The sequence below is a fragment of the Odontesthes bonariensis genome, chromosome 13, assembly GCF_027942865.1.
Source record: "Odontesthes bonariensis isolate fOdoBon6 chromosome 13, fOdoBon6.hap1, whole genome shotgun sequence".
Lineage (NCBI taxonomy): Eukaryota > Metazoa > Chordata > Actinopteri > Atheriniformes > Atherinopsidae > Odontesthes > Odontesthes bonariensis.
In genome coordinates, this window is record NC_134518.1 from 13414625 (window position 1) to 13558803 (window position 144179).

General features: G+C 40.3%; 1 protein-coding gene across 3 annotated transcripts; it reads right to left on the reverse strand.

The window, feature by feature from the left end:
- Nucleotides 1-29201: 29201 nt before the first annotated feature.
- gria1a (glutamate receptor, ionotropic, AMPA 1a) lies at nt 29202-104099 on the reverse strand. Of its 3 annotated transcripts, none has more exons than XM_075481030.1 (16): nt 103577-104099; nt 103295-103429; nt 81503-81742; nt 76499-76683; nt 70347-70400; nt 67130-67288; nt 66379-66546; nt 65202-65306; nt 63896-64006; nt 60955-61161; nt 59093-59538; nt 45091-45289; nt 43730-43977; nt 39047-39161; nt 32030-32164; nt 29202-29464 (listed from the first exon to the last, which is right to left on the reverse strand). In XM_075481030.1, exons 1-16 carry the CDS (start codon nt 103662-103664, stop codon nt 29297-29299), a joined length of 2763 nt encoding a protein of 920 aa, XP_075337145.1. In that variant the 5' UTR covers nt 103665-104099; the 3' UTR covers nt 29202-29296. The 3 variants fall into 3 exon arrangements, with proteins under 3 accessions (XP_075337145.1, XP_075337143.1, XP_075337144.1); XM_075481028.1 differs by lacking the exon at nt 39047-39161 and adding an exon at nt 39731-39845 and having other exon boundaries at nt 103577-104098; XM_075481029.1 differs by lacking the exon at nt 39047-39161 and adding an exon at nt 39731-39845 and having other exon boundaries at nt 29374-29464; nt 31875-32164; nt 103577-104098.
- Between the last annotated feature and the right edge of the window lie 40080 nt (nt 104100-144179).

The window sequence follows — 144179 nt, forward strand, 5'->3', positions numbered from 1 at the left end:
TCTGTCAGTTGAGATCATATTCAATGCTGAGTCTTCAGGGGTTAACATTATAATCCTCTAAGAAAGGAAATATAACTCCAGAGATGACAAGTCAGATGTAACATGAAAAAATAGGGGAAAACTAAGAAATGAAAAAATAAGTCTTCCAGGATGGGGTTTTGGCATCAATCACACACCATGAGGACAGTGACTAACTGCTCTCATATGAAGCATCACAGCATCACTGAGCACAGGGAATTTTTCACATTTTGATTGTTTGGTTGTCATAGAGATGAAGCAGTCAACCGTGGTTACCGTTTCAGGGGCAATCTGCTCTCTGGGCATTTCTTAATTAGATCTCTGTTGTAGTGGCGTAGATGTTGTGTGTATTCGTGGTCAATATTCAACGTGTGTGTGCTTGCAAATATTTTATCCCTTATACATCTGCATACATCCATCTATTTTTCATGTGTGTCTGTGCTTCTCAGATGGCTGCGATACAAAATACTTCAGCACAGAGACCATTTGTAGGATTCTGAAAATGCTCAATCATGAGGCCCAAAAACTGCCGTTCCAAATGAGTGCTAAGTACCAGAAGTTCATGCGGCCATCCCTGATAGATGAGACATGATCCATGTTAATGCTGAGCGACAGAGGCCTGCATCACACATGGTCACATCTGTCTCAGTCTGAGCAGTGTGGTCCCACGCACAACACAGCAGGCACAAAGTTAGAGCGCTGCATATACTTCACTTAATCTACACCTACTGACAGCTGACCACAGTGCACCCAGTGTGAGTATTTAAATTAGCCCCATCCGCCAAATTCGTTTTTGATTTTAAGAGTTTTATCATGTGGAGGAACAATTCATTCTTTCCTGCAGATGAGAAATATAATGTTTTTTAATGCTACAACTTAAGAGATGTGGAACGGCTGCAAAGCTACTGCTTTTAGCGACGAGACAGAACTGGGAAATCTTTGTGTGCATATGTGATTTAATGCCTGAATATTCATCTGCCACTGCGTGTTTCTGTTTTACAAAACACAATGCCTGCAGTGACATAAGGCAACATTCACAAAGTGCACAACAAAGAGGAAAAATGATCATCGGGTGATTAAAAATCACAAGAGGAGACATCCAAGCCCACATTTCTCCAGATATATCATTAGCGTGTGGGAGCATACACCCATATCTCCATTCACATGCATACATACTCCCTTTTGCACAGGGACACACACACACACACACGCACACACACACACACACACACACACACACACACACACACACACACACACACACACACACACACACACAGAAACATGTGCTGGAGCTTTGTGACTGTGGCGTGTCTTTGGTGAGGGATTTGCAGAAGATAGCAGTGAACATAGTGCAGGATTTCTGTCATCATTGAACACATGGAGAGAGGAGTCTGCCCAGACAGCAGCATTGACAGATTGCATGAATAATTTAGGAACAAAGTGAGAGGCCTCATAGACCTCTGACTCATTACCAATGACAGCTTCATGTTCTGAATTTGGTTCCCCTCTCATCTTAATGCATATTATTTCCATAAATATGGCCCCTTATACCTTTAAACTGTGCTTGGATGCATAGGGCATGGCATCAGACTGCTGATGTGCAAGCAGAGGCTGTGGTCTGACCAAAAAAGCAACTTTTAGTGACCAATGAATGCAGCGCCCTCATGATTTCCCACAAAGCAATGCCGAAGCTATCAATTACAAACAGATTTTTCACTCTTGCATGACTGCAGAATGGTAATTGGAAGACTACTGGAAAGTTAAAGGAGGTATAGAAAGATAGGTTGGAGGACAGATAGAAGGCAATGAAAATGAAAGCTGGGGCAACACATTATTCAAAAAATAGGAACACATCAACTGTGCCATTAATCTTTAACAGAAGCAGACATCGTCATGCAGAAAATTCTAGTTTCACAACTTAAACTGCATGTAAAGGCAGAAATGAACTCCATTAAACCTCCTTCTGAAGAGGAAACACACTTAAAGAAAGATGCTTTAACGGTAGGAGAACTTTCACAAGTGGAATTCAACCCATCAGATCAGGTGTAACGAGTGGAACAGGTCGTGGAATTAGTCAGTGAATAATTGCTCTCGAGATTGTGATTTTGCACATCTTAAGAGAACCTTGTCTAGTAAGGTAAGTGTGACAGAGATTGATGCATGTTTTATTTGTTTGCTGTACGTTTTAGTTATGTGGTGCTGCGTGATGTGTTTGGTAAGTTTAGTATATATGGTTGAGTTGTTTCCCCATAATAGCGCAACAAACGAGAGAGAGAAAAAAAGACAACAACAACTGTGGTGGACATGGACAGGAGGAAAATGGAGAGAGCTTTTCATCAGGAATGATGTTCATATCCGGTAACAGCTGGGATATTATATCTGGGAATACTCCAGTCAGTCCTCTTTCAAACAGGTTAAAACCTAAAGCTTTTTTTAGTTGTTGTTGTTACTTGCCCTTTCCGATTACTATTTCTTATACACATCTTCTAAATACAAATCAACAGCAATGGCAACAAAGGTAGCAATCAGTCTTTGGAGCAACAGGTGTGGAGTGCTGTCGGGAGGGAATAAATAGAGACACAAAGGAGCAGCAGTGAAAGAGAGCTACGAGTGTGAGGAGCAGAAAAGTCCAGCAGGAGCGGGAGCAGGACCTTCCTGCTGGGCCCTAAATGGGACAGCAGGCCACACACAGTTGGGAGCGTAAGGGGCCCAGTGGGGGTGTAAGGAAAGTTCAGTCTGATGTCGCAGTCAAGGTCCAGCTGGTGCTGGAGTCGAGGTCCAGTGTGGATTAAGGGCCTCCCTGTGGAATCCCCAGATTAGGAGGAGGCGACCTGCTGTGGTCTGAGAGAGGCTGAATATTGCGCAGTGTCCAACTACTGAGAGGGGTGTTTCACCAGGCCAAGCCCAAACAGAGAGCCAAGGAGACCCTGTAGTGCAGTAGCCTGTATGTTTTTGAGAGCACTCAGTCCTGGGTTAGGGGCACATTGCTTCAACTGGGGAAGAACACAAACAGACAGACAAAAGATGCCTGATAGCCACAAAATGAGACTCTACATACTCTGAACTCATTGAGGCTGGGTTGCTTCAAGGACTGTATTCAACTGTGCCTCATTGACTTTGCTAATGGAGATTTTTAAAGAAGTCACAGTCATTGTTTTATGAGCTCTGAAGCTCTGTGTGAAGCTAATTTTTTTGTCACCTTTTCTTTCGGTATTTTTTTTTGTGTTCTTTTAACCAGTAGTTATCCAACTATCAGCAGTATCATAAGCAGTATCATAAGCAGTATCATAAGCCAAAAAATGTGCTTGTCCATAATTATAGTCACATTTTTAAAGCTGTGAGTATAGTGCTTGAAAATGACTCAAAAGAAATGGCACAACTTCAACAAAACGCAATCCTTCCTTGCAAATTTTGTGTGGAAAATGGGTGGGCATAGTATTTGCATGTACACAATGTTTATACAGCTGACCTCTGGTAATTCATCCACTATCTTGGTTCTCCTTTATAGTAATCAGTGGAGCTCTGTTTTCTGTCCCTGAGTAGAATCATTATGTACATTTGCATAATCATCACCACCGGGAAACAATGGCTTTGTTTATCATGCCATTATTTAGCACGCAGAAATATTTTACTAGGAGATGTGAGCTCTTGTAAAGCTCTGTGCTTTGATCTGGCTCATTTTCTTGGTGTCATATGCAAGAAAAAGTTTTAATGACAAGGCTGCATGTTTATTGCCGTGCAAAGGAAAAATTAGGGTGCTTTAAAAAATAATGACCTCATTTGATTTCCTTTATCAATTTTTGGAGTGGAAGTGCAGCAACAACAGCACCAGTTAGGAGTTTAGAGGTCCCAGTACCCTGGAAACCTGCCTTACATTTATTTCCTTGTTTTTTCTATAATCAGTAATCCTAGATTGACTCGTTAATGTTGAGGGTTCTGCCAGGTCGTACAATGAAACATCTGTTATGGTCATAGATAAGAGTTTAAGCATCTCAACTACCTAAAACTATTGCATAATAATGTTTACACTAAAGCTCCATTGCCACACACAAAAAACACAAACACACAGATGCATATATTAACAAAAATCGCTAATGAAAAGAAAGAAGGGTCAAGATGAAACTCCTTGTAGTTTTTAACTGTGTGCAAATGCAGGAAGGTGCATAGGCACGCTTCTCATAAAATTTATGAAGATTTTCTTTTGTATATCTCAGTTATAATGAAATTTTAGGCATGAATAGATGCAGACACATCCCTAATTAGTTATTTGCATACAAAAACTCTATAAAGGACAGTGACAGCAACAACAAAGAAGAAGCACAAGCTTACCACATGTGCAACTGCGAACCTCATTACTAAAGAAAGCTACATAATTAGTTGTTAGTTCCAGAATTAGGACCAGAGCAAAAACTGCTCAGTGGAGATCAGTAACAGAAGTGATCTGCTCTGTGAATTCAGAGTAAAGGGCCATGCAGAGGTGAAAAAGAATTAAATAAACAAGAAGCTAAAGTGTGCATCAGCATCAGGGCTACGGGAGGTGGATAGGCAACCTCTGCTTAATCTACAACAGATGAACACATATCCTCTGTAAAGGGTCACACTGCCTTATGCAAAGATGATCAGGAGGAAAATATAGATGTTCAGATGGAGAATAGAATGTTGGCTGTTTTCTTTAACAGCCTTTGAAAGCCTGTTTCCATTTATGTTGAATTGTGCTGCCTTCCTTTATTTTCATTTCACCATATCAGGCTTAAGCTGCTCTAAAGATGTGCGTAGGTACGGCATGAAAAATGCATGAGGTGCGCACATTCTCACCACACATTTTTTTCCTTAGAAATACCATCGTATGTGGATGAGGGATACAGTTGGTTTATGTCTATACATTGTTGATGCATCAGGCTTTGGATCTTTATCTGTTTTTGATCTATGTGTACGTGTCTGCATCATATCTGCCTCATGGCTCCTCTTAAAGTTACTAAAGGAACTAAGAATGAGAGAAAATCTGATTGTGACACTTCACAAACTAAGAACAGATACAGAAAAGATCAGTAACAAAAACAAACCTGAAAAGACTCCTGATAAATAATGGGCAAAACATTCTACATTTGATAAGCCTATTCTGGTTGAATCCAGCATGTTCTGCATGAACCTGGACCGGACTACTACGGTGAAAGTATTGTCCCTGCGGTGGACCATGGAGGTAGGAGTGTGATGATATAGGGCTGCAAGAAAGCTAAAAGTGTTGGGGAGATGCCTTTTGAAGATGGCACCCTTATGGGCATATGAAAATACTGGCTGACAACTGACTGTCAGTCTGCTGAAGCTTGGCAGCAGGGAATTTCTCTGGCATGGCACAGGCACATGATATATATGCAAATGTTTAAGTTGTAAAGTGAGTGACAAACTGGCCCACTCCACTGTATCATGTTTGAGTTCGAGCCAAGCTGCAGGGGTCGATGAATTTCCTTGAGCTGATGATTAAAGAGCGTCTAAAGTCCGGTCTAGGGAATTTGTTTTTGTATGTGTGTCACGGAGAGACAGGCAGGGATATGGCAGTCAGAGAGGATTGCAAACGGCAGCACTGGTGCCTGCAAGTGTTGGCTTGATGTAAACTCCAGGCCATTCATCCCGTGAGCAGCATCCTCAGAAGTGTGGTCTGAGTCACTTCTCTGAGGCACGGGAAAAAAACCAAGGTACACACAGGCCAAATCCCACAAGGCACTCTGCAGTCTTCATAGTCTTTATTAAAGAGTAACCTTTTTCATTGTTGTTTTATAGGGAAACTAAGTATAATCAAATCCAATGATTTTTTTTCTCTAAAATGGCCTTTTCGGACGAGAAGTGATTAAAGGCAGGATTTCTGTTCTGCATGTCACGTACAAAGGGACTAGCAGTCAGACCTATCGTAATCTGCATTTTTACCCCTCTTCCCACTCCCTCCTCCTTTTCAAGAAGGAAGTTGAAGGTTTATTAGAGTTGGTGGCCCTATGATTGTGTTTTAATGAGAGAATGACTGCGGAGAGCAGATAAGGCACCCAGTTCAGGCTGAGAGGTCCTCTGTGGGATTAGAATAATCATCAAAAAACCGCCATGTCTTTAAAAAAGACACAATGGAATAAGGCCGCTCCTGTCGTCCTCCACTCCCCCGCCTATTCATCCGTCCATCCCTCTCCACCCCTCCACGAGTAGGTCAATTTGCATTCCGGTGTGTGATGGTCCGCTGCTTGCAGTGGAACGTGACATTTCCTCTCATCGCTGTCTGTACCGAGCCAAAATGTGCGTTATTACAGATTAGAGAGGGACTGCGAGAAAATGTGACGATGGGGGTAGTGTGGAGAGAAGATGTGATAGATGTGAGAGAGTGAGGGGGCATAGGCATGGAGAGAAAGAGTGATAAAGAGTCGTTTGAGTGCAGAACTCATGCAAACTCATAATGAGACTTTCAGATACAAGCAGCGTCATTCACCATTGCAATTCCTTTCTTCCTGTGCAAACTTTTTTTGCATTTTTCTTATTCAATGTCTACAATCAGCCACTGGGTTTGAGCTCTATTGTGGAAATCTGGTGTGTGGGTTGGGTAACACAATGATATTATTCATACTGTGTCCTACTAGAATCAAAGAATAAATTAAATTAAAGGGAATAGAACTCAATATCTGTTCATGTTACACATTTCTATTGGTTGTGAGTTTTAAAATTTGAACTTTTCACAACACTGACAACAGTAAACATGATGAGAAGCTTATGTATTGTGAACAGTGGAGATCAGGGGCCTGTACTAAGAAGCCCTGAATATACTGAACCTTGTAGTACAGATCCCAGCACACTGATGACACATGAGGAGGTTTGAAGAGTTGCAAATTTGAAACTTTCTTCTTTTTTCTTTTTCATTTCTGTGAAGGCTTGACCTAAAACATCAGCAGAGTTTCAGAAGTCAAATTCTAATCATCTTTTGAGGATGACAATATAATATTTTTGTAAATTGATAAAAAATCAATAAAACGATTACATGTGTCAAAATCATCGGGTCCTTACCAGGTCTTAAAAATAGGTGAGTACAACCTAAGATGAACTAGAAAAAACTAAGATAGTGTGCAGAAGCAGTGAAAACGTGAAAAAATGAGCATCCTTATGGCTTCCACTGGAGTTAAGTGGGTACGTAGCAGCCAGATGCTGCTAATCAAATGCACTTAATCAAATGATCATCATCCAGTGTAAGCACCTCTATAAAATTACCTGGTCTGGAGGATTCAGGTGTGTGTTAACACAATACCAAGGAGGAAAGACATTGGCATTGATCTCAGAAAAGCAATTGTTGCTGCCCATCAATCTGGGAACAGTTCAATTCAATTCATTTTTATTTATATAGCGCCAAATACAACAAATGTCATCTCAAGGCACTTAGATAATAAAGTCCAATTCAAGCCAATTGGAATTCAATTAATTGTAATCATAATTACTCATAAAATAATCCAATTCGTTCATATAGAGCCAATTCAAAAACAATATCCTAGCTAAGGAAACCAACAGATTGCACTGAAACTTTTTTTTTTTTTTTGGAAGTCATTTCCAAACTATTTGGATCCATCATTCTACAGTGAGAAAGATTCTTCACAAGAGGAAGACATTGGCAATCTTTCCAAGAGTGGACATCCTTTCAAGGTCTTTCCAAAGTGACACTGCTTGCAGAAAGTCAAATAGCCTCAAATAGCATGATAAAATGACTGGACAAGTATGGCTTGTTTGGAAGGGTTGCAGGAGAAAGCCTCTTCTCTCTAAAAAGAACATGGCGGCACAGCTTAGGTATGCAAAGTTGCATCAGAACAATCAGTCTTCGACAAACATTTGGTCATAATATAATTGCGCCTGTTTGGAGAAAATCAAAAACAGCCTATCAACACCTTATACCTACTGTCGAGAACGGTGGCGGAGGGCTGATGATTTTGGCTTGTTTTGGAGACACAGGGCCTGCGCACCAGTCATTAGGTGGACCCTGTGTATCACAGAGTCAAATGAAAAGCCATCTGTCTGACAGCTGAAGCTTGGCTGAAATTGGGTCATACAACAGGACAGTGAGCCCCAGCACAGCAGCAAAGCTACATTAGAATGACTGAAAAAGAAAAGAATCCAGGTGCTGCAGTGATCCAGTTAAACTGATCTTAGTCAACCTGATCTAAATGCTGTGGAAGGACCTTAAGAGAGCTGTGCATAAATACATGCATATAAACCTCAATGAACTGAAGCAACATTGTAAAGAAGAGTGGACTCAAATTCCACAACAAAGTGAGAGACCGATAGCCTCATATTGAAAACGATTACTTAAAGTTATTGCTGCTAGAGGTTTCACTACGGGCCACTGAATCATGAGGTGCACTCACTGGGTCTTATTTTGGATTCAATTGAGTCAAATAAATGATGCTGTAATGGAACTGTGTTGTTTTTCGTCAGAGGCTGTTTCAGACTCGGTAAGGACCATATTATTCTTATTGTCTCCTGACATGTAAAACTTTAGAATTGGAATCATTTTCTTTTTCACACAATTAATCTGTGAGTAAAATGCATCTCAACCTCGAAGATTAGCTATTAAATTGATGGTGATAAAATAAATCGGATGTTTTAGGTCAGTGGAATGACAGTCATGTGTGACCGGGCGCTTTGTTCTATTCACAAAAAAACAGGGACCCGTCTGATCTTCACGACACCTGCTCCTTGAAATGTATTATGGCATGAAAAATTATGCCTCTGGTGACCTCTGAAGAAGAGTTGTTGAAGTTTATCGGATTAGAAAAAGTTACTAAAAGTCCAATTCAAGACCAAATGTTATCCACCACAGAAGTGGTGGAAAGCAGTGAATAACTATGGCTGCACTGCTATCCAAAAACAACACTTCAACCAATTTTTCCAGTTTGCTAAAGATCACATGAACAACTCAGAAAACTGTTGAAAAAAAAAGTCTTTTGGACCAAAGTTATGATATAACATAACCTTATCTTATCTGTAAAACATGGTAGTAGTGTTTGAACCTGTTCAGAAGTAAGTAAGTAAGTAATATTTATTTATATAGCACCTTTCTCAGACAATGAAGGTCACAAAGTGCTTCACAAGAAGTGCACATAAAATACAATAAAAGTCAACAATTGAAAAAAATAAATAAATAAAAATAATAATTAAGAACAACTTGTCATCATTGGTGTAATGATTCATTTCCAGACAAAAGATTCTTATGCGAAACGCCACAACGTCTGTCTATGAAGTGAAAATGAGCAGAAAGTGGGGAATGCAGAAAGACATCAACGCTGAGCATACAAGTTTTTCCATCGTAGAATAACGAGTAAGGCATTGGAATAGCTGAGAAAAAGTCAACATCTCAGAGCTGAGCAGTTCTGCACAGAGAAATGAATTGAAATGACGACTAAGTTGCTGAATCAGATAATTACTCAGAGGTATGATATAATACTGGATCGTTCACCTAAAATACATTTAATATATATCAAGTAGTTTTGATTTATGATCAAAAACAAGTGAAATTATTGTCTAAACCCAACCGGGAAGCGGCAAGTGTTTTTGTAATGCTTTTTTTAATGTCTTATAAATTGAACTGTACCAAAAAGTGAATACAGATATCATAAGTTGTACTTGAATAGAAAGAATAATCGAAACTGCACTTCACCAAGCCCTCTAACCCAGTCATATTTAAGGCCACGAATGGACGATCGATGTGGTTGTTTCGATTCGGGGGGCTTGTTAATTACACACGCAGCAGCAAAGCAGCAGCACCATCCATTAAGGGTTGTCTTTCAGACCACCCAATGAATCCAAGTCCAATATTCCCTCCTCCGTCTGCTCGGCTTGAGATCTTAATGAAAATCGTGGGGGAATATTTCAATGTGTGAGTTGTCATCAAGTTGCGATTTCAAAGTAGAAGAGTGTTTGCTAGAAGCCCCACAAACAGAGGAGACTGAAACACCAGGGATCCCATTGAGGGGTGTTGTGTAACTTTCCCTCTAATTATCCAACAGAGTGTGATAAGGTGACAAAACCCCACGGGGGTGGGGAATGTGAACTCTGCTCAACTGGAACTCTCTCCTATTTACTTCTCTTTAAATGCTGTTTAAATCACACCAGCTAATCTGAAAGGCTTTACCAGGAGTTGATATGTGTGTATACAGTCTGTGACAGAGAGAGGAGGCGAGGGGATAGAAAGAGAGAGGGGTAGAGTTAGTTTCAGGCCTCTCTCTACAGGGAGAAGGGATTATGTTTCCTCTGCTGTCATGTGTTCTGACATTCAGAATGTTATTAAACTTCAATAGGCTGAGCTCAGGGTTCACTGATTACTCTTACAGGGGCTGAATCCATTATTCCGGGCTTATTTCACACCGTGTGTTTACCAAAATCACAATCACATCTGAACACTTCACACACTGATGCATATTCACCTGCACTCATGTATGCGTGCATGCAGAGTTATACTGTACACGCAGTCAAATGAATGCATCAGTTTAAACTTTTCTGTGACCTCAGCAAATGCTTTTCAGTCAACCTGAGTTGGTTTGCGTTACTGCCGGATACGCATTCGGTCTGCAGCGAAACGAGAGGGCTGAGATTTCGAGTTGCGAATGTTTCCACAGTAATGAGTCTTTCAAGTGAACTCTCGACATTGAGAACGAGAGGAGAAAGAGATTGCCCACTTGCAGTTCCCAGCAGCTACGCCCCCACAAAGAGAGCTAGAATAAAAGAAAAGTCTCCCGTTTCAAAGAGCAGTTCTTTTATTTTTTTTTCAGGAAATGGAAACATCAATTGAAGTATTGCTTTGCAGTGAGGACATTTAAGGAGGGAATTCTGGACTATTGAGTGAAATATTACATTGAAATGGTAAGTATTTTCTATTCCTTGGTTTTGACCCCATCCACCAAAATGATTGGCTGGGTTCGGAAGGGAGGCTCCCTAACTTTGATCACCGGGGAAAGTAGCCCTGCTCCTCAGTCCCCTCATCTGTCATTCTGTCTGAGACGATGTGGAGGACCATACATCTCTCCCTCACCCCCTCTTCAGCTATCCTGCACTCTCTGTCTCTAGCTCCTGTTTAGCACCTCCATCCATCTTCCCCACAAGGCCGTCGCTCCCTTCGCCTGCTGAGATGGACAGCTGGGAAACAACGGATGAGAAGTGAGCTTCAGGGCACCTGTTTTCCTCAAACTTCGGGAGGGCTGGCTGCAGCATCCTCTCGGTTCCCACAACAATGAGCAGTCGCATTTCTCAAACAGGGGCAGTTAATCTTGGGCGTCGGACTAACAGGATCTGTGTCGGGATTGGCTGTCCGTCTCAGACAGTCCCTGAGTGACCCTCAACACCACTGATTTGTGTGAGGACCAATAAAGCTGGAACTGGATAATAACTCATCATAACCTCATATGTTTTCATTTACAGAACAATATCAATGCATTATCGCTTATAAATCAACGGCTAATGGGATAGGTGAAGTTTTAAACCGTGAGCCTTGATGTGGGCACTGACCACTGAAGTACTAAAGTAATATTAAACTCTTTTGTTGCTCAGGCCAACGTATGTGTCTGTCTGCCTGTATATCGTGGTGAGAAAATGACTTTTTTTTCATCGTTAAACTGGCGTTGCACTGCAAGCACAGTGGACCTTAAAAAAAAAACTTTAGTTTGAAGCTTTAGTTTTTCTGACTAATTTTTTTAGGAATATTGAACAGCCTAAATAAAGAAGAGTTTATCAGTTCTAACTTGACTTAAAAAAAGCAGGATAAGTTTAATTGCAGTCTTTTTAAAGGAAGATAGAGTTTCTTTTACATGCAAATACAAATTAAAAATGTAATAATCAGTCAATAATTTAGATTATATGTAGGTTTATGAGCTACAGGCATCATTTTATAGTTTGTGGGAAGTGCTTTTCAAGGTACAACTTTGTCACCATTGTAAAAAGTTAACATTTTATGTTTCTGGAAGCTTCTCATGTCTCTCAGCAAACAAACGTCAAAGAAATTGATGTGCCTCATCAACAAGTCTGCTTTTTCTGCGGTCAAACCATGCAGGTTTTTGAAAGACTACAGAACTGCACATTGGGATTTTCTGCACTTTGCATGTGCAAATGTTGCAGTTTAAAAGCAAGATATCTCATCTACAATGAAGAGAAGCTTTGAAAAAGTCATCTGAGCCCAAGGGAACCACATGTGATTGCATCAGATTAGGCTAAATGATCTCACTTGTAAATCTGTGACCAAAATCATATTTTAAACAAAAGTACTGAGAACTTGAGTAAGCAGGACTTTTATCAAGTAACTAAAAGGTTATTTTATACCAGGGCTTTATGCTTTTGCACTAAAAAATATGCAGTGTTGGACAAATCAGTCTGCTGAAGTGAGTGAAAACAACATCTGGAGTACACAGACGGGGCCACAGTGAAGGCACGTTTCAGCTAGATTTAATCTCACGACATGTGACAGTGTTGCACCTTCCTGAAAGATTGTGTTGAGGTGTGGGTGAGTTTTTAATTGTGCTTTAGAACATAAGTGCTGTGAAATAATCAAAGAATATAATCTTTTCTTGGATTCACAACTTGGTTTTCACACCTGCGGTTCCTCTCCTCAGACATTTTCAAGTTGGCTTGACCGATGTAGTCTATTCACCGAATGAATCAGGGATGAATGGTTGGGTTTAAAAGTGGTTTTAGGAAAAAAATTCTTGCACGTTCTGTGCTGTTTCAATGCATTCACCATAAAGGCTGGAATACAGGTACGGTGCCAATTCAGAACTGAGCACAGGGATGAGTACATTGACCTACTTTTTCAGCCCCATCTAATCGGTTGCAGGGTTAGGGTTAGTCCTAAATCTAAGTAGCAGCCTTTTACTTTTGCTCCTCTGATATATCAAGTAGCATCCCCATTTATTATTGATATTTTTCTAATCAAAATTCCTATTTAACAGTTGGGCATTCTGGCTTTGTAAAACATATCTAAGAAATAAACTAAAACCGTTGTAACTGATGGCACTTTTTTCCAGTTCAAATAGAGGAGAAGATAATGGAATCACAGTCTTGCTACAGTATTCCTAATTTTGTCTCTTTTACTTCACCTTTGTCATCATGAAAAAAGGGGAAACTTTTGAGGACATTCCATGAGCATGTCACAAAACATTATGTTGCGATTTGTGTCGTGGGACTTGATTTTCTTCTTATTCATGAACCTGCAGGAAAGGGACTGTTTACCTGATTTAACAGGCAAAAATGTGGAGTTAATTACAAGTATAAAACAGGAAACCTGAGTTCATCTCCTATTTGACCATGTTCATATACTATATTTAAACTTAACTTTCGTCTCCAGAGGTCATTAATCTTGTGTTTCATTCACTGTTTGATTATGGTTAGGTACCTAAACCACCCGATTAGTTTTAGAAATTAAAAACCATCTGGTTAAAGGAGACATATCATGCCCCTTTGTTAGAGGCTGACACAATTTCTAGAGGTCTTGATATCAAAATAACAAAGAGAGTCACTGCAGCAGTTCCTTTTTCTTTCATTACACCTCTATTCAAGCAGATCATTTTAGGCGTGGAGGGACCAACTGGACTCTTCTGCCCTGAGAGCTCAGACAACAAATCAAATTGAAAAATACTTGCTTGGTAATCTAATTCTCAAATTCTTCAAATCAAATCAAATCAAATCAAACTTTATTTATATAGCACCTTTCATACTAAAGAAAAAAGCAACACAAAGTGCTTTACATAATAAAATCGGTAATAAAATCAATTCAATTCATAAACTCACACACAACATCACACCGACAACCACACTGCACACATACTACCCCCCCACCACCCCCAACATGAGCAATATCAACAACAATCAACAACAATCAACATTAAAATCAACATTAAAATCTGGCTTGACGCTGAAGCGAGGAAACGGTATCTTGGGGATCTGTCCACACCGGGAGCCAGCCCACCAATGACCACAGAGGCCACCACCACGGGGAACCGCCCTGATCAGGGCAGGCCGGCATCCACACCACAGCCAGAGCTGCAGTGCAGGATCCCCCAGCCACCTCGAACCAGGGCGGTCCCCACAATAATGACCCCACAGACCGAGCGGGCATAGTCTCCGGTGTGGAAGATCCCCATGAGGAAAAACACTGGATAAATAAGTATATAGTAAAATAATTTAACAAAAAATAATAATATATAAAAATAATAAATAAATAAATAAATTAAATAAAATTCAGCTGTAAGCTAAACTAAAAAGGTGGGTCTTGAGCCTCTTTTTAAAAACTTCAACAGTCTCTGCAGCCCTGAGGTTCTCTGGCAGGCTGTTCCACAAATGAGGTCCATAATAGTGGAACGACGTCTCACCATAAGTTTTTGTTCGAACCTTGGGAACAACTAAAAGGCCGGTACCAGAGGACCTCAGGGTCCGCGAGGGCTCATAATTTAAAAGCAGATCAGATAGATAAGAAGGCCCAAGACCATTAAGACATTTATAAACAACTAAAAGAACCTTAAAATCAACCCTGAAACGCACGGGGAGCCAATGCAGCGTTTTTAAAACTGGTGTAATGTGTTCCCGCCCTCTGGTCTTGGTCAGCACACGTGCAGCTGAATTCTGTATTAATTGTAGGTAATGAATACTTTTTTTGGGAAGACCAGAGAGCAGGGCATTACAATAATCTATTCTACTAGAAATAAAAGCATGCATCAGCACCTCCGTGCTGGCAAAAGAGAGAAATGGGCGGACTCTGGCAATATTTTTAAGATGATAAAATCCTGTCTTTGTTACATTTCTAATATGTTGGATAAAATCCAGCTCAGAGTCAAAAAGAACACCCAGATTTTTTACATGTTGAGAAGATTTAAAATTTTGTAGTTTGGGTAAAATTATCTCTCTCTTGTCTTCAGGACCAATAATTAAAACTTCAGTCTTGCCCTGGTTGAGCTGTAAGAAATTCTCTGCCATCCATGACTTTATATCTAAAATACAGTTTAAAAGAACGTTAACTGGTTCTAGGTCATCAGGAGACACGGCAATGTAAAGCTGTGTATCATCAGCATAGCTGTGAAAACTAATGCCATGTCTCCTGACGACATCCCCAAGTGGCAACATGTACAGATTAAAAAGCAATGGGCCTAAAATTGATCCTTGGGGAACCCCACACTTGATTTTATGGATTCTTGAGGAGCATGTATCCATACTTATAAAAAACTGTCGATCCGTGAGATAGGAATAAAACCATTTAAGAACAGTGCCAGAGACACCCACCAGGCTTCTAAGTCTGTTTAATAAAATGTGGTGATCTACTGTATCAAAAGCTGCACTAAGATCCAGCAGCACCAGGACTGAAAGCTTCTGTGAGTCCATGTTACATCTGAGATCATTTACAATCTTTAAAAGGGCTGTCTCTGTACTGTGGTTCTTCCTAAAACCAGACTGATGTTTCTCAAAAATATTGTGTTTGTTTAAAAACTCATTTAATTGGATAAAAACAACTTTTTCTATAATTTTACTTAAAAACGGTAAGTTGGATACAGGTCGGTAATTATCAAGAATCTTGTGATCTAAATTGCTCTTCTTCAGAAGGGGCCTCACCACTGCAGTTTTACAGGCAGATGGGAAAACACCCGTCTGAAGAGAGCAATTTACAATATTTAAAAGCTCACACTCGAAGAAACCATAAAATGTCTTTAAAAGAGATGTGGGAATGGGATCTAAAAGGCAGGTTGTTGGGTTTAGTTGGGAGAAAACTCGACCAAGCATCTTGGCATCAACCAGGACAAAACTATCCAGTGTTTCCTCGGGTAAAAACAATGCTTCAGAAATGTTAAAATCAACATTTTGTTGAGATAAAAGGCTGGATCTAATAGCATTGATCTTACTTCTGAAGTGGTCTGCAAAGTCCTCACATGCAGTGTCTGATGCTGGGATGGAGGACTTGTTAAAATCTGTGTTTATTAAAAGATCGAATGTTTTGAAAAGGAATTTAGGATTATTTTTGTTCTGTGTAATAAGATTTGAAAAATGGAGGGTTCTTGCCTGTTTTACTGCACTATTGTAATTTTTTTGTTGTTCCTGAAAAATCTGTAAGTGAATGGTTAATTTTGTTTTCCTCCATTTTCTTTCTGCTCTCCTGCAGTTCCTTTTCATTTGTTTGATTCGCTCATTTCTCCACGGTGGTATGGTTTTAACTTTTACGGATTTTGTTTTAAGTGGAGCTGCAGCATCAATGGCTGACTTCAGTTTGCTGTTAAAATAATCAACAATAAAATCACACGATGCAGGTAAAAACTGTGCAGGGGTATGATGTAAAATGTCAATAAAATCTGCAGCCACTTCAGAAGTAATCCACCGCTTCCTCACGGTTCTCAACGGGGCCTCCTGTTGGATAAAACTGGTGACATTAAAAAAAACCACACACACAATTCTTGCATTTCCCGTGCCTGCAGCATGGATAGCTGGTCAGCCACTATTGACCCTTTTGGGCACAGTCATGTATTGAAGACGATAAACATGTTAAAACACGTGTGCGGAACATAATGGCTGCTGGCCAGATAATAACACCAATTAGAACTCACGTCGCAATTTGTCTCTTCACTGTTGCTCCATTCCTCTGTGTTTTAAGGTTTTCCTCAGCAAAAAATGAGAACTGTTGCTTTTATAGCCAACATTTCACCAGTGTTTGTTTTTTAATTTTGATGACAAATGGAAAATCGGAATTTCTCACCTCTGACTGACAAAAAAAAAAAAAACTGGTAAAAAGGAAATGCAAATCTTAACAGCTCAGTAAATGAGATATTTTCAGACACAAGTGCCCCTAAACAAAGTGACAGGGACATCCAAACATATGCTCTCTTGCTAATTTGCTATGCTTACTCTTTAAAAACAGGAAAGCCTCTCACAGTGTCTCGTTGTATGTAGAAAATCTTTTTCTAGCTTTGTTTGCCTCTAATTATTTTGTGCTGTTATCTTCGCCTTAGGACAGTTTTACTGACTAGTTTCCTCCATTTTCACAACAAATTAGCAAACATTGGGTTCTTTTGAAGTGGGGTTATCAAGGCAGGGCTGCATGGTGGTGTGGTGGTCTTGTTCAAATCCCAGCTGGGGCCTTTCTGTGTGGAGTTTGCATGTTCTCCCCATGTAAATGTAATACCTAATTGGTTACTCTAAATTGACCCTTGGAGTGTGTGCGAGCGTGGATGGTTGTTTGTCTCTGTGTGGCCCTCTGATGGACTGGCGACCTGACCAGGGTGCAGCGCTTCATGACTGTAGCATTTGACACTGAGCAGGTTACTGAGGTTTGAAGTTTCCTCACATTCAAACAGATGCTTGAACTTCACATCACTAAGGAGCCAAAATCACCCACGGCATTACCGATGAGCCACAGACAAATCAACCCAGATAGTCTTGTCTTGTTGTTTTCACAGCCATTTGCACCTTGACTCACGCCAGTGAATTTTAAGGTGCTAATAACCCCACAAGAGGTTCAATACCTGTGACTCCTTGCCAGTCAGTAGGAAATGTGGTAGCCTCGTGGATGGGAGGTGCATTGTCTTTAAGCAACGAAAAAAGGCCAAGATGCTGTCTTAATGACCTTATTGAATTTACTCTCTGAACTGTTCTTGGCTGACATCTCCCTTAGTTTTTTTTTTCTAATTAAATTGAGGATCTATGATTAAGCAGGGCAAAGAGCCCAGATACCAACACACTTACACTCCCTTAAACCTGACATTTCATATCAAATCACATCAGCATTTATGTGGTTATGTGGTTACCATAAAAAAGGAGATGCTTGTCTATATACTATGACAAGTGTTGATCAGCGGAGCGCTAAGACTTTCCTGAGGTGATTTCTATGTCTTGACAACGTGTCAGATGCTTTCCTCTGATTTCATTCCGCCTTGAGTTTCACTCACTCACACTGAAAGAAACGGCCTGAGGGCTGGATGAACGAGAGACGAGAAGTGCTACATGCTTTAACGGAGCTTTAGTCTCATAGCATCTCTGGAAGCTGTGGAAGCCTGTGCAATTGCACCCATGCTCATGTCAGTGTGTATGTCTTTGCTCATGCATATAAGCAGATTAAAAAAAGTCACTCGCAAATACGAACAGCCATTTCCCCAAGCTGCTGATGGGAGTCAATGAGCACGCACATGGGAGGGCACGCAGGTGAATTAGGAGTGATTTGAAAGACAAAAGAAAGAAAAAGAAAAAAAAAGAAAAAAGGAGGCAACATCCATGAAACTGAGCGTGAGCGAATCTGCTCCTAAATTAGAGGCCAAGGCAGTTAATTCAAGCTGTTCCAAAGAGGAACAAGGTTTTCCTCCTTGATGGCTGTGAGACTTTACTCCCCCCTTCAAACACAAGCTGACGGCAGCTATTGATTTCCTTTCTTCCTCGCTTTGGAAAAACATGGCTCACATGCCAGGAGGAGATGCCGCTACAAAGTTAGACTACCTCCTCCTCATCACTGCATAGCTAAAATGCAAACGAAAAAAGATGAAAGAGTTTGGGTATAGACCTGATTTGGAACAACAAAACAGCCACAGCACAAATCAATAGCAACCACTGTCCTGAGCAGCGTTTTTGCCTAGCACCCAGCCTCTACACTATCTATGTATGAGGCAACAAGTATCATCTGGCATGTTGCCAGGTGACCAATCTCCCAGTGATTGTCCAATTGTAGCTCTGGTTTGTAGTGGGCTCTATGATCTTTTTTGTTCCTTTGTGAGCATGTGGGGGGTGTGTGTCCACATCTGCTTGCCTTGGTCTCTTGAAAACTGGATCTTCTGTCCCTATTAGAGAATCTGTGAATATGTCTATTAGCATGCATATGAATACAACAGGTCTAAAATGAGGGATAGTCAGTGTCAGAAGTCTATACCTGGAGACAATTACCATCATTCACTTTCAAGACTCCATGCCAGAACAATATATTCTCCCTCCTCTTCTCTCTATTCTTCCTCCAGGGCCTCTGCCTTGCTATATTCAGTATATCCACACATATCTGATAGGATCTCTGTCATATTGCTGTTAAAGGTGTAATTTTCAATGTACCCCTGAAGGAACTACAGTCAGTTTTCACGGTCATCATAACTCTGGAATGTTGTTTTCTGGTCCTGAAACTTCCAGAAGAGGTGACACATCCAGATTTAATTTTAGATAAGAATGGATTATTTGGTCTAAATCTGTTAACATAATTGGATTCCCTAAAGATTAAGAACATCTGAAGTAAGAACATCAGTGTGTAGTGACTCCCTAGGTCAATAAAGCAAGCTTTGAAGTTAAGAAGTCCATATTATGTTCATTTACATGAATATGAGGGTCTAACTGAATTGGTTTGAAATTGTTAATGGTCAAAAACATCTAAATGCAAGCTCTTTTAAATGTTTGAAGAAAAAATACCTATCTCAGACTCAATCTCTGAGATACTGAACACGTTGAAGAAGACGTAAAGACAAATTATTCTAAAAAACCGGGCCCATCTGGACGCTTAAAGGCTGATAATCAGTTATTTAGCTTCCTCGGTCTGGACAAATTCCTCATCCGCATCCAACTTTCTACAAGAGCTCACAACCAAACTATCCACAATGCCACCTTCCTAAGGGGCAGGGGAGGGCCTCACTGGTAGGGTAATTGCACACCTGATGCTGAGTGTTTATTTTAATTTTAAAGTTCTTTCGCACGAAATCTAATGCATTTCTGATTACATTCTGAATAATCACAATTAACTACACTGACTCAAGCAATTAATGGGAATAAAAATGTTTAATTGCGAGACTGAGCTATTCAGTACATGTACATTGCTGCAGGCCATCTAACCACTCTCTGTCTCAAACACTCACTTTAGCTCCTGTCTCTTTAAAGAAATGGTGAAGAAGTAAACAAGTGAAGAAGGTAATCCTGGCCTGCTGATACTTACAGGATGGTACTGAGAAGTCAGCTTTCCTCGGTTTTCCTGTCTATGGCCCAAAAAGAAATTGTGCGTGTGTCCATAGTCTGGCCTTGGTAGTGAATACGTTGAAACAGAGCAGAAAGCAAATACTTTCGTCTTAACTGAAAAGCGGCTGTGAAAAACTTAACTTAACCAAAGAACACCACATATAAGCGTGACAAGATTTAGAGAAGTTAAGATAAACCATGTGCAGCTTTTTAAAGTAAGGTGTAACCACACTATATCAATGGGAGATCTGTTGCCAGGTTTCCTTGCTTACGAAATCCCTCTAAAATTTAAAGAAAAATACTCAATGCCTGCTCTGCTCTGCCTCCCGTATCCAGAGACAAATATCTGGTGACTTATGTCTGATGCTAAATGCGAGTTACCAGCCTTGACGTGGTAATGTTCGAGGACACAGTGTCAGAAAGGGATGACTCCAAAAGGCATTTTATTGGCACTGTTAATGTCACACACCAGGCCTAAAGCCCTGTATGAAAATATTTGATGCTGGTCATCCCCCTAATGTGTGTTGTTGAAACAGCTATACTTCAAAGTCACAAACCAAAATTTTGAGGGGAGGGGTAAACAAAGATGCAAAAAATCCTGTGGGCGTTGAGACACGGATCTCATAGAAGAGAAAGAAAGGGAAAGAGAGGAAGAAAGGAAAAAGAAGAAGCGAGATGTTAATTATACAGTAGACTCCAGGCTGTCAGAGTGAGGAAGAGTGCGGCCTCTCTGGCAGCTGATGTCACTAATCATGGGGTGTGACACAGCCTGACATCCTGCTATCTCTAACATAACACAGAAGCTCACACACACAAACACACATATTGATAAGCACTGCAGCGAAACAATGACGCATTCTATATTTGTATCTTCATTATAAGGAGAAGAATTCAGACAACATTTCATGCAGGACTGCTGTTGCATGAAATGTTTCATCCAGGTAATGAAAGTTATTTCTTCTTTTTTCCCCATTGTGCACAGGGGGAATTTGCATGTCTGAATATGGATGGGAAAATAGACAGATATATTACGTTTTTAATCATCAAGAATTGAAGACTCGTGTTCAGGCAGCAGCAGTTTTACTCATAGACGTATCTGTCAGTTTGGTTTGGAATCCTAATATTTCAGTGGACTGATTGATTGTGTTTATGATAAGAACGTTATAATGAACCGGTTGAGGATTTGTTGACTTTCCAGAGCTGTGGTTCTGACATAATTAAAAACAGAAGATTCTATTCTTCTTTTTGCTTTTGACACAAAAGCACACAGCAGAAAATGACAGAGCAAACTATATACAAAGGTGTTGCTCATGTCCCATTTCTGAATCAGTGAAGCAAAGCCTGCAAGCTATTTCAGGTGGTCAACAAAAGTCTGCTGCACACTCATGTGGGACATTGTTTAACCTCCTAACCCCTTCCAAATCGGGAGGTCCTTGTACATTTTTTCTTTGTTGTTGTTGGTAAAAATGGCACATTTGATGAAATAGCCACATCACAACAGTGCTATGACGAGAATGGATGTTGCAGGTTTGTGATTCATTTCGGTTTTTACCTTGTTTGCATTGAGGTGAGTGGAGGTTGATTAGGTGGAAGTAAGTAGATCGGTTCGAGCATATCTTTTGTGTTTTTTAGTCTAGACTCCTGGCTTTGCTTTGGGGGAAAGTTTAAAAGAATGGAGAAAAACAGACAAACAAACCTAGATATTAATCCCTGTGCTGTGCCTTCAGTGTCTTCAGTGCTGTGTTGAGTCTCTTGCACCAGCATCGCCTCATCTAAAAGCTAAAGCTCTCATGGCCTTAAAATGGCCTGTGTATGAAATCTTTTTCTTCATTCAGTCAATGGTGATCTATGAATATGCTAATATGTCCCCGCGCACATCTCCACCGACAAGCAGACAACACTGGACTGCCACGAGCTGTCTGACACTTCAGCACTTTGCTATGCAACGAAGTGGTCTTTCCTAATATTAGGGTTATATAGCTGTCATGTTTGAAACCGAAAACAATTCTCAGGAAGAAGAAGCTCAACTACACAAGGTTGCATATACAAGTAAAGGGAATGTATTCACTGAATATTGCTTTCTACAATATTAGAAACATAAACAGCCCATAAGAAAATCACCAATTGGTAACAATAATTGTTTCTTAATTGTTCCTTAGTGACACTGAACTTAACTTAGTTATGTACCATTCCTCCTTGGAACTGTATCACAAGCAAGTATTGAACATTAGCGGGGATTTTGAAGCTCAGAGGTCCTACTGTTTTAGTTACATTATTGAGTTACAATGCTTTTGGCTAGTCTAATTTTGTGACTCTTAAAGTGCCCGGTTATGATCTCATGCTGTGCTAATATTCTGTCACAATGGGAGAGACCTCTGGCTAACTTAGTTTCAGTGAGCTAGCCCTGAGCTAACGGGGCTCCACACTTGTCAGCTAAAAGCTTACGTGATAGACTGTATCAAATCAAAATCAAATCAAATTTATTTGTATAGCACATTTCATGTACAAACAGTTCAAAGTGCTTTACATAAAATAAAAGCATTGCAGCAGGGAGTGCAAGAAGCATTAAAAATACATAAAATAATATAAAGAGAAACAAATAAAATCATTTAAATGAATTTAAAATCAGGCAACAGTCTAGATAAGTTAAAAGATATTTCATGCATAGACACATGAGAAAAGAAATGTTTTTAACCTGGATTTAAAAATGTCTCCATTTGGTGAAAGTTTAATCTCCACTGGCAGTTTGTTCCACTTATTTGCAGCATAACAGCTAAATGCTGCTTCTCCATGTTTAGTTTGGACTCTGGACTGGACCAGCTGGCCTGAGTCCTTGGATCTCAGAGCTCTGCTGGGTTTATATTCTCTGAACATATCACAGATGTATTTTGGGCCTAAACCATTCTGGGATTTGTAAACCATCAGCAGGCTTTTAAAATCTATTCTGTGACTGACTGGAAGCCAGTGTAAAGATTTTAAAACTGTTGTGATGTGTTCAGATCTCTTAGTCCGGGTTAAAACTCTAGCAGCAGCGTTCTGGATGAGCTGCAGATGTTTAATGCTCTTTTTGGGAAGTCCAGTTAAAAGAGCGTTACAGTAATCGAGTCTACTGGAGATGAATGCATGGATGAGTTTCTCCTGGTCTTTTTGGGAGAGGAAACCTTTAATTCTGTTGATATTTCTGAGGTGGTAAAAAGCTGCCTTTGTGACAGCTTTGATGTGGCTGCTGAAAGTCAGATCTGAGTCTATCAACACTCCGAGGTTACGAGGTAACTACTTTACATCTGGGCTAAACTCATACATGTATACTGCAGTTAACCCTGTATTTCTTATTCTCAAAATGAAATAGCTGATGAAAGCATCACCAAAGTCTCTTCATAACACTGTATTCATAGCTTCAGCTGTAAACTCCCCACTTTTGAAAACTGATGATTACACACTAATGCTAGACCAATTAGTGTGAAGTGCACGTATAGTGCTACTCCATCAGATGTGGTTTGTCCTCAATAATCCAGCATGTGGCCCAAGTTAACAGGTCAACATAAACCGGTATTGGTTAAATATGTAGCTGCACATGTAACAGAGGCCATTTTCTTTATAGTCTTACACAAAAAAAACAAAAAACTGCCTCAGATTACTTTATTTGGATCACTGCACTCATTTCAGACCAAAGCAACGCTCCATTCTTCTCTACTTGCAATATCTAAAATCACACTCACACATTTTCCTGAGGCAAGGTGTTAAGAAATGTGGGTCCTACTGAAATAACACAGATCAAAATATTAATAGTTTATTCCTTTATTCAGTTACAAAAGCATAATGCCTTCCTTCCAGGACACTTTGGTTAGAAAAAAAAAGAAGTTATTTCTCAAAAATCAGACTATTGATAATTGTATTCTCTAATATATATCCTTTTTAAAACAGTGTACCCATTTATTGATAATTTTTTTAGTTAAAGTCGGTGACACCCTTTGCAAAGTTAAAGTTAAAAAAAAACCAATAGCATCTCTTGCGATTCGAGTAGTAAAATACAGTGAAAAAAGTAAAACAAAGAAATATTCACACTGTGTTAAACTCCAAGCACTTGAAAAGAAACCAAAAAATCTTTAAACGCTTCTTAAATCGGCAAAACAAACAAACAAAAAAATTAAACCAACGTAAAACAGACTTTAAAATACATTAGTCTCTACAGATTATTCAGCATCAGTGTGTGTGTGTATTACTTCTTCTACTCCTCAAAGTGCCACTTTCTTAGAATTTCAACTCTCCTTTATCGTACAGTTTATCCCTCTTCTGAATTGTTTGCATGTTTTTTTTTATTCAGAAACCTTGTTATGGTATTTAAAACATGTCTGCCAAGGTAAAGCCTCCTCTGAAGAGTGCTGTGCGCTAATTAATACATTATCAGCAAAAGAAGACACGTATGAAGGAGCAAAGCAACGGATATTCACAGTCGGTAACTAACTGTGGTACGCCGACGCGTGATTTAAAAGAGAACAAATGTTTTCACTGGGGAAGAGAAAAATGCTTTTATATACATAACAGATGTAGATATGTATTGATTTCAATAAACTCTGACTGCCCAGTTGTTTTGTTCGTATGACGATGTAGCGAAGTCACACTTGGATTTGGCACCATCTTTTTTTAAAATCTTTTTTATTATTTCAAAGCAGTAACTCAGAGAAGAAAAAAGTAACACACAGTCCACAGTTGTGGAAGCGGGAGATGAGTGCTGCCTTTGTACAGGCGCTTGGCCTTTGCTGTAAAATGAGAGGTCAACTTGAGAGTACGGTTCACAATCAAAAGGCTGACCTCTGGCATCCAACAGCCGCGCAAATCCCATTTCAAGCAACAACCTTCCAGTCACCTCACGGTAAAATCACATGTTCGGACACAGACTCACAGACATTAAGCCTGCGTAATGATGATGATGCTCAATGCATTTCAGGACAACTGAATCATTTTGTAGACCTTCTTTTATGCCCTCTCACTGTCTAGGCATCTGAAATTACTGCTCCCTGGAAGATTTGTGTAGGTTGAGAAGAACAGAAAGATGCTGAGGACAAAGATGCTGGTACCGCTTAAATAGCTCCTGGCTATGAGCCATTGTTAAAAAACAGCTATTGACCACTCTCCAGCTTTTTTGAGCATTGGGGTGGAGATATTCTATATTTTTCTTGCCGTCAACAAATTTCATTAAACAGACCAAAATCGTCTCAAGCGTCTCAGTGCCAACATTGCCTGTCCCTTCTCTCTTGCTAACTGCTAAAAAGTGTAAGCACAGATGAGAGAAGCTATTGATAATCATATGTTCATGAGCTGTGAGATCTAATTGGAAGTCTCAATGGTGAGGTTAAGTGTGACACTGAGTTTTTCTCAGACTGCTGCCAGTTAAAGAACAAAAAAACCCAAAAAACCTTTGATGACACACTTTGCAATTTTGAGCAATGCAAGGCTTCCCTGCATACACTGGTGGGATCTTTGTGTTTCAGGTGTAAGAAAGGTGAACATGTTGGCAAGTTAAAAATCTAATCAACTTTGGCTTTGCTCTTAAAATCCTGGAGTCTATGGCGAAGTTGGTTGTTTTCCTGTCATCTGGAGACTTCCATCACAAAAAGTCCTTTTAGATTAAAGAGTTACAATATTGAAGAGACACATTTTCCATATGGGGTTAGGGTTAACATTCCATCCATTCATTACTATGTGTATTTTATCTGATAATGAGAAAAGTCATGGCAGTCATCGTTATTATTAAATGTCCATCAGCTGTGAGTTTTGAGTAACAGTTGAGGTTGCCATGGTGAGGTTAAGTGCAACACTGTATCGGCTATGTAGAGAAAAACCTAAAGTATTATCGACACAGCTTGGCTTGTGAATCATTAAAACTACTTGCTTTCTTAATTCAATTGAATTTACTTTCAGTGTGATTAGCATTTTTGCACCCCATGCTCAATTAATCACTTCAGGGCCGGTGTCCACGTAGCGCTTTTTGTCTGGCAGAAAAAGCCCCGGTTGGGCACTTGGAAGCGCTTCCTGACACGAGCTCTCTGACACAGCAGCATTTTCAACATCTCTTTGCCAACATCTAATCTTAAACCGTTGCAGCACCAGCCCGCTCCTTAGTCTTGCATTATTTTAAGCCTTTTTGCCGGTAAACGTTTTGTTGAAACATGGTTTATTTCACCATGAGTGGGAAAACAGAGGACACTTGCCCTCAATCAGACAGCTGAACGAGCTCGAGTCAACTCAGTTTGAACGCTGTGGTGCAGGGAGAGGTTGGTGTGCGACACAATCTGCAGGAGACATCAGTGTAATGAAAATCACTGTCTTGTGTAACAGCTACTGTTAGAAGGAGCCTGATGCTGGTCCTAGTTGAGGTTTATTAAGGAACAGTTTTAAATGGGATTCCTTCCAAATGTTTTGTTTTTGCGAGAGAACAATATTCAGAGAGATGATTAGCCCTGCAGAGTGTCTCTGTGCTCTGCTGATACCTGTGAGACAGACTGCAGCTTGTTTTCATTCGAACAGACTGTTTCAGCTTTATCCCCGTCACATCACTAATAGGCTACTTTGATCATCAACATTTGGCGTCCGACTGTTCTGTTCCCACAAATGGGCTTTTGACATTCGAAACAGCATGGGCTATGGAACAGACAGACACGGCAAGAACAAGTTTATCGCCCCATCTTACCATGACGAGACCAGCATCTTGCTGAGAAGTTCAGAGAAAAAAGGGGTTGCGCTATGAAAAAAGACGCTGAACACTGAAATAAAAAATAAAAAAAAGATGCTGGTGCTCAGAAAAAAAGCGTTACGTGGACACGCCAGCACTAAATAAAGAAAACAACTTGTAAATACATAAACAAAGCCATATATAGTGTAACTACACGGTGATTCTAAGCATATCAGAGAAATACACCTTACTGCACGGGTTGGCATGTTCTCTTAATGCCATGAAAACTAGTTATTGAAGTAATTTTGTTGATGACTCATCCTGCACTCGTCATTTCAATGAAAGAATTTCTTATGTTTTTGGTAGGAATAAGATGAAACTGGTTCAGGTGGGCAGCATGGGGGACCCATGACCCTGTTGATATTTAAAGGGTCTTGATTAATTTCAAATCATGTCAGTGCTTCACTGGTAGAACCTTTACACATGCCGTCACATGTCGTTGTACATCAGGCACTTCTCCTTGCTATAGTAATACTGCATTTTAGTAAGTAATAATTGGAGAGATTACTAGGTTTATGGTTTGGGTGCAGCTCGACTGTTGAGGAGTTACACAGATGGGTGGGAAATGGGAAGGTCCCATGTGTCCTGAATGCCTGAAAATGCCTGAAAGCCTACTGGTGAATTGGGATTTTGCACTTTAGCTCGTCTTAAGTGAATTACTGTTGAGGAAAAAAAATTTCAGTCATGCCGTCAGGGCATGAGATCGGAGAAAAAAGGTCCATGAAAGCACGACATACTCATTTGGAAATGTGACACTCAGAAGTAACCCCCCCCCTCCCTTAAAAAAATGATCTAAATGAAAACGAGTCATCACATTTCAGTTGAAAATACAGATTTGCAGAAATCTAGAACCACAGTTTCCCCTCACTGACGGCTAACAATAAGAAAGAGTGTAAGAAGGAGCAAAATATACTGAAATTATACCATACAATAAGCAAAAGACGAACCCACTCATTATTGAAACTTTGTGTTTTATGCTGCTTATCCCACACACAGAGGAGTAAAACTTACCCTGCTAACTGAACAAAACTCGCCTGGAAATGCAAATTGCATCACCAACAGTCATTTAGTGTTAAAAGAGATAGATTTTTCCTTTAAGGCCTACATGCCAAACCCAGGCTGCCTGCCCTTAGTAATATCTGCTCTTCTCTCTCCCATACCCGCCATTCTGATTTCTGTTTCCTTGATGTGAACTGAAAGAGAGGCGTCCACCACTGTGCAATGCAGTTTTCACCTTAACCTTGACCTCCAATCAAAAAAAAGATGATAGTCACAGAAAATCTCTCAATCGCATCGAATGCATCGGTGCCGCCTGCTAATAACACTGCGATGAGGCCAACTTTCTTTTTATAGACCACTAACAATCTGCAGGGGATATGCCACCCTCAATAAATTGCATGTGCTGCCAATTTCATTATAACTGAATACAGCTGAAAATACACCACAGCAGGGAGGGAATTATGCAGCAGCAATAATACAAAGAAGATTTTCTGTATATTAAATTCAATTAGTCAATCTTTTGCTTTTGGCAAAAACGGGCTGCAAATAGACTCCTAGGTATAATGAATGGATGTGTTATGAAAGTCACGATAGCAGTATACAGTATAAGGTCACTCAGTACTATACAAAGCCACAGAATATGTTTTGCCCAATTTTCTTTCCCGTATAGTTCAAGGTGTGCTTATCTGAATGAGCCCACCAACTATTTCTGTCGGTGAAACATTGTATCTGCCTAATAATGAACCTGTAGCTACGAGTGTATGGCGTGTCTGTGTGCATTTGTGGGAATGGTCGTATGGCACCAAGACAAGGCATGAAGTGTTAAACGAGGTGTAGCAGCAAAGCATGCTTGTCGTAGCCAAGTCGACCGCTGACTCACAGAGAGGTAATCCTCAGTCGAACATAAATCGAACCACTTCTGACAAAGCTCTGCGCTATTACAACAATGTAAACCATATACTATATCATAAAAACGGGCTATGCTTCACAGAGCACTTTGTCCTTCCAAAATGGAGTGTAAATGTGACAGTCAAGGAGAAAAAGAATGTCCCAAAAAAAACAATATCAAATCATGAGAGCTGTCACGTGTTTGTCCTCCTCTGCAACATCTATCCAAAGACGAGTTCTATTGGCCATCAGAAAGCATCTAGGTAGTACAAGGTCAGCGGTGGAGGTGAGGATATTGCACACGCAGACTAACGTCAACAGCTCCATGGAAATGGCACAGAGCAGGCGTCACACTGAAGAATAAAGTTATTTTTTCCCACATTAATGAACACCGTAAAAAATTCAAAAACGCGCCCCGTTGACGGCTTCGTTATTGCAGCACACTTCCCTTCTTTTTTTTCTTCTTTTTTTCTGTATCTCTTTTTCAAACATCCACTTGGTTAAAAATGCTGTAAGTCTTTGTCCGTGGTTCATTAGGAGCGGTTTGAGAGTGCATTTTGGCAGTAAGTTCAAGTCTTGTCGGGCGTATTGACAGCCAGGAGAGTAGATCGGCCAAACCAGACAGCCATGAATTTTGAGGTTAACAGAGTCTTGTGCTCCTCTTCTGCCCCACCCTGCCGAACCCTCGCCGCCAGCACAGTAACACGATGATCACATGCCAGAGGCACCCAGTCCCATGCTAGCGGTGTGGCTCATACAGGGCAGTGTCTGAACGGTCTTGGGGAAGTCGTGGGTGAGGATTCGTCCGTTCTCTCCGCCGCTCCCGTTGCCACTCATCCTGGTCAAGGTGGAGCAGCGCATGGCGTCATTGATGGACTGCTGCCATGAAAAAAACATTTAGAGTTAGCCCGCAGACAAGATTTAAATCAGTTAACACATGCGTTATATCTTAATCAAACAGAGAAAGCTAATGCAACAGTTAAAGCCTGCAACACATAGAATTAAGTAAGTTAGAAGCTCTGTCATGGAAGTAAATATGTTATGCAATTTGTCTGGGTTTTACTACACAAATATATGATAATAAGAGGCTGTTTATGTTACAATCTGAGTGTGGTGCTTGCATACTAAGACATCCAGCACCAGAGTGAGGTGTTCAGAGTCTAAAAGCGTTTCCTTTTCTCCCTATTTATCAGAGTCTCAGGGATAGTCGTGGGTGGTAAATTGTGGTGGTGGTCATTGTGCATCAAATGCCCTAATTTGTAAAAGGAGGTGGAGAGCAAAGTGTGGGCAGTAAGAATGGAGCTGAGGCTTCGCTCATTGGTTTAATAGCTTCATTCTCCCCTCTAGCATTAGAAAAGCAACAAGGCTCGAAAGCTGACCTAACGATGTGTGATGCTCGCGTGCGCGTAGACCTGTGCCCGCAACCGCTTTTTTCTATAGCTGATTCAATTGGGCAAAGCAAGTGCGATCTCGAGCAAGCGCTAAGTGCTGCATGGGGACTGGAGAATTATAGCGGCCTCTAATTGAAACAGTGTTTTTGTTTCCCTCAAGTCAAACAGCATAAATGCACCACGGGACTAATAGGCTCCTCGCCATTCTCATCAGCATACTGATCAGGTGCCTCTTCGTGGGCTGATTAAAATATTAAGAGATTCATGGAGAATATCCCTTCGTATCTTGGCCCTGCCTTGTAGTTGTCAGTTTGCATGAAGAGTATATGAGTGTGCACTGAGGGGCTTTGATGTTGAAAGAATAAATCAAAAGACTGTTGGAAATTGTTTTATGGAGAAGATGTCTAACAGCGATGATGCTGGAGGAGAAACCTCCCATTTTCCAGGGAGGAATGAAGCAACTGGTCCTTTACTTTCACATTTCTGAACAAACAACAGTTCGAGTTATACCGTTTTAGGTAAAAGCAGTGATGAAAGACATGCGAACCGTACGAGGACTGCCTTATGGTATACATATAAACGATGTTCACCACAATGGGCCCTGCGTTTGCGAGACAGTCAGCAAAAAGAGAGGAAGGAGCAGGGGACAGAGATTTGCTCAGAGCGACAGAAGTAGATAGATGTACCACTGTGATTCAAATTGCCTTTATACCTGTGACACAAAGCGAAGTTTTTGAAAAAGGTGCACATGATTATTGTAATTTGGTAAGTACATGGATTTAACAAGTGGCCTTCAGGGAACATTTTGAAAGCTGGAATGTTAAAAAAAGGAAATAAAAGAAAAAAAAAATTGTGAGTAACCACACGATGCGAAAGAAAATGGGACTAAGAGAATTGCACACCGTGATGCTGAAATTTAGCACAACTTAACAGCAATGATTCCAGAATTTGCCCATAGTTTACCCATAGTGTTGGCCATTGTACAGTGAGATGTTATATGGAGTCATTCCTTGTTAACCATGTTTTTGACTTTTTTTCGATATCTGTCTGTGTGGGAAGATGAATCTATATGACTGAGCGAGCAAAAATATCTGAGTCATGGGGGGGATTATTTATTGATGAAGTTATAGCCTTTTAGAGTAGATGGGTCAGATTTAAATTGTAAGCATAATGTATATATATATATATATATATATATATATATATATATGTATATATACTAAATATCAGGCCTTTTTGGGGGATTTGTGCAGTTTAAAGTGTGCAGGTGGTTCAATAGATGGCACCACCACAAAAAAGTCCAATTTAGCCTATTGAAGTGACAATGGGAAAACAACAACAACAAAACAAATCCCAATGAAGAACAGTCTGATAAAAATTTAAGTGGTATGAATTTTCTGATTTATGAAGCAAATAAAAGCAATTTCTTTTATTTTTCTTTCATGGCCAAAATATCTTCCTTATTTTCAATGATTTTATAATACAAGTTCTCTAAATTTGTATTAGATCAATTGTTTAAATACATAGATCAGGAATTATCTCAATAAATGTGCATTAGAATGCCCCTTGTCATATAGATTTACCTTTTACCGCCACAACAACAAAGACGAACTTCAACTGACATGGAATTGCCCATACACTATCTCACTGAAATCAAAGTGACTGCCTTATAATCTTCTTTTAGAGCATAAACAGAACAGGCATAAGGGCAATTTCGGATCAGTGACAAAGACTGAGCGGGGGAGCGGCAGAGGTAGAGAGAGGTACAGGAGAGCAGTGGCACTGCGGTGGAAGCCGTGAGAGGCCCTACTGTGATCACGGTTAGATGGGCGGGGGGGGGGTGGAGGCAGATGTCATCATCATCATCATCATCATGGTTTGATCGCAGCGTTTCCTACCCCGTGGCTGTGCTCTGCCCTTATATCTTAACAGTGTTGTTGGCGTACAGGCCGTAGCTCTGCAGCTCTGTGTAGGGGGCGCTAGCACCACTGTCTAAGGCTGAGCAGTGAAAGGCCTGAGCGGCTGTGGCGGCAGCAGCTCGCGCGGTGGACACCTTCATTCGGCGCGACTCGGTCCGGGACTTGTAGCAGAACTCCACTAGTGCCACCAGCATGGCCAGGCCCAGGCCTCCGATTAGGATGTAGAACACTCCCGCCACGTTGCTAAGGCTCAGAGCACTCGTCTTGTCCTGGAGGGAGGAGGAGGGGGAGCAGGAAGAGGGGTCAGAGCCAAGTTGTGAGGAGAGATAGCAGACAAATGACATCACACACATATACCTCCAGACATCCAGTTTCACAAAGAAGAATCAACTAAACAGATTCCAACGTAATACATGTATAGGAAAAGGATCAACTCAAACACACACACACACACACACACACACACATGCAGACACACACACTATACTTTAATTAGGAACACCTAACAAGGACCAAACACACATAACTACATACACCAACAAAGCATCACCACTAAAATTAAAACATATGCTATAGGCCTGTCTCACAAAGTAGGATGTATGTTATATTTGCGAGCTGGACAAATCTGGATTAATTTGGTTCCTCTGATCTCACAAATATAGCAATATAGCAATTGACTAATCGGTGACTAATAGTGCAGATGAATCATGGAGTTTTTGGCCAGGCTTGCAGCTGAAAAGCCATTAGGAAACATTTAGTCAGCATCCCAACACAGTAGGAAGCAGAAAATGTCAGGAAGGCAAAAGGAATGCTCTCTCAGAGTTTGGCACATTTTACAATTTGTACCAATAAAAACTTTCAAAACTGTCATAAATCATCTGTGGTGCTGCCAGTGTTCTCACAAAACAGTAAATACAGCAGGCAGCTGTAAAAGCCATTAATAAGATCTCCTGCTTGCATGTTAATTGCAATGAAGAGCTTTCAGTGGCTGTTGACATCTATACTGGTTGACTCATCCCATCGTTGCAGGAGCAGAAAGCTCAAGGCAACCTGATAACAACACAGTGATAAATATGATGCATTGTGTCTGAGCCCAGTGTTGAGTGGATTCTAATTAAAAAGAAGGGAGGGATGTCCGCATACCATAAATCAGCTTGCAGTGATTTATTAAAATTACAGTTTGGTAATCTCTCTCTTTTTTAAAAAGCTTTATTTCGTAAATGATTCTTGTAAACCGCCATTTCTATAGGAACAGAAGCATCAGCAATGAAATATGTTTTATGTTTTGTCTTGTCCTATAATTGAATTTACAAAGTATTTTTAAAAGAACTGCACAAGCCAACTGAATTCCTAAACCTGCTCCAGGATACACGGCATACTAACCCGTAAGTCATAATGCGGAACCTTACACACTTTATAACTTTTTACAAACCCCATTTCTAGAACAGTTGGTTAAATTATGTTATCTTGAAATGTAAATTCTACTCTGTAATTTGTTAATCTTAAAGGGGAACTGCGGTATTTTCAACATTAAGCCTCTTTTATGAGTCGTCTGCAATTTTTTAGAACCCTCCTCACCTTTTTTGAATTTTACTGCTGTCTCCGGTATTTGCCTAATTTTGATTCTTCTCAACCTGCTTCAGAATGGCAAGTCATGTGCATGTCCAAAAAGGTCCGTAAAAGCACCATAAACGTCCGTTTTTTCAAAATCATCAACTCACCGGAGTGGTTACTGGTGTGCACTGGTAATCCATATCAAATTTTGTTGCGAAAAGTTGCTTCTGTCGTGTTTTATTTGCTAAAAACATTTATTTGCTAAAAAAAAGCATTCTAAACATCCAGTCTTCCATAGAACTCAATGGGATTTACAAAATGTCAAATAAAACACGACGGAAGCAACTTTTCGCAACGAAATTTGATATGGATTACCAGTGCACACCAGTAACCACTCCGGTGAGTTGATGATTTTGAAAAAAGGGACGTTTACGGTCCTTTTACGAACCTTTTAGGACATGCACATGACTTGCCATTCTGAAGCAGGTTGAGAAGAATCAAAATTAGGCAATTACCGGAGACAGCAGTAAACATCAAAAAAGCGGTGAGGGGGGTTCTAAAACATTGCAGACGACTCATAAAAGAGGCTTAATGTTGAAAATACCGCAGTTCCTCTTTAAGTATAAAGGAAAGGACTTTCAGAGGTTTCACTGACCAACTTCATTGTATGTAAAAAAAAAAAAAAGTTTTACAAATTTAAAATGTGATGCCCGCAACACGTTTAAGAAAAGAGAAAAAGGTTAGGGGAGAGACAAAAGTTTATAGAATCTAAAGGTAACATCGTTCGGGAAGATTCTACAGTCTGCAGATTAATTTGTGACAGGTGAGGGTGTCAGGATTGGGTATAAAAGTGTCAGTGTCTACACTGCAAAATATATTGTGAAAAGAGAGGCCGCTGTTTGACGCATGTGACGAAAAAACTGTCAAGCTATGATAATCAAAATAGGAACATCAACTCTGGAGTACCATTGAAAACCACTTCCACTTAACACAACATCCAGAGATGTAATGTGAATTATACAAGAAGGAAGGCGTGTGTCAACTCTGTACAGAAAGTTCTCAGGGCATAAACTTATCTCAGATGGACAGAAAGACCTTGCACAAGTGTTCTGTGATCGGATGAGTTAATACTCCATTTTACAGACATCAGGGTCTAGATGCAAAAGATGGGAAAGACTTTCCAGGCTGTTAACAGCAAAATGCATCGGTGTTGATATGGGGGGTGCATCAGTGTCCATGACATGGGTAACTTGCATATGTGAAGGCACCACTTATGCAGAGGCGTACATCGTTATTTCTGAGAGACTTGCTACCATCAAGGTAATGTCTTTTCCCAGGAGGTAAGTTTCTGTTTCAGCAGGATAATGACAAACCTCATTTTGTACTGACTTAAGAGCATGCTGCATAGACACGAAGTGTGTTTGCTTGACTGACCTGCCTGCAGTCTAGATCTGTCTGCTATTACAAATGTATGGCACATCACGAAGAGGGGAATCAGAAGATGACAGCCACGGACTGTTAGGCAGCAGGAATCTTGTATCCAGCAAGATGGGACTCAAATCCTCTTGCAAAACTGAAACATTTGGTATGATCAGTTCCCAAAAAAATAAAAAAGTCTCTTTTGAAGGAGGGCTGATGTAACACAATGGCAAACATGCCTCAGTCCCAACTTTTTTAAGTGTGCTGCTGGCATCAAATTCTAGATTTGTTTGTACTTTGTCAATCTACAAATTATTTCCTCTGTACATATTTTCATTTTTTGTTGCACTTTAGAAAACTTCCCAACTTTTCATATAATGCGGTACATGTATTTCAGTTGAGAGCTTAGTGTGTATCTTTGCGTTCCTATAAAGCCCTATTTACTAAAGGGATCAGTGGTTTTACTTGTGTTTTAATCTGCAATGGGCCTTCTCTTTGGTCCAACTCAGATCTGTGGTTGTGGCATTTGGTTTCCGCATTTTTGGGACAGGTTACCAATGTCGCAACGTGTGTGAAAGCTTGTTTCCATTAAAAATAGAATTAAATAAAAATTCCTTTCCATTACAAGTAGAATCAAAAGCACCTAAATGAGGAAAACAGCAGCTACTGAAATGTGTTAGCATGTCTCACAGCAAATAACTGTTCAGAGTTGGGAGTTCGAACTGCTTGAGAGGGTTGGGAGTTTTTACTTTTGGTTAGCAGATGAGGCCAAAGCCAAAAACTTGGCTGGAGTCAGGAATAAACAGATAGAAGCTTGAAAAATATATATATTTATCTACAATATCTACCTGTAATTCTAAACAGCTGATACCGGATGTTCTTATCAAGTGAAGTTTAGAGGTGCTGCAAGGTCGTTTCACATTTGTAATGTTTATGCCAAGCTAAGCTAACTGCCTACCATTTATCACTTCTGGTGGGCCCTCTGAAATAGGGTTTTAATAAGGTTGAGTTTTCCACAGCAAATTCTGCAGTATTTAGACTGTATGAATCCATTTTTGATTTATTGCAATAACTGGCTTTTCTTTGATTATTTGGACTAATTGACCATCAAAGGGCTCCATAGGTTTGGTTTTATTAAATAGCTTCCTGTCTTAATGTGGTTTGTAGAGATTTTATATTTAAAGAGTAATGTGTTCAGTGCATCACAAATGATGCCATCCCAGTTAAAACCATAGTTAACTTTGGCATACGGAAGCAAAGTGATAACCAAGTTATAATTACCTAACATAAGTTATAAGCTGTGGTTGTTTGTCTTGTCTGGTCCTTTGTGCAAAGCATCCTTGGGTCTTGTGAAAGGCGCTATATAAATCTAAACTATCATCATTTTTTTTTTTATCATTAAGATAGGGATCCTTGACCACTTATATGCTAACTTATGTCTGAAAACCATACGGTTATATATACAGTTAATGGGTGTAACCTGGGAGCAGTTCAGGAAATACGACTGAGCTCAAGCAGCAAGCTGCATAATTTAAGGCAAGATTTAGATATGATGGTTTGCTCAGAAAAAGTATTGTTTAATGTCAATTCAATAGAAGAAAAATATACATTTAACCTGCTAACATTTCTAATAATGTTAAACAATAAACAATAAAACAAAATTCTAATGGACTATGTGTGAATGTTGAAATTTATGCTGGGTTATTCTACAAAATATCTTCTAGTATGTAACTACTTCCTCTGAGCTTTTACATGTAGCTACTCATTCTCAGATTGTTTGTAATATGTTCTTTGGAGACTATGCCCTTCATGGCAAATGGTTTGTCACCTCTGCACTAAACTGTCCATCAGAATAAGGCAACAAATTCTTGACAGAATCAGAGGGCCACACGGAGAAACATGCGGGAGCATCTGAACCCAAGAGCCGAAGCCTAACTTGTCAGGGAAAACTGCTTCTTGAGTCAGAAGATAACATACACTGCTGATGCCTGTAAGTTCAGCGGCACAACTGGCGTGGTTCGTGGTTGGTGTTGTAAATTGACAGGTTTTGCATGCACACTACAGTGAGGGAATTAGGATAGGATCATTTCAAAGGCCAGATTGCAAAGACTGCAGCTCAACGCGTTTAAACGAGTTCATCATCTGTCCCTCTCACATCCCTCTTGTTCTCTCTCTTAGGATGAGGTTGTGTTTTAATAAACTGTTTTCAGGCTTAGCTGTTCTTAATCTACATTAGAAACGCACGGTTATCACAACACTATCTTTGTGTATGTTTGTGTGAGTTGCAGATGGGTAAGTGTAGCTCATATAAATGTATAAATATTTCACAATGCTGAGTAATCCACCACAGAATGTCTATTTACACACTGGGAAAGAACAGTAAATCTCTGACAACACAAGCTCATCAGTAGGAAGAAAAAGACACCAGAGTACCACCTGAGTACTGGCCCAAATATAAGACAGTGTTTCTGAAAATGACACAGAGTCCTTTCACATTAGAGGGCGACATTTTTGGAATCGTGCGTTTTCTTTGATGCTCAAATTGCCTATCTGCTGCAGAGTGACATATGCCAGGCTGTGTGAGATTATTTTGGTGTTTTGCAGCCAGCAATTGATTTTTCAAGTACCTTGGGATGACTGTAGTTGTGAACTGGCACTATATGAAAAAGCTGAATTGAATACAAATGATCCTGTGTTTACATGTATCTGCTACCATTGATCTAAGCGTGTAAAATTTCCAGTCAACATATGGCTCTGTTCCGATTGCACAGTAGTTGCCTGTGAAGTAGACTGCACAGGGTATTCAGCCATGAGATGTAAGACTCTGAACTGTAGGGAGCACAAACGCTCAGTTCAAAAGGGAGCTGTGACAGTGCGGGGAAGAAATAAACATCCATTTGTCTCTTCGCAGTAAACTGAATAGAAAGATTACCCATCAGTCATGGCAGCCTGCTTGAGTTGAGTGAAATGAAAAAGGGAGAACTTGGCAAAGAATAGAATAAAAAAATGAAAAGAATCAAAGAAAACGTGAATCCCCAAAGGAATAAAAATAATCATGTTTAAATTAAACTGAAAATATCCTTTTTTGACACGCTCAGAACTCTACAGATTAAGTTCCCAAATATCTTCAGGGAAACAAGTTATTGCTGACATTAAACTAACCAATTATTGATCTAAACTAACATTTGTCAGCAAGCATGGCTGTGTACCTTACAAGAAACGTTAATGGTAGTTTTTGGTGCTAAAATGACGACAGCCAACAGTAAAGATATCTAAGGTCACAGGGGCTTTGTGCATTGGTGAAGGTGCAGTGTTTCCAAAAAAGAGAAATTTGATCGATTTCATTAAGTTTCTTTAGTTGGCACTTCCTGAGCAGGTTGGAATGGAATTGAATGAAGATCCTTAAAAGAGGGAATATGTAACCTAAACAAAGAAAGAAAGAAACACACTACTGTCAAACAAAATTTACAGGGAAAAAAACCAAAACAAAACAAAAATGAATAATAATGTAATAATAATAATAATAATAAGTCAGTCAAAGGATGTCCTTTTAAACATAACTAGACAAGAGAGACTATGTTAAGAATAAAGACAAGACAAATTGTACTACTTACTGCATGTAACAACTGTGCGTACTGACTGAAAGTGTTCACAACTCAGCAGCGGCAGTTTAAGTTGTTTTGATTGATTATTGCAATTCAAAATGTCTCCTGTTGATTAAAGCTGATGCCAAAATTATGTGATCAAATTATGTACATATAATTTTTTTGTTTCCTCTTAGAAACTGATTGCACTTATTCTCATAATCACTTCAAACTAAATGGCGAACTTTACCGTCATTTTCACGAACAGTTTTGACAACAAATTTGATTAAACGGCCATTTTCTTTTATCCTACTTTAAACGCGACAAGTAAATAACAACAAATACTTTTCTGCAGGTCGTGTGTCTCATCTTTGAGGGGTTTCAACCAAAAAAATAGGTGGGAGGCTATGTTATAACTGTTGTCTTATATTTGGGCCAATGAGGCAGCACTGCCAGAGCTACATAGGGGCTATTTGCTCTGTAAGGTAGAGGCTGAGGGCTGGTCTTGGTGCTGGTTTAGGATCAGGGCAGAGTAATGCTGGAGGGGGTGGGAGGGGGGTGCTGTGAGGTGACAGGTTTGGGTTGGAGACTAACCTTTCTTGCGGCGTCGTTGCTGCCACACTCCCCCTTATCGTACCACCATTTGTTTTTCAGTTTGTCTAAGACGGCTTGCTCATTGAGTTTCAACACCGCTAGGTTTACTGGGATTCTTCCAAGCATAAGGAAATAACATAAATAACATATTATACCATGTTATTTTATGTTATTAATTCAGAAACACAGCAGCAAATACATCCACACATTAATGCTTGGGCTGGCTTGCTTAGAGGTAAAGAAAAAAAAAAAACGCATCACACACACACACAAATACGTAGCATAAGCATCATTAGAAACATCAGTGTCAAAGTGATATGCATTAATACTCCATCTAGCTTGGTTGGCTTGCTCCTGAAGGCAGTAGATGTGTATTACTATATCACTTTGGGTAACCGGCACACTGCTCACACTCAACTGTGCAACACGAACGTCTCACCGGATTACGTTTAAAGTCTTCTTTATTTGGTTCAAGCAGGAAATTTGTCACACAAATTCCCCTCTCTGTGGTTTTTCAAATTTATTCCCGACTGGCCAAGCAGTAACCCTCTTTGGCAGTTTTCAATTGCCCTTCCCCAAACCACAGAGACAGTAAGTGTTGCCGGAGCGATAGTGTGGCGTGGACCTGCCGGTTACCCCCCTCCCCACTCCGTTACCCGCAGGGTTTATCAAACTGGCTCTGACCTTGGAGTCCCCGCCCCCGCTGCCGCACTCTCCCTTGTCGTACCACCACTTGTTTTTCAATTTGTCCAAGAGGCCCTGCTCGTTCAGTTTTAACACCGCCAGGTTTACTGGGTTTCTTGAAAATAATATGAAACGATAGCCATTAGGAGACAATCTATGGGACAGATATAAAGAGATTGGTCGCATGGTGGTGGTGATTATGACAACACTGACTTGGTATTAGGAACTCTCCTGCATATGGCTACTGATATGAAGCAGGAGTTCTGGCTCTCGATGCATATGTTTGTTGCATTTCTGCAATGGGCTGAAATGCTTGAGTGCCCATACAAGTAGTAGAGACAGGTTTTACCAAGCAGGGGCCTCAGAGCGAGGCAGAGCACGCACTCTAAATCGAGTTGCTTTGGATGTGGAAGACTGTCTACAGATGGCAATTTCCTCTCAGATGCCCCGGCAAACACATTGCTATGGTAACTAACTTATAAATATTCAACTATACCAGTATTCTGGTGAACAGAGGCCTATGTTGATTAATTTATAACTATCAGCAGAGACACATGCAGCCAAAGGCTTTTACTGTTTTAGCTGGCAGGTTTGCTTCTGAGTTTATGCCTTAAACGGGCCAAGAGGAAATCATGTGGCCAACTATGGACAGTGAGTCCTGGACTCATCCAGGGTATCTCTCAGTGGGTTGCTCTCTCTCTCTCTGGTAAAAGTGTGTGTGAGTGTATTTCCTATAGCTGACAGGCTGTGAACAAAGGCTCTCCATCTACAAACCGCAGAAAGGCAGAATCTGCAACCAGAATTTACATGAAAGACGTCAACATTTCAGCCTACTTTTGTTTGCCTCGTTCTTCTGTGTAGAAAGTTTTTGGTTTAGTGATATTCTACCTTTCTCTTCAGCAGACACCGAAGAGCCTTTATCCCCAACCCCCAGTGCACGACACAGCTGTAGGGAACACAGTTTTCGTTCCTGGTAAAACCTCAGATTTCTTTCTCAGCCCAGTAGACTCAGACAAAAAGAAAGAAGTCAAAGTGTGTGGACATGGATGGTCGGAAGACCAATAGGGTTATTGGTTAGTTTGATTGGTTGGTGGGAGGTGAGCAGATGTCGGGGAGGCTTCAGTATGTTAGTGGGAGAGGGTCAACTGTCATGAGGGTGGCTGGATGTCATACATGTAAGAAATTAAGCGGGAGCACAAAGTTAAGACAAAACATTAGACTGGTTCATCAGAAAGTGTTCTCTGAAGAGGTTCCTGTAAAATGAAGTAATTACAAAGTGTGACTCAATCAAGTCTGCACTGCAATATGAATTACGGCACAAACTGAAAATATACAGTACAGTGTGAAAGTCTTGAGCAATCCCGTATTTCTTTATATTTTGAATCAGTTTTTCAGGCTTTTATGAAGGTCTTTCTAATCTTTTTTTTTTGGACATTGGCTACTTTTTCAGACTCATTTTCAGTCTGGTCCTTTTTTTTGGTTAAAGTTACTTAAAACCCACCGATGAATCATTCAAGCACAAAAAGAGCACCAAGCTACAAGGGATGTTTATGTGTCTACCCATAAACAGCTTAGCATAAAAAATATTTTAAATTGTATCTCTATGGACTTTACTACAGCCAACTAGTAGCAAATACACATAATTTGCTTTTTAGTTCCCCCTAATGCTGAAGATAACACAGTTTGTGAGGCATAAAATGTCTTATAGGCCTCTCCAACAAGGTTATGCTCAAAGAGCCATCAATCGAAAATACTTGGGATATCTCAGCATGGTGCGTGGTGCGTCTTTAAAAAAGTTGAGAAAACTGAACAAGCTGAGGGCAAAAAGAAGAAAAAAAAAACATCAATTGTATATAAACAATATCTAGAAGTCATGTGTCTCTGAGAAATGAGAAACGTTCATCAAAGACCTGACACAGGACCTGAAAGATGCATCTGGCCCTTCACTTGATCCATCTACTGTTCACTGAAACCTCATCAGAAATGGTCTCCATGGAAGGGTGGCTGTCAAGAAGCCTGAAAATCAGTTGCAACAGGTCTTATGGAGGGATGAATCCTTCCCAGAACCTGGAACTCAGCATTATTGAAGCAGTGCACAGAACAAAAGGCAGCCAACATCCAAAGAAGAGTTTTGAAATGTCCTTCAAGAAGCCTGGAGAACTACTACTGCTACGACTGTCCTGAAGAATAGAGGCGCTCATACCAAATATTGACTTTCAAACTCGTATTTTTCATTCATTTTTGCATCTAGTTTCTTATTTCCCTGCCAACATATAAAGAAAAATGAAGGGGTAGCTCAAGAGTTTTGCACAGTAATGCAATTGAAATATTGACAGAGCTTAAAAAAGAATAATGGCAATGGAATGCCTCAGATTATAGTTAAGAACATAAACTCTGTTTAAATGAATCCCAGGAACTTTTCAAATGAAAAAAAAGGGAAGAAATTGGATTCAAATCTGCAGTTTATATCAGCAGACACCTCAGTATGCTGTGCAAATAGATCGTTTAATAATACATTGCAGGTATGATTGAACTCAAATCTTCAAATTCATAGGTCATTCACTCATGTCTAATTACAGGTTATCTTTAAAAAAAAAAAAAAAGAAATCATTCAAATTTGCCATGCACTAATAGCACTCATCCAATCATGAATGATGGTTAGCTGTTGATGAAACTTGGTATCAGACATCGGTGAGTGACCATGATTGCAACCAGAAAAATGACATGTATCACTCATCCACTAATTAACACAAAGAGAGTGCGATAATGTGGGCCATCCTCGGCTGTTTGATGCTGCATCCCGCTGCTGTGCTGTGGGTCTGGACCAACCGCACTACATGACTTGGGAGCAGATTAATTTCACCACCTGCCACTAATCGCTATCACTAATGCAGCACTTACTTCATGGATAAAATCAGATTTGAATTTAATTTAAAAACGAGCGTCTGAGTAAGTCTAAAGGAACATTTCTAGTCGGCATCCTGACCTCTGGCTGTCAGCCAAGGTGGAACTCCTGAATGAATCCTCAGCGAGACTGAATGAAACCTTCCTTTATGGCTTCTTTCATTAAAATGAATGAGGCCTATTAGGGACAGATTAAAAGCTTCAGATGCCACCAGCATCTGCACTCTCTCTGTGGTTGTGGGAGAAATATAAATGGGAAGTTGGTTAAGGTGTTAATGTAATGTGAAATGACAGCTGCTGCTCATCGATGGCAGAAGCAAACCCAGAATGAGGTATCCTTCATTAGATCATTTATCACATCGAATGTGAAAATTCAACCCTTCTGACTTCACATTCAAGGTGTGAGCCCTGGCTTAAGTAGGAAAGTAGCCATGTGGGGTGTTGACTCTTTAAACTGTAACCCAGCTTCAGGTACTATGTTGGGCATTTAGACTGAGCAAATGTGTTTATGTGTGATTGAGTGGATATATCAGTTCAAAGTAGATTGCATTCAAAAATTAACCTTAACCCCCCCCCCCCAAAAAAAAGGGTTAAGAATGTTCTAGGAGGGCCACAGTTACATAAGTGTGACTTAGTCCTACTTTACACTTCTGCTAGTGCTCACAGGTCAGCTTGAATAGGCTAGCTAGCATATGCATATAAAAAGATGGTCTTCAGTGGTGAAAATGGCATGATCAAGTTGTTAATGTGCATGTGTATGATGTGTGCAAATTATGAGCAAAAGGAGAGAAAAAGAAAAAATCTGATGATGACTTTGTGAGTAGTGCCATGCCTTCTATATCACATCAGATTGCATTAAGAATGAAGAGCAGAATAGTGCTGCAGACGTGCTGTGTTATCACGATAAAACGATGAATAAGTAACTGCATGAAATCTCTGTAAATCAATCCAAGCTCAAATTCACAGATGAGCAGAAGCTGCAAACGCTGAGCTCCGTGGGCAAATAAACAGGTGAGGGATGACGTACATGCACAAGCGCTCCGACAGAAGCGCTTGAAGGCTTCGATCCAGCCATGTCACAGGGGCAAGGTTTACCTGAGAGGCGATCCCTTGGGTGTGGCGATTCCATAACCTTTTGAGTCCAGGTTCCCGCCCACCTTCATTGTGTCACACGGTTTCCTCTGCTCTATGTACTCGTTCATAGTGGACTCCAGCAGGTAGGCATACTTGCCCTTGGACTTCCTGACTCTCATCACACCCTCGTCCGTTGTCTTGACAAACACCGACGGGTCAGCTGACTTCATGTAGGACCACATCTTCTCAAAGACAGCGATCTTTGACCTCTGACAGCCAGAATTGTTGTTTCAAATGAGAAACGGGGAAGGAGACAATGTTAGTTGAAATCCTTCATTTTCTACCTTTATGATGCAAGTTAAAAGTCACCGACATCAAACATGTCATTCCATTGAACTTGTTTTAAAGTCCCCCTCTGCTGAGAAAAAAAAACAAAAAAAAAACAACCTTGCTGACATGTTCATAAGATGTATTTTTCATGTGTTAGAAGACATCGATGCAATGGCTGAGGCTTTCTGCTTGGAATTTGCACCACCTACAGTCTCAGAAAGGCACAAGCGCTACATTAAATGTTGGAAGAACCAAACCTGACAACCTGCTGGCTGACACTTCTTGCATGTCCCGTGAGGAACTGATGATATTAAAAGCTAGTGTAAGAAAGAAGGGAAGTTAGCAACAGGAGAAGAGAGTGTGAGAGCCACGAGAGCTGCCGGCTGGGCCGGGAGAGCTGCGACAGCCAACTGCAGCGAGAGCCGCGAGAGCTGCCGGCTGGGTCCAGTTAGCAGGGAGCCAGCCTACTGGTGCATTTCTAATATTGTAGAAATGGCTTGAAATTGAATACATTATCATTCTGATACTTACACTTAGATGTGACCTTGTTTAATTCAGCTTCCTCTTCGTGAAAATCTCCCTAGTGCTTAAAACATTTATTGCTGAATTACCCCAATATCAGAAGTTCTAAACAGACCACAGGTAAATAGAGCCAGAGTCAACAAGGTAGGCAGTGTCATCTGCAGGTGGGTGGAGGTGTGGGTGCGGCCAGATTATTATATTCATAGATCCCTATTTCTGAATGAAGAAAAAAAGGGGAAGAGTCATACTCCAAGTAATCAAAGAGATATTTGATGTTTTGAGGAATACTGATAAGTTTTTAGGAGATCAAAAACAGCCGGAGAAGGATTTTAAGTATTTATGATTCTTTTCATCAACAGCTATTCAATGTTCAAATGGGGAGTTATCTGTGGTTGGTGGCAGAAAACGAACATTTCTGCGTTTCATTGTTGCGATCAAACAATACACACACAGCAAATGCAATTGATTGATCATCAGAACTCGCCACTATAATCACTGTTTGAGTAAATGTTTGGGATTTGTTTCCTCACCCTGAAGAACTCTTTGGTGGAGCCAGCATCGAGCGTTCCATAGGCAATCTCCGTCTGCTTAGCCAGATCCTCTGCGCTTTCTATAGGAGACACCATCCTCTCCACTGTGAGGAAAGCAGCCAAGTTGGCAGTGTAAGATGAGATGATGATGAGGGTAAAGAACCACCAGACACCACCAACAATGCGGCCTGAAAGAGACCTAAAAAAAACAGACGGAGAGGATGTTGGTGGCGAGTCAAAATCCGTTGCCATATGCGAAAGACACTGTATGAATCGAAATCATGTGCATCTTTAATTAACAGTAACAATTAATTATACGCTAATACCGTCAGTCTTTCTTCACATTCACTTTTACAGACAATCAATAAGAGCAATCTAAATACCTTGTGATGTTCACATCATCCAAATGAGTCGCATTGCATCACACTCTTACTGCACTCACACACTCCATTTCAACAGGCTTGAAGAGCTTAGCCCAGTCTGCTGAGGAAAGATAACCAGCTCCACAAAGGCCCACTCAGCTTCCCGCCTGCCAAGTTAATCTCACTTTAAGAAACTTGCCAATATGTTTCACGGAACCACACGCATTAATTGTTGGGGATTAATAAACAGAAGAGCACACTTAACCACTGCTCTAATTGCACTTTCAAGAAATAAATAAAATAAATAATGCTGAGCTAAAAAAAAGAAAAAAAAGGAAAAAAAAAAGTGACTCCCCCTGAGTCAAATCCCTGTCTTTCCTCTCTCAGTTTCTCTTCGCCTCAAGAGAAGCCAGCTTGAACAGCCACAGCAGAATTGATGTTGCGTTACATATCGGTTCCCCGACAAGAGAGTGGCGGAGCTTATGCAATGAAAATGACACAAATCTGAAACAAAAAGGGCTTTCGTGATTCACCTTTGTGCCATCAAGCCAAATTGAGCACGAACATGAAGGCAAGATTAAGAACGGAGAGCAAAAAAAAAAAAGCAAAAAAAAAAAAAAAAAACACAGGAGAAGCTGAAACATAATCATTTAAGATGCTTTGCAAATGATGGGCGGATGATGAAAGAGCAGCAGCAGAGCGAGCGGAGAGCAAGCGCAGAGTGGATGCAGAGCCTTTGAAAGCCCAAAAAAGCAGAGTCGTCTGCTGGGTGTGTGTGTGTGTGTGTACGTCTGCTTATGTCTGATTATTTGACTTCAGTGATCGCTGCTCAGATGAGTGGAAGGTGAGTTGAAACTGTGACTGTGCAACGAAGAGAAACGCGCTTTTTTCATACACAGAGAATATTTAGCATTGCAACAAATTTCCCTATCAAGTGGTTTAAATCCTCTGCATCGAAACTCACTGTTTTAGCAAAGAACAGTTACAACAAGAAAATAAGAAGAAGAAATACACACACTGTCATTTGTACGTTTCAATCTTCTTTCGGTCAAATTTACCATGTAGCAGAAAGACGACTCTATTGGACTGTACAATCTGAGGAAGTTTCCAAAGTTACTGAACAACAATGGACGGATTTCAAACAAGTGATGGTTTCACGTGATGCACACGGGACTAAGTAGGATCCATAGGTGAAAGCCCAGAAAACGAAAGAGGCACAAGGTGGGTAAAGCTTGTATACAAGGGCAGTAGTCTTGAAATTTGGACGCGATAACGTTCGACGGAGTGAGGGAACCAGAGTGCAGCTCTTAAAGATTGCGGCCCTTTATAAAATAAAACCCATAAAGACACGATCACCTCACCAACGGTGAAAAATAGCGGAGGCTCCTTCAGGGTGTGGTACTGCTTTGCTGCTTTTGGAACTGGAAGGATTGAATTCATTAAAGAAATTATAAATTCAGGGTATTATTAGCACCATCTAGAGCACAAACTAATGGGTGAAAGGGAAATGGTAGACTGTTCTAAACTGGTGAACACTGAGTCCCAACCTAAATCCCAGCGATAGCCCTTGGAGAATGCAGAAATCTGCCACTGCTGAGGACTGATCCATGAGCTTGAATGTGGAAAAGTGGCACAAACTACCAGCAGACAGGTGCAGGGAGCTTTTACGGCTAAAAGAAACATTATAGGTTGTCATTGTTACCAAAGTCTTCCCTTCAAATAGTGTACGTCTGTCCGTCTTTTTTTCTTTGCTTGCATATTTAAATTCATGTGAGAGCCCTAATTGTTGAAGATTTTGTCAATTAATTTCAATGATGAAAACTGTATCCGTCTACAAATATATTGAGAATTCTGCTCTCACAATTTTTGGAGTGCCAGTGGATCAGTTATATCAACAGTATACAAAGAGGGGATTTGCACAGCATTTTTGAAACCTCGTCAAGTTTACTCATCTTGATTGTACAAAAACTGTTACTCTCTTTGTTTGGTGTAAAATCTAACAAGAACGTTGTTTTTATTATGATGCCAAGTTAGTGTCACTATCAAGTACTGTCACTCTTAAATCCCCTTGAAATGATGTTCTTAGTATACCAGAATATACTAAATATCAGATTGTAATTTCCAGTTTTCACACTGCCTGTTTTTTACAGTCCCAAACCATCATTTTACGATAAAGAGCACAACATTCTCCTTAATTTGTTTAGATGTCTTTAGCGCATAAGAACCCGACTGTTAGTTCCACACGGTTTAAATGAGCTATTACAAAATCCATTACTTGTATATCAGTGTTAAAACTACTTTCTAATCTCTAGACAGCCATCTTTCTGTTTTGTGAAAAAAAGAGGAAGAATGCGACAACTCAGAAAACATAAGTGAGGGGAAAAGAGAGCAAGAGTGTGTTTGGATGAGACAGTGATACGTGTAAGGTTAGGTGGGGAGAGGGTGGGTGGGGGGGTGGCAGAGATGAAAAGTAAACTGGATAGCACCAGCTGCAAACAAATACCTCAGCTTTGACTGCCGCTGCCCTCCAGAGATGGCAGTAAACGGCTGTCTAATCCTCTCCCTTTGGTTGTCCTGTTTTCCTCCCCCCTCTTCCCCTTCCCTCCTCTTCCACCTCCCCCTGTCCATCGTGCATCTCTGCTGTTTCCCTTGCTCGCTCTTCGTGTGCTTGCGGGCTGACAGGAGTTTGTTTTGGGCCAAGACAACAGTGGCCTAAACCTTGGCACTATTACCGACCCATTTTATGAGTACCGCTGCACATACAAACACACGCTCCCTTCCAGAGAAGAGTCTGCGAGTTCGTCTGTGCAGGAGAACAACAAGGTCATCATTTGTGACTGATGAGGAAACATGGGCATTGTGTGTCTGTGTGTTTGCGTGTGTGTCTGTGGGTGTGTGTTGGCTCTCCTGCAGCCGTCTTTCTCACTAGTTGAGTGGAGCAACTGGCAAAAACAAACCTTTTTGTCTGTGTTTGTTTCCTTCTGAACTGCCTTCCTTTGAGCTTCCTTTCCAGCCGTCAATCTTGGTGCCTTACTAAAACCTTAACTAAGCTGTCATATTACAGTAAGAGAAATCTTCCAAGTAGCACTGTAATTTCAAAATCTTGTTAAGGCAACGACTGATCAATTATTAACTCTGCCTCTTTTATTACAGCACAAAGGAAATAATGGGAGCTGCAACAGCTCTAACCCATCTGAAGTAAGGTAGAGTGGAAGGAAATGCTTCTGTGTGTGCATATCATCAGGGCTTAGATGACAAAACGACAAATTGAATCTTTTACTGATTGACATATAATAAGATGCATAGTCATTAACGTGTAAATATACCAAATAATTACCAATTAAAGCCTTTGAAACTAAAAGGCTGCCCTACTTTTCTGTTGTCCATCATTCTTAATCAAAAGAAGAAGAAAAATTCCGTAAACAATCAGGCAAACATAGCATAAATAATGAGCATTTTGTCAAGGAAAGCTCAGTCGTATAGCTGTGTCTGGGCTAAATGGCAATTTCCCAAATTTGATGACAATATCAAATCCATGATGATCTACAACAAATGTGAAGAAATGACTACATTTAATTCCACTTTTTTCCCCGTTACAGACAGAACGAAGCCAAGATATTTCATGCTTTGTCTCATCAACTTCCTTTAATTTGCTGATACGCACAAATTTTACATGTCAGGCCTGCAACACATTCCAAATAAGAATGAGACAAGGGCAATTTAGGACTGGTAATGAGGAGATAAATGGAAAAATAAAATAAAAAAAGCAACAAACAATCGCATTGTTTGAAACAGGACACCTTCCTACGATTTGGGGTTATAAATCCGTGTCAGCCCTTACTGAATTTAGTTTTGGACGTTGTTGTACTGAAGTAATCTTCTGGGGAAATTTTGCCTCCGTTTCCTGGTGTGGAAGCGAGAGCAGGAATGTCATGCAATAGAGGTCCACTATCGAATGGCAAACACACAGTTACACAGCTCCTTAAAATCCTCCAGGAATGCTTCAAGTTCAGCTTTTTAATGAGATAGCAGACTGAACAGCACACAGCTGGAACAGTTTCATAGTAGCTATTCATGTTTAATTTCTGAGCTCTTCTAAGCTGTTGGACTGTCATATGTGACCTCACATATTTATCTGCACCAGTACTGAGGAAGCATATCAGATGCATATTTTGGTCCAATCTCAATTCCAATCCTGGCCCTGCTTTGGAGAGGTGGTCATCTACCCCTCTAAACAAAGTGTGGAGGGCTATTTACAGGGCTACATAACCACCACCATCTGAACCCCAAAAGACTGGGACAGCCTATTTTTTTGTAGCAGCCTACAAAACAGAGAGGTAAGATTTATGTTTAAATCTATGTTTAATTTTGTTGTCATAGCAAGTGGAATGTCATGTCACGGATGTATCGGATCGTCTCAGATCTAGCGCTTCATCTTCTGCAACACGGTTCCCCCTCACAGCTCCCTTGGAGTCTGCGGTGGCACTAAACTCTCATTAGTTTTCCCCTGGCTGGCCTCCTCTTTTTCGATATGGTAATTAGCAATAATTAATGACTTGCAAGTTTAAAATATGAGCCAGTAATGGCCACATTACAATGGATTAGTAATTGTAGAGGTTTAAATGAGAAAGAAAATGGTCTCTAATTATGGTGCGATTCCAGAACAAATCGGAGACGGAGAAGTGCTACGGCACTTTTTAAAAAAATTTTCTGAAGAATTAGCGGGACAGCTGTACACGTTCTTAATGACTGCATACAACCAACCCCATATGTCTGTAGTGGATATGCAAGACTACCTACAGATATAGACGTACTTTAAGTATCCGCACACGCTGAAAACTTAATGTCAGTAAGTATGTGCTGAATGATGGGCCCCTGCTGTGCAGTGAACCTCCAAAAGAATTCTCAGCTCACTGCATGTGAAAATGATGACAGACGTATCAGACAGAAAAAAGAAGTAAAAGCATCATTTTGATCAACCACAGATCCAAAGCATTTGTTTTTATTTGACCTCAGAGATAAACAGGCGACCTGATTATGTATGTATTCAGATTTGCTTCCTCTTATTTCTGAAAAGAATTATTTCTCATTTCTTAAGGAAAAAAAAAAAGTATTCTCTCTGGAAGGATCTGAGGTTTAAAAACAAAATGTCATGAGTGAGGTGAGTCATTTGAAATTTTGCCAAATTTGATGTATCACAGCACAAGCTGTGGCGAGACTGATGGGCTACTGCTTCATCACGCTTGAGGGACATTATAGTAAACGTGCCTCATCATCTATTTGGCACTTTATTTGGAGTTGTGGATCACCACGGCCTTAATTATTATGCAGTTCATCAATAAAGCTGCTTTCGACTGGTTTAACTGCCTTTTTAGTTCGATGACATATATCACAGGGCTTTTGTAAAATAGCCTTTCCTCTGCTTTGCCTTCGCTTGGTTGTAAATGTTACGAGTAGGTAAACTTTTATGATTCCCTGTAGTCTCCTAAGCAAAAATAAATGGCTCCTGAAAGCATGCACAACCCTTTGGGCATGTCAGGATAATTAACTAGAATAAAGTATTAAAAAAACTTTATTCATTTTGTGTTAAATTCTGCCTCCGTACAGTCAGCCTTGTTCCTGAAACCACACGCATAGGACAGTTTTGGTCCTCTGCAGGGCTCCAAACGGAGCTAAAACCGGATTGGTGTGCAACACAGAATGCTTTTACAGCACATCTGGCAGGAGAATATTAGGCACTTTTTGAAAATGCGCTTGTCTGAGGCTTGCAGTATGTTTGCAACTTCCAGACGTGTGTCTCTCTCTCTCTCTCTCTCTCTCTCTCTCTCTCTCTCTCTCTCTCTCTCTCAGTAGTACCAAATGAGACTCTGGGGGATAAGAACATGCTCAGGCCAGTGTTGCAGCAAAGCTGTGGGTTTACTCTTGTTTGTGTTTGCTTGCACTTTTGTTTAGAGCATTTCACGACTCTTAGATTCCGTTATTTCAGAGGGCTTTCATCTGCAAATCCAAATTTACATGCAAGCTTTAAACAAGGAGCAAAAGAAAAAATAAATAAAAAAGCAAGTCTCTTCCCTTAAAGGTCAGTATTACCATACTATTGAGCTGAAAAGGGGATATTGTGATAATGTTTCCACCCTGGAGCAAACACACCCTAAGCTGGTAATTACACTCTTTCAAGTATACATAGGAAATATTTTACAAAAAATATCATGATTCAAAATACCATGTGCATGTTCCCATTGTTTAGAAGAAACAAAGATAAGTGGATGCTTTGCAACATATGTCTCCCCTAAGTGGTCATGCATGAATGCAGAACAGTTGAGCTAAAAGGTAAAGTGCACACGTTGCAAAGTAAATCAATACAATGGAGTTGTGACTGTAATCCTTGTACTTTTGGCTGCGGACGTGTTTGCTGAATGATATCGTGGATGCTGTCTAAGCAACATGTAACCTGAGATAAGTCATTGCTGGCAGGCTGTGAGAGTGCTCGCTACGCGCCCACACACATACGCAAAAGCCTCTTAGTCACTCCAGCAAGAAAACACGAGTCCAAAGACAAATACATCACAACTGTTCACAGAAAATCAATACCAACAGCACACATGAAGTATAAACGGACTCACGACGCATTAAATCTGTATGTAAAATGACAGAAAGAGATCAGAAGTGCAGCTTCAAACACTTGATGTTTAGCTGCATTGCTCTAAAAAAAAAAAAAAAAAAATCAGTTTCTCTTTACAGTTGCTATGGTAGCGCATTCTGCACTCCAAATCTGAGCTGAGAGAGACTTTAGTCATCTCACTCCTCCTCCTCTCTCTGGTTCTGTCTCTTTCTATGAGGGCATCCACCTCTATAGCAGGAGAGGTTTACCATTAGAGAGTGAAAACTCATTAGGTCTCACAGGCCAATAGAAACTGGCCTGACCGATAAGCGGTTAAGCATAACATCTTTCCAGTCAAACTACTGGTTGTGTTTGATTTGGTCCGGGTAGATTTCCCCAGTGGCCCTGGCTTTGGCGTATGCGGAAAGATATTCATAAACTATCACATCTGGATGACAGCTAAAACCCTAGCTGCATCTGGAAACATCCTGCGTGTGTGACCGACTCGACAGACTTTATACCTCCGAGGGAATGGTATCTTTGTCTGTGTACAAAGTGTGATACTCCAGTGAGATCCTCTGGGAGTGTGTGTGTACACGTCTCACTTGTTTCTGCAAGTAAGTTTGCATGCATGCATGATCAAAAGTTGCCTTCATGCAATCTCCACATAAATAAAACATAAGTTATGCTGTGAACTAAACTGAACTGTCTCTTTATGAATAAATCATCCCTACCGCACAAATCTGCCCAACTGCTTTGTGACAGCTCCTTGACTGCAGTTACGCAACTTTGTGACATACAATCTAATTGTTTGTGAGGACCGTGACAACAAACGCAGCCTGATACCAAACTGATCCCTTCGCAAGATCAATAGTATTCTTGATCACAGGGATGCACGTGGCTTTTCCCTGAAGGTTTGGTTGGCAACCAAACAGCTAAAAAGATGTGGCTACATGACACAGACAGGAAAACATCCCGATTCCAAAAGCTCTGTAAAAATTTGGTTAAAGGAAAAATTGCTTGTCAAACAAAGTGGGTCTGTTAAAATAAATACATATAAAGACAAATTTAGGAATGTACTCAGTGCCTATGGTATTCTAATAATGTCCCATTTGATGGTCAGGTTCCCTTAATTCAGACTGTATTTCTCCATTTCCTTTGAGTCTATGAATACATTTTGATGTTGTACCCTCCCACAGATATCCACAGCAATATAACTCCATTTAAGGCCAAACTCAACCAAGTTCAAACTCTCCCATTTCCCTTTAAGTCAATTAATACAAACATTTCTCAGCTACGGTGGTAAGATATGATTGGACGACCGTATTTAAGATCCTCCATGCTATTCATCAAATAAACAAATGCACGTACACGCATGGAGCCGTGTTGTTGCCCTCACCCCTTTTGCGCTGCAAACAGGAAAAGAAGCATCGCTGTATGACAAGAAATGCAGTCGGAGAAATACTGACCCTCCCAGGGTAACCATAATACACCACATACAAAATCCATAATTGAATGATTCTGACCGCCAGGCTGAAAAATTGCTACTGTGACTGTCAGTGTGTGAGTGATTTATTTCTGCCCACAATCGTGTAACGGGAGCAACACAGGCACCGAGGAGTGGAGACAACTCCATGGGGCCTTACACATTTATGAGCGCACGCACACACACGCACACACACGCACACACACGCACACACACGCACACACACACACACACATGCACCGGACACAGACACAAAACATGTTCTTTGGAGGACTGAAGGAGAGGTTTTTCACCATTTAAATGTACGACAAAAAAGAGAGACGTGACATGACAAAAATGTACACACCTGCATTTAGTACACCTTCTAATCCACTGAAATAGACTGAGTTCCAGATCAGGTGTCAATGAAACCGAAACTGAACAGGGAGTGACAGGTGGAACCTGTTAAATCTAAACCCCCTGACATTAAGAGTGGGGCGATCTCTTTTCCATTAAAGTGTTCGGTGTCTTCATGCCGCGCCGTATATATTTATAGAGCGATTTTTAGAACGCTGAGTTACAAAGTGCTTTACAAACGGAACTGTGATAATACATGAACTTTTTATTCAAATAAACTTGAATACAAGCACACAAGCGACCATACATCTAAGAAAAAAAAAAAAACACACACACACCTGTCGCAAAAAAAACCCCTCCAATGATATTTGAGCAAATGACCAAAAACATAAAATAAGAATTCATGAGAAGGCTTATTTAAATCTAAACTGCTGATTCGGTAGATGATGAAATGGGGAATGCTATTCCAAAGTTTAGAAACTCAAAGCCCGGCCTCCTCTGGTTTAGAACTATGAACGGGTCTGGCAGCCAGAGCACAGAGGGTGGCTGTTTTTAGTTTTTAGCCGCTTGGCTGCTACAATTTGGATCAGCTGAAGATGAGACACAGTGCAATGAGTGAGAGTTAAATAGGGAGTTGTGGTAGTCTACACGAGTGAAAATCAAGGTGTGCACCAGAGTTTCCCCGAGGTTTACCCAGAGGGATGGTTAAGTCCGTGCAGTATTTCTCCTTCATGATGTGGTGTTCAGACGCAGATAGCTGCAGGTAGTGCTGACTGAGACAGGGCGAATAAAGTGACCCACCTCATGCATAAAACAAAGAGCTCTTGGTTGTCTTTATATCCGGAGCATGGTGTCTGCATGTGTGTGAGCAATGTTATGATTTCCATTTTGGCTCCCGTGTGAACAGATTAGAGCCTCCACACCAGCTGTCTGAAAAAACCGCGCTGAAGCCACACTTTCAAAAACCATGTGAGTTTACAGCCACAAAGGCAAAAGACGACAACAAAATGGTCGACGACAGACAGATGTAACGCACACACCCTGTACCTGGTGTAAAGTAAGGGGTCTAGCGAGGGCTTTAAAAAGATCTCCAAATGATCTGAAATAAGTCACTCCTTTGTAAAGGAGCAACTTCAGAACCAGAGCGGACGGTTTCATGTAAAAAAAAAAAGTAACTAAGATACTAACATGATACTAACATGAAAATCTCATCACAGGATTTGGTACTAATTCTACAGCTGTTAGTGTCAAAATGTAGAAGGGAAGCTGCTACGTGTGGTGAATTCTAAACCAAACACAACCACAGGAAGAGGCAGAGAGATCTCAAAAGGATGGGAAGCAGAGCAGAGCAGAGGAGAGGAGAGGAGTGAAGGACTGAAAAGGGGTGATGGGGAGAGGAAGTAAATGGGTGCATGACCGGATAGTGCTTAAGTGTCTGAATGTTTGGGAGTTGGGAACACTCGGAGTCCACCTGTCTGCAGAGATAAACACAAGGAGGGCCCAAAAGCACAGACTGTGGCTTATGGGATGGCTTGAGTGACAGTCGCGACATTTAGAAAGAGCACAGTAAACAAGGTCTCATGGAGAATAAATAGCACGAGGAGCAATGTGGTTAATACACACACACACAATGCAGTACTGTACACATCAATGCATCACGTCAGTGTGTGATCACCGCTGTGTGTACATATGGATGCTTGGATGTGCAACCACACACACACACACACACACACACACACACACACACACACACACACACACACACACACAGGGCTTTGTGTAAACCCTGATGAAGAGGCACCTTTAGATTGGTACAATGACGCGATGTTAGGCAGTAGACAAAGAAAATGGCAAAAAGCGCTCACTTTTAAAAGATTCAGGTTACACACACAAAAGCAGATATAGGCAGAAAGGCAAATGAAACACGCCTACTGAATAATCCAGGACAGAGTGGATCATCAGTGTTGTTCCTTGGCCTTTAGGCCCTGATTAAATGGAGACGCATGAGGAGTGAAGTGTTCCGAGCTGCCTACATCAGCACTGAACGCACCCATAGAACACTCTGTTCTCACCTATTACTGATAAAGGCACAGTTATGAGGGGCTTACAGTACCCGCTAAGCGACGTCAACAACTACAGAGGACAAATGTCTTTTACATCCTTTTCTCCTCTGATTGCTTATAAATCTGTTTATACAGTATCTGTCATGGTGGTCAAGAGATTAATTGCAAGGCCTCTGTGTAGATTTAAATGCTGTTGTTTTTTTCCTCAAATCAATGTATTTTGATTTTGTAAGCTGTGGAAACGACAAGATCTTTAAATCTAAACGTGTTGCACTATTTGTGACTGAGAGTTCCCCTTTAAGAATGTTGCATTGTGAGAGGTTTTCAATAAAGTATGAAGAAAAAAAATGCATGCCAACAGAGCTTATTAGATGATTTATATTTACTACTACTACAGGGGCTGCTGGATTCATAAAGACTGCAATATGCGAGACTATCGGGTTACCTGAAACAATGCTGTTGACTTGCAGAAGTTGGTGCTGTTCATGTGTACTTTGCAGGAATCCAAGAAGATAATATTTCTAAAGTTATCAGTGATAAGTATGTTGTAAGTTATCGCGGTGAACGTTGTAATGCAAGCCGTTAGGTTTGCCTAACGTTCCGCATGTCGTTTTTAAACACCCAACCATAACTATGTAACTCTTAATACCTAAATACCAAAAAAGCAAGTGAGGGTGCAAGGACACAGCGGCTGAATACAAAAATGACATTTCAAAGTGAGGTTACTTGAAAATTCTAGCGGTACGCATATGAGGGCAGGTGAGTGTGCAGTGCCATCCTACAATCCATCTGACCTCCGAATGAAAACTATTTGCTTAAATTTAATCATTTTAAGATTTATTCCAAACAGTCATTTCAAACTATTTTGAAATGAAATGCTATAGTACACCTCAGTAAGCAGAATATGTGAAGGGATATAATGTAACTTTTCAGCCTTTGCTTCCTACAACACCTTAAAAAGAACACATCCTTGGTTTGATGTGATCTAACTGACAGGGCTATAATGTTTATTTCATAGGCATTCTCTTGATATTGATGTTAGTTCTTTCAAAATTAGCCCAAACCTAGCCATGCTTATTAAAAAAAGTCTAACTTTATACCTGGAAGTTGTCTAGAATTGAACATAGATCTGTGATGGTTGTGAGAACACCCTCAAACAAAGCTGAAAAACAAAGTTGCCCTCTGAACATCTCTGAGAAAAGTTCTCAAACGCAGCAGCACAATGGAATCATTTGACATTTGAAACCCCTTTGAAACTGAATATGTAAGGTTACAAGCATTACTGTTTTCACTTGACAAAACACAAGAAATAACATCCCGTGTTCTTTTAGAGCCTGGAGAGGAACTCATAGTGCTTTGGGAGATTCATCTACATGCACTTCCTCCTGTGTGTGCATATGTGTCGCGCTAACTAGAGCAACTAGGTCACCCGAATTTTCAAAGGGAAGGATGTTTCCTTAAGGGCAGTATTCAGCAGGGTGAAACATTCACTGTGTTGGTTTTAAAGACACCGTACATATGCCACCGTGATGATCACCACTCGTGCTAACAGAGGCGGCGTTCTGTCACGTATTTACTACATCTTTTCTTTCTCTCATACTGATTCTAAAGTCCCAGGACACTAATAAAAACAGACCTGTTAAGGGACAGCAAAATATTTGCAAATTTCAGCTTTTAAAATTCCTAACCTTGCCGACGCCATTGAGGATCTTCATAATAGAAGCTAAATTTCAGGCCAGTAGTTTTGATAAAGACAAATATGTTGTAAAACTGGTTCGGTTTGCAGAATGGGAGCAGAATTGCCTCAAGCACAGAAATGATCTATTTTGTGCTTTTAGTCACACTCAGTGAAAGGTCTTGCATCGGCCGTGATCACTTGCTCCCAAGAAAAACAAATGCAAATAGTTGAAAATATGACTGAGCACACATGCACACAAAGACAAAGAAAAAAAAGGAGACAAGTTTGTGCATTCACAAAGAAGCTGCAGGGAACAGACTATTCGAAGAACAGTGACATTCTCTTCCTCTTAGTGTGGCATACAAAGAAATCAATAGTTATTGCAGATGCATTTCCCGCCTGGAGGAGAACATTTGAACAATAGGCTTAATCCTGTATGAGGCACAGCAGAGTCTCCAGGCAGGAAACAGTAAATGTCAGGTGAAGGCATGTGGGAGGAAGGGCTCACTACCTACATCATGTACTCAGCAGCTTGCAGTCCTGCACGTGTATGTACAGGTATTTTCTTCCCTTTGCTATTTGTGTAAGGTACGTATGGCGAATGAAACGTTAAACAGGGTCAAGTTAATTCTTTTCAGACACTCAGACAAAGCCTCCTGGCTCCAGCTTCATATTTACTGCAACAGACCAACCGTTTCACATTACTCAAACAATATCACTCCGGTAGGTTTTTTTTTTCTAGTCGTCTTCAATGCTATGTTCGGGCGCACATCACCGCCGACAGTAAAACCACACTTCAAAGCAACAGCATCAGCCTTTCCATTCTCACAGTATTTACAGCACCACATGTATGCAACAGCAGACCGCAAATGTAGCTTAATGTTGAAAAAGATGAGAGGAGGCTCTCTCTATTCATGACCTAACCCGTCTCTGTGGGTTCAGAGTCAGCCTACAGTGATAACACTGACATTTATCTCCTCATCTCCTCCTTTCAATCCCTCTGGAAAGCTCAAAAAGTCGACCTCGGTGTCTCTAATTTCAAACACTTAATGAGATTTTTAATTGGTGACCTTTTGAGAACGTTTCGTACCACAGCTCATGAGAGCACTTGATGGGAGCCAACACGCACCAATCAGCCCTAACACCAGGATCTTTCAGGACACTCTTTCAACAGTCTGATATCCATTTAAGTTTTTTACACGCATACAAACAAACTGACCAATCACTTGACAGACGTTGCCAGACAGACTACATTGGATTTTGCACCATGGCTCCATTACAAACTTCAACTGATGCTCCTCATCTAACTTTTATCATCTACGAAATGGATTTAAAAAAAATAATAATGATAATACATTAAAAAAAACAGCTGAGTTGTGGAAGATGTAGCACTGAGTACTCTTACTCACTGTGTACCAACAATCAAACGCAAAGATAAAAAGACATAAAGTCTGTGGTTTGCCTCAAGTGTCTTACCGTGGTGAGATGTCACAGCCCTGCTGCATGAAAGCTCCAAGTGAGAACCAAAGGGAATTGAAGATGCCAAACTCATTGGTCTGTTCTGGACTCTGCTGGTTGGTGTTTTGCTGCATCTGTGTCTGGCTCTGCTGCACCCCGTTGGAGGCGGCCGCCTGTGTCGGAGACTGCGGCTCACCTCCCTCCTCGTAGTCCTCGGCGTGCCACTCGTATGGGCTGAATCGGCTGACGAGAAAGAGCACGACGCTGACGCCAATGTAGGCAAACACAATGCACATCCAGATCTCATAAGCCAGCGGGTCCAGGAACGAAAACACGCCAGGTTTGGACTTGGTGGGTTTCTTAATCATGATGGAAATACCCAGAGACATGAAGGGCTTGGAGAAGTCTATGACTTCTTCGCGGACAAGGGTGATAGTGAGAGGAGCCACAGCCAAATCTGCTTTCTGAAAGAAGAGCACAAACACAAACAGGCATGTCAAGGAGCTCTGCCATAGCACCTGTAAGAAAAGCACCTCTGGCAAAGATGTCATGCTTAAGGTGCAAAACAGGACAGGAAAGCATTCTCAAACATGGGAGAAAATAATGTGCTCCTTTGTAAGCTTCCATGGCATGTGTGGACTTCAGTATGCTTAGACTTTCACTTAACAGTATTCAAAGATGACCTTTAGTGGTTGATTTTTTTTCCAGCCTTTTCTCAGTCGACAGAGCACTTTGAACACAACAACAACAACAAAAAGCTGTACACTGAGGACTAAAAAAAAAACAGCTGTGGGCTGACAGACATCAATATGTAAGACCGCTAATGTAAAAACTCAAAGATTTATTTAAATTAAAGGCTGTTGTAAACATCAAGTTTTTTTATCTGGTATCATGATACTGTCTTGTATACAAACAGTATCATATTATACGTACACATGCATCATATACATATCGCCGGCATCTTGAATAAAACAAGGAATCAATGGAAACAATAGCTGAGCATTTCCTTTAGGTGGAGCAACTTGTTAAAGTTGGCAGCACGAAAGCCGGTTTACAAACTTTATCATTAATTCAGTGACTTCTCACACCCTTTCAATAGCCGTCCCCTCCCTTCTGAAAAAAAAAGTACCAAGCAACTATTGTAGTAACTCTAAGGAGGAACAGTCAGCGGCATCGCCTCACAGGAGTAAGGTTTTTCTACTGCTGCAGGAATACCTCTTTCTCTGCTCCTGCCCCGTTCAATCAGCAGCAAAGAAAAGCGGCTGCAGCACCTGAGAGCTGCATGAATAATTTTCTCTTTGGGGTTTGTGACTTTGAACAAAGTTGTACATTGTGTAAAAGGAAAAAAAAATAAACACACTTTGTTGTTTGTATCTGTCTCTCTAATGGGTGCTAATTTTTCACGTAAATATAGATGAAATTACAGTGCGGGTGATTTTGTCTGATGTCTCTACGGTCAAAAATGAGTATGGCTGAGGGTTAATGTGTCGCCTTCATGGGCCACTTTTCGGTCACAGTTGTACATTTTCTTTGCTGGTGGCAAAGACAGACCGACACATAAATGAGAGCAGCACAGAGAGTTGTAGTAAACCTTAGTAGTGAGTGCTCTTGTTTAACTTCAGCTCAGAATGAGTATCTACTGCTGTTTTGTTGCTTTCTTTCTCTTCCCGTTTCACCTGCATCTGGATGTTTGTCTAATCTGCTGCATTTATATACAAATTATGTCTGCTCTGCAAGACTAGTGTGCATTTTTTTCCCCTGTAATGGCAACTCTGGGGCCATAAGCCGTGGGAAAACAAGTAACACCTTGTAAAGATAGGTATTTTTGGTCAGGCACATTTAAACAGGAAATAATCTTAGAAAGAGCTCTGTTTACTTACCCCATACACCAATTCACCAACCATGCCATTCCACATCTTGGTTTCGGGGTCTCTGGCTCCATACTTGCCATCAGAGACAACTTTCAGTTTGTACTGGTAGCCCACATGCTTGGCTATCTCTGCAGCCAGCTCAACAATGTAGCCCTCGTACCTATCATTCCCTACGGCCTGCTCATGGTTCTTCTTCAGCATCACATATGGAGACTCCTGTTGGATGGAGGACAAGCATGAGTAGAGGCAGAGGCTTTTTACTCAATCATCAGTCACCTCAGGTGTTAAAAATTACTTGAAAACATAGACACAGGTTTAGGAAATAATCGAGTATTTCACTGATGTGTCAAAAAAATGAAATGACGATGCAAATATTTTCTCCTCAGGCTTCCATAGCTGGACTGTTGCTGAAATAATGAGGACCTGAAAGTGATGACTTGAAGCTGTAGCATGTAGTTATTTTTAATAATGGAATTTGAGAACTTAGGAACATGTGCTTTGGTGTCCTTTATGTTACAGTGTTATTCACCTGTTTCTAAATCATACTTGAGACTTCATACTTGAAAAATAAATAAATAAAAACTGGGCCAAAATCTAACTGTTGGTGGAAGGGGCTAAGAAGAAAAGATAATCGTGTAATTCCACACTATAATTTTGGCTTTGTTCCCAGAGGGTACGGTATGTTATTCAAACACAAAAGGTGACTAAGTATGATTATCATCATGGCTTTGCCTCAATGACAGTAGTTCTGATAAGATGTAGCTCACTGCAAGAAAGCAGAACAATTGGAAAGAATAAATCTGAGATCTTACATCTGAGCTGGACAAGCACGCGTATGCGTGTGCGAGTGCGAGTGCGAGTGCGCATGTTTGTGTGTGCATGTCTGAGCCATGCAGGTGAGGCTGACAGCACTTTCAAGCTCGGCTGACCTGTTCCAAGGCCAGACTTCCTCTTCTTGTTATACACGCATTTGTGCATCTCACACTGATTGACTGGTCAGAGAAATTACAGCTGACATGACACCTGGGACCCTCCTGAAAAATGGATTTCATACAGAATTCCCATCACCTAAATCTGAAGTGTCCACCGGCACTTGAAAGGCCACAATTCCCACAAGTGGTAATGTGTGCCTTATTTAAGCTTAGGATTTGCTGGGCTTAAATAATGCCACAATGTTTCATCAGGGTCTAGAGATGTAAGGGGGGGTGTTCCCTTTATTTCTTACAGTTAAGTGTGTTCTCCTGCAACTTATGGTCAAGATTAACACAATGATTGCTTCACAAAACCTGAGAGTAAGTGGTATAAAAATGGCACACAAGGGAGACAGCGGAGAGAAAGGTCTGGTGTGCAGTGCTTACACAGGGTATGCCTCTGCACACCAGACAAAGACAGACCCACACACACACACACACACACACACATACAGACAGGGCACAGACAGACAGTCCCTAAGGACTTAGTCTCATTGACCTTGAACAAGTTCAAGAGATCCGCTGTCACTCAACCATGTAAAATACAATACATAGACAAACATTTATGCACAAAAAAGCACTCATGCAAATGATCAAATCAAAAAACATATGTGTGTACCAAATAGAATAAAAAGCACAGAAATAAAAAAAAATAAATAGAAAAACATAAACCTGTTTTTACTTCTTTCAGAGTTTAAAAATCATGTGGTTTCTTTTGTATGATGGCATTTCTTGCCAAAAGCCTTTATATATAAAAAAAAAGGATGATTTTGTAAGCACCCAAGTGTTAGTAGCCAGCAATGCTATTCGCACCTGGGTACACACTGCCAGAAAGCCTGAGCCACTCTAAGAAGCAGTTAACATTGTTATAAGGTCTGTTTTGGACAAAACCATGATCATTGATTATGCTGCTGCAGACGTTTGCAGCCGATGCTACAAGAAAGCTGAAGGCTTGCCTCTCTGGGAAGACTGCACAGATTGGAAGGTACCAATGCCTTTTTTTTTTCAAATCAATTTCATTCACACACTGGATGAGACATGCTTTCACTCAAACAAAATCACATAGCAGGAGTGATATTCCCTTGGAAAAATAAACCAGAAGTAAAAAAAAGCAGTCTACAGACGCACTGTTTTCTATGAAATAAAGATTTTCAGCAAGATATAAACCCTGAGAACATCTTCTGTCTGGAGGGATTACATCATTATCGTCCTCTAACATATTCCTGCCGGGTATTGTCAGGTATGCCCCTTCTTTTTTGAGAAAATGTCATTACAACCTACAGCTGACATGGCAGTTAGTCGGATTGAATCTGTGAAACCATTTTCTCAAATCCAACCTACAGACCTCAGCACCACTGTCTCTGACATATAGGCTAGCACACTAAATCCAACCTCATCCGCCAAATCATGTTGAAGAACCTAGTGATGACATCTGATCCAAATAAAGGAGAGAGAAATGAAGGACACGCTGGCACATCACAGCCTCAGAAGGGTTCTGTGTTTCATTAAGCTAAGCGCTCTAATTCTGCATAGCTGCTTCTGGAATGATAAAAGGTCCCTTTCAGTCTGCCTATGTTAATGACGGCATGATATTTGAGCTCAAATGTGCAGTAAATATGTAAGACAATAACTCTGCAAGTCATCAGTACTGTATGTCAGCGCGCAATTGTTTGCGAGACAAATCCCCGCACCTCTATTGTATTGACGAATCATCATTCTGATCAGGCACCTTTCACACAGACAGAGGTAAGCAGAATATAGCAGCAGAAGGAAAGAAGCGAGGGAGAAATAGTCACAGATTTCTGACATATTCTTTGAGGGGAGTGAATTTTAAGGAACTCCATCTTCAAAGAAAAGGAAAAATGTTACTATGACTCTCTCTGTTTCAGTCTCTCCCACCTCACTCAACCTCATGCCCTCAAATGCCTCAAATTTGATCAAATTCTTTTCTTTTTATTCTTTTTTTTACTTAGACTTACCAAGATGGTAGTGACTATATAAGTCCTATTCAGCAGTCCATACGTCTCATTGCTGCCCCTGATGAGGCTGGCTGTGGTCACATACTTCTCGTCTTCATTCCAGTAGCCAACCTGGGACAAGGTGAATGAATCACAAATTGGGACCAGCACTTACTCACATCTTCGAAGATAAAGCAGTGGAAACAAAAGACGAAGTTAGCATGTTGGTCTAAAAATGTATTAAACTGTCAGTTAAATTAGATTTAGATATTAAGAGGAATAAGAACAGGGCATGAAATCATGAGGTTTCATGTCAGCTAGGGTCCTAAGCTGAGAGAAGTGAACTAGTGTTAGTGATAATCGCTTGAAATACAATTGAAAATAAGCATAAACAAAGAAAGAAGATCTTTCTGTATTATACTGGATGCTGTAATCAGTTACAGTAATGAGTTAAAAATAGGTAGTGATTAACCACCTTCATCCTTTGTTGCTTAAGTGGCAGGTAGTTATTGTTAGCTGGCTGCACTGTAACATCAGCTAACTGCTTTTTAAAAGAATCCTTCAGTAGACCTTTATGGAAGTCAGCACATGAAGTAAATAATTATGAAGCACACTGGTGGTGAAAAACAATAGTTTAACTCCAAACCACAGACTTAAGAATAAAAGCTTCTTCTAACTTTATGTTATAACTCTTTGAAATGTATCTTATAATGACTCTATTAAGTTGGTGGAATAGATCCTAATGACTGGAGAACTAAGACACACATAGAATGATTGTGTGTAACATAAAAGTAATAATAAAACATTAAAACATCGAAATGCACATTTCAAAACAGCGCTGTTTTGGGCTACTATTTACTTTGAACGAGTTCCTTTTTCTTTTCAGGGATGTATGAACTACTGTGTAGCCTCTCCCATGTTCCTAGTTTATCAGCAGTAGAATTCTATTCCTGTTTCAGACTGAGCAACATGGCAGAAGTAGGTTAAATGCTTGATTCTAAGTGTACTCTCATAGTTAAAGTATATGCATGAATAATCAGGTAACCACTTGAGAGCTGCTGTAAAAGGTTAGCCGTCTTCACTGTTGGTACAAGAAGGTTGCTTGTTAAGCGAGTCTTAATCCTTTTCTCATTGAGCACGTTTTTACTCCCAGGGTGGCTCTGAGCATCTGTATATGTAATTCTTACAATATGTAAAATCTGGCCCCAGACATTTCATTGGACCTACTGAATACTGAACAGTCTTAAAATGAGCAACCGGGTTATTTGACTTATCCTAACACTATTTAAACGGTAAGCGTGAAAGCACACAAAGCACACAGGCTTACCTTCTTGGGTCCAGAAGGAGCCAATTCCATGACACTAACGGTGTAGTTGGTTCTGCGGCCTTTTTCGTTGAACTGAATGTGACCCGTCAACCCATCAATACGGACCTGTAGTAGTGTCAGAGATACAGAATAGGTGTCTTGTTGAGGCTCCAACTTTCCTGGCAGACTGGTGAGTACCATACTGTTGTGTGCTGCTTGGTATTCAAACAGGCATTTTTCTTAATTTCTGTGCTACCAGCAAGCATTTGCATGTCACATTTAAAATGTAATGCACGTTGAGAATAGCTTGCATGTGTTTGCATAGTATTCATTTGTGAAACACCGCCGAGCTCAGGTCCATGTGGAGGTGAATGACAGATGGTGTGCGTGTATGTGTACAGTGCAGTGTGTTTGTCTTGGCTGTGTGATGGAATTAATTGAGCGAGCACTGCTTCAATCTTCAGTCTGTCCGCAGGCAGATGGCTGGATTGACTCTGAGCAGGCCATTGCACAGCCACTCTGCAGACAGAGCCTTGGGCTGCACTCATGCAAACACACACTCACACGCAGTGTACGTGTATATATACATATACATATACACACATATATATATATATACATGTCCAGGGTGTACCTTACCTTTCGCCAAATGACAGCTGGGATAGGTTCAAGCACCCCCACGACCACTTGGATTAAAACATGGATGGATATACATACACACACACACACACACACACACACACATTTGTGTGTGTGTGTGTGCAAAACGTACTTTTAGATATAACTGCAATGACAATTAAAAAAATGATTCTCTATGTTCATCCATGGACCTGAATGAGTCCATGTGTGTGTCTCCACGAGATCAAGAAGTCTCACAGCCTGGCCAGCATCACCATTGCCAAATATTACATTTCTAAACTCAATTGCTGATGTCATATTCCATGACGATCACGGCTGAGTAATATTGCCTGCAGGTTTTGTTTACTACTCATGATGTCACATTTGATACTGGGGAGCTCTCATATGACTTAATGTGAACTTTACACAACAGAATGAAACCTAATTTGCTCAGCCAGCCCCAACTCAGGAGCCGTTAGCCAATGTGCCAGTCAAGAATTTGTGTGTGTCTCTGTGCATGGTTTGTGTATGCACGAGTGTGTGCGAGCGCATAGGCGTGTCTCTATTCATGTTTGCAGACCTGCTGCAAAGCTCTCTGGATGTCTATGCCCTGTCCCCAAGGGGCTGGTGGGTTGGCGAGGCACTCTCCAGCGTTGCCCCGGCGAGAGATGTCTATCCTCTGTCTCCTTAAATTCTGGAAGGCCGTGGACATGACTTTCACCCCGTCATATGTTAGAGCACCTGTGTACTGCAGACAGAGAGCAGGTAATTTAGACTTACCAGTGTTAAAAACTATAGATAATCAAGGCAACAATGAAGAAATATACCTCGACAGGATTTCTATATATTCCACACATCGTCCAATTGTAACCGAGCCCCTTTTAAAATGCCAAATAACTTTAGAGAATTGTCCAAGTGAACTTTTAAGGGTATAATTTAAATTACTTTGACTTTTACTTAACTTCTTGACCTTATAAACACTCAAATGGTTGCATTGGGAAGCAGTTTTCTTTTCTGGACAGTATAAATCTATAAGCATTTAACATCAGAAATCCTACATCTGAACCTCAAGGCTCAGATAGAATCTGACCGCATTACTTTTTCAAAACTTCTTCATGACTTTTTCCAATAGGCTGCTCACAGATGTAATATATGTGACAGCGGGAAATAACTTTTGCAGGAAAAGCAACTCTAACCTCAAACACACACAAAAAAAACAGAACTTTTCATGCTGCATAGCGACTTTTCACAACTCAATAATTCCTATAAATATAGAAAGAGAACACGAATAAAAGCAAGGGAAGATATTTCAGAAAGTAAAGGGGTATTACTTTGAGTCCAGTCTTGGGAATTTTGGAGTCTTTGTTATCAAACTCCATCCACTGCTGGGCGATGCGGCTCACACTTGGCTCGGAGTTGTTGACGAGCTGGAAGCCGGTTATGTTGGCACCACCTTTCCTCAGGTCTGTCAAGTCAATGTCCAGGAATCCCTAAGACAGACAGGAAGGTAGGCACAGAGATGAAATAGTATACACCAGAATAAAAATGATAAAAATAAAAAAAGTGCATAAAATTAGAATTCTAAAATTAGAATGTCATTCATATACAGTACAACAGAAATCATAAAAACAGAATTTCTGATCATGGACACTGAACCCTACTTGTCAAAAAGAGAATAAAAGATTGCCATTGTGTGGTTTCACTGCTTCCCCCACCGATCAAGGTGCAGTTTATATCCATTGGTATTCAAAGTTCATAAAATAGCCATCGTTTTATTGTTTTAGGCTCTTCTAAGGTCACAGTGATTTTTGATCTTTCTGGATGAAAATCAAGGCATGCCTGACATTTTGAATTCACAAGAATGGGATAAGGACATGAGGTTACAGCAACATTTGGCTTTTGACCACAAAAAAATGAATCAACTATCCAAGTGAACATCAGTGCCAAGCTGAAGAAATCCCTCAGGACAGCCAAGAGATCTTACTCTCTTAAGATAAGTATGGCTGTAGGGACAGATGTAGGAAAGCATAAACTGCCAGGAAACATGATACCTCTGGCCACAGCTGTCGCTGACACGGCATAAAAAGCAGAGGCAGACACAGTCATTTAAGCAATTTCACGCCTATTAAAAATTGTGTCAGTGGAGGGCATCTTGTATTACATGACCATGATCCATAGTCAGAGCAACAATCCTCCATGTCGATTTGGATTGTAAACAATTCTGTTTTATCATTTGGTGCAGGGATGCCCGCCCGTGATTGTTGACCCCAAGGACGAATGTGAAGTGCATGGACTTTGCTCAACACTTTTTTTTATAAAGCCACTTTGTATTTGTACTCCTTTATGAGTTAAAGGTAATTATTGCCCTTTATACTTCACTACATTTTCGTCCGCAACATGTTTTAAGAATTTCTACGCTTAGGTACTTAGCGTGTGTATGTGTAGACAATAGAACTTTAAAACATTACAGTACTTTTTGTGATAAATTACCACTTATATCTTGTGTTCCAAGCTTGTGTAATACATATCTGATTATATGTGTATATAATAGCACATAGACATCTTAAATGGATATTTTTACTTAATTTTTATTCATTCAAACAAAACAAGGGGCAAAAACCATGTAATTAAGTGGTCAATACCTGAGGAACCATAAAATAAGGGGTATTTTGTATTGTAGGTGGGCTATTTAAGAGGTTACAAGATGAAACGTGTGGAAGCCAGTAGCATCTTACATTAGAGTGCAACTTGGCTAAATATTTTGGCCAAATGCAACTTAACCTTCACAAATGCAAAGGTCAATTGCATAATGAAAAAGAAAAAGAAGAAAAACTCAACTTTTTTGCTCAGAGAGGTTATCTCTTTGAACACTTTACTACTGTCTTTCCTGAAGGAGAGTAATAAGAAATAAAACAGAAAACCTCCTTTCATGGCGGGAGCAGTCCAGATTAAAATGTTACAGGCGAGAGGGAGAATGCAATGCACGCTTCACACAAAATAGAACAGAGAAAGAAGCGATTTAACGCAATGCTGTCTTCTTCTTGTGTCTTCTCCTTTCCCTGACTATTTTGTGGCTGTTTTTAACAGAGGGAGGGGGAGGATATGCAGTTTCACCCTCTCAGCAGGTGGTCTGTCAGTGCAGGCAGAAGAAGAGGCAGACAAGTGCCAATGGAGAGCAGTGGAGGTGATTTGTACGCAGTTTGTACAGAAAAAGCAGAGTTATGACTGATGAGAAGAAAAGGTGCCCCTCTGTATTGTCACTGGTTCACCAGTCTGCTGTCTGACAGTGTTCAGTATTTTCTTTCTTCTCTGCTCTGACATTACTTGCGTCATGGCATTTGAAGCTCTTGCCTCTCTGTGTGTCTGTTTCAAACTCTCACTTGTTTCACTTCCTTTAGTCTTCAATTACCATACAGTCATAACAAATACAGGCAAATAAAGAGGGCTTACTGTTAACTAGCCGTAAGTCTCTGTAGTAATTTTCCACCCTTCATTTTTCTCTGCATGGTACAAAGTGAAGCCTGCCTTCCGAACGTACCTGTGTTTTACCAGGTGTCCATATTTCTCAGATAACAAACAGACTTGTGTCTTTTCTCTGCTCCACAAATGAGCTAATGCTGAGCAGCGGGCTGAAGAGGTTACTATAGAAACCACCCTTTGCTAAGACTGGACATGGAGGGGTGGGGGTGTTTCCGACAGATATCGTTACCGCATTTAAGTGCTGACTGAAATTCTAGCAATGTCCTGTTCAGATCCACACACAGGTGCAGCCGGGTACGCTGATGAGTGAATTGGCACAAATCTAAAAAAAAAATAGGTGCAAGAACAAAGAATAAGTCTGTTTTCTTTCATCTTTTTTTTTGCACAAGGCCGATTATAGGTTCATTATAAATGATTGCAACCACTTTGAGGATCGGCTATTTGTACCGTCTGGTCCTCATTCTTTAAAATGAAATCTGGCAAACTCGACAGACAAGGCAGAAAGAGCCAATCTACAACCCCAGCAGAGGAAGATGTTCTTGCCAGCAGCTGCTATTAATGTTGTCACTGCCACAGCTTCTGTTGGTCTCAGTTTTGTCCTCATATGGCTGCATTTAGTCAGTGCTGAGGTGGTCTACGTAGCATCTGCACCGAGAAAACAGCAACAATAAGAGCTAATAGATTTGCATACAGGCCTTTTTCTATAACTGTGAGTGAGCACAGATTTGTATCTGCCACTGTCACAGGTCCCCCTCTTGTGCTTTAGTCGACTACTGAACTGTGGATATTTCTGTGCCTTTGACAGAGAAAGAATAGCTGAAGTAGAAAATGGAATGAGGAGATGAGAAACCAGATAGTTCCACCCTAATCTATCAGGCACACGCAAGTCTATTAAACTGATGATAAAGTACTGAAAGTATGAAATGCTGTTAAAAGCCTCATTTAATAGCAGTTCAAATTCAATGGAGGTATGAAAATATGTAGAGAAGTATGTGGGCAATTTGAAAAAGAAGAAAGAAAAAAAAAATAGATTTTAACAAAAGCTGTAATATCATCATCATTTCTTACCAGGTTGGCGAGAATGTAGTGGTAGCTCTTTGCATTCTTTCCTTGTTCGACAATCTGAAGGACACAAACAGAGGAGAGGTAGAAAATCAACAGCTTGAAACATACAAGCAGAGGTTTGTGTGTGAGAGTCGATAAGCAATGCATCGCAGCGGTATACCAGAGACAGTTAAGTTAAAGATGCTTTCCCTTGTGCAGGAAAAAAACAGGTGGAAGGCACACAAAAGACTCGATTTTATATTGTATTGTTTCTAAGAGAAAAACACACGAGAACACACACCACCGATTTGGTGCTATCTTTCTGCGAGAGATCATTATAAAGTATAACTTCAAATAAAGACAAATCATGCCCTAAAAACAAACCATGTAAACCTCTCTCTCTCTCTCTCTCTCTCTCTCTCTCTCTCTCTCTCTCTCTCTCTCTCTATATATATATATATATACAATATATATATAAAAATACAATACAATAAAATTTGTACATTTTTACGAGGATTACATTGGAACTTAGATCAGCTGACATTCACCAAATATAATACTGTGACAAAGTATATTTGTGTCCCTCTTTTCTATCAAAATCGATCACCCTGCGAGCTCAGATTTCATCTTTGATCTGATGCTTAAATATTTCAAAAGATCATACATCCCTGAAACTCCATGACACATTTTGTCAGTGTTGAACTGTGGACAAGCCCCTCACTGATGAATAAAATATATCTCTTAGCCGTGAGTATTCGAGCCCTTCATCGCACTAACTTTGAATAAGCACAACTTTATTTTTCATACAAAGGTATAAAAAAACATTATCAAACCCTTTCAAATAAAAGGATCATTTTTGCAAAGAATAACACAATAAAACATGACTATCACAAAAGCCTTTTTAGACCTTTAACGACTGACAAATCGGTGACTTTCCAGAGCGTATATTTGCAAATGGCTACAGGTTCTGAAAGACAATTGGACTATCATGGATTCAATAGTCTTTTGAGGTCCGTCCACAAGGTTAAATAATGTTTAAATCGAGGACTTAGAGGGCAATCTTCAACTCGCATCTCTTGTCATAAATACAAAGTAGATTTTGATGCGTTTGTTATCTTTGCTTTTTTTGCAGATGGTATGACATTTGGGTCCTTCATTTGCTGGGATTAAATGAATTGTCCTCCCACTGACATGTTCCCAACACAGCACAATACAAAAGTGTGGTCGCTTCATCCCATTGCTTAACAGTTGAAGAGGTACCTTTTCAGAAATTTCTTTCAACTTCTTGCCCATGCACCCATGCACCCATGCATTGGTCTCGAGTGTGGTACTGTTGAAATGGGTTTATTTCTAGCTTTTACTGACAATTAATTACACATGTCTAGTTTGACAATGCCTAAATTAAGCGCTTCCTTGTGTGTAAAACCACAACAGATGTGGTTGTCTGTTAATGTGTCATAATTAACAGTCACATAAGAGAAAGACAAGTGAGCAACATTAATTCAAGGGATGTAGAATAATCCAATTAATGGCACCGTAAATAAGTGGCACTCTGTGTGAGCATTTTGCTTTGTGTGTTCTTTGCGTTTGTTTAGTTGTGTGTTTTGTGTGTCTAATAATGCTTTAGGTCATGACAGAAGGTGGCATTTGTTATTAATGGTGACCCCGGCACTCGGAAAGTCCTGCGGCCAAGCCTCCAGCAAGGAAAACAAGAGGGATGGAGGAGAGACACGCACCAGTGCAGAACACACGACGCCCTTCACCAGGGGAAGACACAGTGGGCTGTCAAATGGAAAAGTTTTGGCAGTGAGTTTTATTTTTAATTATGTATGCAAATTTGTAAAGTCATTCAGAGTTCAGCACCAAAAGGCTGGGTAATTTTTCTGCATCTTTGTCAGAAAACACACCGAAACTTTTTTAAGGAGGGAATCTCTACCACAGAAAAGGCATTGTCTGTGGTAGAGAGGACCTGAGGTGTCACACTCTGCTTGTATGACAAATGACCCTCAGGTCACTGTCAGTGACATTATTGTGAGACAGTCTTTGTACTGTATGAGATCCACTCAGGAGTGAGTTTAAAGGGCAAAACAGGAAGAGGTGTGGTTACGGCTGTGTTAGTGGATATTCGAGCTCACAGGCGAAGCCAGTGCGGAAGCTGGGAGCAGATGTCGATGATTGATGGTCTGCCGTCTGAATGTAGAAGTTCTCAGGTTCAGCTTCTGTAAACTGGTGAGAACTGATGCAATAACCTTAACTGTAGACACCGGGCCATCAATAACACTCACACAGAGCAGCCACAGTCTCCACATACAGATCGGGATGGTGTGTGTGAGGATGTTTGTGTGATTTATTTTTTTCTTTTGAACAATGCACTTGAAAAAAAAAAAAAAAAATTGATAACCTAAGTGAAGAATTATAAATCATGAGTGAGATCAACAAGCGAAACAAATTACACCTTGTTGACTTCTCTGTTGAATTATGTTTGCTTTGAGAGAGGCGGCAACAAACCACTTTAACTTTTAGAAGGTTGGAAATGATGGGTTCTTGACTTCTGAGCGATGCAGCTCATTTTGAGCCAGCAACCATTTATTTGGCCGGCTGGGAGACAATTGTCCATAGCCAACTTAATCAGCGGTTTTTCAGGTAGCTTGTATGTTAGCTTATCTACTGCTTCCAGCTGACTTGCTTTTAAAAAAATATCACCTCGTTAAAGGTATGTCATAGCTGAGCTTAACTGTTTGGTGGCTTCATGCAAAAGCAAAAACACAAAAAAGAGAAATGCTTAAACCAGTCAAAACATCTACAAACAAGAACTGATAAATTATGTAGAAGACATGTTAATGAGGGAAGTGTTGTTTAGTGGAGTGACTTACATCCAGTAAACTAAACATGATAAGGGGAATAATACACTGCTAATTTATTTATTTACGAAAGCCCAGAGCGGACGTGGTACGTATAAACTTTTTTCTGATCGTTTTCTCGAGATAACGAGTAAATTTATCGATGGTTTTCCAGATCACGAGATGACTATCTTTTCTTGAATGCTCATGATCAGTTTCTCAGTGTTCTTAAAGCCTTTCCAAGAACGGACTCAAGCTGAAGATGTCAGATTTTGGAGAACCCGACATAGATCAACGCATCAAATTTTACTTCTGTCGAGGTGTAACTTTCATATCAGCCCACGTCATTTAAGGAGACGGCTGGCTCGACTGCAGCTCAATAGGCGTTTACACCTAAGTGATCCTGCTGATATAGTCAACTTCATCAGTGACCAGCTGAGGGGACCAGGCCGTCTCCATGGTTACTGAATGATGCACGAAAGGTGCCGTTATCGTTTTCTCGAGATGAGATAAATAACTCGTTTTCTCGAGGTAACGAGTTATTTATCTCGTTATCTCGAGATAACAATAATCGTTATCTCTCGTTATCTCGAGAAAACCATCAGTTAAAAAAGTTTATACGTACCACGTCTGCTCTCGGCTTCCGTATTCATTAATCTGGTGGCTTATATATTAATCTAATCATTTTTACACTGTATCTTTTGTAATTGCAACAGAAAATGAAGAACATCAATTGATAAACTATTTTAGCCAATTTTTGTCTTTGTCTTTAGTCCATTTGAAAGCATTGCAAAGCTGCTGCTTTGCTGTAGTAAAATTTAGATTTGAGTTTTTCTTATCATGACATCATCTGACTGACAGAACCACCATTTATTTAAATGGAAAATGACATCTATGCATTAGTTTTAGTTATATTTACAGGTACAGAGATCAGTCAGAAAAAGTTAGAAATGGCAGAGTATCTCACACAATCAATCTAACTGACAGATGTCTGTCAGCTACTATGCCTCCTCCGCTTTGTTGTACCCGGTGGCACTACGGCTGTGTGAACGTGAGCAGGGCTGCCTGCTGTTTCCCACTTACCAAACCGCATGGCTCACATAGGCTCACGAGAAATAAATCTTGCCCTTGCCAAGCAATCTCTTCTCTTTGAAGTACCCAAGGTCCAAAAAGTCACTAGATTTGTGTCTCGTCACTTCTTTGACAAAAATTCATTGAATGGGTCTTAAAAGTAGCAAAATCTGGTGACAAATCCACCAAGATGGCAACACTGGTTGTAAGAAAAGTTAAGGAGAACGACCCCCCACCCCAAATCATATTTAACAAAAAGAAGTCTTGGGTCATGCCTCATTTATTTATGTATTCCCAGGAAAACAGGAAAGAAATGCAATGTTACTGAAATATATGCAAGCATAACGGAGTTTGTATAATTCTAACAAGCTTAAAAGTCAATATTTGGTAAGACCTCATTCATTCTTCAACACAGCCTGAACCCTCTTTGGCAAGATTTCTTGCAAGAAGTGTTCAGGAATAGTTCTCCTGGCTTCTTGAAAGATGCTCCAAAGCTCTTCTTTGGATGTTGGCTGCCTTTTGTTCCATTCTCTGTCAAGAAGATCCCACACTGCTTTAATAGTATTGAGGTCCGGGCACTGGGGTGAATTTAAGCCTCCATAAGACTTGTTGCCACTGATTTTCAGTCCACTTCTTCCCATTTCCCTTCCTCAAGAATGTCTTATTAAAAGCCACCCTTCCACGGAGACCATTTCTGATTAGGCTTCAGCCAACAATAGATGTATCAACTAATAGTCGAGATGCATCTTTCAGGTCTTGTGTCCCCTCCCCCCATTTCTTCAGAACAGCACTTTCAGATAGTGCTCATCAGCTATAAATTTTTAGGTCTGCCATTTCTAATTTAGCCTCCCATCTGTCTCAGCATTATTGCTAAGTGTTGCTAAGTTGTTCAATAAGCAAGAACTAAATCGCTTGACAAACACATACCTCTGAAAATGGACAAGTACAAGAACTGGACTGAAAATGAGTGAAAAAGAGGTCAATCTCCAAAGAAAAACTTTGAAAGAATTGTCAAGCCTGGAGAACTATTGCTCAACACCACTTTAGAAGATTACTAGAAAGTCTGGCTGCTTGGAAGCTAAATAAAAAGAAACAATGGTGGCTCAAGACTTTTGCATAGTATAGTATATGACCACTATATAACTAGAACAGGCAATTCTGTATTTATGCCCCAAGCTATGCTTTGAAACCTCCCCTTGAAGAACATTCCCAGAAACAGTTTCACATCTCTGAAGCAAAATTGACAACCTTGGACAGCAGGAGATCAGAGACATGTTGATATACTGCAAGTCATCAAATCTCCATCACCGGGCCAGAGTGAGATTCAAAAGAAGACTCCAGTGAAAAATAAACATTTTTACTTCCACCGAGTCAAAAAACTGTAAATTAATGAGCAAAAAGAAGTCAGTGATGCTGATGTTCTTGAAGCTGCAGGTGTAAGAAATTTGTCACAACTGAAAGGAAGGACAACAGATGCTACATCCATTTAACTCATAGGTGAAACAATGCAATTCATTCAGGGAATAAGATTTGCTTGGAGAGATTAAAAATGGAGTTGGTATGTTGACCCAGTACAGGATATGGTGTAGTTTGACGTTAATAAGTTGGTACTTTTTCTTAAAGAGCCTTGTTTTAGTCAGTATTGTTGCCGATTTACCCAAGTAAATTTAAAATGTTTCTCTCTAGAAAGACTTTAGTTTTTGGCCTCAAAAGACATCACAAATAAAAAGGGACACCCAGAGCTCTCATGTACACCTCTTCATCACCTGGAGAAATCCAGAGTTGCCTAGTTACTGTTACTAAGCTATCATTGGACAGTCTCTGTTTGGTGGAGGGGGTTTGTGCACAGTTAACTGTGGCGCCAAGATCTTTTTTTTTCCTTTTAACAGTGCAGAGGTGAGTAAGTGATGATCCTATCACAGACAAACTCTGGGCTCCAAATACCATCACTGTGTTATTTATCCTTCCTGTCCTTGATGCTACAGCAGACAAAATGCCAGGGAGGACCAACAACCAACAACGCAATTCCATTTAGAGCCCCTCCTTTTTCACTCTGCCTCTATCCTTTATTAATCTGATTAAATGTGTACAGCCTAGTTATGAAGTGTTGATTATTTTATGTTTTTAATGCATCTTTCTTTAAAACAAAACAAACATATCGTTAAAAGTTCCAAAAAGTAAAATGTACTGTTTTTACTGTATTTTTTTGTATTATTAAATGTTTAAATTGAAATCTAATCATATTTTACATACATATAGTTTTACCTTTTTGAGAATGCCAGTGAGCCTCTCAGTCTCACAATCAATAATAATCTGTCCCTCCTTCCTCTTGTCCAAGTCCTGGAACACTTTCAAGAAGGAGGCCTCCGTCATGGTCTCCACATTGACCGAGGTCACCAGCCAGTTCCTTTCTGCTGCCGTGTCCAGGACCTTCTGCAGAACGGACAGGCCTGGGTCAAAGGAGAAATAAAACACAATTCTTTTTTTTAAACTAGTGACTGAATTAACTCTGTGGGCATTAACGACAAAAAGTTCTACAGAAATCATGAATGACTAGGTGGTGCTGATCTACAGAGAGCAATTAATGAATGTCGGCATGCTGTAAGGCAGCATTACACATAGCTGTAGCTACGAGTAGCTGTTTTACAGTATGAGCTGAAAACAAATTAAAAAACTTGTGAACCAAGCAGAAGCTGTGCAGAGACCCATACTGCTTTGGATAAGCGTATCCATCAGATTCTCTCCCCTGTAGCTCAGGTGATAAAGTGTAACGAGCAGGACAGTCCATTAAGCACACTGACACTTACAGGTGTGCTTTTGCAGCTGTGCCGCCGGGCTAAATAATCACCACTTTCATGCTAACAAATAATCAGCCCTTGCATCATCACAGACGACATACTTACAGCCGGCTTTGTGTTCTTTAAGCACCAATTACAGGTGGCGCTACTCAATTACACTGTCACCGATACGCTGCTGAGAGACTTGAGCATCACAGAGAAACAGGCACGGTAGCCAATGAGCTCGGGGCTTACGCTAAGACAGGAAATAAAAAGCGATTAGGGAACACATTGATCTTGAGCTCAATCTGACTCAGTGTTGTACGTCTTTGCCACTGGCAGTAGACCAATCGGATTCCTCTCAAGCTGGCAGCCACAGTTATTCCACAGTAACGAAAAGTCATTTCCACCCACATCAAACTGGCAGCCATTATACAAATGAAATGCAGCAATTACAAAATTTTGAGATGTAAACTAATACATGATGTGGCTGTGTTTGTTTTTGGCAAACATTGTTATATCCACTGTGGGCCCACATGTCATGAGTTTTACTGATCCAACATGCTTGTTTGCTCATGTTTATACGCGCCATGAGCACAAAAAGATACACAAATTCACAAAATCCTAAAATCCACAAAAACAACAACACGGCCTCCGTCAATAGAAGAATGAGAAATGTAGTCACAACGCATGAAAGATGATAGCTGGGCCTGATTAGAATGCACACCAGCTGCTCTCCAGGCAATCCGCACTGCTTATTTGACACAGGGTCATTAAGAAAAGAAGATGGATGATCCTCCATATATGACCGCAACATGTAAATAAATGGGAAACTCAGAGAAAAATGTGAGGATGTTGACTGAAATGCAGGAGTTGGTAAAGCATTGCTTGAAAGGTACACGGTGATGTACTGCCTCTGTGACGGTGACTCTTTCTTTTCACTGTCGCTAATGAGTGAATAATTGCAGTTCTTGGTGCTGGCAGATTAAACAGTAGCTGTGAAACTGATGATAGGCATGGGAACACAGAAGATAATTAATCATGGTTGCGAAAAAGATCAGTGGGTCAGCTATCTTTGAATGGAGTTAATTCAAGGTGTCAGCAAAGGTTTCAGCACCATAGACAGCGCCGTGCAACATGGCTTGTTTCAAGACGGAGCACTAAACTTATTTTCATCTTTTACTTGATTTTCTATTCCTAAATTGTAATAAGGGCATTCTCAAACTTTTCAGGCCCCTTTTGCACGTGTCAGCTTCCATTTAGGTGCACTTTCGTTTTCTTTTTAATTCAGGGAGTGTCTACACCAATTCATGGTCATAAATAAAAGAGAAAATCAGACTGTGACACACACACACACTACCGCTCAAAACTTCGGGATCACTGACAAACTTCTTTGTTTTTCAAAGAAAAACACATTCTGTGCAGTTCACACATTTAGAATCAAACTGATCATTTTGAACAAAAGATCTACATTTTTGCATAGAGGCCTATTATCTGCAACTGTTCGTCCTCTGCATCAATCTCCTGGCATGGCTGCAAATCCAAGTCATTCATTTTTAAGGCTAATTGATTAGTAGAAAACCCTTTTTGTGCAATTGCCTTGCACAGCTGAAAACCTGGCATTCTTTAGGTTAGTTTATTAGCTGAAGCATCAGCAATTGTTTGTTTGTTTGCTGGCTCAAAATGGCCAGAAAGAAAGAAATTTCTTTGGAGTCCCGTCAGTCTATTGTTGTGCTTAGAAAGGAAGGCTATTCAATGTGAGAAATTGTGAGAACCCTTAAAAACTCTTACCATGCAGTTAACTGCCCCCAGCACAAACTGTCTCCAACACAGCCAGAAAAAAAAGAGTGGGAGGCCCCGATGCACAAGGGTGCAAAAGACAGAGACGCCTCACAGGTCCTAAACTGGCACTTGCACTAAATAGTACCCAACAAACACAGGAGCATGCTGGACTTCATGGCAGAATTGCCAAGAAAAAGCCATATCTCAGACTGAGATGAGCAAAAGAGCCCAGACATTAGACACTGGAGGACTGGAAAAAGGTGTTGTGGACAAATGAGTCCAACTTTGAGGTCTTCTGATCTCATAAAAGAACATTTGTTAGATGCAGAACAAGTGAAAAGATGCAAGAACAGTGCTTAATACCATCAGTCAAGCATGGTGGAGGCAGCATGATGATCTGTGGGTGCTTTGAGGTGGTAAAATAGGAGTTGTGTTCAGAGTGGAGGGGACCTTGACGAAGGAAAGCTATAACAAGATTTTGCAGCACCATGCCATCCCTTGTGGACAGAACTTAATTTGATGTGTCAGCAAGATTTAAAGAATAAGCAGTCAGCCAGATTTCTGACTGTAATGGAGCAGCCCGCACAGTTACCGTATCAGAACCCTATTGAGCTGTTGTGGGAGCAGCTTTCATCAAGCAAATCCATCTTGTGGGAGATGCTTCAGGAAGCATGGGGTGAAACCTCATTAGATTACCTTGAAAAAAAGAGTGCCTAAGGTCTGCCTGGCTATAATTGCTGCAAAAGGTGTTTTTCACTGATGAAAGCAAAGTTTGAAGAACACATTCATCATTTCCACTAACATCGTTATTTCTAACTCTGACAATGTCCTCTTCATTTCCTATTCAGCCTATTTTCATGTGTGTTTCCATGGAAAATTTCCAAGTGATCTCAAACTTTTGATTGGTGGCATTTGTATAATTCTACAATCACAGCGGTTTATGAAAGAGAACAACACATACACACAACTTTTTAAATCAGATGAAAAAAATTTCCGCACATTCATGCTTTTCTACATTTCAAAAGTTGTTATGAAACTACACAGAGTTTCATGAATCTGCCCCCAGAATCAACTCTTTTTTTATTTTGTTATCAGTGTGGCTGAAGTATTACGATTCATCAATCTCTATAACCTTTATCGAGTCTTTATTCCTCTCCTGCTTTCTTTCTTGAGTCAGTGTGTTTGCATCAAATGCAGTCTCTGGGTTCTAAATGTGCCTGATGCACCTGCATAAATCAGAGCCTGCCTGACAGGGAGGCGCTCAGGACTGGCAAAGGCAAAAATCGTCCTCCAAAGGCATCCTGGAAGTGAATAATATCATCATGGAATCTGGGTGTCATAAGCACCTTTTTGGCCACAGGCAGTACATGGAGACCTGGGCACCAGGCAATTTAGAGTAGAGAAAATAACCCTTTAGGAAATCATTTCCTGGAAATTGTTTATGATAGGTTTAATGGGCTATCAAATTTGTTTTCCCATTCTTGGCTTTTAAGAATGAAAAGGATGGGAAGCACATTTATCACATTTATTAGGAGATGCTGCACTATAAGAGAGTAGGAAAGATGTTAGTAGAAAAAAATGGGAAGGAGGGAGGAAAGGAGGCAGGGGGGTTAATGCCCCCTTAAAGTAAGGGAATGTGATAATGTATATCTTGTCTAACTCTGAAATTAAAGTTGAACAGAGAAGAAAAACAAATTAACTGAATCATGTCAGAATAAATTTTGCATTATGAACAATATCACAAAGATAAAAATTTTAAATAAATAAAAACTGACAAATTATTTAAAAATAAGCAAACAAATATAAATCCTAAATGCACATACCCATACCACACACATTCCTCACAACTACAAATAAATAGGATTTTACTCGAGGACCTAAAATAACCATGTAAGAAGGGAAACTTCATCATAGTATCCAGGCAATCCGGCAATACTGATATGGATTCCACTGGCTCTGACTCATACAAGGGGCATACATACCCTCTACTAAATATGTAACCTGGCTTTTACTGAGATAATGGAGAGATTTTTTTAATTTTTTTTTAATCTCTAGGAAAGGTGTGGCCAAAAACAGTCTTCGGTCCAATCTTCACTATCACTACAGAATATGCAGATGTCAAGAAAAGTGTCAAAATGTGTTTCCTCAACTTGTTTATGCCTTTTACACAAATCAAACACATTTGCAGATGAGAGCTCTTGGCTTGTGTATTTTGGGTGTCCAAATGCATGGTGCTTGCTTGCTTCTGGGCACGAACACAAAAACATGAACCCATCACAGTCATGCTCCAAAACCCACAACACCTGGGACAGATGGCACGGCCATAGAGGAAGGAGGCTGACAGGTGTTCTACTTTATTTTTGTCCGTCTATGCAGGACAGTCATTTAAGTGTTTTTTATACTAGTGACAAAAGAATTGTAGCAGCACGGGTTAGTGCTGTGCTCAATGAAAAAGCTTAATCTTTCGTTCCATTGTGTAATTTATATCATAGTCAGTGCAGGTCAGTGTTTTTTTTTCCCAAGCTATTTGTACAAAGACCACTGCTGTCGCCATGGCAATATGTAGACCATCATATCAAACGTTTAAGGGAACGAAATGCACACACACTCAAAGTGCTCTCGCCCACTTCACAGTCACATTCTTTTGTAATGCGAAGCTTAACAACACAGTATGAGGAGAAACTGAATAAAGAGTGATTGAGTTTCCTACCCGAGTCGGAACTGTACATGTAGACGAACTTGGTCCATCCATAGTGCTCGATGACTCCCACCAGAGCGTCCTGGAGCTCAGGCCTCAGCTGGATGACAAACTGGTTGGCTGTCTCAATAGGGAAAGATGGCGTGACAAAGCAGACGTGCAGCGCCCCGCAGAAGGACATGAGCATGTTGACCGTCTTCCTGTCATACAGGCCGATGATGGCGTACACACCTTTGGAGAACTGGGAGCAAACTGCAAGGGACAAAACAGAAAACACAAGAAGGTGTTAGTATGTGTAGTCTGAGGTTTTCAGAATAACTGCAGAGAATGTGAAGGTCCAGGTCAAACCAGAACATGTGAAAGGGAACCTGAGTGAACAAGCAGTATTTGCTGCAATACTGCACAGCAAAAATTGTAGAATTTTCAACACCTGGAATTTACCACCAAGGATTTAACCTCGTAGCATCCCAATTTTCACAAGACTTGATCTGATTATCTGCTCTTGTCTATTCGTGGTACATTTTGTGTAAATTTGGACTGATTGGATTTCAAATACCCGGGTTCCACCACATACAGCTGCGCTGCGTTAGGGCTGCTTCATAATGTAGCAAGATGACACTCATGTTTGAGATTCCACCAGATGCACCACGTTTCATAGAACCCTCGAAGAGACTGTTTGCTATGTGAAAAAACTCGGACCAGGGTCCAGATGCATATACAAAAACTCTGTGTGCACCTTTTCCAACACGTAAACTGGTATCTATAAACAAGGTCTTGTGAGAATGTGTGTTTCTTACACAGTCTTCAGACCCATTTTAGAGCAACTGTACCCTAATATGACAACCAGAAAGGTAACAGAAGTTAGCATCAAACAAAAAAAACATACAAAAATAAATAAATAAATACAATCTGACAATAAAATAATCATGATTTTTCTGATCTTGTTTGTTGTCTTTAAGTTTTATACCATACTCTTATTTAATTGTGGGTGCTTTCAAAACTGTAACTGCTGCCATCTTTACAGGCTGTGTGTAAATACCTTGCTAATGATGCTTTAAAATGGGAATGGGCATTTAAATAGCGCTGCCTTAGGTTGTAAAAGGTTGTTTATGCAAAATGCCAAGAATTACATTTGTGTCACCCTCTTAATCACCTCCACACAAGGCTGTATTCTACTTCTGTTTTGTTAAATTTTTCTCTGTTTGTTTTTCTAGAATTGAGACCACAACATAAAGTATTTCACTACACTTCCAATGAAATAAAATAAGAGTGGTTTAAAATGAAGTGAAACAAGGCTGTGAAATTGAAAGAAAATACAGAAATTAATAATTTGGAGGGAATGGAGCAGGAAAATGGGGAGGAAAGTAATGTAGAAATAGAGGGGTGAAATAAAACAGGAAATACATTAAAAACGTCTAACAAAAGGAGAGACTAAATATTATGGAGGCATTAACACACAATATAATTAATGCAGTTGAACATTAAAGCAAAATAAAATTGATTTCTTATTCTATATATTCATTATGGCATTTTATATATTGGAATCCTTTACTATCAAATTAACCTTTTTTAGAGCAATTGATTTACTTCCGTATTTAGTTTGGATTGTTATATTTTTACCTACCATAGAAAGAGCAGATGAGCTGGAAGTCAGACACAGTAACGGCATGGAGAGTATATTCAACTTTTCAAATAAAATACACTGTGCAAACTCACAATGGAAAATTGTATTACAACAAAATAAGCAGTGGCACCAGGCCATGGACCAAAAGAGGTTCAGCAGCTGAAAAACAAAATATACTGAGTATATAAATATACTGAGTCAAACCAAAGATGATTTTTATCAGGACAACATAAAAAGGGACATGGCAAGGATATAAAGTCCAGGAGTTCAGTCCAGGAGAGCAGAAGGTAAGAAACTTAGTATTTAGATACCAGAGAAATGAGGATGTTCCTCAAATGAATGAAACACTTTTACAGACAAAACACTCCAGTTGTGCTTGCAGAACAGAACAAAAGCACACACCTGATTAGGTCTTATAAACCCATTCTGAAATGCTAAAATGATCAATTAGCAAATCATTTCTAGAACTGTAATTGCATTTCAATTGGCTGTCTCACAACCAGCAAAATGATTTTCCAGGGAAAAAATAAATATCATTTCAATCAATAGCAGAAAAGCGTATTTGAATTAAACTGAGCTGAACAATCAAGCTAAAATTAAACCTTTGCTGCTTTTATGGGGGGGATCACTTTTCACTTGAGTACAAAAACAGACAAAAGTCGACTATTGATGGTGTAAAAAGGCATAAAATAGAGACAAAAGAGGTTAATGTCAATTATCAGAAGCTGTGAAGTCTTCCAATTAAAATCATGTTTACACACCAGTGTGTGTGTGTGCGTGTGTTTCCTTCAGTGGAGGAGGTGAAGGCAGGTTAGAAGTAGAGAAGTTAATCAATGCATCCCCAGGGTTCCATTGACATTTCACTGACAGCAGGAGGCAGCTTCCATCTCTCATTTGCTTTTCTCCCTGCATCTCACCATTTTTCTCTAGCTCATTGTCTATTTGTCACTCTGGCTGCCTTCACACCCTGCTATCTCGAAACAGCATCTTAATGTTAATAGTTGTCTTTTTTTTCAAAGGTATATCCTATCAGTAGCACATGATGCCGTTGCACTTACAGGTCTGGTCTGAGCTACTTTCTGCTGAGGCAATGGGTAAGCCTCACTTATCTCAGTATTTGCCAAACAGATTGAAGTCGCCGCCTGTATGCGCACGAAGGCCAGCCTGCTGCTCGGAGCTGAGCAAAAGACAGAGAGAGGATGGCGCGAACCCAATGCGCCTAACCTGTCACAGACCTGCACCCGCCGGGCAGGCACGTGTGTGTGTGTGATGGAGATACAGGGAGGGGGTAAAAAAAAAAAAAATAGAAACAGCGCTACCACATAAAAATACATGCCCATACACATACAAACACACACATATGCAGCCTCGAGAGCTCCAAAAGCCTGGTGACTCACCCTACTTAAAGCAAGCCCTGAAATAGACATTTTGCGCCTCGCCACACTGACTCAGTAACAGAACTATCTTTCCTTCATGGTCCGCACACGCTCTTGTTCGCAAATGGATGCCCTTTCAGCTACTGCTCTCCACAAGCACGCATTACAATATTTTAACACCAATATCAGATTTGTATTCCGCAGTCTGCCGGCATGAAAGGTAACAAGAGCTTGTTTGACTTTTTGTGCTGTGTCCCATTAATCTGCCTTATAGCAGGTAACCATTTTTCGAAAGAACATGAGTCATCTCCCATACCTACCTAAAAAAAATGAACATGTAGCCATGTGACACAGACCTACTGCTCTGAGGGGGCAAGAAAACCATGTGCTGATTTTAACTCGACATGAGCATGACACAGATCATTAGTGAAACCCAGCAGCACCAGTTCAGATAGCAGTATAGAGAAGCGGCACCGTGAGAATGTTTGTGTGGGAGAGGCTTGTTAGTGCTACTCCACATGTGCAACGACATCGGAGTCACGGCTGTGAGACCTCCGGTGATCTTAAAGACCCCAGCAACACCTGTCCACCTTGGCATTCTGTATCTCCTCACAACAGTTACAGCTGCCATGGTGGTAGGGCTGAGGTTGCCGAGGCAACAGTCTGCTTCTCTGGCAGGGATTACAGTGGCTCAGAGCTGCTAAAGGACTTTTGGAAGATGGGGTGGGAATTGTGAGCGTTTGGACATTTTGTCATAATTAGGTTGCCCCTCAAGGAATTAGCAAATTTGCACAACTGACTTGGCTTTGCAGAATCCTTAGATCATTTCTGAAACAAAAATGGGATATCTGCAGCCCATTCCCACTACATCACATTTTCATTCATACGCAAGACAAGTAAGGGATAATACCCATTAAGTATGTTCCACTATTGTTTAGATGGGGTTTGGGGAGGGGGTCAGGATGGGTGGTATGAACCAGAGTCAAAACTGTGCTGGTTCTCCTTTAAAAGCTTTTCATCCTCTTTTTGGTTGTTGTATGTGGTTTTACAAATAAGCCCTTGCTGTGCCTCAGCTGTTTACATACGGTATAATTCTGGGGGATAAATTAAGTAAGAATGCAAGTAAAACAAAACAGAATAGTCAGTGGTCGTGGTTAGTCAGGTGCACTGCATGCACAGTCAGGATAGCTTACTCGAACTGACTTTTTCACAAGTTTTTCTATGAATGAACAACAACTTAATTTGCATTTACTTTGGCCAAAGTGTTTTGGGTTGCAGAGACAAAAAAAAAATGAGAAAAATATCTCAAATCCTTAAGGGACAGATACTCCTATAACAGGAGGAGCTGTCAGAAACAACTCACGCAACTCAAGCCTTCCCTGTTCTCTGTTTCCTGTGCCCAGCAGCTGTTCCTCTGCTTAGCATGAGCCAAATATCAAACGACAGACGTGTCTGTGCCGGCTGCACAAAGAGGGCATGTTTGTGACAGTTGCTCCGGCATCTAAATTTCTGGATGATGGGATACCGGCCATAAATATTTCACAAAGAAATTTGAGTTTGATTAGACAAGTAAATCAAATATTAAACCAAACAGCATGTTCAAACTTAGGATTAAATCATATCTGACAGATGTTTTTGGAATTAAAAGAATTGAAAGAAACATTTTAGGAACTATTGTTCCTAAAATGTTTCAACTGACAAATCTTGTTTTTATTGAAACACACTTCATTATTTGCCAGATATCATGGCACAGAGATCAAGTGTGTCAAGGTGTCCTTGAACATGCTACCTGCCTCCCAGCTGCTCCACATGAGCTGCTCACTAACTTGTACATCAGACTGCAGTATTACAGAGCTGCTCCTTTGTGTGGGTGTATGTGATTCTTTTTTCAATCACTCTGCTTTCTTGACATGACAGTGGGGGGGGGGGGAGAAAAGAAGAAAAATCAATGCAGTAGTTGAATTAAACTGTACCGAGAGCATTCACCACTTTATTTCAAGGGGTTCACAAGAATCAACATAAGGATAAGCCTTGGTGTTTCATCTTAGCACGTTAACTCTGTGACATTAAAGTGACCTATACAAAGCACTAATCCCCTACATACCTAATCACACACAGAAAAAACACAAGTTTGCTACTATTTTCATTCCCATGCACAACCGTTAACATACTGTGCCACATTACGGCCATAAATACAAAGGGAATCTTATCGCAGCGGCAGGCTGACTTCAGCTGGAGGGAGCATACTGATCAGAGAGTTCAAGCTCAGTCATCCTAAAAGATCTTTTTTGTGATAAAACAACCCTATCGAGGGCCAACATGCCAAGAGACTCCACAAAACACGACGCTCAAATTATGCGGTCTATCTTATGCTCTGATCTACCATATACAATGTTAGGCACGTTATTTATTGTGAAAAATAAACCTGTTTTTTGCCGGCATTTCTTCAGGGCATCACTGGACAAAGGCTGTGAACAGCGAGCTGCTAAATCCAGCCAAGCTTTTCTGCACCACACCATAACCCTGTTAGGTTGATTCAGACACCTCCTACATACACTGAGCCTCAATCCTACCACTGCACCCAGGTTTATGATGAACATCCAATGTCACCTTTACACCACAGCTTTCAGACAACAGTGTTCCCTGATGAGATCAATTCTGTTTTCTTTATTAGGCACTAGTAGTAAAAAATGGATACCCAAACATGGAAATCCATAGACAATACATTGTGGAGGGAATTAAGTTGATGATTTGATCAGTAAAATTTTCATCGTTACCACAGGTTACTGTGGCTCCAGAAGACTTCTGTGTTCCAGCCAGTGGTGCGAATCTTAGAGCAACAACTTCTTTCTTCATAAGCGAGAGGGAACTATCTGTGTTGTAGTCTTTCAGCCGTCCTATTGGCAATGTGAAGGGATGGTGTTGATGGTCTGACAATTGGTCCATCACTTATGCCCAGACCAAAATATCTCAACATCTGTTGCACAAACAACTATGAATCTTTTCTTTCTTTCTTTTTTTAAATCTTCAGATTTTGTATTAAGTGCCAAATTGACAAAGATCATTATTTATCAATTCCGATAAGTATCCTAGACCTTTGTTAGCTTGTACATTAACAATTTTGAATGTGCAAATATGAGGTTATCTACGGTGTCCGACACGTTGCAAACGGCAAAACAAATCCAACAGTAAAACGCTGCAAGAGAAAAATCACAAAAATGACCGGAGCACACGCGACGCAAACGGTAAAACTAAAAGCAAGAGAGAAACGCTGCAAGTTCACTCAAAACACAACGGAAGTTCACCAGGCCACTAGGGGGTCTCGACCTTTGGGATAGAGGATCGACTATGGGAGATCGGAGAAGTAACGAAAGAGAAGAGAGTATTAAAGGTACGTTGTCCTTTATGTCTTTTTTAAATACTTGGCATTAAGACATAAAGGACAACATACCTTTTGACTTTCTTCTCCTTCATTACTATGATCGATCTCCCATAGTTGATGGATAGGGCCTATCCCACATTGGTCGAGACCCCCTTGTGTTCTGGCGAACTTCCGTGTTTCTTATTTACAGTGTAATATTTACAAAAGTGTATGTGTGTGAGGATGGAAATGGAAACCATGGGAAATGGGTGAAACTCCGACAGCACTTTCACAGACAACCAGTCTCATTCGTATCCGCTTTGAGACTGAAGTTCCAGCGTGCTTCTCCCAGGTTAAAAGTTCGGCTGCCACATGATGGACAAACACTAACTCCAATCATCACGACACAGCCCCTCATATTGACACGCCCATGTCTAATCTACCCCCAGAGACGCCGGGCTTCCGGAAGTGATTTTTTGTCGATTTAGCCAATGATGACCTAGAATTGTAGAAAAAAACTTGACTCTCCCGCCCCCTCCTGAAGCCGGGCAGCCCTCGGCTCGGAAGCCTGGCTGTTAGTGGTGGCTTCATAACATGATTTCCTCAGTGAATGGCGGCGATTTCAGAACAAATCACTTCATTAAGCTACAGGACAACATGTTGTAGTTATGAAAGTAAATGCAGTATTGGGCATATCTTGTGTTTTGTGAACTGTTTTATCGTCAATTTAACATTGAAGATGTAGCAATTTCGCCAGAGAATGGGAGTGGCTGTCCGGCTTCCCGTGTTGTCTCTGAATAGCCGCGGCTGATACACACACACACACACCCACAAACACACAAAAAGACACAGAAATAACCGACCTGCTGATAATCAGTAGCCAGTAATTTAACAATGAAACAGGCCTATTTTGACAAATCAACTCAAACTTTCCATCAGAGATTCCTTGTTGTCATAGAGTTCCTCCTGCAGATTAAGGATAACATGGCTTGGTTCTTAAAGCTTTACAAACACTTACAGGAATTGAGAATCTCTCCTTAAAACACTCTGCCAGTGTTATGTAACCTCCCTGCAGAAATGACTAAACCCATGTCAAGAACAAAAGGCACACTTTTCCTCTGTGGTATCATCTCTTTCTTCAATGCACGAAGACAATTAACTTACAGCAAAGTAGATTACCACACAGCAACTTTTGTGGCATGAAGCTTCTAGGTCATTCAATGGGAGCACACATTCACATAAAACCTGTAATTTTTGTTATTCACAACACAATTCAACACCTAAAAGTCTGGGTTTTACATGTACAGTTTAATGCTTCAGATGGCATGCTCTGATCAGCTAAAAAATGTTTCCGACTTGAGCACAAATCAAGACAAAGCTGCAGCATGAGTCTCATTGGTAGGCCGGTCTTGGTTAGATTGGGTCGTCCAATAACTGAAAGGTAGGCGGTTCGATTCTCACTCTCACCGCTCAAAGATAGGTGAACTGACAGCTGGAGGGGCGGCAGTCCACTTCCTTGCCTCGCATGATTCAGAGGTACTTGCACTCTGTATTTCCACAACATGCTCTACAACATTTCCACTCACATTCAGAGAGAAATGTGCTTTTTACCTCATTGCATTTCTTTCTTTCAACAGCTAGTTACATTAATATTTCAAATGTAAAATACACATTCTATCATTTTCTCTATAACCTTCAGAAGAGCTGAAGTGAGAGGTACAACCTTTTAATGTGGTGCTGGAGTTGTCAGCAATAGAGAATGAAGATGATGCAGCATCATGTTGAACTCCAGATAATCAGGTTTGTTTATGCACCATATAGTAAAGTCACTGCTTGCCATGAGACTGAAGAATTATGTCTCAGTCCATTTCTGCTCATCATAACAAAACCATAAAGACGTCTGTCAAGCAGGTTTAAAACAATGTTTTCACAAGTTCCAATATAAAAACATCTTCATCAATAATATAACAACTTACAACGCGCGCTGACTATGACGCCATAAAGGAACACATAGCTGAATGTATCCGAGAGCACTACGACTGATTTACTGTATAATATGAAACAAGTCACATTTAGAAGGGAATCAGATTGTGGGGCAATTCTAGCTTGTTAATCAAAAAATCTCATTCACAGGTTCTGAAAAATTTCCATGGTTTTGTAACTTCTAAATGGCAATTTTTTTTTTTTAACTGAGTGGGTGTACCTTTGCAGTCTTTTCCTGCCCCCACCTCTCCCCTTCTCCACCATTTTTTATCACTTTGAATGACTTTTTAATCAGACTAAATGATGAAATCTCACCAGGAGACAACAGTGGAAGACTCAGATAACAGGATCGTTTCTCACAAGATGGCACTCCTATCCCAACATCTCTTCACTAAACTATTTGTGGTTTCTTAGTCTTTTTTTCAGTGTTTGTTTCTAGAAATGCTTGACAAACTAAAACAATGACACATTGTCTCCCCTAAAGTTATTTGGATTTAGAAAGTAGCTTTGAGAGTACCTTTGCGTAAGCACAATGATGTTCTTTTTTTTTAGAAATAAATTCCAGGTACAAACCTCACAAATTCGAGTGATGCTTTGGTGAACTTTTTCTCTCTAAAAGTAGTCAGTCTCCAAAATCCCATACTGGTCTGGTTGCAGTATACAGATATACAGAACAGTTTTACTCAGCTGGTTGGTATGCAACTGCAGGCTCTCTGAATTTGGCTCCCACAATCTCCTTTTGAAAGATGACAGCGATGACAGCAGCAGGGTGATTGCTGTCACATCAGGCAGTAATATACACCACCTCACAAGGGTGAAAGGTCACTCAATCAACCAACAGTGCACAGTGAGGAGAGATAAACACATGTGACACCAGAACACTGGAAGACGCACACAGTTATCCTCCACTCAGCCACCCATGGCTAATAACTGCCAGATAATGCGTGTAATAAAAATCAGAGAGCATGTTCTGGTCCCACTGGTCCCATCCATCTTCCAGAGAGCTAATCAGCTACGTTAATGAAAGGCTGAGCAAAAGAAGTCAATAACTGGTTCACTCATCCCGCATGCATATATAGAACCGCTCAGAACTAGCTTTTATTCTAAGGGTACAGATGCTCCATACACCCACTTCAACCCCCCTTTCAATAGTTTTGACAAGACACCACCTCACACACACAGCTTGTGCTTGTGAAGAATCCCTCAGGTGATGGGTGGGGGTGGCCTATTCTGTGGGCCCTCCAACACAGCGTGACTCACACAGCGCAATCAATCTCTTTCTGTGCAGAGGACAGGGAACCAGGGAACCGAAACGCAGCCCCAAACAGGATCTGCATGAAAGTCTCCACACAGGACTGTGTAGGAGGCTTTTACTGTGCGAGCAGTTTTCTCCGGGATCTCCTGCAAAGAATTATTCATGCCAACCAACACGTCAAGTGATAATGTGTTAATGTAGCGAGAAGAGATTATTTCACCCGTGCAGATTCAAGAGAGGGTGCAGATACTGAGTCAAGAAATGAAAAAAAACAAAAGACAAAACCTGTTTTGATGATTTTTTTTTTTTTTTTTTTTTTTTTAGAAGGGTGGGCTTTGCCTCACTGCCTTCCAATCTCTGTAACGTACCCAGATGCCCCATGGAGTGTTGCGCTCTAGGGGAGAGGGCTTGCTGTTCCCTGGTATAAACAGCTTTAGCTCCACAAGCTCAAGAGAGATTTACTGTCAGTGCAAGAGCAATAAAAATGTATTTATGTCACTGTTGTTTCGGGAGTTTGTGGCAGCAAAAAAAAAAAAAAAAAAAAAAAAGAGGGAAGGGAAGGGAAGGGAAGGCAGGAAAAGTAGACAAAAGAGAAAAAGTAATAGATGAGGCAAAGATGCAGAAAACAGGGAAATAAAGTCAGGAATGATACGCTCAACTCTTCTGCTTTATCTGTAGGGGCATGGAAGTCATGAGTGTAGCTGACCAACCGAACAGCTTAGTCTGTAAATTGGGGACTTTTGGATACTCCTAATAGATTTGATTAGTTGAACAGAGGGTAATGGAAGGTTAATAAGAAAGAGCCAAACAGCAAGTGAGTCTGGAACATGCAGGTGATGGCAGACAGAACGTGGAGAAACAAAAAGCATTAGTGCCTTTGAGAGGAGATGATAGAGAGAATGCTGGGAACAAAGACAGCAGATGCCAGCCTAGCAGTGGGAAACACAGGGACCACACCGTGAAATCTAGATCTCTTCCATTTCCTCTAAGTAATAAAACAATGGCATCGCATCGCCTCATTAAATGGGTAATCGAGGGTGTGAGAGCACTCCCCTCAGCTCTGAACATCTCTCTTCCCATCTTTGTGTCTCTCATGCCACGCCATTGTCTCTCCTCCTTACTGTTTCTCACCACGTTTCCAATCTGCTCTGCGGCGGAGCCCTGCCTCCTGCTGAATAAATGCTTACCTGGGCAACGGGTCAGAAACACAGCCCAGACCAGCTCCTGTCAGGGGGTATGGAAACTCCAATTATCTCCTTAACAATCATCCCTTCGCAATTATCTCCCCATCTGCGTATCAGTGGCGGCAGGTGCAGGGGGACGGTCCCACTCGCACACTTTTATTTCTCTGACAGAAGACGTGATGGAGGTGGATATGCAGAGCAAGAGGAGCCAAACACACAACGAACATGATAATTGCTACGGTACCTTTGTATAGATTAAAAATGGCTTTCAACAATTTCTAACTGAGCTACAAAGAAATCAAAGTCTTCATTCTAGAATTCAACACAGTTCACAAACACCTTGAATGGCCCTTGCAGGTTTCTTTTTTTTTTTATATCTTGGAACTAAATAAAGCAGGTAGAACGAAACTATTGCTACTGTGATTTATTTGTAATATTAATCAGTGAATACAAAGTTTTACAAGTTCCCCAGGCTCCAACATGATGCCACCCAAAAGGCTTATTTGATCAACCAAAAGTTCAAACCCAAAGATATTCAATTCAGCATAACAGTAAGTGGAAAATCATTTGACCGACTCAGCAAAAAAAACAATACAGCAAGCTAGTAATGGATCATTGTAGTAAATTATATCTGTTAACTCATAAGGCAGTCAATATCTACAGACAGTGTGAACCACGTTTTTGAAACTGGCCAAAAAACCCAAGCAAAACTGTAAAGAATTTAATGCGAGGCAGGACCTTAAAAAATTACAATTTTCAGATAACCTAACTCACACTGCCGGGACACGGAAAGACAAGACATATATGTCCATATGGATGCTTGCAGAGGAAAGTGGCCATCGAACTAAACCTGCAACAAGCAGCTCTAATTCACACAATTCTGTGTTGCTTTTGTAAGACATAGAAGCAAGGACAGAACACCAAGTGAAATGGAGCTATTTTACTCAGGCGGCAACACCCATTCCGACATCCAGCTATTCCGATATCCCACCATTCTGACATGCAAACGTCCGGCCATTCCGGCAAGGCTTTCCATATCAGGAAATCTGCGTTACTCAACAGATAACAGTCCCTTCTTTGTGTTCATGCATTTTACATGTTTTAAGACATGTGTGCAGATGTGATACAGTCTTTAAAAGCGTAATTAAAGCCTCTCCCCCTCTCTGCCTGTTATTTTTCAAAGCTTGTGATGTTTGAATGATATTAAATTGACACTGAATAATAATTTAAGGGTCAAATCAACAGTCAGAGGGGAGGAACAGGTGGATGTGGGCTTATTTCGGATTTAAAAAATAAAAATAAAAGATGATGGCGCTCAGGATCCATCCATAAGGGCTGTGTTGTTACTATTTCACTATAAATCTGGTGTGTGAGTGTAACAGCTGTCATGTAGGTGTGTCAGATACCGTCAGATCCTGACAATGTCATGAGTCCGTGGTCATTTTCAAAACTCCAAAAAATCTCAGAATGCAAATGAATGATATTCAAATAGTTTATTACACAAAAAGGAGCAACAAACATAGACAAACACTGTTCACTTATTGATTTAAAACAAATAAACCTGTAAAAATAATAATACTTTTGGGGTAGCCTGACATATGAAATTGGTTTTATTTGCAGCAGCGGGACGTCCAGCGACACAGGTGAGCTGTCATTGATGTCTGTAATTGCATTGCAATTATTAATGTTGCATGATGCCAGCGTACAAAAGACGCATGGACTCTGTGGAGAGCTCCGCTCCAGCTGGCTGCTGTGACAGGTCACTGACACTGTATTTCTGCTTAATCTAACATGTTTCAGACTCGCCCGATTTACATTAATACCTGTATTTTGATATTTGATAATAATTTATTATAGTTGGGTTGCGAGGTTGTGGAGTTCCTCTTAAAAAAAATAATAGGCTATTAAAGGAATTTTCGGAATGTTTATAAAAAATAAAATATACCGACAATAGGATGAAAAAAGTGTTGGAATGAAAATTGTTTGATAGAAATTTAAGTGTTTGATAGAAAATTAAGTGTCCGACAATTTGAGGCCAATGTCAGAATGGCGGCATGTAACCTTTTGCACTACATTGTCGACCTATCTTCCGCCCAGCTAGTGATCTGCCAATATCCTTATTTCATAACCCTACGTTGTCTCATAAAATCCCCAAAACACATAAAAAAGAAAAAGTACACGTACTCATAATATGATCGCTTGGAGAAAAAGTTAGAAAACACAGCACAGCAGAATCTTTAGTGGTCTTCGTGAGGACTAAGAGGGGCAGCGTTCTGAATCTGCTGCAGCTGTCCGCTCGAACTTTTAGGCAGACCATTCAATACACTGTTACAGTAATCAAGACTACTGAGGACTAATGCATGGACCAGCTTTTCTAAATCGCTCTAGTCCTTTAATCCTGGAAGTATTCTTCAGGTGTTGGCCGGCTGACTTAATAACCGACTTGATATGGCTGTTGAAGTTTAGGCCTGAGTGCAAAATAACACCCAGATTTCTGGCTTGGTTTGTGGTTTTTAACGTTACAGGCGGAAGTTGAGCACAGGTTTGAGCTCAGCTCTAAAGACAATGAGCTATGTTTTGTCTTTGTTTATTTCAAAAGAAAATTGTGGAACATCTAATTGTTTATTCATTTGAGGCCTGTAAAAAGTGTTGGTAAAGGATTACAATCATCAGGCCATGTAGTGAAGCAGATTTGTGTGTCATTCGCATAACTGTATTGCTCTGTATAAACTGAGCCAGTGGGAGCATGTCGGACACAGAGCAGTTTGTGACTTTTAAGTAAGATCCAAACCAGTTTAGTGCTGTTTTCCATTCTGTGGAGCAATACGTTTTGATCGACTGTATCAAATGCTGAAATAAGATCCATTAACAATGAGATAGAAACGTTGCCTTTGTCAGTGTTTAATTGGATGTCATTTATTAATTGAACAAAAACGGTCAGAAAAAAAAAAGCTTTTTCTTATAGTGGCTCTTAGCCTGTAGAAAAACACCTGACAGAGGGGATCCACTAACAATATCCTTGAGGAATATCCAGTTGGAAATGCTCTTGAAAAAGATTGTTGGTAAAAATGTCCAGACGGCAAGTTGAGTGTCTCAGATGCTTTATAATGTTTTCAAGGTCATAATGCATGAATGGATTAAAATATTGTTATTAAATTCAAATTGGACCTTTGGTGGAAATTGCATTTCCAGGAGCTGTAATAGAGGCAAAGATTGTTTGTCTCGTTTCCAAGGTGTTTTCTCTGAAAAAGGCGGTGAGGTCATTGCAGGTTTTGGTACATAAAAATTCAGAGGCCACTGGCACGGGATTTGTTAATCTGTCAAAAGAAGGACAAAAGGAGCGTGCATTGTTGTGCAAGATGGACGCCATCCATATTCATAGAGTAAAGTATTAACACATGCATTTATATACATACAGTGCACTAATGCACACTGAAGTAAGTTATTTAAAAGGATATGCTGTGTTATAATTAATATGATTTCCAAATTGCTGATGCTAAATGCAATTTCGCTTCACACGCAAATTTAAAAAAAAAAGATTCGCTTGTATGGGCTCATGGAGCAACAGCTCAATGTGTTGTAAAAAAGTGCACAAATCCATTTGTTTCTCTGTTCTGTTTTGTATTGTCTTGTTTGGTTTTACCACTTTCAGAAACTGTTGAGGGTCTGACAACAAAGCAGGTCAGTCGTTTAGTACTGTAAGCATCTGCGCCATGACAACAACAGCCTTGTGCTGTCATCATAAGAGCAGTTGCACAATGTCACATTGTTTTATATGCTTGTAGGCTTTGCTCCTCATTAAAGTGCACAGGAGCTCCCAAGATGTACTGTATGACAAAAGAGGGACGCCGCTTCTGTCTTTGTTGCAAAAAAACATGACAGCTGCCAGCGTCAGACGCTCGTCCCTCCACCCTGCAGCACAAATCCTGGTCCTCATCTCAGAATACATTGTTTTCTAATTGCCAGCCCCACACGTCTCAGCTCAGACCTCCAAGTCCCAGCTGCCGCTACCTCAAGAGACGGCAGATTTTTGTCTTAAATACTCATTGAGTTCGTATGCATACAGAGGACGATTCATGCTTAGAAAAATAACAAGGAGGACAAACAGAAACAATCAATAATGTGTGTGCACGCGCACATGTGTGCTGTGTGTGCACACGCACATGTGTGCTGTGTGTGTTTATGGGCTACATCAGATGTGTGATTAAGATAGGTTTCTTGTCTTCAAACCAGAATCCCCAAACCTTGAGGTACTGGATGGCCATTGGAGTCACTTTAAGATGAAAAATGGTTCTTAGAAGATGGCTTAATGATAGTCAGGAGATTATGACAGGTTGCTCGTTTTCTCTTCTCTCTTCCTTCCCTCCTGCCCAATATGCGCATTCCCTCTGCCATTATTCTACAAAGGCACACAAGCATACAGGGTGCACACTGAAACAATCTCCATCTCTCTTCTGCTTCCCACTCTATCACTCAGTGGCATGGGGAGAAGTTTTGGCTGATCTACATTGATTGCTGTGGGCCATTCCCTATCCCCAGGTATCTGTCAGGGAAAAATAAAAAAATAAAAAAATTTCCAAGCTTTCGCATTCATCAAACCAACACCTGCTGGAATCGAACCCAAGAGAGCTTCCATCAATTGTATTTTATTTTTTGGCTTTTTTTCCCCACCTCATTCTCGTTTGCTCCTCAACAAACAACAGTCCTGTCCCAAACAGCCCAAAGGGAGCAGTGATCCCCTGTTTGTTTGTCATTTTCTATAACAAATGGAACACTCAGAAATTCCTCGGACCATGAACGCATGTTCTGTGGAAGTCAGTCACTGAAGCTGTACCTTAGTGACTGACACGGTGGCTAAACAATAGAATACAACACCCCAGAGCCTCACTGACATCAGACATGGGGTCTAAAATGGCAGCCTGGCCTCCCTACCTTCCCATCCTCTCCACTTAATGCTGTCACCCTGAGTGACTCTGTTTTGGGGTGTTCTTTGCTCCTGGCAGTGAAAACGGGTGTCGTAAAACAACTGTATATATATAAATATAAAATGGTTAACAGAGTCAGTTCAATTCTCTTTTTTCTGATAGGTTTTTATTACGTATTTATGCTTATAAGTCAGTGGAGGGAGAGCTTTGAATGTGCTGCACTGAATAATACATTAAATGCATCTGCTCCAGCTCTGTCTCTTGTTGACTATTGTGTGTGTGTGTGTGTGTGTGTGTGTGTGTGTGTGTGTGTGTGTGTGTGTGCGCACGCGCGCATGTGTGGTAGCGCAAATTTTACAAAGCAATCACACAAACATGCACACGTCTCGCCGATGAGGAAAACCTGAGCCAGGTCAACGTGACGACTTTTGTTATAGGATGGTTCATTTTCAATTGTTTTAAGTTAGAATGAAAACGGTACGCTTAACTCATTAAGTTACACTGCTAAAGTGAAGTCTAATGGGAGTTGAAAAGAAAAGCTGAAATGGTAAGACAAGTCTACATTTTAGCACAGTATATGCATACAATACAATAGTTTCCTATTGTGGAGGTCAGGATGACCAAAATTTACTTCATACATTGTAGTGATCACAGGAGGAAAACGAGCAAATTAAAGCAAATCCTATGCCTGCAAATAAATATACAAATCAATTCCAAAGGCCCATGGCATAAACTGAATAAAACAGCAACACAGTGTAACTTTTTGGCTGACGTCGAATTAATTAATTAACAAAACAAAGGAGTGATAATGATCAAGCCACAAAGACAGGATGGAGCAATGCAAAATATCCAGTTTAGACCGGGTGTGCCGTTTGCGTGCTCCTCTCTTTTCAGCCTCACATCTGGAGTTACAGTTTTGCAGGCACCTAAAAAAGATCTGTTTTTGAAGGGGAAAAGGGTTGAAGCAATTTTGTATCATAAAATGTTTGATTTAGTATCGATACCAGTGTCAGAGAATTACCAAAAAGGCTTAAAGTCCACATTGATCATCGGTCAGGTTTTTTAAAGAAGACCCTCAGGTCTGAATGTTTCAGAATGCCCTCTAAGAATCAAGGGCCCCTCAGGCCTTATCTGGTGAAGAGGGCAAAATCAAAAAAGGCTGGGAACTACTAAATGATCTACAGTAATATATATTGCTGTAAGGCTAAAAGTGAACATTATCCCTCACTGCAAGACAAATGGCCACATTTAAATCAGGCAATCTGTGAGGGCAATGGTTGTACAAGTTTTTACCGTCAAACAGGTTAAATGACGTTGATTTATACTTACTTCCGTTTTTTACCATTTTTGACTTTTAGTCCCCTTCCTCTGATGCCCTTAGTTTGCAACAGTTCAATGAATTTATTGCATTTAGTCATCGTAGAAAAATACATCATCTGGATGTGGTAAGAGTTTCACTTACATGATGTTAACATCTATGATTACTGTTTTCAGTCCTCTACACTGAAGGAAACAACCTCCTAGCTGACAACCTACACACTGAAGATGGCATATTTTGACAAACAATTGGACTGTGCAATATCACCGCCATCCCAGATAGCAAAGGATGTTCTGCTCAAACAAGTCACACATCTGCAGTTTGCTTGGACAGGGTTGGCCTTTAATGACTCACTGACGCTGACACTAACTGATTAAGATTAGGTGTGCGTGCCTAAACTCAGCCATATATCCACCAGACATGGCCCACATCTACATTTTCTTTGGGGCTTTTGGGCCATACCTTTCCTCAGAACAACTGCTTTAACACAGCCTATAAGTGAAAAAAGTAGGCCAGATTAGACCAAAATGACTGCTATCGGGGATGTTTGGTTCTTTTAGTGAATGGTCACCAAGATTTTTGTAAAGAATGTGGTTAAAACATTTGCTGTTGAACATGAGTGTTCTTTCATTTTCACCCACCAAACCAGGTTCCCCCTACAATATAATTTTTGCGGGGACACCGTAGATGCATCCGGAAGAGTTGCCCAGAATGATTGCATGCATTCAAACCAAAACCACACAAGCCAATGTGCTGTTTTTCACCACAGTGCCGACAGTATTTCCATGTTTCATTTCTTTTTGCCAGAGTCATGACTGGGCAACTGTGCGTGATATGTTACAAATAACTCAGCATTCCCTGATTAGCTCGATGACAACCTGTTGCTTTGCAGCGTGTGGCACTACTGCCTGTTTGTAGGGCAAACGTGACCACAGCCATACATCTTCCAGTGTCACCAATAAACATATTCAATGGCATGTAGGTATAGTTGCAGCTATATTTATATTCAATATCGACAGCAAACCTTTCTGAAATTCAAATATACTTCCAACAGTACAGGACTTGATTTACCACCAATGCTTGACTATATCCTGGGCTTGCCTCTGCCTGTATATGGTGTTTCTGACATAGACCTGCATTCATCCCGTCATTTGGTGGTAATTTACGTGTGTCCTTTATGTGTGGGAAAGCATCCCCCATCCCAACCCCTACCCCCATCTGTGACCTATTGATCAGCTGGGTAGGTCCTCTGTGCAAAGCTCGGTTAATTGATCGGTGTTGCCTCGTAGATCTTCTCCCCGGTCCTCTTTAACTGACCTTCACACACTCGAAGAAACACTCCTGCCAATATCACTGTGACAACACCAATCGCCTTTTCTATGAGCAATAATGAGTCGTAATGAGAGGTTTGTCCTAAGGATGGACACAGAATCAAAGGCGAGTGAGTGACTCGCAAAACTAAATGTACATCACATTACAAATTCCACAATCTGACATTTTCAACCTTATTGCAATATTCAGCGGAGGGCCCAGAAAAGAGCAAAGCTCTCACTGCACAGATGACATCAAAGAGAAAAGTAGATCATATAGGAGTGAGCCTGCAGGCTTTGACATAAAGCTAGTGAATCAGTGATGTCCATATCATAAACCAAGTCAATTGCAGATTATGGTAATGTGAAATCTAACTTCAGGGAATGGTGACTAATGTTCTACTTGTACAAACAGCATTCCCTGCAAGCCTTCTCACTGACAATGCGAAAACAAAGGCACAGGTAAAAAAATGAGCCACGGTGGATGACAACAAAAACAAACCCTTCACTGTTTTTATCGAAGATGGTTTATCTCTCTGCATCGTCCTCTCTTTCACCTCTGCTCTAGTTAACCCCCGCTCCTCCCACATAGTCACACACAAAACCCTGCCCACCAATCCTCCACCAGCCTGCCTTCTCCTGGTCTTTAAGGCAGGTGCCAGTAAGCGTGTTATAGCATATGCGTGTGTGTGTGTGTGTGTGTGTGTGTGTGTGTGCGGCTGTGCGTCTGTGCGTGTGTGTGTGTGTGTGTGTGTGTGTGTGTGTGTGTGTGTGTGGTGGGCGGAGTTGTTTCTGAGGAAGTAGCTGGTCATAAGAGCCAGCTGATGAGTATCACCCTCATCCGGAGCTCCATTCATTCCTGTGCACAAGGGCCCATTCACCCTGCTGCTTTGCACACTCATGGACCCCCAAGAGCCCCGGGCACATTCCCACACTCGTACACGCTTACAGAGGTGAACTGTCACTCACTCAAGATATCCCACACAAAATGGGCACCCAGATGCAGGAACACACACTCCTCTGCACAGGCATGCTAAATAGAAACCCAGGAATAGGCTGCATTGCTCATCTGACTCATTATAAGCAAGCCCCGGAGCCCTTCCTTTTCCTTTACATGCACATCTCTATAGCCTCCACAACCAAATACTCTTTTAGAACAAGTGACACACAACAGGACGAGGTGTCATTTTCATTTTTGTCATCTCCCTCTGCTTTGAATCTTACTGACATGCTCTTACTACAACCCACAATCATACCCATGGACAGCCGTGATTGCGGCTGACATGAGGAAAAAGAGAAAAGATGTCAAATTGCACGTGGAAGGTTGACGGGGTGACTGGATGGAGAGAGCAGGGAAGGAAATCTGTGTGTCGTGACGTGTAGTGTTTTAGTGAAGCTCTTGGAAAACCTGAATACTGGATGTGATCCTTGTTCAAATAACCCATTTCAAGAAGTCCCCTGACAACAATTAGAGCAAGTTATTTAGGGCAGTAATTGCTCATTCAGACAGAAAACATCACGCACTTTTGCGTAGCTTTTGAAAGCAAACTGTACATCGTCATTTAATACAGAGACAGAAAAAAATGTAGGAAGCACAACAGGCTGCACGTTGGCCATTTGAGTTGTTCTTTAACAGTCTGCTCTGATGCTGACTCCCCAGGGGCTGCATGCAGTGACAAAGACATTAATATACCCCACTATCACCACCACCATCACCTCCACCACCTGCCTCCCTTCTGCCACAGGCTCAGTGTTAGATCCAAAAGAAAAATTCCTGCAAACATTCAGCAGCAGCCTGCCCTACACATTCACGTCACACTCTGTTCTCAGCAAAAGACTGTCTCACTAATGAGGGCATCTTGGGTGTGTTTACATTTAATTACTCGGCTCTTTGGCCTAAATGGCTGAGGGGCGGGGCGAGTGGTGGTCGAGGTGGAGGCTGAGGACTACACAGGCTTTGTGCAGCATTTTCAAAAACATATCTGGAAAAGATGGCATTCAAAAGCCTGTGGTTTTATGTGGAGGCAGCAGCATTAAGCTGGAAAATATATATCTGAGCTACACTCTGGCAAACAAGGGTGAATTTCCTTTTAGACGTAGTTTTCAGCATTCAGCAAAAAGCCAACACTGAATATCTATAAATCTCCTGAAGTGCTGTTGCTTTATTTCCAATCCAGTCAATTCAACGCTCATAACTGACTCGCAGAGAAATGTTGCAACCACATAACATTAAAAAAAGCCTGAGTGAGAATGTAATTACGCTTGCACTGAGTGTCTTTATGAAAAGATTTTTTTTCCCTCTCTTTGGTAATGTCACCCGCGGCCTGCGCGTGACTGGAAATGGACTAACGACCACTTTTTGAATTCCACGGGGAGGTTTCAAAGTGGCGATGCAAAGACTGGGAGTAGTAATGGAATGTCCGTCACTGAGGCACACACACCAGGCGGAGAGAAAAAACAGGTTCAGCTGTCAGAGGATTTCTCCTGGAAGTGCGCGACTTCAGGAAAGTGAGTGTGAGTCGAGGATGGAATGAGGAAAAAAAAAGATGGCTGAAAATCCTCAAGGGAGACAGAATCTTCTCCAAATCCAGAGGACGGATAAGTGCAGAAGAAGCTATTCAGACTGACATCTCTTTTGCTAAACTCAGACTTGGACCTATCGTTTGGCTGGCATAATGACACACATTATCACCCAGAGGAGAGTGGCATCCCCACAGCTTTGTCCAAAAGCTGGCCAATAACCCTTTAATTCCTCTGCTAACATGCTCCTATATCAATTTCAAATCTTGACACAAACATTAATCTATGAATAGATAGAAACACCCTCGGGAATGTCTGTTTTTAAAAGGATTATGATCCATTTGTAAGATCAAACTGGGGTCAAAGAAGTTGAAAGCCTTTTGTTGTTTTTTCGCATGCATAAGGTTAAATAGCCTGGGAAGTTTTTTTCAGAAAATTATTCTGATTACTAATTGGCATTTGGAGTCGTTTTGTTCGCATCGCCTGTGAGCCTTGATCTGATCTGAGCTCTGCCTCTTTGTTTACTACCTCGCTAAAGAAGGGAGGAAGCGCGCTTCGATCCGTGTCTGCCGTTTTAAAATGCATGTAGCTGTAAAACCTCATGTTTTATGACACTAATGTTCTTCGGCTGCTGCAGGGGCAGCTTTTTTTTTTTTAAATCCCCTTTGCTTCCCCACAGAGCGCAAATCAGGCTGCAATCATGCAGAGGAAAATAAGTCCTTCGCGGTCCCACGCAACAATTAATAAGACAACCTACAAACACTGGCTTTGCAGCAAGTCTATGATAGCAGCGATTATAGCATAAACTGGCTTTTTCCACCCTGCCCATAGAGTTCCAGGCGCTGCCTACAAAGTCCAACAGGCTGAATAGAGGGGGGACGGGGGGAGCAGGCAGAACAGGACAGTTACCAGCGATAACAATCATTTTTCTCGTGAGATAATACTTACAGGCGTATGTCATGGAGAAGCTATTCCCCATTTTGACCATATCCACCTGCGGCACCAGTTTGGGGATGTCCTGGTGATGAGAGAGAGCGAACCGAAACACCTCATATTCGTGCGAATCGGTGGGGAACAATCCTCCTGTTGAGCAGCAGAGAATCAGGAGTTCATATAAGGCACAAATCAGGTTGGAGTGCACACAAAACAACACGCGCACAGGCTCAAGTTTATTTTATCGTTTTGTTTTTTTGTTAATAAGAAGGTCTGATGCGTACGCGCTATGCTCACCTATGTTGATGTTACTTGGGAAACTTGAGCTCGAACCCAAGCACATCCCCAGTAAACTGGTGTAGAGGATGGTGAAGCTTCGCTGCATATTTCCTTTTGCATTGGCGAAGGGAAAAAGAGCCGAAATCCGAGCATAGGTTTGTCCGCGTGTGAAGTCAAATTCCCCCCGCTTCTCTGCTCCGCTACGGCAGCCTCCAGTCAGAGGAGCATGAGCGCCGACACCGATTCAACAGCGAGGCAATTATCGCAATGGCGAGAGGAGGCACCTTTCCTCTCTCCTCTTTTCCCTCTCTCTGCCGATGCTCTCCTGTCTTTGGCTGCTGCTGAACGAGGATGACTTCAGCAGGAGCCGCGCTGCAAAAAATGCGCCCCTTCTTGAAAAACTGTTGAGCCTTAATGAGAATTTGAGGATTATTTCCCCCGACAAATAAAGCGGGCGCGATGGCTTCACTTGTTTCTTGTATTTTGTAAAGTGGAGTGGGGGAAGAATCTCTCTTTTAAGAAATGCATCGCTGTTGCTGAAAAAGGCTAGTTCTCATAAAGGAAACGGTAGATTTGTCTGAAAAAGGCTGTTTGCACAACAAACGCGTGACGGTGCCTCATCCCACTGGAAGATCTCACGTCTGAGAAAGAAAATGGACATTCCTCACTCATTACATGTTTAATGTCCTGCGGGATGATTATTATACTTTTTTTTTTTTTTTTTTTTTTTTTTTTTGCAGTGTGCGCCCCCAGAGCGCGCGCACACAGGTTAGGTCCCTCAGGAGGCGCACGGGATTTCATACAGGCTGTTCATTTCACTTCGCTCCACGCACTGTGTATTTCCAACTCTTTTCTCAGTGTTTTTGGAGGAGATTATTTTTTCTGTTCTAGGAGATGTGCATTCCACAAATACAGTCCTGCGCGCCTGCTGTGATTTAGAGAGGGATTTCAAGCAGGCTTTATTGAAAACAAGAAGATGAATATCGGATTTAGTGGATCATTGTAAAACTGATTATGAACATTAAAGTGTTTAACATCAAATGATTTTACATTAGATTTGTATAAATCAAGATTAAAGAAACAAAGTTTGATGAACGGTTAAGAAGAAAATTGCATATTTTGCCAGGGGTATGCTACTGTACTTGAACTTGAAAATGGATGTGGGTCAATATGGTGAATATATGGTCACTATTGTGATTCCTCATAAACAAAACTGCAATATAGCTAAAACATGAAAAAATACCTGGGAAATGAATACAACTGAGTTGATGATCTTGATGAGCATAATGAGGCATAATTATTTCATAAGGGGCAAGGTAGCTCACCAGAGGAGTACGGCAATCTGAACTGCAAGCAAACATTTCTGACTAACTGAGTAGGTCGAGTTTGAGGAACTTTTTTGCTCTCTCACTCCAAAGTGAGACAAACAGACTGAACTCTGTTTCCCAATATTTCAAATTCAAGCAACCATTACAGTTTTTCCAACTAACCTTGCATGATCAGTCTTTAAAGTGCCTCTAAAAGGTTAAATTTGTGTGACTACAACACCGCTACAAAAGCCAAACTCTTTATGCTGATCCAGATCATGTGGCTTGATTGAAAGCTCAGGAGCAGCTGCAAGGCCTCTAACTCTGAAGAATCTCCATCTGCCAATGTTTCAGATGGTTTTTGCCAGTGAACACACATATACAGGCACACAAAGATGCACAACATCACCTCTGCAGCATTTGTTTTAAAAGAAGCTTTGACTTAGTCGTTCATGCACTGTGGTTATTTGCATTGAGGCAGACTGAAACTGAAGGTTCAGCATCATGGACATTTTATGTGTTTTGAAAGAACACTGGGACGATACAGTTGAGACATATACTTTAAAATTCAATAAGAAGTCTGGTTGTATAGTTAAAATTACATGAACAATAATCACCCTCTATCTTGCATGTTCAAACTCAGAACCTTCTTGATCTGAGGCAACAGGGCTAACCACACCACTAATGAACCACTATAATATTACTTTGTAAGTGGCAGCTAAAGCTTCCAAAGAACGAGGCCCAGACATATTTTTCATGTCATTCAAATGATTTAAGGTCTTACAGTTTTTGCTCGTTACGAGAACGATCAGAGATCTTAAGGCAAAATGATTCCTTCTTTGCTTCCTTGTTAATACAGGATTAGAAAAAGTAAATGAATAGATGGAGATTGAGGCATTTTGCTCGCCATCTAAGACTTCGGTTTTGCAGTTGCTTAGGGCAACAGTTCATGCAAATCGCTGTCTGAATTGCAAAGTAAAGTTTCCAGTTTAAAAGTTTAGGATAACATTCTGGAAAATGGGCCTTGTGTTGCCAAGATTTATTCTTTAAACTGGCTTGGTTTATTATGATTTTTTTTTTTAAATTTGAATGGGAAAGAGGACTTCCTGCTTTGTACTCCCCCGGCCCGCTCATACAGTACAGGACTGGCAAGCGGCTGATAAGAGGGGTTATGATTGAAACCAGGAATTTACAGACGGCTACAGCCAATTATTTTCTGGAAAAGAGGTACATGGGCCCATGTTTTGTAGAGTGCAAAATTAACCAACACTGGTGATAGTCACATGAGACTGATTGCAGAGCCCACTATCCCGGGGTACTCTGATGCATGTTTAAAAAATGACAGCTTGCCTTTTGACACAATTAGGATTAGGATGAACACATCTTTCACCACAAGTAAGAGTTCTTTCTTGAATTAAAATCACTTTCCCCGCTCATTGTTTCCCTAACACAAGGAGACTGTAACGCATTTCTCCCAGAAAATGAAATTTAGAAGATTAGAAGCTTATGCTGAATTAGATTGCCAGTGTTGCCAATTGAGCAGAAACATTTAAACTCTGACTGTCTACCTCTGGTGTGCTTGAGAAATAGAAATGCAGGAAGTAAAAGGTTATCTAATTTATGAGTGATGGATGTCCTATAGTTTCAGGCAGAATGGTCAATTTTCCACGCTTTTGTTCAAAATGATGAAGGGTTACCTCAGACATAAATGGTTGGGCAGGTTTTCATTCCTTCATTTTTTTTCCCCCTCACATCTCTTGGCATTTCATTCTCCGTGCGCAAGGAGACATTTGATTTATGCAAATTTTTCCATCCCGTTTGATACGTGTTTATTTCAGTGTTTGCCTGCAGTGTCCCATATGTAATGAGCGCCATACAATCTACAATGCAAAACAGACCTTAGAATTATATTAGTAACAATGGCTAAAGATGCACTTGTACTAAGCAGAAAAATAACAATAGCAGAAGCAATGGCTTGTTGTTGTGGAGTTAAAGATATAACAACAAGTGGCTGCAGAGATTGACCATCAGGCAACCTCAGAAGGGGGGAAAAGTATTTTTCACTCCCAAAGATGTCTCCATCATTGATCATAATCTCAGAGTCTGTCTTGGGGGGGGGGGGTCAATGGAAGTCAATGTGAAGCATATAATGAGGCTAATCTGTCAAAATCTACTCCACTCCTGTTTGAGTGTGGAGACGGGGGGTGAAAAACTTCCCTGCATACTGTGCCACCACACATGAGCTGTTCAGCACTTGTGTTCGTTTGGGGATGGTGGTGGCTCAGTGGGTAGATCACGACCCATGATAAAGCTTCTGTAAGCTTTCTGCCAGGCCACACACAGCAGAAACTGGACACCATCGTGCAAAAACTACTCTAAAACCTTTCCATTGTGGACCTCTGTTTCATACTTCTTTACAATAACAAGGCTTGAGTTCACTCTCATTGAAGGTAAGATTGTTTGAGGTTTTGGTATGTTTGATGCATGAATATAAAGATTATCTGCTGATCATTTGATTCCTCTTCTGGGAAAACAGGTGGAGGGCTGACCAACAAGCCACAAGATTTTCCATGTAAAATTCCATGTCGTGTCGTGATATGTGATGTATTAGGCAAATACAGAGCCCGAAAACATTGTTTTTTTTTAGATTTGGGAGCCTGGTAGAGCACAATACAGACAACATATTGCACAAACACACAAATATCCTGAGCGAGACATCCTCCTCAAACATCAGTGGAGAAGAAAACACAGGATCGAAAGATGAGTGAATATTGGACTTTTGTGGTGTAATGGATATTTGTCACTTGGACACAAACACAACTCCAAATAGATGGAAGGTGGCTGGGGGTAGAACTAAAGTATTTGATAAAATTTTTCTCAAAATGGCATGTATGGTTTGATGATTTGAAATATTTTAGTCGTAAAAGCTGAACTCCAATATTCACCGTTTCATCAACAGGGACATCGAGCTGCCGCTCAATCCAAACAAGACACCTGAATAAATGACAGAAACTGCACGGAGTTTGAATATGAGTGCACCCCATAGAAAACTGACTTTTTCTCCCAACCTGATGAGTCAAAAGGCACAGATGTGTTGGGTTGCTCTGGAGGAGAAAAACAATCTACTAATTTATGAGCACAGATGCAGGCAGTTCATTTCAGTAATGACCAAAGCAATATACGGCGAGCAGCCCAAATTAGCACAAAGTCACAAACATGCAGACCGTAGAGGATGTGGATTGCATAGTATTCTAACAACACAGATGGATCTTTTTACTTTTAATTTTATAAATAGGCTGTAGGCTTGAAGGTGACTGTTTCACACCCATAAATTATGCCACTGATCCAGAGCCTGAGGTCTCTGTCATAGGACTACAACCAGCATCAGTACCCAAAACTCAGTCTCCATGTCCCAAACAAAACCAGAGGAGAATCCCCCCCAAAAATAATTAGTTAAAATGTTTTTTGTGCATGCCTCAACACTAGCTACGGTATTTGATGAGCACAGGGAAGGAGATGCAGATCTTGGGCCAAACCCTGAACATATGCCAGCTGGGAATGAAAGAGGCCATGTTTTCAGAAATGCTCTCAACACATTTTAGACAGTTAACTTTGTAGCTTTCTTGTTGTGTTAAGCTGGGCTGTGGCTGAACAAAGACAGTTAATCTAGCCGACTTTAACAAACATATTGTTTCTCACCGTTGAAAAAAAGCCGGACATTGCATGAGAGTCACATCATTAACCTGCTGCAATAATTGGATAAACAAACACAAAGAAGAACTAGAACACCGTTCTCCATCCCTCATTCACTATGAAAGGTTGCTGTGCCAAAAATATAAAATAATAAGGGCATCATGGATGGACCCTGGGTGTTCAGCCATGTCACTGATAATTAGAGGTTGTGGAGTGAAGCTCAACCTGGATGCTGATGGAGTGTGTGTGCACTCTTCCTGTTGTGGACCACATGTTCAGTTTTATACGGGGGCACCAGCTGAACATGTGTTCCATCAATTGTTCCCAAAACAGCTGGAAAATTAGAATTTTGAGCTAAATTAATCACGTGACTTTGTGTAGTCAATCATAATAACTTGTAAACTAATCACACATCTACTTGACTTGTAATTTGTCCCAATTTTCCCCAAATAAAACACTTTTTGATGCAAATATACTTCAAATATGTACCAAATGTACTAATACCAGATGGGCCTTTTTCTTTAAGAAGGTGATCTTAAAGTAATTTGGCTGTGGGGTGCAAGTGCTGGTGTGCTATGACCTCAGGAACGCGGCAGAATAAAACCCAGCCATAGCTGAGAAATGTTGAGTCAGGACATAATATAGACACCTTTCTATGGTTAGAAGCCCAGATCCATAAAGATTACAGTACTTTAAATCGAGAGGTACCTGTTGCACTGCAGTTAATTTGCTGGAGGTTGACATGTTGTTTTTCATCAAGCAGTGTCACGTATTATACTGCTTTTTATCCGTATTAGTATTGTTGGTGTTTTATGTGGGCTTGGCTTGCATGGACATGTATGGAATGAAATGAGTGATGCAAAAATTAATAAATCTGTAAAACTACAAGAAAATTCATTTTCTATAAAAATATAAAGAGAAATGATTTTTTTGATTTGAGTAGTTTATTTTGAGATGACTTTGCTAGTTATGTTCTTTTAGTTGATCTTACTTTCATTGCTTTTGCTTTTGTTGATTCCTGATTCCTGGTTTTCCGATTTACTTGCTTTACTTTCAAGTGCTACACAGAAAGATTTAAGTGCACCTGCCAGATACTGGTCTTGAGACCTAGAATTTTTTAGCTTCAAGTGAGTAAAGATACCTATGAGCTCAGTGCCGTAACCAGCATTGAGGACACACAGGTCATGACCTCGGTATTTTCCCCGGTGTTTTTTTAAATTTTTTTTATTTTTAATTTTTTTTATTCAGAGAAATGTCAAATTAATATATGATGAAAATCGTTCTGACTTTGATTGGTGGAAAGATCAGCATGCATTCTCATTTGTTTTTCTGAAAATAAAGTCCACATAATCCCTTTATCATCACGTTATATTTTAAAACTGAGCGGAAAAACGCCACCCGACTTTTTTTTCTTTTTTTTTTTTTACGCCACCCGCCATTGGAAACATGTTTATCATATTACGCAGCTTCGACGCGAAAGTCAGCTAGGAAATGGAAGCAAGATGAAGAAATCTACTAAACAAACTAAACTCAGCTTTGGAAAGCCAACTGGCCAGGGGAAAAGAAAGAGAGAAGGAGGTGAGTTCATTTCGCCAATCGCCAGTGAGAATGAGTGACAGTTCATAATGTTCATATGCGTTCAAAGCGCGGCTAGGAATAGGAGGATGCTAGATCATTGTTCTCAGCATTTCAAGCAACAGTCACAAAGCCCCTTGGTTAGGATTTCGTTTTCCAGTCGGCACAAACTCACTGCACACAAATCTCTCTCTCAATTCGATTTTCCAAAAAAAAAAAGTAGCGACCTGTAATGGAATTATTGGGAATCGTGACACGGCTTGGGCTGTTAAGCTAACCTTTTTTTAAATCAGGGCTTGACAGTTTTGTGCCAACTGTGGCTAGTGGTCATTCAGCCTCACTAGCTACAGTTTTGTTCAGTGCTATATGGCTTCCTACATGTAAATAAAGCAGACTAATAGAAACTGGGTCAGAAACTTATATTTTTCTTTTACTTAAAACAATTGATGATGCACACGGGGCAAAATAACAGAAAGAAATACCCCGTGTACTCTCTCATATGACACAATCTTGAGGTTACTTGTGCTGCTCATGGTGCATTATGAAGCCAAGTTTTACCAGCATTTAGCTAGTTGTCAGGCCCAGCATGATACCTATGTCTTCTCTGTGTTGAGTGAATGGATTGAATTGAGACATCTAAAATACAGCCAACATCTTGTGGTCTGTTTGGCACATTCTACGATGTTAATTTAGTGGGTGGATTCAACCAGTTACTTAGGTAAAATGATTGCATTTTTCCTAATGAACCATTTGGATTTTATTGCAAATGGTGTCTAAAATTTTGCACATCGGTTAGACCAATAACCCAACTCATTCATTTGACCTTTTAGTGGGTCATGCACATGCATGGTGATGATGGTGACAATAGTAATAATAATAATAATGTAATATTAATAATAACAATAATATTAATGGTGATGCTGATGATGATATTTTAAAACAGATGACACAGGAGAGGATGAGAATGAGGGAGTTGAAGAGAGAGAGTCAGTAGAGGAAGAAAGGGGAAGAACTGAGTCTCACTCACTCACTCAAATACTCTACTTTTGTGATCACATTGTTATAATAAACTTGTTCACCTACATATTCACCTCCTTGATGGGCTTGTGATTTACCTCTGTTTATTCACATTTCCAAACTGTATTTTAAAAAGTCACCATATTAGGATGTTTTTTTTGTCAAATAAGATTTATCGCAATATTTGACCTCGGTATTTGAAAAATCCTGGTTACGGCCCTGTATGAGCTTATGTCCATGTAAGACTCTGTCACTTGTTCCCCAACTCAGACCATGACCGCGCCAAGAGAGACGCAGAATGGAATGAAATGGCAGAGAACTTATGACTTCCAAGAAAAGTAGTAAGCAGCACAGTCATTTCTAAGTCTGTCAGCTTATAAGACTACTTTACTTAAGGAAGACACATAGAATCTGTGTTGTGACAACCTGCTAAGCTTGAGCAGGTATTGTAGTTTTATAATCTGCACAAATCGAACTTGATGTTGAGGCCAAGATGTGATCACATGCACAGTGTGGCTTGCAGCGAACTTCCACAACAGGGTGTGTTTGCTGCCTTAAGACTGTGTGTCAAGGTCCTGTCAGAGGAAGAAATAATTCATACATAAAGAAATCTCGCACACTGAAACTCCTGGGTCACAAGGGCAAGTGTTTGATGCAGACTAGCGGCTAGCTACATGACAAATAGCAATTTTGAAGTAGGAGGATGCCTCTTTGAGACCACGATCTGGAAAATGCACTTTAATTCTGGTGGGAAAACAGCCCAAATGTTTCAGAGGTGGGAGAAGCAAAGAAAAATTAAAACCAGGAAAAGAAAAAGCCTTCGTGAAAAGAATCAAGGAAAGTAAAACCACATTAAGAAATTATTAGTTGATTTAGAAATAAACAGTATAATAATTTTCACATTTATTCTTGTTTCCATTATTTTTTTCCATTTTTTTATGTATTCCTTTATTTTGCGCTTCCTCTTTATATTTTCTTGTAAACGTACAGTTTTTAACAGATTCCTTCTTTTTTGTGTCACTCCTAACATTCCAAAAGGATCTTAGGCAGGATGCACTTCAGTCAGAACTGCAGCTACTGCGATAAAGACTCTGTGGGGGAACCGCATATGGCAGATGATAAACTTTTCTGTGGTTTATCACCTCCATCAGCCGTCTGTCAAAAATCTAAATATACATTTGCCTCCATTAAAAGAAAAAAACTCTTTCTAACATCTTAAAGTGAGATCGCATTAATATATCACGGTGCAACTTTGACAGCTCCACCTGAAACCCCTGCCAGACTTCACAAAAAGTATTAAAATATCATGCAACTCTACCAATTACCGACATAAGAACTAGCGTCAACGTGGTGAAAATGCAGCTTTTTAAACCACTACAGAGTATACAGCATGTTCAAAGATGGAGAGGTGCAGTAAGAATTGGATGACTTCCTTCCTTCCTTGGCTCTTGTAGCCTTATTCCAGTTTTATCATCATCGTCTGGTTTCATTTTGTTCAGTATAAGTCAACTCTGACCTTAGAAGCACCTCATCATAGCAACAACTAAGTGCAGCCTTGTCGAGTTCAACATAGGTTTAGACATTATTTTTGCTTTTGGTGGCGAATAATCACGACCAGCAGGAGACTGAACAACACAAACTGTATGAAAAACTGTCACATAGTTATTTTAGATACTCCCCTTCCATACATTCTATGAACTTCTATAAAACCCCTGCAAAATCAGGCACTGAAGTAACAATGTCCTGACTGGAAATATTTTAGCCTTTTCTATAGCCAGAAGAGTCTTTGTAAAATCAGTGGAGATGTAAAATACTGAGAAGTAACAGGAGCCACCTGGTGGGGCGTAAAAAAAGTTTTTATTTGTCTATTTTCTTTCAACTTTGTCATTTAATTCGTAGGAACAGTTGTCATCGAGAAGCACGCATATTTTCTTAATGGTAAACTTAACCCACCCCATGAATTCCAATAATGGCAGCATGTACTTTCACTACTGGAGTGATACTGTGATAACAACCAGCAAGGTAAGAAAGTGTGTTAATTTGGTGCGGGAGACTTGCTTCATGGAAGCAGAGCTTGAGGGGAGCCAACTGCAAACCTGTCTTACCCTGAACTACAACAAATCTCCGTTAAATGGATTCTTTTGGCTTTGGCTCGTTACTCGCTTTATCTGCACATCTGATTCACTGCTTGTTGACTGACGGACAGACAGCGTGGAAGTATTCCAGGCTTGAACAAATGCCTGGCATTAGCATAGAATCAATAAGAAGAATACCGGCCAAAACTCGATGTATGCCCGATTTCTGTTCTCTAGCTTAATTAGGATGAGTTATTGATGTGCAGTTTAATTAGTTGTCTCATAGTTGATTTAGCAAACCTGCCTGAAGATGAAGCTTTAGTGGTAGAAGAAAACTGGAACCACTGAATCTAACTGATATCAAAGTTCTGTGAGAGTGTTTGTAGTGTGTGCTTGAGAAAGTTTACTCAAATCATTCAAACTGAATCACATTTTTAAGGCATCAATTTACATCTCAAATGACTTTGGACAACCATCCACAACTCACTGGCCTAATAACTTTTTTTCTTTCAAATTTGATGTAAATTTGTATTGTGTCTTTTCTTTTGTGATGAAATAGCTGCACAAAATGGCAAAGTCAAAGTCAAATTTATTTGTATAGCACATTTCATGTACAAAACAATTCAAAGTGCTTTATATAAGATAAAAGCATTGCAGCAGGGTTTTAAAAACAAGCAACAGTCTAGATAAGTTAAAAGATACCGTGCAGATTTCATGCATAGACACAGAGAAAAGAAATGTTTTTAACCCGGATTTAAAAATGTCTACATTTGGCGAAAGTTTAATCTCCACTGGCAGTTTGTTCCACTTGTTTGCAGCATAACAGCTAAATGCTGCTTCTCCGTGTTTAGTCTGGACTCTGGACTGGACCAGCTGGCCTGAGTCCTTGGATCTAAGAGCTCTGCTACGTTTATATTCTCTGAACATACCACAGATGTATTTTGGGCATCAGCAGGCTTTTAAAATCTATTCTGTGACTGACTGGAAGCCTGTGTAAATATTTTAAAACTGGTGTTTTAAAAATGCATAAATAAAATACCATATCACAGAAGACAATAAGAGTAAATCTGATTTTAACACTTTTTATCAATAATTCTCTGCAATTTCCAACATACTTGCTGTTGAATGAATAGATAATAAACTGGAATCCATCTTTGCTTTCGCTTTTTTTTAATTATTATTATTTTAAAGATAAACAGTAAAAAAAAACTGAAAAGAAATTAACCTGTCTTTTTTTTTTTTGCATGAAAATAACATAAAAAACAAGTAATGTTGTGTAGTCGGTCAGGGACAACATGAAACAAAAGTGGTATGGTCCTTTAATGGTCTCTCTACCTGGGGGCTGTTTTCAGTTATCAAATTATGGAGAGCCATTTCAGATAGTCACACTTAATATTTGTAACATTCAGTCTCATATACCCAGAGAGGCTGTTTCTCCACACAGAACACACTGAATCAGATAATACCAATTATCAAACAGGCACATAGTGCAAGGAGAGAAACATTAAGTGACGTGGGGAATAAACATGCTCCCCTGTCTTTCTTTTTATTGCCATTCAGGTGCTCTCTGTCTCTCCAGCTCTGCCTCTAGCTCCCTCGCTATCATATGGTACCTGCATAATTGCCTTTCCCCTCCACTGGCCGCAGGGGAAGTGGAGCTCTCACAACGTTACCGTGGTAATACTGATTGATGGAGTCGATACTCGTGTGGTTCCAGAACATCGAGCATCGCCGCACACAGACATGACAAATTTCGAGGAACAAATTATAATGGCCTGCATCATGATTAATCCCCTCTGGGGAAATGGAAATATTGTGAATACCTATGAACTCAGTGAGGACATAGCTTTACAAAAGGACCAGACTGAGGGAGCTTTTGTTTCCATTGTCTTGCCGTACCAACATGAGGTAGGATGACAAAGAGGAAATCCACAGCCAAGACTGCCTAACAATGTATAGCACAAACAAATGATTTAGAAGTCAAATGCAATGTGTTTTCTTTTTGTGACACGATTAGGTATAAAGTGTGTCTCTTATTCATAATAAATCACTTTCACTCTTCCTGATTAATAGCAAGTCCCTGCTGAGGAGCTGAGGAGATGGCAGCAGAGTTACGGCTTGTTACCAAAGTCATGGCAGTAATCCCGCATTAAGATGCTGTATCCATGTTATAGCTAAGTGTCTGTAACATAGCAGTTGACAGCTTGCTCATTTGCTGTTATTATGCTTGCCTGGCCTGATGTTTATCACCACTCATGAGATAAAACACACAGGAAATGAAGAGTAAATAAAGCCACAGCTGTCCAGAAAATAGCCTGCTCATTTACCCGCTGGTCTACCTGGAAACAAACTAAAACGAGAGCAGCACAGTGTTATATTCATGCATTCGTTATTGTGGCTAAGAGTTACTTAGAAATGTATTACGATGCAAAAGTCTTGAGCCACCGCACGTAAATAAAGGTTTTCTATGGACATCTCCGGACATTACTTAAAGAAAATACAGGTTCAGGCTGTGCCGAAGAAGAAAAGGCATTAAGAGATATCTACTACCAAGCTCATTAGAATTGCACGAGATCCCTTTTTTCCATAAATACTGTATTTTTATATTTATTTCTGTCCGTTTTGATAAGATGCTGTTCCTATTTCCTGTTTTCCAGTCAATATCCAAGCAATTAAAGGATGACTCAGGACTTTTGTGCACTGATAAAACCTTTCTTGCTCAGTTACCTCACCACTCTCTGAAACTGTGCAACCTGGTGAACCAACATCAACAGCTAATGCAACTCGATTCAGTTATATGTATACAGCACCAAATCACAACAAATGTAATTTCATTGCACTTTAAAGATCTGCTGCATGTTGTGTGTTGTAATATTAAGCATTTACTTTACGTTTTACTGTCAAATAAATTAGGATGCCTTGGAATAACTATACTACAGTCAATGCTTTTTTTCTTAGTTGCTATTTCGAAGCAGTTATATGTAGCTTTTTATTTATATATCTCCATTAATCGCTACACCAACATCTATAGAGCTGTTTATTGCACACCATCTATTAACAGCAGGAATACGTTTCACCTGAAAGTGCTTAATTGATCTGCTTCCTAAATGTCTCACTAATCATTTGCATATCAAGGCTGCCGGCTCGGCGTCACTGTTCTGCTTTTGCTAACCAGCCTTTAGAATCAATCAAAACAAATTAGCGTTGCGCACAGCTAATAGGGTCAGCTAAAATGAGATCAGATACACTTGGAGTAAAATAAAAGGGTAAAATAAAAATAAATGATTAACAGGACCTCGAACTGCCAATCATAGGGGAGCGCTTAATTGTGAGCTGCTTTCATCAGAAACATTTCACACGAAATTGACTGCATAGAGAAATTACAGTGTTGGTCAAAGGGAGCGGGAAGAGGAGGGAGAACAGATGTATAGGTTTGAAATTGTTGCCGTTATATTTTGAATCACTGGACTCTTTATTATTACACATAATTGGTATCAATGGCCTGAAAGCGAAGAGGTGGGAGCATAAACAGTCTTGGATATAGTCATTGAAAAAAGCTAAAGAAAAAAAAATTATATACAAAGGAATTCAGTATCTAATTATGGAAACCGTACAGGAATGCTGCTTCATTTATCTCCGTCTCTTGATACAAACACAAAGCGCTCAATATCATGGCTCATATGTTTCAGTATACAGTGCGAGCGGCAGAGCTCACAGCTCCTTCCCATGAAAGCAATCACACATCATATGTTTGCCCTGGGAAATCAGCACAGGCCCAATCAGTTGGGACATTTGAGTGTGTGTGCTTTGTGTCATCAGTGCCAACCTGGACTGCTAAAGCTGCATGAGGGGCAGCAAATCTAATTATGTCAATCTCTGCCTGATGCTCTCTTGAATGAGCTGATATTTAGTGGATATTTAAAGAAATAAAACAGAGGTGGAAAAGTCAGCTGTCGAGACAAGGAAAAAAACCCAGAAGAATTAGTTTAATTTAAAAAAAAAAGAGGAACTAAATGTTACCATATGTCACTTATTCATTTATCTAACCTCTAACTGTTCAGTAAGTGGTAAATCAAATAACTTATAAACCCACTTTTGCTACAATTGCTCCAGTAAATATGGTGGAAAACACATCCATAGACCCATAAAAACTCATTTGAAGACATGGACAACATTTGCAGATGAGCGTGTAAATTTACACAGTAAGAAATATGAATCTATAGATTATTTTCTCACAAATGTATTCCTTTTTTCGAGGATGATTATTGTTTTTTGGACAAAAGTCAGTTATAAGAAGTCGGTTTGTGACTCCCGGTGGCAAAGATACGACAGAGCAACTTTAGTATCAATTGAAACTGCAGCCTCATTTTCTTTCTCAAAGAAAGAAGTTATTCATGGTGAAGTGAGGGCTGAGTCTAAAGGGGAAGCTCTGTCTTTAGCAATAAGTCTGCATTCCAAACCTCACGTATGTTCATGAGCTGTAGGTAGCGACTGAAAGAATGAGATCGCAATGAGATTGGCGAAAATTTGCTTCCTCCAGAGGGGTGCTGAGCTCACAATTATGGATAGGGTGAGGAGCTCGGAGTAAACCTTCTGTTCCTCCACATGGAACGGAATCAGTTGAGGTGGTTCCCACTCGGAGAACGACTTTGGCTTGACCCAGGACCCACAGCAGAGACTCTCTCAGCTGACTTGGGAAGGACTCATTGCCCCCCCCCCCCATAAGAGCTGGGGGGTTGGCTGGGGATCTGTTCTTCGCTCCCAGATAAGTGGCATAAAATGCTTGGGTGAATGGAAGTTGCTCAAAAATATTGTAAATGAAATGTCATTTCAGGTTGCGCAGTGTTCCACACAACTGCAGAAAATTTAAAACAGAAGGGGCCTGTATAACAAAGCATTGTCCAACATTTCCAGGGTATGTCTGATCCTAACGACAGAGATCTTGCTAAGTAGTACTAAGATGCTGGTTATCAAATTAGGAAGTAAACACAGGTTTCCACACTCTTGGTATGTGTGCTTTCATGTAAATTAGGCAGACCTAGCATCAAATTACCACTCAAAATAATATTTCCAGCAGGCTAAAAAGGAACACAGCTGCTGCAACCAAAGCAAGGAGGAAAGCTGACAAGAAAGAAAATTGCCTATGTGAATGCCACATCATTAAAACACAACGATCGAGAGCTGGGGATTTGTGATTGTGTTTTTTTACTAAAAGAAGGTGCTGCAGGTGCATTCTTAAAGCTTATGAGACCATGAGTCTTATTCTGCCCGATGGCTTTTATAGCTGCTAGTTGTAAAAGAACAAAGAGAAAAGAGATCACTGAGATTACTCTAAGCGGTTCTAAAGTATTTTTTTTTCCCATTATCTAGACTCTAAAGTGTTATATAAGCGAGTTGTCCGGTGATACCAGTTAGTTTGGTTTAATAGCATATTATAGGATGGATGTGAGCATTAACGCACAGACATCTTTTGATGCAATTTCGAGAGTTTGATGCGCTGCACACTTATAGTTGGAGAAAACATCAAATGAATCTTACATTGTTCAGTGATGGTTTTGATAAATAAATATCAGGAACAAGTTGGACAGTCTTTTTTATTTTAATCATTTTCTGAGGGAATTATGAGGCGGTCGTTTTACATGAGTGATGATTTCAGAACCTAACCTTCTCCCAGCATAAGTTGCCATGGTGATACAACCTGGTATGAAATGAACCAGTTCACTTCACAATACTGAAAGCCCAGAGCTCAAACTGAAGTTGCCTGGCTAAGCCACTTATCCTGATTCGTACTCCGGGGCCCTGTGTAGTTAACAGGTTGCTGCTAGCAATCAGTCGTCTACAGATTCTCATCATTCAGCTCACCTTCTTGCTCCAGCAAATAAAGCTACAAATGCTCAACTGATGAAAACAAATGGCTAAGAAACAGGGAGCATAATTGGCTCCCTGGAAAACACACCACAATATTACTCCTCGATTTTTGTAAGCTGAACATTACGGCTTGGCAAACAAACAAAGCTCGCATTCCTGACTTAACAGCAAGACAGTTGTAGACAATTAGGATTTGTAATCTTCAGGAACATACTTTACTGTGTTCTTTCATGAAGATCCATGATGACATAAACTTTTAAACACTGATAAGCAAGAACAAACTGTTTATAGCTTAAACTTTCTTTTCTTTTTTTAATTAATTATTTTGTCACTCATCCCACATTTATTTTCACACATTCGGTCACTCTTCATTTTTAAGGCATCATGTTGCACATACACATATAATACATTCGCTGCTGATCCTAAGAACTTGAACGACTGAACTGGCAACTGAACTTCTTATTCTTGGGGCTTGAAGATGTTTCACCTCTCATCCGAAAGGATTCTTGTAAGTTCTGAGGCTTCTTCAGATGTGTTTTACAATGTGAGAGGTGAGTTAGCGTTAGGATTGGAAAAGATGACAAAAAACATTTTATAAAGAGTTTGGACACCAAGAATCTCAGTTTGACAAATGTGTACAAGTAGAGCAGAGGCAAACTAAGTCATTGATTTAATAATTATTCATCTGCGCCGATAGAGCGTTTTACAAACCTTACAAATTTATAAAGGCTGGCGGGACATCCTTTGTCATCTCAAGTAGTCATTTGAATGGAGATCACACACCTAGATAGAGAAGTAGATAATGAGTAGCTAATGAAATATTTTTGTCAAGTACACCCAGTTGCATCTCAGCAATGACCCAGACGGTACAAAATGGGAAACTGCTCTCACAACTCACTTCCTTTCTCTGTTGCTTAGCAACCAGCATAACTTTCCCCCTTCATTTCAATGCTTCTCTTAATTTTCCAAGATCATTTTGTTCTTTTTTTGTTTATTTGTTTATTTTTGTGACAACCAAAAAATCTGAAGATCATCTTAACCCTTGTGCGGTCTTAACATTCTGTTTACTCCCCCTGTCCTATGGGTCAAAAATGACCCGCCCTACCAAAGCCCCAAAATAAAGCAACTTAATTGAATTTTAAATCCAAAATCTATTTTTTTACGATGAAACCACCTGTTATTTATCTATTAAACTTAATTCAATATATTTTTTATCATGTATTTTTTGTTACACAATACAAAAAGACAATCACCAGTTTTCAGGATTACACTTTTTTTTTTTACCACAAACCAACTGTCAGTTGGACCAACAGTTTTCTTGTTTTCTCAGTTTTCTTTTACATAATAAAGGTTTATTATTGCTATTATATAAATGTGAAGTAATTACTTCTGAATTAATTATATTGAAAGGGAAAAAAACAGTGAACTTTTTTTCTGGTGTTTAAATGTTTTTATAATTCACGGGTCAAAAATGACCCATAAGACAATCTTTGTACCCTAGTGTTGAACAGCACACATGGAAACATAAACAAAAATAAAGTATGACTTTTTCTAATGATGGGGTCCCTTTAGGAAAAGTCATAAAATTTCAAGTTGGAAAAAGATAGTTTAAGGTATTTTTTCCACAGCTGAACATGGTAGTGGGTTACTTTTGACCCGCAAGACAACAGGAGGGTTAAGTTTGACAAGACATAGTGTACCTGAGTTGCTTTAGATTTAGAATCGGGTGGGGGAGTAATAGACAGTAATGGCCAGTTAACCAACTATGGATAACTGGCTATTACTGGCTATTAAAACTATTGTGATTTTATTTGCTATCAAAATTTCACAAGCAATCAACCTCTAAAACTGAGGGACTTCAAGGGTTACCCACCTCAAGTAGTCACCCAATGATCAATGATCCTTGAGATCGAAAAACTACTTCCAAAGAAACTGTGGACCCGACTCTAAAATTGGCTAAATTTAAGATTCTTGAGGCCACCATCAGAGAGCCCTGTGAGCCCCGAACAACATTTTCCACACACTTTGGTTAATGGTGGAGAATTTTTCACAGCAGATAAACCACAGCTTCCATTTAAAGTAGGTATGCAAACACAACTGTAACATCTTATAGAATATAAATCATCAATGATTTACTCATTTGTTTCTTACCTGTGGGTTACTAGTAAATAAACTGAGTCCTTGAATATCTCACTCGTCTCACAAATCCCATGTTCTAAACTTCAGCGTAGGCAATTATGTTCTTGCTTGGGGAGTCCAGAATATTGATGTAATGTACTGTGAAATGCTGAAGAGGCCATGACAGCAGCAGTGGGACTTGATTTCATACAAACAAGGACGAAAGAAGGCTCAGTCCTCATGAAGTCACGAGTCTGTGAATGTTGGTGAAGGTCACAGAACACTCTGGCCGCTGAGAAATCAATTTCCCTTTTGAGGTAAGGTGTCCCCTGTGTTTTATTGACCCATATGTTTCAAGTCACCAACTTCATTCTCTGGTTACCCCCCCCCCCAAGTGTCTCAGTGCCAAAAATAGGCCATTGATTAAGAGAGAGGAGTGTGTATTCTACGGACCCATAGATGTTCATGAGTGTGAGGGATCGGGATCCCTTCCTCTTGTAAGACTTTGTATGTGCAAAGTCAGAGTATGACTGACATGCTTCACTGATAACCATGAAGAGTTCCTCCTTTTGGTTTTGGATGCCCATGTGTGCGCTGTGTGTGTGTCTGAAAATGCAGAGCTTTTGCCTTGCTTTGAAAGACAGGGAGGAAGGAACGAGAAGCCGGTCTGTTCCTCTGCAGATTAACGCCGTCATTTCAGACCTCCCTTTCACGAAAACACCCACTATCTCCAGAGTCTGCTTCCACCTACCCCTTCTTCATCACACACTCCACTTCCCCCCTTATTGCTTGTGTATACGCGTCTCTCTCTTGCTCTGTCAATCAAGCTACCTGCATGGGCTCTCTGCTGTGTATTTGTGTGAAAGAGTGAATAATCTGTACTCGTGAAGGCGGTGCAGAGATCCACCACTGTTTTGAGATCCCAGTCTTTGCTTTAAAAAACTGTCTTTATTCAGAAAGGGCCGCTGTGAAATGTCACTGAGGGAATCGTCCAAAACTGAGGCCACAGACTGAGAAAAAAACAAAGCCATGGACGTCTGGTGGCTCTGGTGAGAAAAGGAGCCCACCTTTTACTTCATCCACTGAGCAGAAGTGAATGGGTGAGGAGAACACTGCTTCCCGTCCAATTTGCCGAGCATCCAGCTGTCTGCTCTGTGAAAGTGCAGCAAAAGGCTAAAGGAGAGACGAATGAGAAACAAAGAGAAGGAGGACATGTGACGGAATGAACAACACACCATCATGACCCGTGGGAAGTCCTTGCATGTCCCTCTCACCTACCAGTCAGGCTACAATGAGGAAAGACGAAAGGGAAGGATGAAATATGAACGGAGCAACCTTGAGTGGAATGGGTGATGATAGCAGATGAAGAGAGAGAAAAAAACCCTGCAGGGTTCTGCTTGCTCACCCACACATCTCTCTGTTTTTAAGTCCTTCTGTAATTGAATTCTGTGCGGAATCTTCTAAAAGGGGAAATGATAGAGGCTGAGGGGGGGGGTTTAAAAGGTGTATGTGTGAAGAGGGTGGGGGGTGGGGGGTAGATAGTGCAGTAGTCAGGGGGTGGCATGGAGTTGAGTGAGGGGAGTTGAGAGTCGATGCTGGGAAACAGCGAGGGTGCTAGCACTCTGTGTGCTTTCATTAGCACTCTAAATGCTAATGAATAAGTTCATAGCTTTGAAGATGCAGCTATGTTAAATATGCATGGGTTATCCAACACAGTGAAGAGCAGGGGGAAAAAAAAGGGTGGGAAAGGATGGCAGCGAAAGACATAGTAAAAATGAATCAGTGGGAAAGGAGAAGGAAAAAGGAAAGGAAGAGACGAGATGGGGGAAGTCTGGCTCTTTTCCTCTCACTTCCTTTCAAATTCTCATCTCTTGTGTCTTTTCCTTATTTCTTGTTTTGTGTTGGTCTTGTTAAACACCAAAATACTTACAGACCCTTCAGCCAGCTCTTCTAAAATCCCTCTCTTCTGTTCTTTTCTTTCTTTTCCTCTCTGCCTCCTCCCCCGGCTTTATTCTCCCTCTCCCCCATCTTCTCTCCTCTAAAAAGGGACATCATTTCTTTGTTAAGGGCAGATAAAAGCCAAATGACTGCAATGAAAAATACTTTAAAAGAATGGATTAAATGTGGATTGCTGTCCTAATTGTTACAAATAAGAGTTAGCTCGACTTTCCATGGCTTTCTCATCGTCCCTCCTCCCTGCAGGGACAGATGCAGAGTCAGTCATTAGTGTTAAGTCAGAAGACATTACGCCAAGCTGCTTGTGGAGCGGTAATGACCCGGCAGTTTGAAGCGATGACAACGGCAACGATCGACAAATCTCCATGGAGAGCAGTTTCATTTTTTTTTCTCCCTGTTGGAGAGAATAATGAAAAGTTTGTTCTGGAAAATCACAACACAAATAAATCACACACGGACACACACCGAAAAGTATGTGAAATGCAACAATCAACAGCATCTATCTGCATTTTTTGCACATTTGACACCGCTCATTTTATTTTCAAATTTTTGTTGCAAATTTACTAAATAAATACATTTCACATTTCGGTCATTAACAGGTTAATAGCTTCCATTAATACCTCTGCAAAAGTGACAGGGAGAAAAAGAGGAGCTTCTTCAATTTGATTTCCAATTAATATGTATGAGTAGACCTGTGAGGGAGAGATGATATGAAGACACATTATAGAAACTGAGCAGAGGTGACAAAGCTATCGGATGACTTGGCTTAAGGAGGAAGTGGCCGACTATTAATGTCTCAAGACCAATACTGAGGAGCAAGGACAAAAGCAAGATAGGTAGAGTTTAATTGTGTGGCATCTTTCAGCAACAGTGTGATTAAAAGTGCTTTTTATATGATGGAAGTGTCAATTACATACAAAAAAGTTTTATCTTAAATTAAAGCAATTTCTTAAAATATTTAATTTCCCTTTTCACTCTAAAGGACAGAACTTCTAAAACTGTTAGACAGTTGTGACAACTTCAAAACTAATGTTACTACAAGATTTGAACACGACCCCAATTCAAAAGAGGTGTACGGCCAAATGACTGATAGGACTTTTTTAGTAGGTGGTCCGAAAAAACGGGATGCTGCGTAAAACTCATATTAAAAAAAAAAGAATGCAGTAAAATGCAAATCTCGTTAGAAATATTGCATTCTCAACAAAACGTAGACAACATTTCAAATGTTGAACGTGAGACATTACACAATTTCATTAAAAAAGTGGGCTCATCTTGAATTTGATGGCATCAACACCTCTAAAAAGAAGCTGGAATAGGATACACATTTAGTCCCTGAGGAGACCTTTTCATGGACCTTTGGGAGAGGAATGTTGTCTTAATTTGGTCTGATATAGGATTGTAGCTGCTGAATCTTGAATTTTTTTGTTTCATGATACACCAGAGATGCAGGCTTTTGAGCTGAGAACTGACAACAAGCCAGAAGGTCCCTCTCCCTTCTTAGTCTGGAGAAAGCGGTATCCAATATCTAAAAAGTACAAAAATTGAAAATTTTGATTTGTCTTACTACTGTGAACTGTGTTCACAGAAAAGGATTTCTGAACGTGTTCCTGAGCCCATGCAGTGATTTCCATGACGGAATCACGTCTGTTTTTTATGTCCAAAGATCACAGGCATCCAATATTGATTTTCAGCAGTGTTACTTTCATACAGACATATTTCCAAATTTAACTTTTTCTTTATAAAAAAACTCTTAATTGGCCAAATTTAGGTGGTTGAAACTCTCACAAAAGAAATGTGCAGCCCTGTTAAACATAAATAACATGATATTATCAAAGTCTGGGGTTTTTCCTTATCCTTCACACAACCCCACTTAAAAAAAAAAGAAAGTAAAAATGTAAAATTCCTTTAAATGTGAAGGAAAAGTCATTTTGGGACTACTTTACAAAATATAATTACACTGTTCATCTGTGTAGTTATTTTTGTGTCTAGAAAAACAAAACAATGGCAAAAACTGTCTGTGGACACAAATCAATGAATTAAGTTTTTTTGACTATTTCATGTCCCATCAGGTTGTTCATGTCCAAACCTTTGAAAGTGATTACAGCCCACAAAGAAAAAAAACCCGCTTTCCGCCCCTCCTCTCTCACATCTGACTCGATGCACTTCCGGAGTACTTGTTGAGTCGAAAAAACCCATGTAGATTTCAGAACATATGAACTGGATAGGTGACTGCTAGAATAAGCTCATGGCAAGCATGTGAGTCAGAGAATCCACAGAAGTTGGATGAAAGCATTAAAAGCGGGGAGAAATTTACATATGTTGGCAGAGGGTGAAAAATAAGACCGTATATTTTAGCTTAAATCCCCTGGAATGTGTCATTTTGCTGTGGGAATACTTTGATGTCAAAAAATGCACCGCTTACTGTAACATATTCCATGTAAATGATAACAGTGCTGGTGCACCTACGTTTTCTTCTTCATGCATTGATATGGCAGTAAATGACCGGCTATTTGTCCTCTCACAGTTGACAGCATTAGAGCACATTACTCCTCCATCTGTACCACTGGTCTCTGTGTTATGAGTTATGCTGTTTAAATGGATTCCCTCCTTTAGAAGAGCTCTGGGCAGGGTCTGTGGAGAGGCATCTAATGGCAGCTAAATGAATTCATGCCCAGATAAGGCGTAGGCTGCAAAACACAGCAAAGTAACAACAGCTGTCAAAGATAGAGAGGGAAGCACGAAGAGAGGAGTGCAAAAGAAGGAGAGAGCAGAGATGGAGAGTGGTACAAAGATGTGGAAACAAATGGATTATGCGAGCAGAAAATGAGAAAGAATGTGTGCTGTGCAATTCAGCCCTTCAACAAGTGTGTGTAGGAGAGAGTGGCATTGCTTGTGAGGAAATCTATTGATTGCCACAGCAGCCATTATTCTCCGAGTCAAGACATTGAAGCAAATAAAGAAAGGAAGTGTGATGGATGGTGTTTGAAGGGGTTTTTTTGGAGTATTTTCCCCCTGTGGGCCATTGATTCGTTACAGATGGTGTTCACATTTAGTTTTTAATTACGAGTGGTTTTTTAAATTCTTTTTTGCAGAATGAAAAATCCATATCTCTCAACATGCCACCCATTTACTCGTGGCCTTCAACACTATTTTTGCTGTTCTCACTGTTTGTTAAGCTTATCAGAAAGAAGGAGGAAAGCGAGAGGAAAATAGAGATGAAATCCCTTCAGTTTTGCCTGACGTGTATTTTTCTAAACTGTGGCTGACGTGCAGTCATGCTTCAGCCCAGAGCAAGCAGAGATATGCCGAAGGGTAGAGAGAGGGAGGTAAAACCTGAACTAACAAATGAGAAGGGGGTGCGGGGGAAATGAGGGGAGGGAAGCATTTATGTTTGATGGATGAGAGGTGGAGAGGGTTGCAAACTGTCAGATGCTCCCTTTATCTGTTTCATGCGTTTTTGATAGTCAGAGTGAGAAAAGGATGGTGGGTGGGAGGGCTGGGGAGCGAAGATGGAAAGCGACAATAGAATATGGAAGGAGTGGTGGGGTGAAGGAGGGGAAGAGGAGAGGCTATTAAATGTATACCTGGCAGAATGTTTCCAGCACCTCTGTTCATCTTTAATGAGGCCATGAGGAACATTATGCAGATGGGCCTTAATGGACCACGGACTTCAGCCCCAATGCAGGGTCACTGATCACTACCCCTCCTTTTCACTCATCTTTGTCTTCCCATCCACCTTGCTCTCTCGCTGTCCGCCTCATTGTCCAATTTGTTTGTGACCTTCCCCCTCTTTGTAATTTTCTCCCTTGATTCCTTGTGTTTGCCTCTCCAGCCCACCCATCATTCTGTTTGCCTTTTTCAGGAAACAAGACTGTGCCATCGATCTCCACTTCAGACTTGCTGGCTGATCAGAAGATGAATAGGGCCCTCATGATGTTTAGATGAGGTTCACTGAGAAAGCATTCAGTAAACCAGCCTTTGTTGGGGAGAGGAAATGAGAAGCAGAGGAAACACATGAAATGAAGAAGGGGAAATTAAAGATGGGGAGTCAAGAGTAGGATTTTGCGCATCTCAGGTGGAATTTCAAGGGCCATTCCTGAATGATGGTTCATCAAGCTTCATTCTGCGTGTCACATGTAATTGCTCTTAGATCCGTTCCTATGGAAACTGCAGTTCTCTTTTAAGCTGCTGAAGGGGGATGTTTCATCACCTCTTCCCTTAGGGGTTGGTGCCACCATTATATGTATGGTTTGGATGAATACTCCACACTAAAGTGGGACCCGCTCTCCTCAGGGGATGAGCATCACACCTCAGGAGAGGTTATGTGAGCAGAAAGTGGCATAGAAGTGTTGCATTTCATAGATATATTGAATGCATAACTTTCTGTCCAATCAGTTTCCATCAGAGTGTTTGTGTTCAAAGGCACACCACAAATGTGGGTATGGTATGAACACACGCTTTCACACACACCAACTCACTGAATGTAGGGCAAATCCCCCTAGACAAAAGGATGACTTCTTTATCCAACTGCCAGGATACAGCATAATAAAAATTCCATTTATGCCGCTATCCAGCAAGCTTTTACCAGTCATGTCATGGAGCAACAAAACAACATTAAGGCCACAATAAAAAACTGTTATCTCTCAACGACAACACATAAATAGTTGGAAGGTGTTGCTGTTTGTTTTGTCACAGGAAACGTTCAAGATCTTTGTAAAACTCATCCTTTATGGTTTTCTTTTATTAGTTTTTATCATTTTGCAACACAACTGATGAAAAAGTACAACATATTTGTGAAAACCAGCACCTGCCTTTGTTCATTCATATACTTGATAAATAAATGTTGAGCAGCGCAGGTTTAATATGACCCCCGACTCGAAACTCTGGAGCTATTTTTTTCCTCAAATGTGACTAGTATAACAGAACATGTTTGTGGAAGGGAAGGGGAAAGTTTTTACAGTATATCAGGCCTATCAATGTATATAAAATCCCTTTATCTAATATAAAATAGTTTAACACTATTATTCATTATTGAATGGTCATAGCTTTTATCTGTTTAATAACAAGTGCTTGTGGTATTTAAGTCAGTTACGGTCTCAGCAAAGTTGACGAACATCCATGTTTATTTTTGGGTAAGAAGTGATTATATCTGCATTCTGTCTTTGCACTGCTCCTGTCTAAGGCGTCCCTCCTTGTGAATTATGCATAGCTCTCTAAATAATGTGTTGTTAACAGAGAGTAATGAGGCTGACACTGATACCGGATTATGAATTTCATAATGGGAATCATCTCTGTGTTTGCTGCCTTAGTTCTTACTCTAGTTTAACTGGGTCAGCTACGAGAAAATGCCAGACAGAAACAAACATTTTTTGTATGATAATCATCTGAGGGTAGTTCAGCTAGGCATTCAGTTCATTAACAATAACATTATGCATCCAGAACTTAAAAATATATATATACCTTAATACGCAGCATTGCAGAAGTAGCAAACCAATCTCTCTATGTTACAGCCTCTCTCTGCTCGGCCACTAAAGCCTGAGAGAGTCGCTGGTTGCTGTACAGGAGCGCTTCGTTGAATTCTAGTCTCCCTTGTGCTTTCAGTTTCTAAACCACTGGGGGTGTTTATGATGGAGAAAATGTAAGAGCTTTTGGTCCAATGCTAGAATGCTAGCCTCCTGGGATTCTCAACCACTCTTACAGTATGCTTGATTTAAAAAAAGGAAGTCTATGTTTCTGGAAATCCAGGAACTGGAACAGACTGAAAAAGTCTGTACCAATTAGCATCTTAGCAACTGCAGGCAGGTTTTAGGATTGAAGACAGTGGTGGCTTCTACTCACCTCTTTCTCTACTTTTGGTACTTTGTTGATCTGATCAGTTAATGTTCACAGACATCCCCTGCATGCCTGTCCCTCTTCAAATGATTGCTAAAGAGGACGTTATTAATGTTCCCCTGGAATAAATCTGGCATGTCAGGTTTATGAATCATAGGACTGTGAAATAAACCAGGGGCTCACTCAAACAATACTTTCCTTGCACCACTGGCTGACTAATTTACAAAGATAAACTACAAAGGTATGGCATTTAAAAAATTCGGCCTTGATGCATATAATCTTAACCCCTTAACGCCTATTGTCGCATATATGCTACAAACAGTTTGACTCAGTCAACCAGCTGAGATAGCATCTTTATTCCCCCAATGCCGGTTAGTCCATATTCACTACGACCACAAAGTGACAGACTTATTTCCTGTTGCAGATTTATATAAATAAATATGTAAAAAAAAAAAAGGTGAATAAAAAAACATTGTTTTTTCACTGTTATATTACTGTGTTGTTGTTATCTTATTATTGACCATTATGCCTGGTGTTGCAAATAAGCAACATACCAAATTACATACCAAACATACCAAATTGACTCCAAATTGACCAGGATGCCTGTTGTCGCAAATTTGCAACATACCAAAATTTCTATTTATTTTTTGTGCAAAAGTGAAATGAATAATCTCAGCATTATTTACCATCTACTTAAAGGCTATAACACACACACAAAACATTTTTTTTATATACGGCTATATAAATTCAGGCGTTAAGGATTGATATGCAGAATTTTAAAAATCATCTTGTTGTTATCAGGTCTTAAATTGATACCTCAGATGACCAACAACAAATGACAGATTACGCTGTCATTTATTCAAAAAATTGTGTTTAGATTGTTAACACAATGCCAGAGTGAAAAGACATCAGCAATTATCTTAAGATAAACAACTGTTGCTGCCCATCAGTCTGAGAAGGGTTAAAAGAGTATTTCCAAACAATTTGGTGTACATCATCCTACAGTGAGAGATTCTTTACAATGGAACACATTCAAGACAGTTGCCAATTCTCTTAGAAGTGGAGGTCCCTCAAAGGTTTAAGGTGGAGATGTTTTGTCATAATACGCAGCACCACATTTGGAGAAAACCAAACACAGCATATCAGCACAAACACTTCATACCAACTGTCAAGCACGGTGGTGGAAGGGTGATAATTTGGGCTTGTTTTGTAGCCATAGAACCTGGGCACCTTGCGGTCAGTGAGACCACCATGAACTCTTCTGTATACCAAAGTATTCTGGAGTCAAATGTGAGGCCATCTGTCTGACAGATGAAGCGTGGCTGGAATTGGGCCATCGACAGGAAAATGATCCCAAACACAGCAGCAAATCCAGACCTCAAACTGACTGAAAAGCTGTGGTGAGACTTTAAAAGGAGCAGCATGTAAATTAATGCTGACAAACACCAATGGTGGTGTGAGCCAAAGTTCTTTCACAACAGGCCGTATCTCCAAAGCTGGATGCCGATTAAAAGTTCACAGAATATGCCAATGTGGGCAGTTGTTTTATAGATGCATCTGAACAAGTTCTGCAGTTGTCTCCAGTACCTATCGATCATCATTTTATTGGCACCTCAATGTTCCAGCTATGAATTTACCTCCCAAATTCCCATCAATACCTGATTTTAATTTAACAGAAACAATGAACGTGAACTTTTAAAGCCAATATTATGAAAATAATAATTCAATCAGTGCAGATCTGAATAATAGTCTTGGACTTGCTCTCCACTCACTCACTTTTGAGAGATAGCTAAACTTTGACAGTGCAGACAGAATTCCAAAAGCTAATTGCCTGGGCTTCACCGTTCTTGTTATTTGCCATCACTGATAGAGAAAGGTCAGCTGCATACCTTGCTTGTACTTACACTAATCAGTGTATGTGCTCCGATAATTTTGAGACTGATTCAACCCTCTTCAATTGTTCCATTCGGATTATCGAAGTGAGCGCACTCCTCGTGTGCAGTTATATCCACATTGTGTCAGCAGCAGTACAGAATGGTTTGAATAGGAAATAACTTCTCTTAAAGCGAGTTAAATGGTTTCACTTTAAACATGTTGCATTCTATTTCATTTTGCTGCTCCACCCGTAATATTGTTTGTCTGGATTTCTCGCTTTCATTTGTTAGTATAACCTTCTTTAAACCACCCCTATAATAACGGCACAATGGCTTATCAAGGTCAAGGGAGGGCTTTGTAACACCAACATTTCATCATCACGTCATCCAAGTGTGGAGGAAGACGGGAAAACAGGCCCCTGGGCAAGAATTCACTGGCAAAGCTTATTAAGCCCTGCACAGTTTTTAATGACAGGCCATGAGTTGTTTTTTTTTTAATGTTGCATGTAATAAAGCTTTTACCACATGGACATGAAGATCATTAGGATTCTCATCTTTAGCTCTTAATCTCTCATTTCCAGAGCGGACAAGCCTCGTTCGGCAAACTTGTAGCTGTGGCTGCTTCCAAGCAAATCCTCAACCTTCACTTGGTTTCGTATGTTTATTCAAGAGGCCATCCAAACATCAAAAAGCAGCATTCGTCTTCACTCCATTCAACAGAAAGAAATGATCCAAGTGCACACAATCATACAATCACTCTTCTGACAGCCAAATGAATTCACTTAGCATCTGCATACACTACTCGCCAGTCCCTGAGGTTGATCCGAGCATGAAACAGTTAAGCAGGATTTGAGTTCATGGATGTAATTACTGGTTTTTAGTGGAGCCAATCAACAGGGTGGTTAATATAATGGAAATGAAAAACAAAACTGATTCTTTGATGTCTTTCTTCTAAGCTTGACAACCGTGAGTGAAGGTTGAAACCCAATGAGTGCACTCTTTTTTACAAGAGACTCTTTAAAAACCCAATGCAGAATAACTCAAGCAAATTTAACACTAATCAGAACAGAAAGGATAAAAACCTCATTATATTTTAAAAAGCCACATAACCTTTGATGTGTGTTTATTCAGTTGCAAATCTGAATGTCAGGCTGAGGGGGTCATTTTTAAATGGTTTTACTTTGTTAACAACCAGCGTTGCTTTTATTTTTCTGGCAGCAATTGAAACATCATCAACTCGACCCCATTACATCAATACATTGTTACACAAATTGTGAATGCTAATTAATCTACTGCATCTCTCATTTCTTATGTGTGGCATGAGGATGTGTCATCTGTATCAGCAGTATCTCAGAGTGTGAATGTGAGTTTATAGATGATCCATGTTCATTCACTGGCTCGAGGTATGGGGAGCATAAGTGACAAAGCTTGCTATTGGCTTTAAAATTAGAACTTTTTAATGAATGTTCATTTATGTGCTACTGTAGCTACTTTACATAAAAGGGTTAATGCTCTATAAAGAATTATATATTATTGTACTAATATAATATATATATATATAATAATATTTTTGGTTTATTAACTGAAAACAGCCTGTCCAGGGTGTACCCCGCCTCTTGCCCGATGACCGCTGGGATAGGACCAGCCCCCCCGCAACCCGACCGACGGATTCAGCGGGTATAGAAAATGGATGGATGGATAGCTGAAAACACACATAAATCAAATGACAATGCTAGCACTCCAACAGGAATTACTGGTCTGCAGTTAGGCTGGCAACATTGTCCCCGCGTAAATCGTTGCTTAACCTCTACTCTGCAGACACACAAATTATCCACACTATGTTTTTGTTCTGCTGCTCTCAAGCTTCCCTTGCAAAGGTATATAATTCATCAAGACTACGTTGTCGAAGTATGGATGACGAGGATTCTGATGCAAAAATCCCACCTCACTGCAAGTATCCGTGTTTTTCTTTTGCTCCTTCTCTTCTTTGGTATGTTTCACTGTCTGAGTGGACACTGATCAAGAAGCATCCACAGCCGGCACCCTCAATATGCGTGGTTAAAAATATTTGTGCTTCATGTGGACACCTGCGGAGAGATCCGGTGAACCCTCTGCGACAAGTTAGGATGACAAAATTCATATGACACAGGCTTTAGCATGTGCGGATATAGAGTATAAACCGTGATCTGCCTTTAAAAGTCAAGGGCCTCTGGACCTCCTCCTAGCATACTTGTTTTGTGCTAATAATTATTGTTGAAATATCATAAAATGAAATAACTCAATATATCTTTGGACACATACTTCTTAGACTTGATTTTTCACCTAAAGAGTGGGTCACCAGATCTAAGTTTGAATTGACAAATGTTATTTTGGCATTTTTAGTGAGGTAAAGATTTACCCCCCCTCTCCCAAAATGCTTTTTTTTTTACCTGCACACTGAACTGACCTGAGGGCCACGGACTTTCTCAAAATAATCATATAAGGAGAAAACCTCTGTTATCTTTAAGTATAACAAGAAAAATATTTTAGACTTTATGCACCCATTATGCATCATTACATACATTTCCCCTTTAGTACAGTTATCACAATCATATTCTGACCTTGACTTCGCAAAGCAACAGTATTTTTGTTGAATTAATATGGCTCATCAGTCCTGAGGGTACAAACATCAATTAACTTATTGAGGACAGGTTCAAAGAGTTGCTGGTGAGTTCACAGGTCCAGCTATACAGTGCTTATCTCCAGCTGGCACCTGGATGTGGCTGAAATAACTCGGTTTAATACCCATGGCTGCTGTGTGATAATAGCCACACTCTTGTCACTTTTCACCTCTCTAACCCTGCAGGTTTACTTCTCCACTGAAAGCTTCTGGCGACCAGCTAGAAGCTGTAAAAAGAAGATTGTCTGTCTTCGTCCATCCTTCATCCGTCCCTACATCAATCTTATCAGACTCTTATCGGACATTTACAGCGTTTTACATTTTACTCCTCTCCTAGTGTGCCTTAAGAGAGTTTTTTTTTCCCATTTAAAACACAAAGTTATCGGTCTGCAGTTGTACCCCTCACCTATGAGTCAAACCCATACTGCTACTCCACACACTGGAACTCTGGAAAAGCTCTCTTTGAAAAACCGTAGTTCAGCCACTCAGGAAGACAGACAGCTTGGTGATTCATAGCCAATCTCATTCTGCCATACAATACTTGGCCATATGGAAGGAGTCAATTCTGTCACTCCCAGACACGAGGGCTCACTCACAGTAGTGTGGAGACCTTTGAAAAGCTGCTGATGACGAGTCGGCACACTCACTGAGAACAAACTTCTAATGGCAGAGTCATGATCGGTCATCCAAGGCAATATATCTCAACAAATACTGGCCAGACTGCAATGAAAATTTGGTACTGAAAAAAATGGTTCAATAAGAACAACTTCTGATGGTATTGGTCACCTCCTGGCCTTTCATCCACTGCAAAATTGTCAAGGCCAAAGAGTGCTCTTATTTGACAAATACATCTATTTTTTGTGTCTGAATCCTGTGATCATAATCGGATGAATTCGATATGGTTGTTTGAGTAAATATAAAACACAGAATTCAAATCAAAAAGAACTGCAGATCAGTTCCCTGAAACCACTTCCAACCAAGAAGTCAAAGTTGTTTCAGTCTGACTGCTAATTGAACATGTACGTATAGCAATATCCCTTTGAATCAAATGCACACATGAACAGAGGTCTCACTAGAACTGATCACTGATGATGGGAGGGCAAAAAATAAATAAATAAATCTAAGAAAATCTGAAAGAAAATCGCTTTACTGTTTTCTATGCAATACAAAAAAATTCAGTTTAACTGCTGGTCTTTTTTCTGACTGAAACAATGTGACACCAACTGGAAAGTCTGGGTATTTTCTTCTCTGCTCTTGCATACGCTTACAGCTTTTTGTATGTTTCTTTGACCCTTTCACACACAGAGTTGATAATGACTGTGGTTGGTGATCTAACTCAATGACTGTTATGGGTCATAATGTGTTGCTGCCTCGAGCTGCCTTGTGCCGCTCCTGTATTTACCATAAACAACTGTGATTGCTTATACCCAACTGTGGGTGGACAGATTCTCTTAAGTAACTCGGTTTTGTCAAGCTAACTTGTGGAAGTAAATCAATGAAAGAGCTGTTCACTTCTCACTGGATGCCTTTGCCTGTGAATCACAATTAATCAACTCTCTAAATGAGCAAGAAATGCATAATTTTACCAAATCAGATGATTACATAAATTTACTGCAATACTAGGTAAAAAAAACCAAAAAAAAACACAAAGTGCTTTGACTGATACAGTCGCACCGTAGCAACTTGTGTTGTGGGAAAAAAAATAGTTGGACTCACCTTTACAGCTTTTTATGGGGAATTTATTAACAGGAACAACAAAGAAACATATTAGATGGCAAAATACACAGAATTACCAATGAATTCTGTGAGATCCTCTTGTACTTCCTGATAACATTCTGTGCATACGTGGCCAAAATCCAATCTCTGTCCAGCACCACTGTGTCTGAGATTGCCACAACATCTTCCATCATCATCTTGACAGACAACATTCTGACCCTAAATATTATGTGGTGTGAGCAGAGGCAAGGCCCTGCTCCATCCCACACTTGATGACATGGTTTTGATAAGTGGAAACCATGTGTACTGTTGGCCCGTATATATACAGAGTGGCTAACCGGATGTGGATGGTAAAAGCAGAACACGTGGAGTTATTCTACAAAAACCTATATGCTACAATGCTAAAAGATTTAGATAAAAAAAAAAAACAGGAGAGTATATATACAGATTGAGTAATGACTCACTGCAACCAGGTGTAGATGACAGGAGCAAAATAAACTGAGTTATCTATTTTATCTAAAGCATGCTTATGCTTTATCAGGATTTAATTACTAAAGAACCAGTATAATACATTTTACCAAGGCTGTACACAGCCAGGGGTGACACTCAAAAATGTGACAAATCATATGAGGTTGTCAGTGTGAGTGATGTCAGCATGTTAGTACATAATGTCAATACTAACAAGGAGTATTTATGAGGTAAATTGAATTAGTAGGAGTGGCAGGATGATACAAATGCAGGACACAGCCAGGTAAAAACCAAAAGCTGAGGTTTTATAAATGAAGCAAAGGTCAACCACATCAGTCTATTCGGCAAAACGTCAAAGGGTTGGCAAAGACAGAGCAGGGGTCAAAAATCCAGCGGCAAACGTTTTATCCAAGGGCAAACTGAGGCGCTAAAGTTACCGGGAATATCGCCAGGAATGACGACTAGAGAGCAAGGAACAGGAACGATCAGGCAGAGAACAACAGAAACGGGGGAATATAACAAAAGAGTGAGTATTGACTACGACCAGGTGTGGATGGTGAGAATAAGAACAGTGGAGTTATCAACAAAACAGGTGTGAGGCAAACGCAGGAAGCACAAGTGACAAAAGTGATCAGAAGAAAAATATGAGAGAAAAGAGACAAGCAAGGGGATTGCCATTCACGACTTTGTGTTTCTATTGTACTTTATGGTAAAATGTTTGATACTTGAGATTCAATCAAATCTACAAATGCAAAGCAAGATGATTATGATTATGCAAAACGCAGAATAGATTAAAGCAGATTTGAACATTTATTGCAACTCTGGCTGATTGCATCCAATCTGGAGTGGGTCCAGAAAAAACTCAATGGAAAAGTAGCCCATAAATAATTATTTTTGTCTTTAATCTTTGTGATTACAAGCAGCTAATTTGTTTCAAAACTACATGGAACATGGTCCAATCATGGGCACAGAGCCAAAGTCTTTTTTCTTGGTTTTTTTCCCATTTATGTCTGCCAAAATTCTTCACTGAAACATTTTCAGCCTCAAAGAGACATTCCTTAAACCTGTGTATTGATGCACAGTGTCTGGAAGTATAAGGGAACATTTGACTGGTCTTGTGTTGTTACAGCGTACATTTCATCACCAAACCTGCCCCTTTTGTTCCGCAGGATACGACCCGGGCAAACACGTATGCAAGCCAACCAAATAAAACCCACTTGTGGTAGAAGCTGGACGACACCCTGGTGTTGGCTTGTTCTCCAGCCACATCCAACAGTAAATCCCACAAAAACTACGACCTAAACTGGCCGTCTTGAAAGTTACTCTTGCTAAAAGCCTCCATTAAACAGCTCTGAAGTGTGGCTGCAGCCGGGAAAGCAACGCTCTGACTAATGCAATTTCATGCACGACAGTGGTCTGTGCAGCTTAACTTCCACTGGGTCCCCCACAAGTTGAAAAAAAAAAAAAAAAAAAGTCAAACAGAAGCAGCAACAAGCCAACGCAGTCTGACAGAAGGTTGAGCTGGGAGATGTTTTACTGCACCAGATCAAATTATTGAACCCCATTTGCAATATTATCATTGCAGATTAACATTTTTATGAGTGTGTGAAATTACCCATGAAAGTCTATTGCCTAGCAATAGAGTGAGGCACCCTGTTCAGTGAATAGAGAAGCTAAGGACAGATGCCTTTTCACATTACCTGGTTTTGAGTGGTAAGGTCTCATAAATCAGTTGCAGGTTTACACTCGGGTCACTTCAACCCCGTCAAACATGAAAATGTGAAATAGCAACATTGGTCCTCTGCAAAATATATTAGCTTTACAATAGAGGCTACAATTTGTGAGACAGCAACAGCTTTTTTTGAGGGCATGTTCTTGGGATGTGACTCTCCATATATTGAAAAAGGAACTTTGTGCTATGCAGTGGTGGTTGTACATGGTCTTTTGTTCTATTTATTCTTTGCTAAAACAAACTGAGCTGTGTTACTGCAGCATTTGGAAATGACAGTGTGTAAAACAATAAGTGTTAGCGCATAGTAAATGAGAAGGAAACTACCGATCTTTAAAGAAAAAAAATCAGATTCTCGTAAAATCATCTCAAACATTACAAAAAACAGTACACAATCAAATGGAGTGCCGCGCACGTATGGCACCATCGGATTCAATTCAATTTTTCAGTGAGTGTTCGGAATCAGATTTCATCACTCTGACTGTTCAGTATATGAAAAAAAAACCTCCAGGCAGCACTGTAATATTAACCATAATAGTTTAGTGTCATCGTTTCTTACATTAATGTTAAATGCTTCATAAAATTCACATTTACAACACAATCGATAAGAACCAGTGGTCTGGTTTCCCTTATTGAGTAAAGCGTACACACTATCACCCGCTCTGCGCTGAAGATCTATGGCCTCTTAGGCATCAATAGATTGCACATCCTAATCGGCTGCTGTATGTCGTCTTTGCAGTGTGTTCAAGTGCTGCTTTCTTGCTAGATGCAGCTGACGTGAAGAGACAAAGCAAGGGGACTCCCATCACTGCTGGGTCTTAACATGTCTTAATACACCCTTAAATGTCAGGGCCTTTATTATTATTAGTGTGACATGCTCAAGTTTGTCGAAACTTTCAAATAGAAAGTACAGTCTGGGTAATGCAAATTTCTTCTGCCTTTATCTATAAACCCCTACTTCTCAAACTTTATTTAAACAGACAGCAGCAATGAGGTCATGTATTTGGAATTACTAACTCGATGCCCTCAAAGGAACCCAGTTCTCAGAGTAAAAAGTAGCAATTTGCAGTCAAATATGCTTGTTTCAAAGTCACAAGAAAGCCACAAGTTTTACTTTATGGTGTTCAATGTACCGTAAGTTGAGGTATTTGACACACACACACACACACACACAGCCAATGCTACAGCAACATGGAAGAGCATGTGCTGTCTCATCAGTAAAGTCTGCATTGGGAAAGTGGAGGGATGGCAATTAAAAAAGGATGTGTCTCCTGTGTGTCTCCACTGCAGTGTTGCTGGTCATCATTGCCAGATATACTGTATAGCGATCATTGTTGCAAAGCACAGCTTTACAGGGAAACAGGCTTGCAAGCCAGAATGGGACTGGGTGAATGTTTTCATCTTAGAACAAACAAGGAGGAATAGACTGCATCAACAGCTTCCCTTAAGTATCCTACAATGCTTCTTGATAATCTTGTTGCTACATTAATTTAACAGCAAAGATAAAAGTGTATCCCTCACTCAAGAGACCTTAAACACACAGACAGAAATATATCTGCCAGCCGTCTTAGGCGTGTAAACATAAACAACAAGTATAAATATATGCTTACTTAAATTGCCAGCTTGTTTGCCAAAGAGGACGGAAGAGCAAAGAGAATGTTTGGAATGAATATGTGGGCGATTACTGTCGATTAACGTTCTCTAAATCCAAAAAATGTTGGGTATTGATGGCATGGGAAAAAAATGCAAATGAAAAAAAGATGAAGTGATACTCATTCTACATTATTTTTATTTTCATTTAATTTCAGACAGTATGAACCCGAGACATTTCTGGCACTGAGGATATAATATCGGGCACTGATGATGCAAAGCAAAGTGTTTTAGGTGTTATTTTATCACGTTCTTCCTCCAAATACATCTTCAGGTGTGCAGCACTTTGTTCTTGACACGTTGTTTCTTCAGAATTCTTCACATATTTTCAGTTTAGGACTGATAAGCACTGCATACAGGCCAGTCCAGTGCCTGTACCCTGCAAACTGTGCAGTATGAGCTTTTGTTTTGTCTTGTTAAAAAAAAAAATGCATGGACACACTGTACCTGGAAAAGATTGTTGAGGTCAGCATATGTTGCTATAATATGTCAATTAACTTTTCTACATTAATGCTGCCTTCAACCCCATACAATCAGTCTGATTGTAAGACTTATTGCTTATAATACATTCATCTTTGTGATTGATCTGGAGTACACAGAGTCCATTTCTTCCTGGAAAGGTCTGGAGCAGTGACTGGTACTAGTCCAGATGGTTCTAAGCTCAACGAAAGTGATACACCACTTCTGGACATGGTTAACATCCCCTGCTGACATCTATTTGAAAACTTCATGTCATTGCAAGCTCCAAATTGCTCCATCCTGACTTGTTTTTGGAATGTGTCGCAGCCTGGAAATGCAAGGATATGATAACGTGATGTTGTGTTTAGGTTGTTTTCTCAATTGATTTGTTGACGCTTAAGCAAAATTCTTCTCATCCAATGCTTAAAGCAGAAATGGAATCAAGAACATATTGTTTTTGTATATTGGTTGTTGGTTAATTCCAGTCCTCTGCAGCTTTAATGTTAGCACTATAAGGACACTCACTGAGGGGAAAAAACACTTTAGTGATTTTCAAACATGAATTGCTAAGCAGCCTTGCCCTTGAACACATGTACATGTGGGGATTGCCCACATGAGGTTGTAAGTTTTGAAAATATTCTAAAGTGGCACCTGAGTAGAAGGCAAGTGAGACAGGACATGATGCAAAATATGCTGCAGAAGTGTTTTGTTCACAACATGTTGAGCATTGTGGGCACTGATATCAACTTTTCTGCGCCGATGAGTGTTTTTGTTCCGATATCGACACTTTTGTATTGAGACAAGAAAAGAGAATGAGGCAGAAAATGTCCTCAGCGCACAAACCTGCTGGTTGGGAATTCTCAGGGTCTCATTTGGATGTTATCCAGACTTTCTATGTGAGAGCAGGCAGGGTAAATCCAACACAATCTCCAGTCTAAATGACGGAGATGTTTGAGCCCGATGTTTGCCCGTGGTAATGTAGTCTACATTTCTCCGGTGCAATGCTTGTGTGAGGAATAATTCTGCAGAATTTAGGAAAGTATTTTTGCACAGAATGCTTGCCTATTAAAAGAAAATTTAAAAATTGATTCTTCCACTGAATGGTGCCACGAAGCTTCAGTGGGTCAGAGGTTCAATTCTGCTTGAAAAAAAGAAAAGAAGAAAGAGGTTAAACAGAGTGTTGGTCAGCAACTAAATCCCTTGGTTGCAAGACGTCTTCATTCTTGCGTGTTTTTCATCATGACTGCTGTCACAAGTGATTTATGAATCTTTTTGGCTTAGCACATCACTATCAATCACTGTCAACACATTTATTGGCCATTGCTTTTAAATAGCATTTGACTTTTCTACCTTCAGGTCAAATTTATGTTTGTTTTTAGCTTATATCGCTTTATACTTCAAGTTACACATTAAGCCGACAGAGTGCTTAGAAAGACTTGATATAAGTATTTCACCAGTCGGGAGTCTTGACCCTGTTATTGCTCCCGCTGTCAGGACGAGGCATGGCTTCTTTGTTTAATATCTTACTGTTAACAAGTATAATGACCATGAGCAGAATTAAAAAGCCAAGAAGACAGATTTCATCCAGCACAATGATGACTCACCATGTCACTAAAGTGCCATAAGTCGCCTGAATCAGTTTAAAGCTGCTAAACAGAGCCGCTGCGTTTCCATTATTGTCAAGAGGACCCAGGCTTTGCACAGAGCTTTATTTAGTGGTAAACAAAAGAAAGACCCAAAGGATCAAAACTATCCGAAAAAAAAAGAAGCTACATTGGACATTTCTTGTATTATTAGTTGCAATAAAGACCGATGCAAATTAGTGTGTAAATGATTTGTCTATGATGCCGACTTTTAGAATAAAAGGAGTAACTTCAGATCGCCCAAGCTTTTGATCTACAAATCAAAACTGGATTAAAGAAGCCTAGCTGGATCAGTGGATACACACACACACACAAGTGAGAGGCTCACCAAGACTGAATATTGTATGAGGTGTTCTCATGGGCCATTGAAGAGCAAGCAGAGAGTAAAAGGTGGACTTATGTGCGCATGTACACACACACACACTCACACACACACAAAGATGTGCCAGTGTCAGGTTAACAACAGAGGAACCAGGAAGAGATGGATGAGCAGGCAGAGCAGGACAACCCTTTGGGTTATAACTCCTTTTGTGTTTCTCTCCCTCTAACTGATCCTTTCAGATATTCCCTTTGTGCTCGGAGAAGAAACATTTACTATGGTGCATTGAGCCAATTAATGTGTTAATATATTATCACCATGATGTATTACTCCTAACCATCCGGGGTAATGTGGTCATCCATAACCAATACCTAAATGACTTCAGACAAAATGCAGTTCATCTCTGTACTATGAAGCACTGAATTTAGGCTCAAAACAGCAGTTTCATATTCAGTGAAGTACATATTTATTCATCAAAGTCCTCTGAAAAAAAGGATTGTGCAGTTATTGGCGAGTGCCTCTACTCTTATGCACACACTATGTGTAGGGCCACATAATGTGATAACTTACTGAAACATAACAAAGCTAAAGAATGCAATAACTTCAATGATAATTCACATTCTTTACTCCACATTGTTGGGCAACAGTGTTTAGAAGAGAACGTCTTGCTCTGCATGAATGCATCTCCGGTGCATCTACTGCTGATCAGCTGGACATGTGTCAGACTTGTTGGACAGCTTGTTGCTGGAAATGAATTTAGCAAAGATTTAAAAGTATTAGTAAAATGAAATAAAAAAGCCTGGAATAACCCAAACACTAAAGTGGGTATAGAGAATGGATGGATGGGTGAGCTAGTGCCTACTAATTAGTAGTTAAAGGATAACTGCGGTATTTTCAACATTAAGTCTCTTTTCTGAGACGTCTGCAATGTTTTAGAACCCCCCCTCACCGCTTTTTTGATGTTTACTGCTGTCTCCGGTATTTGCCTAATTTTGATTCATCTCAACCTGCTTCAGAACGGCAAGTCATGCGCATGTCCAAAAAGGTCCGTAAAAGCACCATAAACGTCCGTTTTCAAAATCATCAACTCACCGGAGTGGTTACTGGTGTGCACTGGTAATCCATATCAAATTTCGTTGCGAAAAGTTGCTTCTGTCGGGTTCTAAAACATTGCAGACGACTCAGAAAAGAGGCTTAATGTTGAAAATACCGCAGTTATCCTTTAAAAGTATTAGTAAAATGAAATAAAAAAGCCTGGAATAACCCAAACACTAAAGTGGGTATAGAGAATGGATGGATGGGTGAGCTAGTGCCTACTAATTAGTAGTTAAACACAGATCACAACTGAGACTGATGAAAATGTCAAGAGTATTTGAGGTAATATATAATTACTAGTCATGCCTTCATGGTGTTTAGTAGACGAAATGTCTGGTGATTACCCAAGTCACAATCAGTCCTTTGAGAACAATGTTTCTGTTGCAAATTGCATGGCACTCTATCCAACAGTTGTCAATATATTTCATTCATCGCTTGATGTGATCTCGCTTATTGATAGAGCAAAGTTTTATTTGTGCTTTCTTTAGAAATATCTGTTGTACAACAGCCACATACCAACCACACTCACACATACACAGAATGTGAAACCATGTCTAAGTGATTCTCCACAAGATGCAAGCCCGAGCCGAGTCCCCTTTGCCAGTGCATCACATGCTCTTCTCGACACCAATAATCTCAGCTGACTGGCTGGATGGCTTGCTGCTCAACCCAAAGCCCAGTGTAAGGATTGAACACACAAGCCGAAATGAAAGAGAGACCCCCACCTGAGGACACGGCCCTGCTTCAGTCTGGCTACCATGTGTGCACCACCCTCCCTGGTTCAGACACAAACCGAGCTGAGGGAAGGAGGTCAGCGTGCGGAGAAACAGTGTGGGCTGACGGAGTGAGGATAAAGGTAGGATGGATAGATGCTGCTGCCAGGGCCTGTCAGCGGTGACAAATGGAAGCAGCAAAGATGAAGCAAGTAAGACATTAGAGAACAGTGATGTGGTGAATCACCGCTTTGAGCGTGAGCGTGTGTGAATGTGGTGCGTGCGTGCACCTGGGAGTGTTTGTGCACGCCTGTCTGCGTGCCTTAGTGACTGTGTGGGTGAAAGTGAATTAAAGAGAAGTTATGTGTGTATGCGTCTAGGTGTGTCCCCATGCTGCAAGGTGCCAGCCCTGACAGCAGTCCTGCAAGATTGGAGAGAGCGGGGAAATTGATTTAGGTGGTGTCTGAGGGCGACAGAGATGAATCTGTGTGTCTGATTACAGAAGAAAAATGGCAAACACCATAAGATAGAAAAGTCAGAACAAAGGAAACCAGAAAGGGAAGGTGGAAAAAGGAAGGGACACAGAGAACAACTGACAGATGTCAGTGAAATCAAAAATCAGCGTAGAATCATTCCTCATACAAGACATTAACGTGGGTCCTGCTGTGAATACCGACAGTGAAGACTTTGACTTATAGCTCAGCGTCAAACAGCAGATGATCAGGTGTGCTTGAAGTCTCCACTATGACTGGTTCACTTTGCTTGATCATTTAGATATGGTGACAACAGGCCATACAAGGCACATATTGTATATAACTGGAGTTACCAGTTACATAAAATTGAAGTATCTTCACT

What these genes read in the sequence shown, in the direction of transcription:
- gria1a (XM_075481030.1), bottom strand. Translation starts at nt 103,664, where the DNA reads ATGCAGCGAAGCTTCACCATCCTCTACACCAGTTTACTGGGGATGTGC. An exon ending in CTTCTCCATGACATACGCCT is followed by an intron (nt 81,743 to 103,294) that starts GTAAGTATTATC and finishes TGTCCCTTGCAG; the next exon opens with TTTGCTCCCAGTTCTCCAAA. An exon ending in CCGAGTCGCGCCGAATGAAG is followed by an intron (nt 29,465 to 32,029) that starts GTGTCCACCGCG and finishes TTTTCATGGCAG; the next exon opens with CAGTCCATCAATGACGCCAT.